Source organism: Chiroxiphia lanceolata, chromosome 13 (assembly GCF_009829145.1).
Source record: "Chiroxiphia lanceolata isolate bChiLan1 chromosome 13, bChiLan1.pri, whole genome shotgun sequence".
Classification (NCBI taxonomy): Eukaryota; Metazoa; Chordata; class Aves; order Passeriformes; family Pipridae; genus Chiroxiphia; species Chiroxiphia lanceolata.
The window spans coordinates 9,226,625-9,370,803 of record NC_045649.1 but is presented as its reverse complement, the minus strand read 5'-3'; the positions used below and the strand labels follow the sequence as shown (position 1 = coordinate 9,370,803).

General features: G+C 49.8%; 1 protein-coding gene and 1 long non-coding RNA gene across 2 annotated transcripts; one reads left to right on the top strand and one right to left on the bottom strand.

Annotated features, from left to right (window-relative positions):
• The first annotated feature begins 15,954 nt into the window (after nucleotides 1–15,954).
• LOC116793392 lies at nucleotides 15,955–16,907 on the top strand. The gene is made up of 2 exons (XR_004359469.1): nucleotides 15,955–16,344; nucleotides 16,677–16,907. It is a non-coding gene; the product is annotated as an uncharacterized LOC116793392 (long non-coding RNA).
• Nucleotides 16,908–28,687: 11,780 nt separating this feature from the next.
• On the bottom strand, nucleotides 28,688–139,552 carry ZFHX3 (zinc finger homeobox 3). Its single transcript, XM_032701105.1, is given in 15 exon segments — nucleotides 28,688–33,864; nucleotides 36,548–41,995; nucleotides 42,475–42,577; nucleotides 49,865–50,065; nucleotides 50,257–50,390; nucleotides 59,229–59,336; nucleotides 87,354–87,585; nucleotides 111,088–111,204; nucleotides 111,206–111,226; nucleotides 111,228–111,326; nucleotides 111,328–111,492; nucleotides 111,494–111,588; nucleotides 116,080–116,361; nucleotides 138,668–138,673; nucleotides 139,542–139,552. Coding segments are annotated over 12 exon segments (8,262 nt in total). The 5' UTR covers nucleotides 111,566–111,588; nucleotides 116,080–116,361; nucleotides 138,668–138,673; nucleotides 139,542–139,552; the 3' UTR covers nucleotides 28,688–32,302.
• Nucleotides 139,553–144,179: the final 4,627 nt, after the last annotated feature.

Below are 144,179 nucleotides of genomic sequence, written 5' to 3'. Positions count from 1 at the left end.
GTTGTTTTGGCAGCTAACAGAATGATTTATCTGCGAAGAGAATTCTCCTGTTCAATGGGACATAGAGAGGTTCTACTGCAAATTTTTTTAGAGGAATTGCAGGATAAGCAATGGAGATCAGCATCTGACCCAAGATTTCAGCACCGTGGTGGTTAAAACAGTGAGAGAAAAACAATGTTGTTTGGCACTTAGAAACCTGTTTCTAATCAGCTGAGCTACTCCTATGGGGTCAAATAAAAATGATTAGCTTATTAAAAGCATAGCTTTGCTATTTAATAAGCAAAAATGATTGAAAATTCTGTTCCAGATCCTGATAATTTTAGTGTTTCTAGTTAAGCCTACAAAATTGCATTCATTATTAGTGTCTAGATTCATTAACAATTCAATTTATAGATATTAATGCTTATAATGCATGCTTCACTTGCCAAAACTTGAAGAGAAATTGTTTCAATTAGCTTTCATGGATCATGGATCCTACCGGCTGGGTATTTTTAGACAAAAGATACAAACACATCCCCAAGCAATGCTAATGCACAGCTGGAATCCGTATGGAAGGTCAGCTAACGGTTTAAAAGGAAAACCAGTAAATGAATTTTACACAGAACAGTGAGACAGGAACAGAACCAATCAAAGATTTGCAGGTCACACCTCTCCCCTCAAAAACGCCCCAATTCTCTGGGCTTTGTGCAGGATTTTTAAAAGTAAGTGAGCCCATGAAGATATAAGCTGGTGACCGGATTAAGGGATGCTTGCCAGGCTGTGACGACGATGCCAGGTATGCACGGGCCCAAGGCAAACTGCTCCCTTCTCATTCAAACTACATTAAGTCAGCAATGAAGCATCGATGTAGCCAAGGACGGAACTGTGATCAACATTTTATCTTTTTCCTTTAGGTCTGTTAGACTCAGGGAGAACAACCCAAAATCTACACAAACAAATCTTTGCTACACCTGCAAACTACAACCCCACAAGAGGACAGAACAGAACACCCCGCTGAGCTGGCCAGGTGCAGGTTCAGGGGCGAGGTGCCCAGGGCTGTCCCTGTGAGAACAGGAGGCCTGGGGCTAGCAAAGCTGTCCCCAGTGTCACACGGACACTGCAGCAGGAGGAGCTGAGCCCTGCTAGGCTCTGAGCCATGCATGACCCAGGGGAAGTACACAGCCTTGGGACCAGCGAGTTCAGCTGAGCACTGAGAGGACACATAGGATCGCTTGGGTCCACAGCCTGGACTCCATTAATATAAAAAAGTTACTAGAAGAAGTTGGCCTTTGATGTTGCCAGTAATCCATTCCCTTCCTTCTCCTCTGCTGAACATTCAAAACACCAGTTGGACAGTGGTGGGATTTTAATGCAGCTACTACATGGGCAGTATCCTGAGGTACATCAGGTGTCTCTAAAGGCACTGCAAGTCCCACAGACCAAGAGCTGACTGGCTGTTCCTGCTTCCTGAGCACAGGGTTACCTGGCACATCAGTGTCAGCCCAGCCGAAGCCCTCAGTCCATACCTGCTCACAGCACCACGGCTTCTCTCCCATCTGCACATCTCCCTCTGAGATTCAAAGAAAATCGGTGTTTCTGCAAATGAATAACTTCAGTTTGTGGCTCTCCTTGCTCAGAACAAGGTAAACTAAATTCCAGGAATATCAAAGATACTCAGTATTTATCCAAACAGCCTAACCAACCATTCCTTCATAAAGCTTGTCTTTGTTTCAGAAGTGTCTAGACTACAGAGATCAATTAAGTTATTTCTTTTGAGCTGGCTTCTTTTAGGAGAGCACTCTGAAGAGTGCTGACCACAGAGGTGTCTCACAGGCATCTCGCTGCTGGGCTTGAGCACATCTCTCTCATGTTTATTTGTAGGGCAGAAGTCAGGCCCACACTAAATTCTTTGCCAGTGACGTGAGAGCATGTGCTCAGCTGGAATTTCTCTGCAGAGAAAAGCAATTAAGAAAAAGATTTAGAGAAGTACCATCAGCCCTGAAGTTGGCTGGAGCCTGCTCTGCAGAGCAGCAGTGTTAGCACAGACCCACCGCTGATCGAGGCGGCTTCGTGGCCAGTGAGCTCAGAGGTACATCTTGCTAAATAAACATTTCTGTGGAGTTAGGACTTAAGCTGGGATAACCTTGTTATAACTCAGTGAGGGCAAACCCAAATGATCCATCTTCCCGTTTGACTTTACCCTAAATTTGGTACCAGAGAACAGATTGGTGCTCCATTCAGGCTTATACTTTGGCAAAGCAGACAGGATGAAGAAGCCCCATGGCCACTTGTACTTACACCCAGGCTATTGCAGGCCTCAGAATTAAAATAGAAAAGTCATCTAAACAACTATTTTTAATGATGTGATGTGTCTCCACCTGCATGAAGCAATAAAGAACATAAACTCTGTCCTGTTCCTACTCCTAAGGACACCCACATCTGAACTCCAACAATGAGCAGATAAAGACTGAAATGTGGCATGTTAGGACTAGCTCCCATATTTAGGGCACAAGACTGAGCCCACCTGGAAACTGAGTAAATGCATAAATAGGCTCAGAAAGGAAAAGAACTCTCTACTTCTAGGTTCTGTTTAGGTTCAGCATTTTAACAGTTTTATCGGTTTTTCATCCATAGGGTGCTGATTTGTGTTCTTCAGTCCTGCACTTGGAAATCAGTCTGGAATCTGTGCAAGCTTCAGGTCCCCTTAACATCAGGATGCAAGTTTCTCCTTGGGGTGTCTGCAGATTTATTTGTATTTATCATCTCCAAAGAGATAGCAGTGACAGACAACCTTGGGACACTTGTATCTGTACCCATCTCCGACACAAGACAGGTAAATGGTTAAAAATATAATAGATTTAAACAGTCAGAAAGGTCAGATTTCCAATTACAGAGGTAGAAACAAGATTAAAAATAATTAAAAATTGCATATATTATGTTTAAAAAAAATTATTTTCTCTTCAGTGTATCTTAGAGAATGCCTCTGTGTTTTACAGGCTACAGGAGTTGCAGACTGAGCCCAGATTAACCCCCATTTTCCATGTGGCCATTTCAGACCCTAAGTGTTTTAGCACTATCTGGGAGGAGGGACGTGAATTTCTCTCGGTTCTTATTTTTCTGACTATTTTTTTTCCTCCAAACACTTGAATGATTCATTAAAGTGAAGTTATTTTTGGCAAAGAGCACTTTTCACCAAGAATTGTTTAAACGTTTTTTCTTGAACAGTTTCCTTTTGTCCTTTTTTAATTCAGTGATTGGTTTTACAACCATAAAACTTCTGCAGGTCTAAATCTAGGGTGACGTATTCCTCCCTCCTTTAACAAATTCCATCCATTTAACAATAACTAAGCTAATTTTTGCATTTTATATTTTGCAGGAAGAAACAGGGCAGTGGTTAGAGGCAGGAGGTTGACATGGTGAGAGAATGATGGAAAAGGAACAGCAGAGATGGATTAGGCACAGAGGGAACACAGGCGGGACACAGGTGAGACCAACAGAAGGAAATGTTAATGGACACAGGCAAACATAAACACCCCCTTTAATTTTTTCTACCACCAAACAAGTTTGCTCATTTCTTCCTGAAAGCTTTCAGCTTTCCATTGTGCTGCCCATTGTGCCAACGTTTCCTCAAACTGATCTTTGGGTCATTGTCCATTCTCAGGGGTCTGCAGCATTCATGGCTCCCGTAACAGTGACAGGGGTCAGCCAAAGGAGGAATCGCAGCTGGGTGTGTTGGCACCACGTGACAGCAGCAGTGCACACATGAGTTGCAAATATGTTGACTTGAGATGTTGGGTATTTGGCAAAACACTCAGAAACTGCTCCCAGCAGCTGTGAGAGCTCTCTCTGCAGAAAGCAAGTCCATCTCTCCTTGGACTGACGGACAATGAGGCTCCAGAACATGAGACAAAATAGGTGATGAAAATGAATGGGAAAAGGAGGAGATGGTTCTGGAAAAGGTCCCAAGAGTGTCAGATAAGCTGTTATGAGACAGGAGAGTTATTGTGGTTGGGAGTTACTCATAACTTCATATCTAAGCCTCAGGTTCTTCTGTCCCTTAAGAGAATTCCTGTGGTGAGCTTGGCAGGTCCCATACCCATATTTTGTGCATTTTGGAAAACAGAGTGGGATACTCCAAATACCCTCAGGGGAAAAAACCAGAGTGGGGTGCTCCAAATATCACCACAGGAAAGATTGATTTCAGTTTAAAAAAAAAAAAATTGGTTTGCAAGATTTCCATCTTAGCAAAGCTTTGATTCTGACACAATCAGAAATCCCAAGTTTTACCTTGTCGAAAAGACTGGAAATTTACAGCTTGCAGGGAACAAAAAAAAAAAAAAAAAAAAAAAAAAGACAGCTATTTGTGGCAGGAATGCCTGCCTGGTTTAACCCCCCTCTGCCCTCCTCTCACCCGCCCAGCCCCGCACTTGGGGCAGACTCCATGCTGGTATTTGAACTCAGCCAAAGGAAGCCACTTCCTCATTAAGACATACCCAAGTATGGCAATAACGTGGAGAGCCAAAAGTAGTAACAGATTTATTATTACCACTGTGTGGAAATAAAATGGGTTTTTTTCCCTGTTACTCAATCCAGTTAATTATCCATGCAAAGCAAAGTTATTCCTGGCAGCCACAGAGGCAGAGCTGACTTGGTAATGCTGGGGGTGGAATGGTTGTTATGCAGGAGGAGAAACTAAATAGTTCAGTAAATTAGCCCAAATAGATCCACACTGGTATTGGCCTCTAGAGATTCAAAATACCAAATTCAATGCTTTTAGGCTTATCAGACTTTTTATTTAATAGAAAAATGTCTGATCTGGGACTGCATCATATCCCAAAGACTCTACAAAAAGGTAATTTTTCAGTGTGCCCTGAGGGTAACAGGAAGAATTACAGAAAGCTTCAAACCATCCAGCTCCCACAAGCATCCTGCATCCTGGACTTTCACTAGACCAACAAAGCACAGCCAGCAAGGAATGTTGGTCGTTCCTGAATCCTTGGATGGGTGTTACAAAGCACAGCACTAAGTGCTTCAAGGGCCCAAATTCTCCTGGAAAAGCACACTCTGATTTCACTGTGGGGAGCCCCAGGCTGAGACTGCAGCACCGTATTTGTGTCACCGGCCCCAGCACAGCTCAGCCTGAAGCACCCTGTACCCTGGCTCCTGGAGCATTCTGGAGGCACTCTGCTTGCTCTTGAAACTTATTTGCCCTAAGTGTCCCCACAGTCAGGTTTTTCCTTGTGAGAAAAAACAAACAGCAAAAAACCAAACACCAAACACACAATGCCACATTCCCTTTGACAGTTGGAGGGAAGCCATCGAAATGAAGCCATAGAGTGGAAAAAACCCCAGACCTCCAGAAAGCAAGAGCTGAAAGTGAAGAAAACCACAGAATTTATTCAAAGTATTTATTTGAACTGTCCACAGGCACAGTGATTGTACAAACATGGAACAACGGGAACACAAATGAACACTATGGGAAAAGAAACCCCTGACATTTTTACTGCAGTAAGGACAGACCACCAAGAACAGCCTGACTCAAACACAAAGCATCAGTTCCCACACCAGAGCTGTTTGTGTTGGCTCCAGCAGCCAGGTCCAACCAGAACAGTAAGAACATGCATTCTGCTGATGTTTGAATAACCCCTGCCAACAAATTGATCCCTCAGCAGCCAGGCAGTAGGATATGGGTTCAAATAAATAAATAAGTGTGAGAGAGCAAGAAAGTAGTGGGAAAAGATGCCCAGTGCTCCTTTTCTAGCATCAGTGTTCAGTAGGAGCTGAATAACTAGAGTTCAGTAGAATGAATAAAACCATGGTAAATTTGTAATTGTTTATAATTGCTTTAAACTGCCATGCCCCAATTTAGCCTATTTCCTGAAGAGATTTCATCCTTTCACTCTTTTCAGCCCTTTACAGACTCTTAATACTAAATGGGACTCTGTACCTTTAATTGTCATTTTCCATCTTGCACAAGAAACCTTTTCCACAGCACAGTCTATTTTTAAGTTATAAAACACCCAACTATTTTCTTTTTCCCACAGACGAGAACATTAAAACATTGACATTTTAATCTGTTCTATACAAGAGTGAGTTGTGTCAGCACAGTGCTTCCAGCTACAACAACAGAAAACCCAAGTTTAATTAAAGACAGAGTGGAGAAGCTGCTTGGTGGTGTCTGAACCAGGGATGCAAGGCAGACTCTCACTTGCTCACCGTTTTGGGCTCAGGTTCCTCTTTGGGCAACTACTGAGCAGGTAAAAGATGATAGAAAAGGAAGGGGAGGGAGGAGAAGAAACAAATCTATTTTCTCAGTTCGGAGATGTGAAAGGCAAGACCACATACCTGAGAATTACATACATTACAAATTTTACCCAGAAAACAGTAACAGCATGGCACAAACAGTCCTAACACAAATGTGCAGCAGAGGCCACTCACAGCCACACGGGCTGGGACTGAAAAACATGCACCTGTAAGACTCACACCCATGCGTGCTTAGCCTACACCTGCTAATAAACGGTTCCCAAATAAACTGTTATGGCAGCAGTCCTTGCACACTTCTGTTGCCCAGTCAGGAACCTAACTTTTCTGTTTCAGTCTTAGAAGTGGTATAAAAATGACTGCAGACTTGTTATGCACCTGGCACCTTCCAGGAGCCCTCAGCTGGGTGAGAATTCTCCTTCCAAACTGCAAACGTGGTGACCCCGCAGCTTTTCTTCTCACTAGTAAAGTCCCAGACCCTGAGCCAGCCCCTAGGGTTTCGTTACACCATCCAAACAGAGGGGCTGTGTCATATTATTTGTTTAATAATGAACATGTCAAACCCACTACAAACAGGAAGATCAAGAGAGTAAGAAAAAGCATTTTCTGCAGTAGAAGTGAGACATATTTCTAATGAGTTCACTTTATTAGCATTTCACGTCCAAAGTTTCTCTCCAAGTACCTAGAAGTCTTAGTAATGTGCCTGTTGATTTTCTTTAAATATGTCAGTCCATAACCTTATCACTCACTGGCTGGAGAGGAATATTGCTGTGTTTGATCCTGCTCTCTCACAGCTTCAGTTCCACTGTAAAAGGCTAGTTCAGGCTAGCTGATATCCCTAAGGCAGGGGACAAGGCAAAGGGAATAAAGAGTGTTGTATAAATAAGAATGAAATGGAAACTGGAGATGGAAAAAAGAGAGTAAAAAATAGAAAAACACAGTAACACAGTTACCAATTGCAGATCCCAAGCTTTGGAAGATGCAGCTGCGAGTGCTGCATTCCCATCAGACAGCACCACCTCTCCTGTTCATGTAAGTACCAACCACCAGCACAGGCACCTGTAGTACCTGATGAACAGGAAGCATTAAATACCTGTTCATGGGGGACCTTTGTTGACAGTCCGGAGGTGATTGATACTCCTGCCTTTCTCAGTGGGTGGGCATGTGCCACTGTTTCCATTTCCGGGCATGCCTGTATATGTGTCAGCTTCACAGTTTTTCCTGTGCCATATTCTAAACTCAACACTTGTGAGTGTGAATTATGAAGAAGTTTCCAAGAGTGCTTTCTCCATCCGCTGCCAAAAGAGAAAAAAAAAAAAAAAATAAAGTCTGCAAATCCAAGCAGAGCCTTTGGGAGCCCTTTCAGTGGATCAGAAGCAGGATTTCACCAGGCAGCTGTAGCTCATTAGATCTGCCACAGAGCGTGAAAGCCACTTGCCAATAGTGTCGGAGACTATTCCTCATGTCAGTCTCCAAGAGGACAGCCCTGACAGAGCCCGAGGGAAGCACACTGGGCTGGGCTCCGAGGGAACAGCCGGGCACACAGCTGGGCGCTCCGCACGGAAGATGAGGCTGAGCTGCGGGGGCAGAGCGATGGCCCAGCTTTCACCCCTGGGCATCGGGGCTTCCTCTGCACCACAGATGGAGAAGCTGTCGTGGAAATAAAACCAAGCTGGCCGTGGGCTTGATAACCATGCACCTGGCACATAGCAAGTTTGTGCACCCCCTTTGAGGTGGTTAATCTGCTGTTAACAGCAAAATAAAATAATTCTGGGACCAGTCAAATCAAAAGGATCTCTCACAATCCAGCATTCAGGTTAATTAGGACTACTAAGGTGCTGCTCCAAAATAAATACAAGATTAAAGCAAACAAAGAGGGAGTCTGGAAAATACCATTTTTTGTTCCTGTCATTGAATGTCTGCATAAATAGTAACAAAAATAAGCGGTTTTAACCACAGTACATAACTGGATGGGATTAGCCCCTCTGAACACTGGGCTGGTAGATGTTGCAGCTCTGGGCACAGCATCAGGGTTCAAACACAACACTGTCCCCTTTAGCTGGTTGCAATAATCTAACGCACTCTAATAACTGTTCTCTTCTGCCTTCACCTCCCTCTTCCCTTTTGATGCCTGTAGAAGCAGTGTGGACAGTTTAGCACCAGCCCCAGTCCCAGGCAGGCTGGTCACACAACATGGCACAGCAGCATCGCTCACAGAACACAAATGTGCCGAGGCCTTCACCACCGCATACCACAACTTCTAAATATCCAGTTCCACCTCAAGTACCCCAGCTCTGACATCCTGTCTGCAACAGTGGCTGGGAAGAGTTGTCAGAAATCCAGGAGATGAAGAGCAATGATTTATCTATTAGTGTCTGTTATTTAAACAAACATCACCCCACCCAAGCCTCCTGACATTGGTGCAGACTCTGAAGCAATGAAGGGACTTCACAGAAAGCATTCTCTCCACATCCTCGAGAATCAATAATCCACTTGTGCAGTTCACTTGGATTCTATTTTTAAAACCGTTTTTACAGATTACCAGACACAACAATTTTCCTTCCTAACATACACCTTACTTAGAGAAGTGCTTGCAGAAAGTTGGAAAAAAGCATTATGAATATACAGCAAATAGCACCAACTAATCTAATTATATACTTAATAACTCCTTAGCATTCCAGAGAAGCAGTGGATTATATTTGACAGAGGAGATGTACTGCAAGAAGAGCAATCTTGTGCTCAGAGCAGAGCTGGCCTTTCTGCAGTGCATTGCTGTCACTGGGATATGCTCTATGCCAATGGCAGCACAGCCACAGATCTGGTTGTCACAGCTGAGAAGCATTAGTGTCCTCCTGACACAGGAAAGTATTTTAGGAAAACCTTCAAGAGTCTGATGTCATGTAAGGTACCCTAAATGACCCTACAGACACTTCATTAAAAAGCCAAACTCTACAGCACAGAAACAAGTAGGATTGATGCTCTTGTACTACTGCATATCAAAGAGAATCCTCTCCAAGCAGGTACCAGAAAAAAGACATTCAATAGCAAATTTTATGAGAGAAGGATAAAAACCAGGTAGTTCAACAGTTCCTGAAATCCCAGTGGTGGTCAATAAATCGACTTGTGCTTCACATTATATGAAGAGGCTGTACTTAGCAAATCACTGTGTAAGCTGCCTCAATAACAGCACTCCTGCTATCAAGTTTACTTGCAATGAGTCCAACAAAGAAATTAATTTCTTAGATGACAAGAAAAGGTTATCTAGAACTGGGAAAACACAGGAGACAAAGATTTCCACTAATAAAACAAATATCAGACTCTGAGCTGAATTTGAAGCTATCTTTTTTTCCTCTGAAAGATTTTAAATCCCTGTAGCCCAAACACTAGAGCTACAAAGAAAACATCCTACAACCTGCCCTGCTAAAAACACAAGAAGAGCAGAATGAGCCAGAGCTCTTTTCAGCACGTGAGTTACTCCCTCAGCCACATGCACGCTGCTCCTCAGGCAAGGCCCAGAATGAGGAAATGTACTGCAACCCAAATTCCAGACTTAAAAGCAAACCACACTTTGAGCTACTAGTTGATTTACTGTCCAAAAACTTCAGTACAATATAATTTCAGAATTCAGGACATGCCCTTTTCACAAGTACAAAGGTGTTTCTCATGACTCCAAAAAGTAACAAAACACACACCTTCCTAGTCTGATCTTACTGATTTTATTGATCTGTTTATTCCCAAGAGATAGTCCCATCTTATTTTCCAATTATCAATTTTTTCATAAATATTTCCACAAACAGGCACCACTTTCCTCTATGCCCCCCTTTTTTCCTCTCACTATAATACACAGCCTTCAGTTATTGCTCTCATTTCATTCTTTTCACACTTTTCTATGCACATCAAGTGAGCAAACTGACCTGGTTTATCCACATGCCCACAGGAAGCCAGCCACAAACATGAGACACAGAGGTTTGATTTCGAAAAAGTCATTATAAAAAAAAGAGCAGATTCCCTGTTTCTGCTGCCCAAAGATATGCTCCCACCAGTTCTTATAGCAATTCAATCCATCTGACATCCAAGAACTCTATCATCACATCACACAACTGGCCTCTATGCTGAATGGCTTGGTGGCAATACTGCACCAACAGGACCAATTTCTATAGATTTGGGGTTAGTTGTAAAAGTTTGTTGAATTTCCCTATTTCATGGCTGCAAAGATTAACATCAAATTTTAATCAATTATAAGCCAAAGCCATGTAGTTCACCTGAAATAATAACCCAAAGAGATTTAGACCCTCAGCTTCTGTCCTACCTTGATCTAATCCTGGTTGCCCAAACCAGTGACAAAGGCCTTCGAGGTCACAATCACCCATTTAGTGCCATTGCTAGCAGTTGAGCAGGGGACCTCCAGGAACCACCATCCTGAGAAAGGATTCCTGCAAGCTGAAGTCCCACAGGAAATCATGACTCTGCTAGGACATTTATAACTTGAGTGAGTGGCTTGAACTAGGTCAGATGGGAAAGGGTTAAGATCTAGGTTTCGATTTCCATGGTGATTAGAAGAAAGAGCTTGTCTGAGGAGCTGTTTGGACCATTAATGCTCCTTTTTAGTATCCTTTGGAAAACACAGGCTATTTGAGAGGGCAGAGGGAAACAATAAGAGGCTGTGTTTTTTTTAAATCTGGTGACTTGAGTAGCTATAATCTTGTCTGTGTAACACTGATCTCAAAGCAATAGAATAGCCAATACAAGACCCTGGCTAGAACAAAATGAAGAGGATAATATAACATTAATGACATAAGTTTACAGAAAATATATTCTTGCACTAGCATGATTTTTAATTAAAAGTTTATTGCTAATTAATAGCACAGATATAGCAGGTTTTTGTAAGGCAGTTGACTTGATGCAAAATGACATTTGATTAAGAAACTCAAAATCAACATGACACATCAAGTGGGCTAGAGACTGATAGGCCCCAGAATGTAATTGCAGATGAGGCCAAACACTAAATAAATGTTTCCAGCTTATATCAATTAAATATCAACACAAAAGAAAACGGTTTCTTTTATCCCACCCTCAAGAGATGACCTTATGTTATGCAGCAGTTTTTTCTGTACTCTGGAAAAAAGCACAAGATGATTACTGAACAAATTTACAGATTAGAGTCATGAAAACAAGGTTCAGTGGTAGAAAACTGTTTAGTTTGCCAGGTAAAGAAGAGTGGAGAAAAGATCACTGTTTTTAATATAGCTAAATGTAAGAAAACATGCCTAAGCCCCACTTCCAGGCTGGCAGCCTCTCTTGAAAGCAGGTAATCTGAAAGGTCACTGCAGAAAAACATTTGTAGGGAGCTTCAGGGAGATACTGTGGGTAAATAGGACCATGGAGATAATTTTGCTTTCAAATTTCCTCCAAAGCTAAAACTACACAAGTGAGGCTTTGGAAAACAGTCGACAGCAGCTGGTGACAGAAACTCACACATTAGAAGAGCAAAACCAACACCTCCCCTCGGAAGCTGCCAAAAGTTTGATTGAAACAGAGGTAAGGAAGCATTTGGGCATCTCATGCGTTCCTTGAAGGTCAAATTGGACAAAACTCAGGTATATGAGAGACAATTAGGAAGGAAATATGATGGATGGCAAGTCTACTGACAGGTCTCGGAGGAACATCCTCATGTGCCAATAACAAACATTCGAGCTCTCCTGCTTCTTCCTTTCATACCTTGTCTTTGCAGATCATGCAGAGCATTAATATTTCCTTTTCCTGAAGGAACTCTCATATCTTGAAAAGCTAAACTTGAAGGGAGCTACTCACACCTGGTGCAACTAAACATTTTGCTTTCTTCAGCAATGAAATCCCACTACATATCACAGCTTTTTTCTGAGGTGTAGAAATGCCAGGTAATGCTGTGATCTCACTCACCTGTTACAAAACCTCTTAGCAAGCGCTCTGAGATCCCCCCAGCCACTGAGAGTCCCACAACAGGACTTGACACATACCAAATGCACCCAGAACATCTGCTGCTTTGTTCTGGCCATAAATATATAGAAAGGAGAGGAAGAAAAAGCCTGCAGAACAATTTATTCTGGATCTCTTTACATCAAAACTCATACATCACACTCCTTCAGGTAATCCCTCTCCCTTTATATCAAGTTGTATTTAGATCATCACATGCAGCTGAACGACTCAAAGCCTGAAACACGAAAGCTCAAGGAACATAAGAAGTGCACGAGGACACGTAAGGAGCACGACAGAGCTGAGGAATTACAGCCCTACCTCCCAATTCCCAGCCAGGGGTTCTTGGGTTCCCACCTGTCAGCCACAGCCGTGTGGAACAGCCCAGCTGTGATTCTGGCCTCGACCAAGCCAGGTACAACACCTCTTCAGCAGCTGTGATTGATCAAGGGCTCTAACACAAGCTCTTTTAACCACACTAAGGGGAGATTTCTGCCACAAGAAGTATTACACTACAGAACCAGCTTAGACAGCTCCAAGCCAAGTTTCTCCCAGCAGAGCCCACCTGTCCACAAGCCAGGACCCAGCTGCAGTGGAGACATTTGTGGTTTCCCTACCTGCCACCTACCTGCCTCCACCATCAATGTGCAGCTTCAAAGGGACACTCAAAAGAAAGCTGGAGGGACAGAGAGGAATCAATGGCAAAACAAAACTAAAAAGCTTTCAAGTGTTTTGGGACTCTAGAAATGAGGGGGTTGTATTTTTAGCCTGCATACAGGCAGCTCAAGGTGCTTTTCTTTGTCCCCATGACAGTAGGTAAGTGAATACACCTGCCTTGCCTCACTCCCTGCTGATGGTAAACACGAGGTCTTGCATTCAGGTTACAACATGGAGTTACTTCAGAGCAGTCCTGTGCCAAAATAGCACATTTCTGAGGGATGCAAAGGTATTCAATAAAAAGCTTTTAAAGGCATATTTTTAAACTTGCAGCAGGAAAGCTTTTCTGTGTCAAGACAGTAATTCTTTTAGCAGCATTGATCAAAATGTCATTCTTTTATGAGTGTACAATACCTTTTAATGGCATACAACAAGCCATTAGGGTTCTACACCTCCGTGCAGCACACAGCTTACTGGAAAATCAGGAACACTGGCCAAGAGACAGCCACTGGGTTTTGTGCCTGTATAAAGGCAGAGTTTCTTCCATTCTCCCCAGCTCTGCTACACCCAAATACATACAAGTGAAGTGACCCAAAAATTAAGCCAAACTTCTCATCAATTCTACAAGAGCTATTTTCCCACACATTTCCCCCAAGAAATACCTCTCATAAACACAGCAAATATTCTGGCTTTCCAAAGTGGGATTCTATCACTAGGATCTGATCTGGCTCTTTGTTTTCCACACCAATGATCACACTTACCCCAAATCAGCACTGACTGAGGAATGAGAGGGGGATGAATTGCACAAAATGGGTTTGATTTTCAGAAATGGGAAGAAGTGCCACCTGCCCTTTGCTAACACTGAGGCCTGGCCAGAATCCATCTACAAATCATCCAGTTCTTTTCAAGTGCTCCAACCCTTCAAAGGGTGACAGCGCTGGTGATTGCATTTGCTCTGCTTGAATGGAAGACTAGCATGGGCTTTCTGGATGCATTCAGCACTTTACAGCCTGATTTTAGTTACAAATATCAACAGGAAAGGGAATGCTTTCTGTCAACCTACCTTCAAGGCTTTTCCCATCAAGGATAAGAGAATATTTATGGGATTTAATCATTACTGTTAACTGAGCAGTGGCAGCAGCAAAAGAGCTTTATTTCACTGTCTGAAATTCTAAGGAATAATAGCAAGGTCTTCTCAGCTACTTCTGAAAGTATAAACAGATAAAACGACAATTCCAATAAAACATAAGGTAAAATTGTAAATCAAAGACAGGAAAACTGACTAGAAAGAGGAGACAGAAAAAAACTGAGGTTCTAAAATCAAAAGCTGGAGTGAAATTAATTACAGTTAAGAAAAGTTTAAGGGGCTGCTTGTCTCTTACCTGTTCAGAAGCAGCCTTGTCCTTCTGACTTCCAGTTATGAGATACTGCAGAGTCTCCTCAGTCATATCTAGAATTTCAAATCAAAGAGAATTTTTTTATTTTACATAATTTTTATAAGCATACATAAATTCAACTCAAACAATACAATTTATGCTCCAGAAGATGCCATTGTCTCAGTCAGAACATCAAAAAGTCAAAAAGTCAACAGTGCTCACATCTCCCCTGCATTCATTATTAAACATACAGTCAGACACAGAGAGGTCACGCCCCAAGACCAGAGCTGTGGCACATGGTCCAACTGATAACCCAGACCAAAACTGGTCAGAATCAGAATTTCATAGTTATCAGGGAATGATTTCTCACTATCACCTACCAGAGAGTTCAGAGTTGCTTCTTCGTTGTTGCAGTCAAAAGAGTAAGTACACATTCAAGCACATGTTTGGGGATTTTTAAACAAACAGATGATTTCTAGGTTACCTGAAGTATGACAGCTAAGAAAACCTGGATTTTGTGGTAGCAACTAATTTCTTGTTGACCTACGCTAAATTCTGTGCAATAAATGCTGTGGCACCATAGGAGAGCTGTTCCTGTCTTTTTTCCCCTAGAGCTTGATTCAGTAAAAGCAACTCCCTATTTCTCTCTCTCATCAGTGATGTAGAAATAAACTCAGGTTTTGAATTAAGGAGGTCAAACAGGACCAACATAAACAGGAACTCGACACATTGAGCACTTCAGCTTCTATCAGCTCGATGTTTCACTTTAAATCTCCATCCCTGAAGGCTTTTAATAACAGGTTTGGAATAGTTTGTCAGAAAATATATAGATGCATTTCATCCCCCTTTTCAGGAAGGAATCAGACCGGATGATGTATCCCAAAGTTTTTGCAGAATAACCTGCCTAGAGAAAGTTTTGCATCCACGTGTTAAACCCAGCGACCACTGTGACGATCCCCACAGTGGCTTGCTGAGCTTTGCCTCTCAGCCCACCACTCTTCCCTACAAAGAGTTCAGGGAACTGCTTGGACATATGGGATCCTCCCGAGCACTAACCTGGTCCGCAGTTTGGCAGGTGCCCGTTTTTTTCAGGACCCTGCAACGCGGAGCCTGTCCCATCACTTCTCCCGGAACGGCAACGGAGGAGCCGGCGGAAGCGCGGCCTGTCCTGAACTGGGAGAGGGCGGCACGGGAGAGGAGCTCTGCCTCCCGCCGCCCTCCCGGGACAGGAGGGATGCCGGGGGCAGCGGGAGGCAGAGTGGAAGCCTGGGCTGCACGAGGGGCACAGTGCACCTTCCGCCAGCGCGGGGGGTTCTCCCGAGCCTCGCGGTGCCCGGAGCCGGACCCCGCAGAAGTGGCGGTGACCGGAGAACGCAAGCCCCGAACCCCGAGCCCCTCCCGCCGTTCAAACGCACCCGCCAGCCCGTCCTCCCGCCCCGCCCCGTATTGACCGTGCCCTCGCCCAATCCTGAGGCGGGAGAGACAAAGCCCCGCCCCCAAAAGGACCAATCAACACTCGGCAAGGGCGGGGGCGGGGCCGCCCGTGCACGCGGAAGGCCTCACGAGCCCCTCGGTCTCTGAAGACGTTGATGGACGTAAGAATGACCCAATAGAAGCTCAGCCTCCCGCCCGTGCGTGGCGCCAATTGGCCATCCCGCCCAGAGCGAGGAGGCGCGTTGCCATGGCGACGAGGGAGCACCGCGGGACGGGACAGGGAACCCCCCGGGCCCCGCGCCAGACCCGGCTGGGCCCGGCCCGCTGTGCGTTCGGCATCTCCGGACCCCAGCAGCGGTGCTGCTCCCAGCCAACCCCGCAGAGAGCGAGACTCCTGTCCTCTGTCACGCAGAGAAGCCACTCAGTGATTACACAATGGTTTGGGGGGCTCGGGTCGAATATCACTACCTGCGCTGTCCCTCAGCGCAGCCCCAGGCCCTGCTTCCATCGACTCGCCAGCGTTCCAGTCACAGCTGTAACCCCGCCAAAGCCATCGAAGCTAGACCTTATGTGTGTTACAAGCCGCTGAAGGAGTTGCTGCTGCCTCTGAGGCACACACAGACCTGACTTGACACAGAGGAAGCCTCCAAACCCAGGAGATGCTGGAGATGGCTTTCTCTCCTTTGTAAGGGAAGCAGCCAGTTTGAGAAATAGAAAGGTTGTTGAAAGAGGTGTCATTAGCACAGGGAAAGCATAAGCCAAGCTTTGGAGTTGGGAAACCTGCATGACTCGTACATCTGTTCATGAGACAATTTAGAAACCAAATTGCTGTAGGCAAAAAATAAGAAAAAAATTACAAATGCACAGACAAATGGTAAATCGTGGTAGCAAGGAACTGCCTGGCTGCCCTGACACTCGATGGAGAAGCAGGGAGAGAACTGAGCTCACTGAAACCCTAAAGGTGTAAATAATGACAGGGAGCTGCTGTTTCTCACAGCCCTCACTCCTTGTTGGCAGGATGGAGTTCAGCTTGTCCAGGCCCTGCTCACAGTGACAGATCTGGGAAACAGTGCAAGGCAAAGCTCCAGGCTGTGATCTCCAGGAGGAAAACAGCACTGGAAATTCACTTCTCCCTTCTTGAAACTGGATTGTGACCGCAGAGCAAGAGAATGCTTGGAACTTAGTCTGCTGTTTGAAGAGGATTGAAGTAAAACAAATATTTTTGTAATAAAAATTTAATATCCTTTTTTTGGGCTTTGTAATCAAAGCAGCTTTCTAAGCTATGCGCGCATGGACAGTAATCCTCCCCTAATCTTGCTCGCCTCAGGCATAGGAGATGCTTAGGAAATAACAAAGCACTGCCTACTACAGGAGAAACTTCTAATTTGTTTTTTTCTAGCTCAGCATAAGGCCAAGCCTCAGGTGCAATGGACCATCACATGAAAAATGTAACAGAGCTCAAACATAAAATACTCTCGCAGATCAAATACCAGATGGCATGAATGGGGTAACTGTGAGATGGTGTTGGGGATGGAAGTCCAGTTCCAGATTCTTTTACCAGAACAAGGTGTCATTTAAATGTGTGAAATCCAGGGAGACAGCAAGAGAACCAGGGTTTTGTGGGGGCCAGAGCCCAGTTATGGTCACTGCTGGGCACATTACAACCATATTTCCTCAGAATTTCCACTACAACTCTTTCCCCATCTCTCATAACTTTGTAACAATTTTCTAATCAGAAACTTTTCTGTCTTGAAAATATATTTAGACCTTTTTTCTTTTAGTATTCCTTCAGCTGAAATCTGCACGGGTAAAAAATTTGAAATTAGGAGCAGCAGTGATCCACACCAACACGTGCCTTTATGTAATTTGGCTTTGATTCACCACTCATAGATGTATGAAATTAGGACTGTGTTTACTGAGCTTACCCTTGAGGACATCTGCTGCTGGTTGATGTAGCTGATGCCTTCATTGGGGAAGATCCCTTTTTTCCCCTTTCACGGACACATGAATTCCTCCAGTCTGCAGGAATGCACGCCAGGTGTGCCGTCCTCCACTCTGCTGGTGTCAAAGCCCTGGTGTCTGAGCAGGGGTGTGAGGGACCCCGCAGAGGCCAACTCTGAGTTTATTTTATTATGGCTAATAGACTAAGACCCATCCTAGTTTGGAATCGAGCCAAGGCCTGAAACTGAAATTGCTTCCTTGTAAGCTGATTTGCTCCAGTCAGTGAATTGAGGGAAGAGTTCCCTTCCCATCCTGTTAGACCTGCTGTCTTGGCAATGTTAATAAAATAGACCCCAACTAAGGACAGGTGGCAGGATGCCAGGACAATGCATCAAAACTATCTTTCCTGGAGAGAATCATCCAGCAGGTTGTCAGCAGGAGCTGTGCCTCTACCAGCCTGCCAGGGACTCATCTGGAAGAGCCCTGCAGAACCACAGTGAGCTGCCAGATAGACGTGTGAGCCAGAAGCACAAACCCAGGTGCCCGCAGCCATCAGCGACACACAGTGCTGGCTCTGTGCCATGAGGTGCATCACTCACTGTTACAGTGTCCCCTCACCAGGCACAACGATCCTGCAGGTGTGGAGACCAAGCAGGGCAGAGGTGGTGCCGACAGGCCATGAGGGGCACTCCAAGCCCTGACTGTCACTACTCGGTCAGCCAAGGTGGGAGGCAGAACCTCTTTGTACAGCCCCAGGGCTGTATCCAAGGCATGTGCTGGGAACCCTTGTTAAACCTGAGTCCTCCAAGAGCGGCTCCAGTAGCAAAGCTCCTCCTGCTCTGGAGCCAGTGGAGCCTCTCCCACTGTGGCATGGCTGAGCCCAGAGGCCAGGCTGAGTAGCCACAGTGGCACCTGTGGCCAGGAGAGCAGGGAGGGAGGACGCAGAACTCCCAAGAGTGCTGGAGGAGTTGGAGAGAAAACTCTGGAGCTGGCTGCTCCCTTGTGCACACTCCATGGGCCTTCACTCCCCATTAAAGAGTGCTGGGTACACAAACTCACTGGTGGTGTTAATCCTGCTGTGGAAAGTACCACTATCATGTTCACCACTAAACCAAGTCCCCAAATGCCACATCCACATGTTTTTTGAACACTTCCATGGATGGTGATTCCACAGCTTCTCTGGGCAGACTGTACCGGGGCTTTACAAGCCTTTCTGTGAAAAAAAAATCCCTAATATCCAACTGAACCTCCCCTGGCTCAACTTAAGGCCATTTCCTCTTGTCCTGTCACTTGTTAGCTGGGAGAAGAGACCAATCCCCACCTGTCTCCAACCTCCTGTCAGGTAGTTGTAGAGAGCAAGAAGGTGCCCACTCCAGTGCTCTTGCATTTGGGATGAGATTAAAATTGTAATGTCAACTATTAAAATATTAAAATGATATTTTCATTTTCCTTCTGCTTCCTGGGGAGCAATGGCACATTGGAAGAAAGTTTGCTGTGATTCCTCTGAGGTGTGAGACAGTAACTAATTACTGGAGAAGATAAGATACAGTCCTGTGATTCCCTGGAATATCTGCTAAGCCTCGGGACAGTTTGTATATATTGGAACCCCTCCTCTACAAAGAAAAGATAAACAGACAGCACTGGAGCAAGCAGCAGCTCTGGATAGTCACTGGTCTCAGAGTTAATCCAGAACCTGGTAAATAAAGCTGCAGACAGTTAATTAATTAGAGGAATAAAGCCCAGAAATAATATTTTGCAGTAGGATTAGTTCATCTAGAGGGTACCTGGTGAACTCATAGGAAGTGTGGGGAGAGAGGTAAAGAAGACACTAAATTGCTTTCAGCTCTTTAAATCATTTCTGCAGATCCTATTACAGAAGAGAAAGGGAAATGGCTGCAGAACAAATCATGGGAGTTCCTGTTTCCAGTGGTCTGACAGCCCCTCTAAAAGAGAGAGAGAAAACGCCTGTGTGCACTGGAAGCAATAAAAGACACATTTGTCCCCCATTCATCACCGCGTCATCCTCGGGCGCGCACAGACACTGCCGAGCCCGTTGGGGCGGGGGATTAGGACAGCCCCTGGCTCCGGAGCGTCTGCTCCGTTGAGCCCTGCGGCTGTTTTTGGGGTCAGCCCTGCCTCTGCCCCAGCCTGGTGGGATGGACAGGACGGTGCCTGGTAGGCTCAGAGCAGGGGAGCAGGCACGGACCATGGCGTGGTCTGCCAGGGCATCTCTGATTCTAAACCCAGGCACCACAACTACACCCCTTGGGCGCAAAAAAAGGGAAGTCCCAAGGTACAGCATGCCCTCATCATCTCTCTGAAGGAGCAGTTGTGGCAGCTCAGGTGAGTGAGTGCACTCAGCCACCAGAGCTGCTGTGTGTGACCTGACACAGTAATGAAGAGAAGGAATAAGAGAGTCATAGAATCACAGAATATGCTGAGTTAAACGGACCCATCAGGATCCCTGAGCCCAACTCCTGGCCCTGTGCAAGACACCTCCAGAATCACATCATGTGCCTGAGAGTGTTGTCCAAATACCTATTGAGCTCAGTTAGCCTTGATGCTGTGACCACTTCCCTGAGGAGCCTGTTCCAGTGCCCAACCACCTTCTGAATGAAGAACCTTTTTCTAATATTCAGCCTAAACCTCCCCTGCCACAGCTCCAGCTGTTCCCTTGGGTCCTGTCATTGGTCACAGAGAGCGAGATCAGTGCCTGCTCCTCCTCAAGGTCAACTGGGAGTTGACCATTCTCACAGTCATAGTCCTCCAGTTCAGGGCACTGAGACCCCCTTGATCCATCATCTGTGTTGAAGACAGAGGCAAAGAAAGCATTAAACACCTCTGTCTTGTCTCTGTCCCTGTTTATGAGATGACCAGCCTCATCCTGTTATTTCTACTGATGTTATTACTGCTGATGTTATTTCTACACTGCCTATTGCCACTGATATATTTGAAAAAAAATCTTTTTATTCTCCCCCACATTTCTGGCAGCTTTGGCCACACAAATTTTCTCCCTACAGTGGTGAGCAGCATCTCGGTATTCTTCTCATGCCATTTGACCTTGCTTTCACTGGGCATACACCTTCCTTTTCCACCTTATTTCCCAGAGAAGATCCCTGCTCAGCCAAGTCAACCTTTGCCTTACCTGCTTGACTTCTGACGTTTAGTAATTGCTGCTCCGGTGCCCTTAGGAGATGATGTTTAAAAAGTAGGAGGAGGAAGCAAAGGTTTCACACAAGCTCCTCAGAAGTGATTGCTTCAGCAATGGAGGCAAGTTTGGAGACCGTCTCCTGCTTCTCCAACATTTTGCCTGGCAGGGCTGAGCCCCATGCTGCACCCAGGCCACGGTGGCACGGCTGGTGCTGCCCCCATGGTGTGTTATTTGGGGCTGAGGGTGGTGGAAACCTGCACATCATTTCAGGGGTCAGTAGCTGTTACCTGAGAACAGGGACGAGCAGAGCCTCCCTGGTTCCACTGCTCTGAGTGCTGAGGCCAGCCTGTAACTACAGCCAGTGATTACCCCCGAGGGGCCAGGTGACAGTGCCCATACCAGAGCTGTTGGCTTACACTGCTGCTCTGACACAGGAGCATGCAATTACTGCATTTGAATTTTGAAATGTCACATGCACAGCCTCAGCTGCTGTGGATTCAAAGCTGCCTGCGTCAGCCATGGTCCCTCTGCCCACCTGCAGGACACGGTGGTCTGGTGGGAAGCCATGTCCATGGGCTTCAAGGCTGTTGCCTTAAGTTCCATAGTGTATAGAAAAAGGATCAGCTCTGTGACCCCATTTCTTCAAGTCCCCACATTGCCAGCCACAATCGTTGAGTATTTCCAGGTGCTGCCAGGGCCTTCCCATAAATTGGTTTATGGGTTTAATTTACAGCACCTGGGAATTTTGTTATTTCTTAATGTCATGTCCTGCTTCACGGGACACTGATGCTCCTGCCTCATTCCTGCTGTGATCTCTTCGGTCCTCAGCAGTTGAACTGTATGTCCAGTGCAATACACAGAGTGATCCACCTTCACCTGCAGTGCTCACACACACTCACACCATCGCCTTTGGAAAATAATTACAGCACGGAGGCCGATCCTGTTAGATTAAGACAAATTAAGAATCTAATATATAGGTTTGCTGTCAGGCTCCCAGGGTCAGGGGTCGATACAGTATATTGCAGGGAGGCTATAGGTTACCCCTGCCCCAATATTTTATCATAATAAACCAAATGGGGATGAAACACCCAAGCAGCAGCCCATAAATCTATTAGCAGTGAACTGTCAATGTCCCACATACCCGGGTAATTTGTTAATTCAGAGCTGGGGCTCTTTTTTCACTAGACCTTGTAAACTCCTTTCTGAAACATCAATAAACCATCTGCTTTGACTTGTTAATCAAACGACTTTATTCAGTCCAAAGCAATTTTTTCCTAATAAAAACAGAGTATTTATCTCCATGGCTATAAAAGAGGATTGTTTTCAACTGTTCACTTATAGTTAAGAAGCACATTTAGTTTGGATTGATTTCCAATGCTTCGGTCATATCTTGTCACTTCCCATTTCTTACACACAGCATCTCAGTTTAGCTCCTTAGCAGGGAAAACACAACCTGCCCCAGTCAGTGCTGGGAGTGGCACCAGGGGAGCAGCAGCCAGCAGTAAAAAGGTCATGGAAATCAAACTTTAAAGAGCTGAACACATCCCTGCCAGCTCTCAGGCTGCTCCCAGTTTTTTCACAGCCTCCCCCACAACTGCACCTCCTCCCAAGCCAGCACAGGATTCCACCTGGGACATCTTCCTGAGGTGCCCTGTTCCCTTACTGTGTGTCTTGCCAAGGCTCTCCCAGCAAAACCTTGGCACAGTCCTCTCCAGCCACTTAGTCGGTAGCAGGTAGTGGTGAGCGGTGCTGTGGATGGTGGGATTTGGGGCTGTGGTGGGCTCTCGGGGCTGTGGTGGGTTGAAATGGGGCTGTGGGCTCTCAGTGCCTCCTGCCCCCCAGAACACTGGCTGCCTGGCACGGCCATCACCACTGGCAAGGTGGCACGTGCCACATTCCTTCCCGCTCTACAGCTTACAGGGAGGGGATTGGGAAGATCCTTTAGGACACTATTCCTGAAGGATGCAATTCACGGTGCAGCACAGAGGGGGAGATGCCGGGCAGAGGACCTCAGGGATGCATTAGGGAATGAAAGCGTGTGTTCAGTCTGGCTGGTTGTTTTTCTCCAGCGATTCGTCACATTTTCAGCAGAAGGGGATGAGCTGGAGCAGCCCCCGGCCCCCCCCCCAGCATGGCCAGGGCAGCTCACACAGCTGGATGAGGGCCAGCACCAGCCAAGCCCTGAGCCTGTCCCCTTCAGCTGGGCAGTGTCATTCCCAAGTCCTCAGGGACACCAGCATGACATAGGCCAGGCTCTGGTGTGCCCACAGGACTTGGGGAGCCATTTGCTGTATCCTCTCGTGTCTGCCTTGGCTTGAGTGGGTGTTCCACAGTCGGTGTCCGTGATGCACAGGCTGGGGCTGGGATCCTTCCAGGGCACCGTGGGATGATGCTGAAGTGGGACAGGCGTGAGAGGCAGCCACGTGCCCACTGTGCACAGGCATTGCAACTATGGACAGCTGGGGGCTGTGCCAGGACACAGGGACATCTTGGCAATACCCATCACTCAGGCGCATTGTGGAGGGTTGCCTCCGCACCACCAAAGAGTGTCAGCGCACACCTGGTGCAGAAACACTGTCCCATGAAGCATGGCCCAGCACTCTGCTGCAGCAGCTTCAAGAAGCCAGTGGGAAACCCACTGCCGACCTGGTCTGATCCTAACCAGATCCCACCCTTGTCAAGCACCTTCCGTTGCAGACTGAGGAATCACAGATCTTCTGCCCGAAGCCTCCCTGACAAACACCTTTCCCTGAACACAGCTGGCAGGTCCTGCGAGCGGGGAGCAGAGCTGCAGGTCCCCATGGGTGCAGACCCCCCGCTGCTAGTGCCCAGCACCCCTGGCTTGGTGGGCTGTGGGCCCTGCTTCCCACAGCGAGGATGTCAGTGGGACCATCGGGGCAGTCCGGGCTGGCCTTTCCCAGGTGTCCTCGCATGGTGCTGCTGCTGCCCCAACTCCTGAGTGTTACTTGGCACACAGCCTAGCTGCAAAGGGTCCTGTTGAAGGATGTGTCACCAGATTCCCGAGGGGCATTCCCTTTGCGCGAGGGCCACCTTGGTCTGATGGCAGCTCCTCCAAACCGACCAGTGGCAAGGAGGCAGGGGTCAGGCTGTACCCCAGCCCCGGCGATGCCGGCTCACCTGCATCCTACCAGGGGCAGGAGCCGGGGGTCAGGCTGGCCCCGGCCTCGGCGGGGCCGCCGCGTGTGCTGGGCGCGCTGGGCTCCCGCAGCCGCCCTGTGCCTCAATGAAGGCTCCGCGTCCACCGCCTGCTCTCCCCGGGATGTGGAATCAGCAGCCCCCAGCCCCGTCCGAGCCCCCGTGGGGAGGAAGGGGCAGAGAAACAAAGTCATTTATATAATGTGTCTCCCCGCTGAGCCCCTAATGGCTGGCGCTTTTGTTCTGCAGTGGCTGCCTGGCTGTGATGGGCAGGAAGCCGCAGTCTCCCTTTGTTCCACGGCCTTATTCAGCAATTTAGATCCATCATAAAAATCAAATATGCATGTTGCAATCGCCTTGCGTACAACAGCTTCAATTTTCGCCTTTCTTTAATTGAACTCCATGGGAGAAAGAGGCAGGGCCGGGGAGCAAGGGGCAGCGGGAGAAGCGCTTTGTGTTTTTGTTCAGCGGGCTGTGAAAATGGGGAGTAATGAAAATACAGAATTTTTATCTTTGCCTCATTATTAAAAAAAAAAAAACCAACACAAACCAGACAGAAATCCTCGATAAAGCCTCTCTGGTAGAGGACAGCCTGTGGGGGAGCAGCCTTCTTTTCCCCGCATTGTGGGGATGACAGGCTTAGCAGGGCTGGGGGACGAGGGGTGGCCCCGCGGGCTGCGGCGCCGTGGCAGGAGCTGGTGACAGAGCTGGCAGCTCCCCGCTGCCACGACACGCGCGGCTGAGCGGACACACCGTGGCTCTGCTCCTTTTATCCTTCCGGAACGCCAAGGTGCTTTTCTGTTGCTGAGAGCAAACACGTATCCTTAAAAATTTTGCCATCACGTTTCTGCACTGCTCCCCTGGGGGCTGCTTGAGCGCAGGTCCTGGCGCCGGGGTGTGCTGAGCCCATCCCGGAGGTGCCGAGGCATCGCCGCAGAGATGAACCGGAGTCGCTTTGCCGCCGCTCACCCCGCGCCCTCCCCACAGCCCCACAGGGTGAGGGGGCCACTGTCAGGGACAGAGCCTGATCCTGCGCTTTGGAGCGGGCCGGTGGCAGCGTGTGGACATGTGTTTCCACCTTGACTCCACCTCTCTGTGAGAAGGGGACACGCCTCCCTGGGAGCAGAGCCCCGAGGTCTGCTTTGCCTTGCGCAGTCTGGGCAGGAAGGCCATAAGGCAATCGGGGCAACCCCACTGGGTGTGTGCCAGGGACCTTTCCGTACCACAGCAAACCTGCCCTGGAATGGAGGACCTTTGCAGGTGTCCTTCCACAAATTGCCTGCCTGCCGAGAGCTAAGTCCCAGCCCCACAAAGCCCAGCAAGGATGGGGCAAGGCAATTCATGGTCTTGCTCCTGTGTCTGTCCCCTTGGCCTTTCCTGGCCACAGGCACACAGCTGCCACTCACTGGTGCATGGCAGGGCCAAAGCACACGTGGCAAGGCTGGTCATGACCGTGTCCCTCTGTCCTGCTGCTGTGAGCGCTGATCATGGGTGCTGCTGGAGCAGGAGGGACATGGCATGACTCAACAGACACTGAATTCCTGCTTAAAAAAGAACAGGTGCTGCTCTGCCAAAACACTCAGTATTCCACACCATATCAACATGATTATGGGGGGAAGAGGAGTTTTGCCTTCCCTCTGCCCTAATGATAATTTTCTGCCAATTCTGATTTGGCATTGGCCTCCCTTGACCTCCCTGGTGTGCCCAGCTCTGTGCCTTGGCTGCAGCAGGGGCCAACCCCACTGACCCACCACCGCAGCCACAAGCCATGCTGGGGTGGCACTGGTGGCTCAGAGAGGGTGGAAGTGCTGGGGCAGGAGGGTGTGGGCACCGTGCGTGTCCACATGTGTATGTATGCAGCACGTGTGCACATGTGTGTGTGTACACGTGTATATGTGTGCACGTGTGTGCTCATCCTGGCCAGCAGCGATTTGGCACAGAGCCCCCCTCCCCCATGCTGAGAAAAGACCCTTTTTTGCTGTGACAATTCAATATAATTGAAAGTTTGCTTAGGAAAGAGAGTCTTTTTAACTGAACATGCTCACAGCCGAATCGATATGAATTATACGGCACAGAAGATGCCTAGGGTATTAAAACATTAATTAAGTAACATCATGCTCCCATCTAACCAACAGCACAATACCATTTATAGGTACCGCTGTCTGTTCTCTGGGGCCCAGCGTGAAGTCTCTCCTCCATCACCGCAGAGGCCGTGGAAGACCCGGAGCTCTGTTGGCTCAGGCTCCTTCATGGCTCGGGCGGCGCCATCCCTTGGGGTAGGACACTGGGCAGAGACGGGTGCCCTCAGCCCCGTGGTCCTGTGTGGAAGGGCCCCTGTGGCCGCAGGGCTATGTCTGTCATTTCTGTGGTACTGCCAACCTGTTGCCACCTGTGCCCTGCTGGTGGTTTGGGGACAACCAGCCGGGTCCTGCTGGGGATGAGGCACTGGAGCCACCCCCACACGGCCCTCTGAGGGCCATGAATGGTGCCAGCACTTGACACTGAGCCTGCCCCGCAGAGCTGAGTGGTGGCTGTGCCCACACAGTGGCGGCTGGATTAGCTCACATCAGCCCGGGGACTAACGCACCGATTCTGCAATACACCAAAATAGAAAGTCATTGGAGTGAAATCAGTGTCTTCACCACATCCCCTCTGGCAGAGCGTTAATTAAAATGACTCTCTAGTGCTTTAGATCATCAGGTGTACCTTGTTAACGAGCTTGGAGGAGAGAACTGGCTCCACATTGGTGTTTAAGTGCTGATGGAGTTAACCCTTTGCCACTGCTGGCAGAGCCCGGGCCTGGTGGCAGTTTCCCATCGTATCTGTCTGCGTTAGCTCTCAGCAGCCTCCCAGTACCGTTTAGTCAAGGCATGAGTGTGGGACCCTGCCTGGCTCAGCCGGGACCCAGCTGCAGGAGCAACATTGCTGCAGCCTCCGTGCTGTGCCAGGGCCGAGCTCCCCGGGACCTTCCGGGCAGAAATGCTGCTCCAAATCCATTGGCAAGGCAGGTCCTGCTCTGGTTGTATAAATATGCATTTTTTTGGTCTGTAAGAGTACACTAGTGAGAGCTGAATCTCTTTGAGGTGATGGCAATGAAAGGTCATTAAAAATGACTCCCAGCCTCCTCTTACCAGAATCACAGCATGGAAAAACCTTTTTATTCCTGTCAGAGGTTTGCACAATTCCCATGGATGGGCTGCTCTGAGCAGAGGCTCACGCAGAGGTTTTTAGTTTGCAGATTGTGCAGCTACTCGAGGCCATTTACACCTTCCTGAACATTAACGAGGCACTTCCTCAAGCGTGGCTGTTTTACACTGGAATTCAACCCAGAAATAAATAGCAACATTATATAATAAACTTACAAAACGGCTGGTCTAGGAACAGCAGTGACGTTAACGCAGTGCAGTGCAAAACACTGGTGGTGGGAGGGTCACGCTGGTGACCCCGTTACCACTGCAGTCCTGTCCACCTGTGGAAAAGGCAGGATGGAGTTTTCCCATTAAAATAAACCCAACCAGCTGAGAGACAATCCAGATCTCAGTCTGTTTAGGCTCATGCCAGAAGAACAGTGCCCAAGCCAGGGACTGGACTGGGCAGCCTGGCCAGAAGTGAGTTTTGGAGTCCTTGAGCCACAGCATGCCCAGGTATACTTGCCCCTGCCACCCTGGTCACCCGCAGGACAGGGTCTCCCTTTCTGAGGCTGCTCCTGGGCAGGGGCTGGGTTGGATATGCCCAGAGCATCTGGAGTCACGGGGGGCTTGGCGATTTTGACCCACTTGACTTTGTAATTCATGGCTTGTGAGGGTTGAGTCAGAACAAGTGTTAACCAAAGAACACTCTGCACCCTGGGGAGCTGCCAGATTTCCTCCCCATGCCCTCTGCTCTGCTGGACACTGTGGAGCTCAGTCCCTACTCCCGTGGTGGGGGAGGAAGCACCTTGCTGTCCTGGTGGCAGCACTGAGGACACCCACACTGGGCAGCCACTTGCCTCACCTGCCATGGTGGATGTAAATTATTTACTGCTGCAGTTATAAATTAGAGATGAGCGGTGGCCCCTGCGACTCCTTTTGGATGGATGTGGTCCCTATTAATGAATTTCAAGCATTTTCTGCTGCAAGGGGCAATTTTTGGCAAGAGAACTGTGTACTGAACACTCAGCAGTTCCTGTGGGTTCCCTCCCAGCTGTAGAGGGAGCGCAAGGAGTCACCATTTGCCTACTTACCTCCATCTCCTTTCGGTTTATCAGCAGAAGGGAACAGATGTAATTTTAGTTTACAGGTTTCAGGATGACCATGAAGGCATTGCACTTTCCCTTGAACCATTCATTACAGCACCGTGCCCAGAATCCTTTTGCAATCATTTCATAAACTTAACTGCACTTGTAACGTCCTTTACACACGCAGAGCATCCCAAAGCCACAGTATGGATGGCGCCGCTTGGCTCATTGCTTCCACTGGAACGGGGATGTGCAGCATCAGCCCAGACGCTGTCACCCTGATGGGCACCTGGACACCCACGTGGGGAGGGACACGGACACACGTGTGCTGGTGTGTGCACACCAGCGGTGCACGAGGACGCGTGTGCAGACACACAGCTCTGTGGCGGTGCCCACCTGCGTGGGGCAGTGCGTGTGCCCCGCTGAGCCGAGCCATGCCATGTCACACCGTGCCACGTGGCACACACCCACCCGACACGGACCCTGCACCGCACACGCGGGACATCGAGACGAGAGCTTTTGCTCATTTTTTTTTAATGTATCACAATGAGCAGGAAACATACGTGATGAAATAGTTCCAAAGGAGTATATTCAATTACCATCTACAGTCAACTCAACTATGACAACAAAGTCTTTTGTGACAGTTTTTTAAAGTTTTGAAAGTTCCATGTGGTTTGTTTCTGTCAGTCTCATGTATTTTGGTACAGTTCGAGATCAGCATTGTTACAGTAACAAAAAAGCTAACAAGACTACAGTATAGAAAAACACCAAGAACATCATTTTTGGTTTCACTTGCTCTAGTTTTTGTACATTGCAAAGGCTGTTCATAACCCTCTTCACCTCATTTATGCTTTCTGTTCTACCCAAACTTGCCCCCCCAAATAAAAACGAAAAAATAGTCAAAGCTTTGTTTCACAGTGGGCAGTATCAGTGCCGACCAACTGACCGACCAACCAACCAACCAACCGACCAACCAACCAACCAACCAACCAACCCCAATTTCTGCTTCCATTTAAAAGTTTAATTTTTTCTTAAAGCAAAATATATTTCAGCGAGCGTGCCGGCTGTGTCCGCCCCCCTTGTCCCCTGCCAGCCCCGGGCGGCCCCACACACCCCTGACGCCTCTCTTTATTCTCAATTGTATGAAACTTTGGCCATCTTCACCACTTAAAAAAGCTTTTTATTAAAAATAAAAAAGAAACCCGCTCAATGCTAAGTTTGAAGTGTTTTCCTCATGCCCAGCCCGGCCCCTCTCTGTTGCTCGCTGGGAAGGCCACGCGTGGGCTGGGGGTCACGCAGGGGTTCCCGCGTGCTGACGTCGCTCCCGCAGCTCCCCGGGGCGGGTGTTGGGGCTCTGCGAGCACGAGGCCGGCGCTGGCAGGGCTGGGGATCCCAGCGGGGCCACGGGGTCCCCTCATTGGCCCCAGGCAAGGGGAGGAGGCAACCTCGCACTGAAAAGTCTCTAGAAACATTTAGAAAAAATACAAGAAAATGAATTTATAAAACTTTTTAGTGGGTGGGAAGGAGGAGAGAGAAATTGCACTATGACCAAGCAATATAATTAAAAAACCGAAACAAGACAAAACAAAAGGATTTCCAAAAGAGACCTTGCGGAATTGGACAGATAAAGCTCGTGTTAAACTGGGAACTGGCATCACAGAGAGAATCCAAAACAAAACAAACAAAAAAATTTCTATATGATACAGACAGAGTAACATACAACAGTTAAATGGCAAAAAATATATATATATATATTTCATAGAATTACAAACAAGATAAAATAATGGAAAACAAAAAACTGTACAACTTTAGAATTTAAAAAATGTTCATCTCAAACACGGGGAGAAATACAAGAACTTCTGTTAAAGAAAACAGTTTGTTAAAACAGCAAATGCTCCGTGGGTACGTGGTTCCGGTTTTGACACCTTGTGCTACAGCTGGGTCCTGGGAGGAACATCCGGTGGTTCGCGCTTTAGTATCGACTACTTAAAAAACAATTAAAAAAGGAATATGTGCATTACCCTAGAAATATGTACAACTGTTCAGGATCTAGTCTTTCATCGAACTAAAACCAAAATTCCATAAAAATATGTGTCCCGCTAGAAACCCGCGCTCGTCTCTCGGATGCTCCAATCTCTGGTGGAGGCAGAGAGTGGCTTCGGCCCGGGGAGGAGCGGCTGGAGGCGGTGGGAGGAACCTGCATTCACAGTCTTCCAAGTTCCCTTTTGAAGCAGGAGGAGGATGACGATGGTGGGAGAAGGCTTTCGCGCTTTTGAGGGCAGAGGAAACGGGGGGAGAAGGAGGTTTTTTCTGTTGGCATTTGGTTACGGAAGGGAACAGCAAAGCATCTACATCTCCAAAATCTACATTTTAGCAGCACAAAGTTTTCCTTTCAAAGTCTGGGCCGAGGTGTGCCCGGGTGCCCGGAGGAGGCCGGGGGGCTCTGGGCATCCCTGAGCCCGGCACCCGCTGCTGCCATGGAGAGAACTTGGAAAGAGAAACCTGCCAGGGGTGCGCTGGGTGCTCACTAAGAGTTGTCTCTCTGCTTGCAGAAGAAGCACAGATAACAACCTGGGTACTTTTTTTATTCTTTATTTAAACTTAGACTTGTTTGTTTAAATCAGAAACAAATTCTCAAGTAAAAAGAATCCTTTTTGCTCATTCTGCACCAGTGGTGAAGGGTATGTCTTTGGATTTTTATTTAAAGCATGAATTTTCTTTAGAGAAAAAAAATGTAACAAAACCTTTTTTTTTTTTTCAAAAGAAGGAACAGAGTGCAGCCTAATTACACAAACAGAACCGATGCTCAGAGGTCAGGAACAGAGTCTTTGAAGCATTTACAAAATGAGGAAAGGAAGAGGGGAAGAGAAAAAAAAAAAGAGAAATGGAAAATAAGAACAAAATAAGTGCACAAGGGTAACAGACATAGGTAAATCGTATGTATACGCCTTAAAAAGTTTCAAACCCCCAACAAAAAATATTCTGCAAGGGATCCTACTGACCCCCAAAACCCTTTGAACTTCTTTCTTTAGTTTTTATAAAATAATTATGCAACCACCCTCTAAGAAATGAAGGTAGCGACCATAAGTGGAAGATTACAGGATGGGGATGGGGATAAAGGTACAAAGGGGAGAAAAGCTCAGGCGAGTCGATGGATCGCAATCTATCTGGCTAGGAATGAACAAGACAACATCAAATGAGAAGCCGTCAGCTGGACCATACAAAAGCTAAATGTACACAAAAGGGTTTTTTCTTTTAAATCTACCATACTGCTTCAGTTCATTTCCAATGCAACAATCTACTCAACACCAAAAATGGTCATATCTATCATAAATACAGAAAGTCAGTTGTTTTAAAACTTTTTTTTTTTAAGCTCCGAGTCCTCAACACTCTCTGTGTGGGTTTTTTTTTTTCTGAAAAGTGGGAGTGCTTAACTTTTCCCCTTGGAATTGGCTTCAGCAGAAAAGCTACCCTTAAAATCCCCGAAAAGCTAAAGCAGTTCACATTGTTTTTCTCTTGAATACTTTCTGCCCATTTTAAATTAACAAAAAAAAAAAAAAAGAAAAAAAAATCCTTTTCTGGAACAAAAACAAAACAAAACAAAAACCCCAAAACAAATGAAAGAAATTTTATATATATATATATATATATATAAAACAATGATTCTGAAAACAGAACAAAGTGTGAGCGATTGACCTGAGAATAAAAAGACATTACATTTCTTTTTTCTTTTAGCAAGCCATTGGTATCTGAATGCTAAGATAGCAAGAAATTTAAAACTGTCTCCAGGTGGGCTGCTTTCCCATACAGCGCTGCCGGGCTCTGCTGTGCTATTGACGGGGGATCGGACAGGGGCAATGTACAGGGGCGCGAGCTCCGCAGGCGCGAGGAGGCAGCACGGGCCTTCGTCTCCCAGACCAACAGTACCTTCGAGAGGACAAATGTAACAGATTTTTTTTTTTTCTTTTTCAAAGTTTTATTTTATTAAAAGGAAAGGAAAAAAGAAATGTAAAACCCACCGGCATCGTTATATGGGAAAACAACCCACGTTTTTTCTTTTTTTCTTTTTTCTTTTTTTTTTTTGGTTAGAAGCTTTGGAATTGCAGTTAGTCTATTTTTGAAATTGGTTTGTTATTAACTTTTTTATTTAAATTCATTTTCATTGTTCATCTTCAAAGCTTACAATCTGAAGGTGTCCATTCCTACGCTAGCTAGACCACTGTCCTTAGGGCAGCCGGGGTCCCGGGGCCCCTCCGCCGGGCTCGCCGGTCCATCTGACTTTTGGCTAAGATCCGTGTCAGACTCCTCCGAATAGTCGTCTGTTGGCATCGAGGGCTGAACCCCTGAGGTGCTGCATGAACTTGAGGTAACCGTTGAAGATGAGGAGAGAGGAGGGAAAGGCGGTGGTGGCGGCTTCCCCGGCGGGGCGCGGGAGGCTGCCGGGGGCCAGGGCTTTCTGGAGGCGTGGGGGGAAGCCGGGGGGGGCCGGGGGGGCGGGGGGCTGTCGTTTGAGTGAGCGGCCGACTGCGAGGTAGATGCGGTGCTGGGGTCGGGGGGGCAGGCAGAGTGAGGTAATAGACTGGGGTGCTCTTTGGCGTTTCTTGCTGCTCTTGTGATTGTTCGGTGTTTGTGCGGGGCTGACTCGAGATGCTGACTGAGGGCTTCGTCCCCACACACCGTGCTCTCGCACGCCACGCACTGGTACGAGCCGCTGCCCTGGCCGCTGCCGGTGGGCACGTGAAGCACCATCTCATGCAGGTTCGCCACGGACTGGCCGAAGAAGCAGAGGGACTTCAGGTGGTCGCTGGCCGCCTCCTGGTCGCCAAAGCACGCCTGGCACTTGCGGCAGACCAGCTTGTACTGCACCTTCGGGACGATGAAAGGGTCGCAGAGGGAGTCCGCGCCCTTGCCTTCTGCTTCGGGCTCTTCTTGGGGTTTGGGCAGGAGGGGGGACACCTCGCGGGGTGCATTCTTCTGCTCCTCTTGCTTGGGGGGTTCTTTGGCAGGGTCTTTGTCCGGGGTGGCAGCCCCCGTGGGGACGGGGGTTTGGCTTCCTTTGGGCTGCTGCGCTTTCTGCTGTTGCTGCTGCTGCTGCTGCCGCTGCTGCTGCTGCAATGCCTCCTGCAGACTCTGCTGGTATTGCTGGTACTGCTGCAGCAGCGAGCCGGGCGACAGCCCCAGCAGCGCCTGCGACAGCGCGGGGCTGTAGGGGAACAGCCCCTCCATCCCGTACATGGGCTGCAGGTACCCGCTCTGCAGGGCGCCAGGGATCTGCGGGGCGTAGTAGGGGGAAAAGCCGGGGACGAAGTAGGGAAGGAACTGGCTCGTCAGCAAGGTGGTGGGGTCTGAATTCAGGGCGGCCTGCAGCGCCTGGAGCTGGGTGGGTTCCACCGCGTACTCCATGGCAGGCAGTGGGGCCGCGAGGGCGCCCGCCGGCGCCTCCCCCTTCTCCTTCTTGGGCCCTGGCAGGGGGTCCCCCTTCCCCTTGGGTGCCTTCTCCTTCTCTTTTGCCTTCTCGCTCTCCTTCTCCTTGCGCTGCGGTGGGGGCGGCTGCTGCGGCTGTGGCTGTGGGGTCGTCGCCGGAGGTTGCTGTGGGGCCACGGCTGCTGTGGCTTGTGCCGGGGTGGGCGAGCTCAGCGCAGCCGGGGGCTGCTTATTTGGTAATCCAGAGGTGGGGAGGCCAGGTGAAGGGACGCTTGTGCTGGGCAGGCCCATCAGGTTGGGTTTGGGAGAAGTTAAAGCTGCAAGAGGGAGAAAGAAAGGTGAGAAGTCACTGAATTCTGGGCAGGCAGAAACCATGAGGGTGACCCCAGGCCACCCCACAACCACTCCAGAGCATCCATCTCCACTGCGTGAGGGCACCAACCAGCCCGAGCTGCTTCGTTGCCACAGTGCAGGTTGGAGAGCTCATCCCTGCTCCCGCCCGCCCTGGAGAATGGTTCCTGTCCCACTCCACAGGCTCTGTGCCATGGGGATGTGCTCCCTCGGCCCCCACAGCCTGTGGCTGCCTTGGCTGCGCTGCCCAGTGGCGCTGACCGCAGTGTCTCTGATGGGGACACCCACCAGCGCCTGGGATGCCCAGCACAGCTGATGTTCTACTGACTCCTCTGAAATTCCCAAATGATTAACACTGATGTCAGGATCTGCTCTAATGGTTCTACATCAAAGGGTGGGAATGCTCAGTATTGCCACACCCCCACAGACTGGGAAGTCCTGGTCATGGCAACTGGGGACTGAACAGGCTAGACCAGAGTTATTTTGTCCTTATTAGACTGGTGTTCATGAATCCATAAACCTCTGATGCAACCTCTCCCAATGTCAGACTCTCTGGGCACTCAGCTTCTGAGCAATTCCAGAGTTTATGTGGTGTTCAGACGTTCCCCCTGGGCACGAGCATTGTGTTTTGGGTGGAATTAAAAGCACTGTGATGCTTCCTCATTAAGGAGATGGATTAATGGTGGAATGAGAAGCCTGTCCCTCTTCCCAACAGCAAGAATAGCCAGTAACAACACTGTCCCTGGTGCCTATTTCTGCTCTCACAGCTGACGGTGGTTAGGGGCAAGACGTGTGCAGCTCCCAGAGTCACCTCCATTAGTCACAGCTGCTGCAGCTGCCAAACATGCTCCTAAAGAGGAACGTTTTGCTTGGAAAGTCCCTCAATGCCATTTGGGGAAAAAAAGCAACCCCAGAAACAAAGCTCCAAAGTCCTGCTGGCACAGCCTTGTTTGCTCCCAGCTCTGGAGCAGGAATCTGCTCCAGGATCCACATGCTGCAAAACCCATGAGTAAAAGCCAACCTTTCCCTGACAAACCTGAGTCTCACCGCTGTGGTGGGGGCTGCTCAGGGAACAGCCTGATCAGGACCAGTGGCAGAGCCTGGAACCAGCCGTGGAGGCATGGCGACTTTTATTTTAGGCTGTACCTCCAAGGAGCCACAGGAGGTTTGGGAGAAGGGCAGCCAGAGCTGGGAGAGTTCAGTCATGTCTGATCCAAGCCCTTCTGAAACCTGTGTCTGCTCCTGACATGGTGCTGAGACTACAGTGATCTGTGACGGCAGGACAGGTACAGAGTGAGGCTCCACACAGTGGCCCCGGAAATCTCGGATAAGGGCACATTATGGATGGACACCATTGAAATGGATGTTCCCCAGCCGAACGTTCCTCAGAGGTTCAAGTGCAGGAGCAGCAGGTAATTCATAGTGTTCTTGGATGCATGGCCTTATCTGCTCTGACAGGCCCGGAGCTGCCATGGCCTGACCTTTGGAGCTTTATCTAAAGGACACAAATAGTCTGTTTGACTTTCTAAACAGCTCAGTCCTGTCTAGGCAGTCACTGACAGCGTTTAAGATTCATCAGATGCAGTCCCATCTCCTAAGGACACATCCTGTGCTTCAGAGAAAAACAAAAGCAACAATACAGACCTAAGTGCAAAAAAGTAATTTTAGTTGTTGTTATAAATTTAGGGCATTAAGAAAACAGTACAGAGCGACCTGCAATTGGGTGACAATATGATTCGCTGAAGAGATGCTCCTGTCCGAGTGCTCTGAAATAAGATCTGTGGTGAGAACAGATGGGTGGCGTGACAATCCTTGCCATGCGCAGGGGCCCTTCAGACACGCAGTGAAACAAGGCCTTTGGATCACATTTTCTAGGTCACTGCTGGTGACTGACCTGCACCTTCCACTGCCAGTGTTTGCTACATGGCTTAGACTTTCCACCTATCCACCAGGAACAAGGGAAAGGAGCATCCTCAAAAGATAAAGTCCAGTATTTGAGATTAGGCCACCCAAAGGACTATGCCAAATTTCATTTTTAGGTAGCATTGTTACAAAAAATCTTATTGAAATACAAACTAGATTTGACCCTCAACTACACTGTTGTTTGTTGAGAAGGTACTTTCAGGTCATGGCCACCCATCACTCAAAACCCATCCTCAGTTGCACTGGGATTTGTCCTGGAGGTCACCACAGGGACACATAAAAATGCTCCGCAGGTCTGTCACCAATGCTACCAGGCACACCATAGCTTTCCCGAGAAAGAGTTTGGACTTTCGAATACCTGGGATGGGACCACATAAACCTAATTTAATATTAAAAGGAAACGAATAATGAACAATGTGTTCAGCACATTAGTCCTTCTGTTCCATTGGATAAATCCTCTGTTCTCCACTTCCTTGGAGGTGTTTCAGGATTTCTAGTCTGTGGTAACACATAGAGTCATGCAGCATGTCTAGACATTGCTCTAGTTCAGACTTTTGCTAGAAAACCTGAGTTGAGGAATTAAAGATAAAATACCTGCTGCTTATTCATGAAGTTAACATCCTGGACTAATGGGTTGGGAATCTTGTTATCAGTCATTCCGAAGGAACGACTGCTTGTGCTAGACATGTGCCAAGTGTGCCTGAGCAGGATAACACTTGTACCCACCTGTGTTGGATGGAGTGAAGCTGGGTAAGGATGGGCTGTTGAGGCCTGGGAGTAAGACTGGAGGGATGCCCTGGAGCGCTGGGTACGCAGCAGGAAGGTTCAGAGCTTGCAGGGGGGTGTTGTCAAACATGCCCTGCTGTTGAGCTGCCAGACCAAGAACCTCATTGGCTTTTTTGATCCGGTCCAGCTCCTGCTGAGCCATCAACTGACGTACAGTAGCTGGGTCGAAATACTCCTTTTCCTTATCCAACTGGCTTCCAATGGTTTCTTTAACTTTGGAGATATGCTGTTGAGAGAAGATATGGTCACGTACAGACAGCCGAGCGCTGTACTTGATGCCACACAAAGTGCACTCTGTTTTGGGTCCCTCGTAACTTGTTTGGTTTATACCAAAATGCTTGGCCATGCTGAGTTTTGACTTCTTCTCCTTTGCCCTTGCATTCTGGAACCAGACCTGAACAACTCTCTTTGGCAGTCCAATGTCATTGCCCAGGACCTCACACTCCAGCATGGTTGGTGTCCTGTAGTCATTAAAGCATGACTTAAGAACCTTGAGCTGGAGATTAGTCATCTGAGTGCGAAAGCGTTTTTGTCCGGGCCGGTCCCCGCTCTCGCCAGACTTGCTGGCTGAACCACTTGCGCCAGGGCTGGGTGAGCAGGGGTCTGCAAGGCTGGAGGTTTCACTGTAGTCCACGGTACCTTCATTGTCGTACTCTTTGCTGTAAAAGCTGGGAGCTGGGCTGACCAGGCCAGAAGACAGACGATCTTCGTATTCAGACATTGCTATCATGGCAGCTTTTGTCAGACCTTCACTGGGTCCCGATGTGGATTTGGTTTCTGTTGCAATCCCTGTTGCGCTATCGTTGTCTGCGTTGCCTTCGTCTCCTGTGGTGGTGTCCGTGATCGCGGTGTTGACAGAAGAGCAGTCATCATTGTCCAGCTTTGTCTGGTCAAAGCTCAGATTGACTGAGGACATGGATGGACTCTCGAAGTCTTCAATCCCTTCCACCTTAATGGAGGATGGACTCAGCAGAGTTCGAGGCGACAGTTCCATGCTCTTGTTCACCGGGGAGAGGGGAACACTCTGTCCGTCACTGCTAGTTGGTGGCATGTGGGAAAAGCTGGCTCCATCAAAGATGTCTCCCTTCATCTGAAGTCCCCCATCGCAGTCCAGAAGCATAGCAGACAGTGTCAGGTTGTACCCAGCTCGCTTGGCTTCATGCCAGTGCCGGGATCGGATATGAGCTTCCAGAGCTGTCTTTGCTTTAAAGAGAGCTCGGCAGAAGGGACACCTTCTGTGGGCTTGGGCCGGCCCCACAGCTCTGAACTGCCCTTTCCTCTCCCGTGCACGGGTGTTCTGGAACCAAACCTGCACCACCCGCTTCTTCAAGCCCACTTCATGTGCAATGTGATCCAGCATCTTCCGTGTGGGGTTGGAGTCGAGCAAATATTTCTGGTACAGAATTTCTAGCTGCTCGGGGGTAATGGTTGTCCTTAGACGTTTATCCCTTTGGGGTTCTTCTCCCCCAGTCCCACTGTCATTCTCTCCAGGGCTTGCGCTGGCCTTTTCCTCCAGCTTTCTCTTCAGCGTGTTCATGGTGGATGTTGGAGTTGACGGTGAGGTGGCCGAGCTTGCTGGAATCTGTGGTAACGTTCCAGACAGCAGCTGGCTCGCCAGTAGTGGATTACTGGGATCAAAAAGCATGAACGGCATATCCAGCGTTCTGTCCAGGAATGGGGGGTGGATAAACTGGTTCTGTGCACTCAGGAAATGGAGCTGCTGATGCTCCTGCCAATGCTCGAAGGAAGGAAATGCCAGCTTACACTGGTCACACTGGTACGGGATTAGTTGAGGAGGTAGGTTTGCCAGCTGCTGAGGGGTGGAGGTGTGAATGGGTTTGAGGGAGAGGTGTGAGAGCTGAGATGGACTGGGGCTTGACTGTGACAAGGAGCATTGAGGGGGCTGAGGGGGAGGAGGTGGCTGCTGCAGTGAGGAGGGGGAGGATAACTGTGAAATCTTTTGGTGTGCTGAACTTGTCTTTTGTTCTCCTTGGTCCTGTTGCTGCTGAGACTCTTGCTTTGGTTGCACTTGCTTCTCTTGGGTTTGGTTTTGCTGTGTACTTGGAGGTTCAGACTGCTTTGGTTTCTCATCTGTAGGTTCTACTTTAGAACTAAAGGTGGAGGAATCGTCTGCCTCTGCTGTGAGCTGCAGAAAAGCTGAGGAGGTTGTGTTGGCTGAAGATGTAGGTGTGCTGTAAGCTTGTGAGGGCATTGGTGTGCTGCAGGAGGAACTGGTTGGAGTCAAGAGCTCCATTGCATCCATAGAGTCTTCGTTCTGGCTATCATCCTGTCCATCCTCATCCTCATCTTTGTAACAAAGCTTTTTCTGGTGTTTAATGAGATCAAAAATGCGCTGAAAGACCAGACTGCATTTTTTGCACTGGTAGTTCAAGTTGCTTGTTCTAATGTACCTGTCGTTTGTGAGCTCGCGTCGCTCCCCATCTTTGCCTTCTCCCTGATTTTCATAGTTTTTCCTAGCTTTCTGACGGGCATTCTGGAACCACACCACTATAACACGCGTTGGGAGGTTCAGCAAGTTAGAAAGCTGCTCAAATTCATCGTCCTTTGGGTAAGCATTGGCATCAAAGAAGTCCTGCAGGACTCTGAGCTGGTAGTCAGTAAAGCGTGTCCGAGAGGACCGCTTGCTTCCCCAGTACTCCTGCTTTTGAGGCTCTGGAGAAGGAGGCCGTGAGTCTATCTTTAGCTCTTCCAGGCTAGTAATGGGAGGGTTGCTGAAGTTGTATGGGGAGTCCTTGTTACGCTGGCGCTCCTTGAACAGGGTGTTTCTGAACCAGTGCTTGATCACTTTCTGGGGCAATCCGGATTTGTCTGCCATCTCTTTGATCTGTTCCTCACTTGGGGAATTGTTAATGTCAAAATACTGCCGAAGGACTCTGAGCTGGTCATCAGTGATCCGTGTCCGTGGCCTCTTGTTCTGCTGCTGCTGGAGAAGGCTGGGGTTCAGCTGATGCTGGTACAACTGGGCCAAGTCGGCGGGCAGGGGATCTACAGGGCCCAGCTGGGGTGGCAGCTGCGCGGGTAACGTCTGCAGGGGCATGGTTTGCATCATGAGTGGTGAGAAGATGGGGAGCTCCATGGGCATGGAGAGCTGGGTGAGTGGCACAGATGGCTGGGCTGGTGCAATCGTGGGAGAAGTAATTGGTGGGGCAGAAGTAGGGATGGCAGGAGCAGCAGCTGGCTGAGGAGGAGCTGGAGGGAGCGGAGGGGGTGGTGGTGGAGGCGGGGGTGGTGGCTCGGGGGTCTGAGGCCGCAGTGGGTACAGTTTGTCGTAGTGTTCTCTGTACTGTTTGGCAAATTTCTCCAACTGCTTAAAGGGAAAGTAATGTTGGTGAACGTGCTCTTGGTGGCTCTTCAGGATGAGGATGTTTGAGAACAACTTGCCACACGTATCGCACTCCAGCTTTTCCAAGTTCTCACCTTGGTCTGTTTTCCCGTTTTTCTTCTGCACTTTCTGCTTGTTCTCGTTGTACTGAATGACAAGCTCAAAGCCAAAGTTTTCCAGCAAGGCTTTGGTGGCGTTGCCCCTTGCATCAGAGGCGATCCGTGGGGGCAGGATGGAGGGCTCTGAACTGCTGCCTGGCACAAAGTCCTTCTTCTCTTTGAGCTTTAAGTTATCAGGCAGAGACTCCTTCAATGTTACATTATTGTCTCCCCTCTCTGTGCTTTCCCTTTCCCGTGGGGTTTCTTTATCTTTCTCCTTCACTATGGATTTATTCTTCTTCTCTGGGTGCTGGCTCTGCTGTAACAGGACGGAGTGGGGTTGTGATAATGACAGCTGACCTTGCTGCTGCTGCAGGAGCTGTGGATGGCTCTGCTGAGGGAGCTGAACTTGTGCCTTCAGGTCCTCCAGCAAAGTTGGACCCGTCCCAGTCAATGTCAGTGCACCGCTGGTGACAGGCAAGCTAACTTCTGGATTGAGCTGGAACTCGGCACTGGGGATGTAGAATGGGAACAGAAGATGCTGCTGCTGCTGCAGCTGCAGAAGGGTCTCGGTGGTCATCGGAAAGTGCGGTAAAAGTGCTGGGTTGAAGAGCTGGGACTGCAGGAGAGCAGCTTGTTGCTGCAGCTCCTGCTGCAGGTGGGCCTGGACCTGTGCCTGTGCCTGTGCCAAGGTTTGGGCTTGTTGCTGCTGTTGCTGCTGCTGCTGCTGCTGCTGTTGCTGCCTGGATGCAATCATGTCTGCCAGTTTTTTGCGGTTCACCTCTTTGGGTTCCGAAGGGGAGGAGATGTTAGTGCTTACAGGGTTACCCAACGGAGGAATTCCCACGCTGTCGCTGGACACCTGGTTGAGCAGGCTGGGAATGGGAGTGGTGCCTGAAGTGTTCGTGCTGGTGGTTGCAAAAGCATTGCTGTTGCTGGCACTCACGGGGCTCGGTGTGGACGAACCCAAGGAGAGGCCGCTGCTGCTGCCGTTGCCAGCCCCATTGCTGCTGCTGCCTGCTGCCTCCAGCTTGGCCGCACGAGCCTTGGTCTGGTGCAGGACAGATCTCATGTGGATCTCCAGGGTTGAGCTCTGGCTGTAGGCCACATTGCAGGTGTTACACTTGAAAGGTTTGTTGTCTGGGCTGCTGGTTGGCTCAGGTTGCCCAGTAGCAGACTCTTGGAGGGCTCGTTTCAGTTTATGCAGATGAGAAACGGAATTGTAATGGACCAGGAGAATGTTCTTCTGTGTGAAGGATTCCTTGCAGACTGTGCACTTGTATGGGCGAGACGGATCTAGGAATTTCTCCATAGTGAAGTTAGGGCCCTTCCTGAAGGGTAAGGCCCTTTTTGGTTCTGAGCCAGAGTCCTCCTGCACGGAACCAGAATCGCTACCTGTTGGGCTCTGCTTATCTTCCAGGTCGCTCTCCTCCTCCTTATCTTCCTCAACTATTATTGTGTGGTCCTCTGCAAGTGAAGGGTCACCCATAGCAAGGAGGTCTCCGTTGACCAAGAGACCACCATACAGCTGCTGAATGTCGGCCTCGCTCAGCTCTAGGTGGCTGGTTTCCAGGTGCTTCTTCAGGGCCTGGAAGGTTCGGAAGCTGCGCTGACAGAGACAGCACATGGTGGCTGCCCGGATGACGTGGTACTGGGAGTGGAGCTGCAGCTTCTCAATGGTTTTGAAGGCCAGGCTGCACTGGTTGCAGCGGTACTTGTAGACGTGGCGGTCAGAGACCGGCAGCTGAGGCCGCTTGGCGTGGACGTCGTTGAAGTGTGTCTGGAGGGCTGCTGAGCTCTTGAACACCTGGCTGCAGCCCTTCTTCCAGCACAGGAAGCCAGAGTCCTCCCGGGCAGCGCTCGGATCAGCTGGAGCAGGCTTGGGGTCCCCGCTGTGCTCTGCACTGTCTGATGGCAAAAGGTTCTTCCCTGTGTCCTCAGAGATCTCTGTGAAAACAGAATTAGAGCAAACCCAAAAATTACACCAGCACACCAGGGTGGATGAACACTCCCTTTTAGTCCTGAATACATCTTTTTTTCTCTCCAAGACAATGAGTATTTCTAACATTTCTCCTCTATCTTCATTCATTTATTTCAATACCAGCCCATTACCCTCATCATGGCCCATTGCATAAACCTACAAAATTTACTTCCTTGCACACTTTGAATATCTGGAAATGATTCACACACACGCATCCCTTAGTGCATTTATCACCTTCAATTCTCCCTTTCAAGTGAAGGCCACTCTGCCATCTCTGTCTTTACTGTTCCTGCCTATTTTCAAAAAAGAAGGTTCATCAAACTGAACACAGTATTCGAGTCTTGGTCCTACCAAAGCTAGGATCAACAGGAATGAAACTGGTCCCTAACCAGGTGATATAACTGGGGGAGTGGTGGGACCATGGACCTCACTGATCTGCACTCACCAGGCTGCTTCCCCAGCTCCTCAGTGCCTGAGTTACCATCCTTCTCTGGAGCAGCTGCTGGGAGGAACATGCTGCTGGGCATCATCACCTCAGGGGTTGTCACCTGGAGACAGGGGGAAAGGGCATGGGGAGAAGAAAAACACAGAAAAATATTTTAAACATCTTCAGTGGCAAAACTAGACATTGGTATTATGAAGTCAGAGGTGTCACTTTTCACAGCTCACTGAAGATTCGTATTTATTAGACAAAGCTCACATCAGTCAAAAGTGTTTCTACAGTTACATTTTGGACATAATTAGCAGTGCACACTTGAAGAATAATCTTATTATTAATATTTTTCCTTTATGTAGAATTCAGACTTTGATCACTGACAATGTTTTGTCATGGGCTGTGAAACTTCTTGTGCAACCAATTAGGTAGATAAGTTGAAAGGCCCACCTTAAGCTGCTGAAAACATAATAAGGCCCCTAATTAAATCATACCTCGTAAAGTACGCTGTAATCTTGAACCAGGGAGCATTGCAGCACTGTTTTCAAAGTGTATCGATGCAGGGAAAGGAGGCGCATGAGAAAGAAAAGTACAAATACAGAGAGAGGTGACAAAGGAAAGGATGAATAAGGAAGGACTAAAAAGAAAGCAAATTTTGAAATGAAAAGCTTTTGGTAACCCTTTCCTTGCTCTGAATTATGCGTTCCCTTTGCCCCTCTTCAAGTCTTTGCCTAGATCTTGCACCAGTAAAACCAGTACAGTGCTGGTTTTGGTGTGGGAACACCCACACTTCTAAAGAGCTGGAGAGTCTGCATGGCTCATCTGGAGAGGCCCTCTGGAAGAGCCAAGTGCACACACTCATCCTGTTCTGGAAAACTGTTTCGTTGGATGCACCTGGTCACACACAGACCCACAAACCACCTTGCTAGCAGCCTGCACATGGCTGGCATCAGACACAGGACAAAAAATGTCCTTCTGAATGTCCAGAGCCAGTGACTTACACTGCTGAAACACTAGTGGCCTTACAGCACCTGGACAGACAGACCTGTGCACCCATCACCATCCATTTATGTTCCAGCACATGGCTGCCAGTACTGGTCAATGCCTGTGGCAAGTGAAGACACCTCTACAACCTCAAGCAGCTGCCCATGCCACCCCACTGACACCCAGGGAGTGCTCCCCTACCTGCTCCCCAGGTACTCCTGGTGATGCCTGTGGTGCTTCTGCTCCAAGCCTCCTGCTGCTATGAAGGTGAGGCACAACTAAACACTCCCGATCAACTGTGTTTCCTGGAAAAACAAGCCTATCTATCCTTCTGCTAGACACAGAGAGGGCATCTGAGCCCTGGATTTCAGGAGAGAAAGAGTGCATGCAGTGGCTTTCTGCACAGCCAAGGCCCACGGGGCTCTGGTTGAACTGCAGGAGATGGGAGCACGCCTGTGGTGAAGCTGAAGCTGGAAAATCTCAGGATGAAATGATGGCACAGGAATGGCTGCAGAACCTTGACCTGAGACATGAGGGGTGTGGAGCTCCCTCCCATTCCTAGGACAGCTGGTACATGGAGGTGAGTGCTGGGTCCCATGGATGCCAGCAAGGAAGGCAGCTGACACATCCCAGGAGGGAAGCTGAGCACACCGAACTCATTCCACCTTTTACTCTAAGCAGGAGTGTCTGATGGCTGCGGGTGGTGGGTTGGGAGACGTGAAAGGTCACTGGTTAATTCCCAGTAGCTGGGCTCGGAGGAGGGGGACAAGCAGGGAGGCCAAGGAGGGAAGGCAAGAAGAAACCATTCCTCTCAGCTTTAGCAGCAGGGAGAGTGCTTTCCTAGGATCTTTAGGAATTATGAAAAATAAATCATGAGAAATTAAAAAAAACCCCAACAGAGTAGAAAAAGAATAAAATTATCTAACACCTCAGCTGCACATCATTATAGAGCTGTGGCTTTTCATAGGCGTTACAGTACGGCAGCCGTCCCCACCACCATGCTCAGTACGACGGATCAGTAATTGTTTTCATACACTTTAATTAGAAAAACTCAGATGGCTATGAATAATAATGGAAAAGAGAGACTTTTGCACTTGAAAGGTTGAAGTCAATCAAGTGTGAATGACGGCAAAAAAGAAAAAAAAAAGACACCAATTCATCAGGCCTCTGTTGTCTCGCCGCGTCTTTAATCATAATTCCTGATTGGGATTCAAGAAGGCAGTAAGCAGCGGTTCTTTGTCTGCCTTCACCTTCCGTCAATTAACTCTCCCCGAAATATAATCATCAACCTCACATGCTCCTCTGCATCTTAATCTGGGGCTCCAAACCACTAAGTCCTGCCCTATATGTGTTTAAGTAATTACCTTTATCTACCTGCATCTCCACAGCTACCATTCCTTCCCTTCCTTCCACCCTCCCTCCACCATAGGAAAAAAAAGAAAAAAAAACAGGAAAAAAAAAAGAGGTGGGAAGAAAAAAAAAAAAAGGCTGTGGTACATTAAATTGCTACAGGCACAAAATCCCCAAAGGCAAACAGAAAAAAGCTTGGGAAAAAGTGCATGGCAACTAGAAATTCTGGATATGGATGTGGGGAACTGCGGCGGTGCAGCCACAGGGACTGGCCCTGGGGAGCAAACCCCTGGAAACAAGGCACTGGCCAGCAACTGGACTCCGTCAGGTCCTCTGCATCCATCCAGGCTGCTCCTGCCCCTTTCCTACACCCTTATCCAGGGCAGGACCCTCTGCCCCTTCATCCCCACAGACCAACCCCGAGCAAGTGGCAAAGATAAAAGGAGTGCAAATGGGCTGCATGTCTCAAATTACTTTGCACTGACATGGAATTCCAGACTGCCCTTTTTGTAGGGTTCATCCTTTTACACTGCAAACCTATCTGAGGACACCCCGTATCCTTGGACCTGCAGCCTGGCACGCTGTGACTGCTTTTCATATAACCCAAGAGCGGGGGCACAACGGGGCAGGAAGGTGCAGTGCCCCCAGCAGGTGAGGCAGGAGCAGTGCTCTGTGACACGGCATTTTGTACTGCAGATGTATTTCATGGCATTAACTGTTCCAGTGATCAAGAGGACCGTGTTTATCTGGAGCACAGCCCGTGTTAGCACGTGTGGCTGTCAAATGCTCTCCACCTTCCACTCACCTGCACAGGCGATACCTGGCGTATCATCTTGGCATCCCTCCTCAGCTCAGCATCCCCCCCCCTTTGATTCCTGTCTCCCTGTTTAAATGTCTCCTCAACACTGTTTCACGACAGCAACACGTCAGTCTGTGTGAGCCATTACTAAAACACAACCCTACAGCTGTGAGTTCAATAAATGTGGTTTGTCTCTTCCCTTCCCTTCTCCTGCACACAGCTGTTCTTCTCTGTCTAACACCAAACCATATGCACTGCACGGCTGTAGCCACCATCTCCTGGCCCACAAGCCACCAGCAAAGCCTCTTCCAGCATGGCACCTGTCTCAGTCACCCCAGATCCACCTCTGTGCACAGCCTGAGCTCACCATTGCCAGTGGTTCTGACAGCTGAGGTCCCTCTTGGTTTTCCCACTGTTACCACACAGAAGGTCCTTAGAGGATGAGAAGTTGTTGGACAAGCCTCTCTGCTTCCAAGGACCCTTCCTTTTGGGTGAAATTCAGACCCCTTCAGCAGATAAAATTTCTTTATGAAGATGAGATCCATGGAGAGGCATGGGGACTCCACTTCAGTGGATGAGGTGGCCCAGGGAGGACTGTTACAGAGCACCCAAGGGCTGATGGGCCACATGTCCTGCCTCCCTCTCACTCCAGTGTCCTCAGCAGATGACACGCCCTGACACCTACAGACCTGTCATCATGCTAGAGAATGACCAGTGGGCCCACTCCTACAGGAGACAATCTCCAGCAGTGACAAGCACAGCTCCTGCCACCACCGGCTCTACTGGATTTTTAACGACTGACTGTAGAACCGCTCGTTGGCAGGGCTGGAGGCTTGGAGCCCAAGACCCACCAATATGACACCCAAATTTGCGTCCAAAAAATTACTCTTGGCCAGCAAGAGCAGCCAGCTTCCCTCACACTACACCTGCCTGTGCTGTCTGCAGATCGAGGCACCAAATGCAGGGACAGTTCCTCCAAAAATGCCCCAAAATGCTGGAATCATGTGGCTCTGAAAAGAAAACCTCTAGAAGGAGTCTGAGGAGATACATCCCCATGTCCATGCAACCAGGGGAAATACAGACAGGAGGCAAGGTTCCCCACCAGACAAAGGAGGTAATTTCCATTACAAAGAGAGAGAGAGGGTGCTGGAGTGAAAAGCTTCATTAGACTCCGAGAGGCAAAGCGATGGCAGTATACCAAGGTCACTTCTAATTTAGACCATCTAATTGGCAAACATGGCTCCAAATGGCTATCATCTCACAGGGCTCAGAATTAATGAAGCCCGATTATTTTCATTACCTTCATCCGAGATGGAGAATGAGACAGAGAGTGAGAGGGAAAGGGGGGAGAGGGAGGGGGCGAGAAGGAGGGAGAGAGAAAAATTGAATGACAGCAGAAGGGAGAGAGCAATAAGAAAAGACAATGGGAAAGAGGGGAAAAAATGTAAAGATAGCAAGAGAGGGAAGTGAGATGGCAGGGATGGGCAGGAATGACTCCTGAAGCAAGGGAGAAAAGAAAAAGATGGAAAGAGGGCTGGAACACTGGGAAGACGCCCTAAACTGAGGAAGAGAAAGCTGACAGTAAAGATGATGGGACAGGAATGTGCAGAAGGATAAAGCAGACTGTGGGAGGAGGGAGAGCTCCTGCTCCCAGAGGCTCTCGGGAAGCCGTCCTCTCTCCCAGCTCCAGCCCATCAGTCTTGTCAATCGCCTGCGCGGGCGAACTGCACTTCACCCTCATTACGGGGCCCCGTGGAGCCGAGCGGGCCCAAGCAGAGGCTGTAATGGGAAAGATGGAGCCTGGCCCTGCTCAGAGCAACTGAGATGCCATGGAGAGCAAACTTGGCCACATTCGTCCACCAGCTCTGTGGAAGGGAAGCTGCAGGAGGTGGGTGGATAGTGTGAGCCCCAGCCTCTGTCCCTGTGTGGCACTGGGGCACGGTGTGCTCTCCATTTCCCTCAGCTAGCCTTGCCAGCCCCCATCCCTGCACCAGGGCTGGCGGGAGGATGCAGGGGTCCTGTGGGACAGCCAGCCCGGCTGCTCGCTGATATGAAAAGGAGGGAGCACGACCAGGCAGCTCTGAGATGCCGAGTGCAAGCAGGAGCCGTTACCATGGCAACAGACATATTAGACACTGCAGGTTCCTGAACGGCGTCTGATAAGGTGTTATTAACAGGAGCCTCCTCCAACGCTGAGCACAGTGACACTGTGTCGAGAGGGACCCAGCTCCCAGTTACAGGGATGCAATTCCCTTGCAGTGACACCAAGACCTGACTCACGTGTCAAACCGAGATGGGATCTTCATGAGAAATAGCAAAATTAGGACCCTCTGATGGTGCCACATTCTGCATAAACTGTACTGATTGCTCAAAATATTTGTCATTGAATACAGAAAGATGCACCTTCTTGACTCTGTGGTGTTAGACCCAGAGCAGGAGAGGCAATCCTCCTCCCCAGATGCGTCTCTGGGTGCCAAAGGAAAGAGCCAGTGGCAATGGAAGGTGGGGAAACCAGAAACAAGCATGAGGATGAGCATCACGGCTGGGCTAGTCTCCGCTGATCCCAGCAGTCCCCCAGCCCTGCTCCAGCACGGTAGCTGTTCTCACCTAAGGGACTGTCCCTGACCTCCTCTGCAGGGTGTCCTGAGCTCCTAAATGAGGGGCTCCTGCCAGTCTCCCATATCCTGGAGGACAGAGATCTGCCTGAGGATGGACCAGCCCAATGCTTCTGCTCCAGACTGCACATCCTGCCCACAGCCTAGCTCAAACCACACCACTCCACACCAGCAAAACAGCTACCCTGAGCAAACTGGTTACACTCACTGGCCTAAGGAAGGTGCTCAGCTTTTGCTCGCTGCTCTTAGAAGGTCAAAACATCTGCCATCAATGTAGTTAGAGGCGAGCAAGAGTCGTTCAAGCCCAGAAAAGGTATTTACAGACTTGACCAGCACCAGTGAAACAGACACAGGCCACAGAGGCCGCGATCTCTGTGATGGGACAGCTCTGTAACTCAGGCACACAGGTGGCCTGCAGATCAAAGCCACATCCTGCTGAGCCCTGAGGGGACAGGCAGTTGGTAAAGGAAAGCGGGAAGATAAGGAGCATAAAGGTATTGATGGAGCAGGAACTGGAACAGGCTACCCAGAGAGCCTGTGGTATCTCCTTCCCTGGAGATACTCAGATGCTGTCTGGACACAATTCTGAGCAATGTGCTCAGGGGACCTTGTCTGAGCTGGGAGGCTGGGCTGGAAGAGCTCTGGTGGTCCCTCCCAACATTACCCATCCTGTGATTCCATGACCCTGTCTTTGAGGAGTCACAAGAGGAATCATAGAATTGTTAAAGTTGGAAAAGACCTTTAGGATCATCAAGTCCAACCATCAACCCAGCATCACTACCAGGTTAAACCATGTTCTCAAGTGCCACATCCATATGTTTTTTTGAACACCTCCAGGGATGGTGACCCCACAGCTTCCCTGGGCAGCTTGTGCCAGAGCTTTGCAAACCTGTCTGTGAAGAAATTTTACCTAATATCCAATCTAAACCTTCCCTGCTGCAGCTTGAGGCCATTTCCTCTCACCACTTGTTACCTGAGTGAAGAGGCTGACCCACCTGGCTCCAACCTCCTTTCAGGGAGTTGTAGAGAGGAAGAGTGACAGAAAGAGAAGACCAGAGAACTGTAAGAGAACAGCTGGGCCATGTTGTGTGTGCTTGCTCAGGAGATGTCACAGGAGGGAGCTGATACAGAACATGAGTATTACAACAAGCACAGTGTTGTTCACCTCCACTGCCAGGAATCAGCAAAGAAGGGAGAAAACAAGCAGAAACAGAGTGCAAGAAAAAATCACAAAGAAAAAGAATTGGTAAAATAAGAACTTATTCTGTATACTTGGTGACAACTTCTTAAATGCAGACACGATCTTCCCTCAGAGATTATACCAAAGAAAAAAGAGTGTATAATGTGACAAAACATCCCATCAGCTGCTGCATCTTCCAGAAGCTTCGGCGCAAGCTGCCATCCCATGCAGTGACCTGCAGTGATCAGGTCAAGGAAATTGTATTTATCCTGACCTCTTCACAGGGAAATCACTCAACACTTCCACAGGCCTCAAACTCATACACAACCTATCGGGATGGGATGAACGTCAATGGCAGAGCCCTGATAGGTGAAGTAGTTGCCCACTGCAGCAACCTCTGCTCCTCACCTTTGCGGGGATGGTAGCGGACACGCTGGGATGGCAGTGGACACACTTGCCTACGCAGCCACTTACCGTCATGATGAGTTTCTCGACACAGTCAGGTGACACGCTGTGCAGGTGGGTGAGGTGCAGCTGGAGGTGGATCTTGTTATTCAGCATGTCCTGGCAGAGTGGGCAGCGGAGCATGGGCTGCACAGAGTGCTGGGTCATGGCATGCACCCGCAGCCGGTTCACGTCTGTGTTGCTATACTTGCAATACGGACACTGGTACATCTGCAGAGAAGACAAATGAATCACACAGCTGTTCCAGCTGCTGCTTTCCTCTTACTGCCAGGCTTTAATAATTTGATGCCTTATCCGATCACCAGTTATCGCCTTTCATCCTCCTTCTCCCATTTTATTCTTTGTTTTTGGCACATTGGAAACAAATTACCTGCACAGAAAGGTGGGTTCTTCCGCCTTACCTGCTCTGATTTGGTCTCCTCTGAAGTTTTCGACCATTTAAAGGAGAGAGGTGACTCAGAGCTGCTGGGAAACGATATCCGCTTAGAGGACGCTGGAGGCTCCGTCAGCTCCTTCTCTGCCTGGCTGGCTGGTGCTGCAACAAAAAGTGATTTACATCAGGAAATCTCCAAAGAGGTCTAGGTTGGACAGTGCTTCCATTTACTGCTTGACACACCCCCCAAGGATTTGAATGAGGATGAGTACTGACTAAGTCCTACAACGCACACTTGGCCAAAACCAGTTCATTCTTGATGATGATCTCTCACAGCACAGGAACTGTGTGACTGGTGACCAGAAGCAGAGAGATCTCAGCTGTTTCTGAGGGCTGCTTACAACCTGCGGGTGCAGGAGGGTCTGGGCCTGTGGCTATGTCCAACACACAAATTCTTGGCCAGATGTGAAGGCCCAGTGTCACCTTCAGGGGCAGCTGGACTGACTCAGTGAGGTAGAACTCATACCCTTTGCTCACCCAGGACATTTTACGCATGGACACTCTGGAATACGTTTGCCCTGTAGAGGGCCGGTGGTTGTGGCCATCAACCCAACCAACAGCACCCATGCTGGCACTGCTGGGATGGCTCCGGCCGGTTCAGCCCATGCAGCTTCCAGAGGAGTGTGCATCTCTGGTGCATCCTAGCATGTAGGCCTGCCAAAATCCTGATTTTGGTGGGACCTGGCCTATGGGACCTAGACACTCCCACCTTGACAAGCTGAGGAAAGGCCATTTTATTACAGCCAAACAGAGAAAGGCAAATGAGTCCTGAAGTCAACAGCAAAACATTCTGTGAGTTGTGGCACTGGGAGAAGCACATCTCTGACCTTTCCCCTCCCCCGAACCCTGGCCGCCTGCAGTACATAAATTTGTGGGACATCTATTATTTAAAAACTGTAAGGACAAGTATATTATACACAGCCCCCGTCTCCTCCTCCCCGAACACACATTCATAACAGTACTTTAATCTGTCTCGAATCGACTTCAAACCCATTTCGCCCTTAATGGGAGTTATTCATTTTCACTTGAAAGGTAATATCTGACAGCTGGATATTTAATATGATGGATCGGCTGCCGATTAACAAGGCACTGTAGCATTCTCAGGCCGGTCCCCCACACTTTCCCCCCTGTCTCCTACTCTCCTTGTGAACCCGCTGGTATCTGCTCCTTGTTTCAGAAGATGCTGTTAGAGTCAGATCCAGGCAAACTGCTTCCTTCCCAAAGACCCTTCAGTGCACTGGCATGAGCTATATTTCCAAAGGTACCAAATCACAGTGGGTAATACAATCCCCATTTCTAACTGCCTTCCCTGACAGTCCCCACCTCTGCGCCTTCAGTTAGACAGAGGCAAAGTAAGTTCCAGGAGAAGGAAAACAAGTATTGCAAATAGGTAACGGTAGTGTCAGAGGGAGGCAGGGATTGGAGGAGCTCTGGGATCACCGAGTTCCTCCTGGTAGGCTTGGAGGTGATCTCATTCCCTGCGGTGCTGCCAGCTGCACACCTGGTGCTTCAGTCCTGGCTGGGCACCAACCTCCATGCACGGATGCACAGTCCTGGCTGTATCTGAAAGCCAAACCACAGGACTCCGCTGTGCTGCCAACTCCATGACAATGTCCAAACCAGGCATTTCCTTGTGTAAAACAAGTCTACAGTGTCAGTGCCGACTGACAGACACTAACACAGATCCTTCTGCCCCTGTGGAATGACATGCTGCTCTGCTCAGCCCACTGCTTGAATCAAGATCCTCCCTGGGCTTCAGAAGTGGAAAGGGGTTAAAGGTGTCTGCAAAGCCAGAGTTGGCCTTCGTTGCTTCCTATAATAAACATGCTTGGAGCATTAGGCACATGGCACCACCTTGTTGCTCCTCTGCTGGGGAAGGCAGTCCCTCCTAGAGGGTTTGGGGAGGCAGAGATCACCACCGATAGCCAGCACTGTGGTGGGTGAAGGACCACCCTGCCTTAGAACACCCTACCTGAGTCCTGTGGGATGTGAGCGGCCCTGGTCGGGAGCCTGATCACGGCTGACACGGTCTACTCCTCAGTGTGACCTCAGACACTGAAGCACCAGCCCTGATCAGGCAGTTGGACACTGAGACTGGCAGCTGGAGACCCCAGGTCTGTCAGGGCAGTCAGGCAGCCATGTGAGCCCTGCTCCAGCCCTGCACCAGGCTGGGACAGTGACAGTCATGGCTATGGGTCCCCTTGGACCTCTCTGGGCTGGGTGGTGACTGGGGCTCCCTGTGTTTCTGCATCAGCCGCTCAGCAGTAGGATGTTTTTGGATGCAGTGACCAAATTCAGTTCAAGCATCAGCTACCCACAGGCTGCTGAACACCAGCTGCAACCTTGGGAGTCATGACAGGGTATTTTCTCATCTCCTTTCTACTGGGAAGCAGCCTGCTTAGAATTAGTAACAGGTAATTAAAATGTACTTTTCCTCACCATCTCCAAAATACCCAATTTTACTAAATGCACTTGATCCAACCCATAACTTTAATCCTTCAAAACCAGAGTTACTGATGATTGTCCAGACCCCAGAATAATTAATTTGGTGCAGGGTTCTAAAAAATGCACATGGAATATTTGTTCTAAGTATTTTGAGTTGACAGCTCAAGTGGGAATTTTAACACTGAGACCAAAGTTTATTGTTGATAAACAGGCAAATACATGAAGTGACACATTCAGTCCACATCACAGATCAGAGGAATAAAGAACTCTCTGCTGCCTGGAGAAACAAGGACGCAGCTCGACACCTGCCTGCAAGGCTCCCAGCATGGCGTGGGACCTTCTGTCTGTGCAGAGAGGACAGGACAGAACATCTTGGTCTCAAAATGTACAAAGAGCCATGACCTCGAAGGGCCGTGAGGCACCAGAGCCAATGGAGACACCACTTGTACCGTGACCACAGGCCAGCATCTTGCTTCCAGGTCAAGGCCTTGCAGGGCAGAAAAAGGAATTTGGTTTAAAGTATGACATATGCCTACATATTGGATAGTACTGTTACATACTTTGATTCTTTAAATGGATTTAGTTCAGATTTGACGATTTAGAGGAACATCTAAATCTAAAATTTAAATAAAATTTCTAAACTAATGTCCCCTAAAGCCAAGTGTGAATAGACAGTGCTGCCATAGCACTTCTGGAGACCTACTGATCTTCTCACTCTTCTCAGCAGCTTCTGCTTTTCAGAGGAGGAGGAGAGATTCTCCCCAACATTATTCCAGAGGTGAGATGGGCACTTCCTTCGAAGTGGGGACCTTTCCCTTGCTGGTTCCAGAGGGAAAGTCAGCATGGGTCCCCCAAGCTCCTGTTCTCCATCCTGGTGGGAAGGGAGTTGCCACCCACCTCTCAGCCATCAGAATCTTTTAGCTAAAGTACCACTGACAGCCCCTTCATCTAAACTTCCATCTCCCAACCCAGCAACATAATGGAAAAGCCAATTAAATGATTATTAATTCATGCTGCTTTCCGTAAGCTAGAGGTTCTCATCTCCCTGCATTCCGTAAACCAGCTTGCCACTTGCCCTAGAAATTTACAGTGGGGTTTCTGCTATTGCCATTGATTTAAACACCACCCTCCCCCCCAGCCTCTGAAAAATTCCCTGTCGTGAAGTCCAGCCGTTGGCCTGGGAAACTTCTCAGCGGGACCAGGGAACTGTGCTTTCACTGCTCGATGGAAAATAACATTCTGTATTTGGTGGTGCTGCCTGCCCCAAACTGCCTTGATGTGTTCTCAGAGCCATCGTTCAGCATCACGAGCCCTCGGATCAGCTGGAGCCGCTGTCCTGCTGCCCAGCCTTCCGCCAGCAATGCCCAGGGCCACTGTCCTTTGCCCTTACAGCACCTGTGGCTGTCCCGAAACCCAGGGTTCGTTTATCTGTTTCATCCATTCTCCAGGAACTTCCATGACCCAGGAGCACCCGGAGCTCCCTGGGACCCTCAGGGAAGGGTACGGGGCACCCAGCAGTGCCACAGCGCTGCCCCCTCCTCAGTAACACATGGACCAACGTTTCCTCCTCAAATACCATCTGTTTAATTCCTCGTTCCCTGAACATACCTTCCGTTCTATCAGCTGCTGTAGCCACACTATCAGGCCTGTGCACTGCCTGTTGCTCTACAGCATTTCTCAGTTCTGTATTTGACAATAACATGATCGACAGGTAAACACCCCCTGCACTCTGCACGGGCACTCTGCACCCGCCCTCGCTGCTGCCTCGCATGGCTCCGGCCCTGAAAATGGCCGAATAATTTGTTTTTCTAATGCTGTGTCATACCTTCCTGCCTGCAGCGAGTACCCACAGCTGAATTACTATTAAATATTCATATCACAGTACCCAGAAGCCCCGGCCGCCACCAGACTTCCCTGCCTCGCTCCGTATGAACACAGAGCACCCAGCAGATGCTGTGGTGAGACGCCAGGCAGCACCAGGGGCACGTGGAGGCAGTGCTTTGCTTGGCACTACGGACACCACAGACCTTCCCCATGGCCCCATAGCCCAGTTCAGCTCCCCTGGCACCCACGGATGCTGTCAGAGCCCAGTGTGCCCTGAGCCCAGCTGGCTACTGCACAGAACCACCTGGAGCTGCCTCCCAGGAGCCTTTTGTATATCCTTGGAAAAACACAGTTAGAGGCAGCTTCCCATCCCCTCTCCCAGGTTTCCCTGGCGCAGGCGCCAGTGCTGAGAGTGGCTCCATCATGCCCCTCGTCCCCTTCCTCCCAGCCTCTCAGGCCCCCAGAACATCCCGGCCATTAAGTGCTCCACAAATGCCAGATATTAAAAAAGCAGCAAAAAGCAGCCGGGGGGAGGGGCAGGAATAGATTTCCGTCAGGATGTGCCTGACCTGTTTTTTTCAATTTCAGTAATTAGAAAGGCAGTCGGCCTGTAGGAATTATTCATAAACTGCAGGAGCTGTGCAGTATACATTTATGTTAAACATGTCAAAGCCGATTGAAATCATGCCTGCCAGCACCATAGTCCATAAACACACTTTTCTGCAACAATTTCCCAGCTCTCGGCAGCCCATTAATACCTCCTTTAATAGCAATCTACCACGGATTTGAATCAGGGACGCTCCATTGCACTAATTGCTCTGTTAGGTGAGCATCATGGATTAAAAAAAAAAAAAAATCATTAACAAAAATAAAAGCCCTTCAGGTCAGTCCTCCAGAAAGATTTTATTTCAATCTATATTTTAAGTAGACTTTGTTTCTTGTTTTTGTGGAAAAAACCCTGATATACTCTGAGTACCCAACAGACTGCATTAAGGAAGTCTCTGGTAGCCAGGTCACTGCTGGTGATGGGCTTCTCGGTCAGAGACACAGACCAGCACCACCTGGAACCTCAGAGGCCTCGTACTGGTCTGTCCTGGCCTGATCCCGGTTCAGCTCAGTATCCATCATCTACATCCTGCCTTAAAAATGGAGTCAAGATCAGCCACAATACCTTTTCCCCTCGCTGGTTTGCTTGTGGTAAATCTTACATTAGTCATGACAAGATAATGTCTAATGCTGAGCCATCAGGCACAGAGCATCTCCCTACTCCAGTACAGAGGTGGGCACAGAACATCTCTCTGTTCCAGCGTGGAGGCACTGCCATCTTCCAGAACCTTCTAGGAGCTACAGAGAAGCCTGTGAAAATCAAGATCCAGCGAGTCCTTATTTGGGATGGAGTTTTCCACGTGTATACTCAACTGGAAAATATCACCTTAAGAAATGTTTCTGCTTCACATTATTCCATTTTAAAATAAACACCAAGAACGAATCGATATATTTATTTTGCAGCTGAGACATTTTGACAAATTCGCAATGAAAACAGAATTTTTCCCCTTGGTGCTGAGACTGACCCTACACAGGCTGCACCTGGGCTGTACTCACCGCAGCACAGCCCTTCACCTCTGCATCAGGGCAGGGAGTTGGGCAGGGGAACTTGGCATTTCCTTACAAATCTCACAAACCTTTAAGAAAGTGGGAGAAATAAACCCCCTGTGCACAGTGAGGAAACCGAGGCACAAAGGGGAGCAAATTGCTGAGGAACATAATGATCAAATTGAAGGTGATGAGCAGAAAACGGGTCTGTTCCCCTCCCCTTCCACACGCCAGTCACTGGCTTTGAGCCTGCACCTCTCCCGCCTCCATCTCCACCTTCACAGAGTCGCCTGGCTCAGAGGCTCCTCCGAAGGTCAGCCAGTCCATCCAAAGCAGGATAGACTGTGCCTGCCTCATTCCCGACAGCAGCTCCTCTAATCTTCTTGAAAGACCTCTGAGGAACCTTCCCAGAAAACCCACTCCAGCGCTTCACAGGCTGTACAGGATTTTTTTTTTTTTATTTATTATCTAACCTCAATCTTTCTCCCTTCAATTTAAGCCCATTGTGTCTTGTTGTCTGTATCCTCAACATGAAGAACAAATTATTTCCTCCCTTTCAGAAGCGTTTCATGCACAAGAAGACTTATCGTGTCCTCCTGTTCAGTCTTTTTTTGGGTCAAATAAGCCTGTTCATTACATTTTCTCCCAGCTGATGTTGCTCTGTTCTGGGTCATTCCTGCTGTTTGGGCTTTCTGAAATTGCTCCTCACATTTCCCAACGCCCCAGCTCAGGAAAGGAGAGCTTTCCAGTGCTGACGAAACCCACCCATGGCACAACATTGTCACCCACACCACAGTGTCTGGGTTTCATTTCAGCCTGTCCTGAAAAGCAGCATCGAAAGCCTTCCCAAGGAGACACTGACTGCAAACAGGACCTTCTTCACACAGAGGGAAATTGGGTCGTGTTGACATGATTTGTTCTTGACAAATCCGTGTCGACTGTTCCTCATCTCATTATCTTCCCATCAGCACTTACAAACAGTTGTTTGGTCAATTCCCAGGAAAATCTGGGGCAAATGGAGCTGGCAGGTGTGCGGTTCCCCAGCCACTCCTTCAGCCAGGGACAAGCCCCATGTCTGTCCCTCGCTGCACCTCCCCTCTCTTTTGCTCAGCACAAGACAGAGCAGCTGGCAGGTCTGAGATGCTCCAGGCACTTTCTCCCAACACCCAGGTATGATGCAGAAGGTCAGGGACAATGTTCAGTGTCACCAAGTGCTCTGCAGCCTGTTCCCTGGCAGATGGGGGACAGGCTCTCCCCGCCATGCCACTGACATGGGCTGTGCTGCTCTGCTTAGTGAAAGTGAATGCAAAGAAGGCTTCGTGCTCTTCAGCCTTATGACACCATGGTCACAGCCTTACCCTGCTGCTGAGAGCACACTGGCTCAGTGCCAGCAGCCTCCTCCTCCTTGAGAGCTTCCTGGTACTGCCTGCTCCCCTCTCTGCTTACAGCCCCACTGGTACTGGGGTGTTTTCATGTCCCTGTACTTGGCTCCTTAGTGGTTGTCAGGAATAATCTGACTCAGTTTTTATTACTTCCCATGTCTGAGGTCCAGAAGGACCCGGCAACACAGCCACATTCCTCGAAGGAGCCTCAAGATCAGAAAAGTGAATGAGGTGTGGTGCCTCCTTTGCACACCTGCCAGACAGCAATACTGGGTAGCATCATAATGCTTTAAAGTTCAGGGTGGTGGTGTTATGTGTTTGCAAGCAGGACCCGAGTTCAGCATCAGCACATCACACACCATGCTGAGGCTGTGCTCCAGACAAGGCTGGTCCCATGCTCTGTGGACTCACACGTCCATTCTGCATACTCTCCACACACAGTTCCCTTTGCAGACCCTATGGAGCCGTCCCATTTCTGATTTGCTCCTTGGCTGACAAACGCTGGGTTAGAAATTTCACTAGCATGATGAAGAAATAAACCCATCCAAATCCAGAGTTTTGGGACAGTAAAGGGTTTAAAAAGAAGGCTCCTCTTTTTTCCTTACGTATTTTTAGATATAAAAAAAATATTTTCAAAATGATCAGCCTTTTTAAGCGCTTCAGGTTTGGGCAAATGGCCCTACTTACCCCTGAAGAGATGTAATCAATAAATAATACTTACCTCTTTCTGTGATACTTCACAAAGTGCTTATGCTCAGGATCATAAAATCCCACATGAGACTAAAAACCACCTAGAGCCAAGCAAAATCCGCATTTCTGGGTTAAGAACGGGTCTGTGATAGGGAGGAACACACAGAGCAACCTTGAGTGGAGCCCATACCGAGAGCACAATCTTCAATAAGCAGTTAGGCCCAGCTTGCCCTCTCTGCCCATTAGGACACATCTTCCATTGACTGAGATTGAGACAGGTTGAGATTAGAACTGTAGACACGAAACACCACATTCCATCCTTGTGAAGACTATATAAAACAAAATATCTTTGTCTGGGGCTCACCAAGAGGTAAACACGAAAGCAGAAGGAGAAGGCTGCCTGGAAGAAGGGTCTCTGTGCAGGCTGAGGCATCACACTGACCAACCCCAAGCCTGCCAACCGAGCAGGCCAGCATGGAGAAATGGGACCCAGGAGTCAGAACTGCTCCGTCCTGGTCCAAGGAAAATGGGTGCCGCCCTCCAGCGCCTCAGGTTCTGTACCCACACTGAAGTGGTTACCAAGGGCCAGCTGAGGGGAGAGATGTCTCTCTCCATAGGGAGACAGTCATGGAGTCACCAAATGATACGCTTAATCCTACTTTGTGCTGGTTGCTGCCACAAGGGCCACGAGGGGCTGTCCCCTTCTCCCTCCTCCTCTCCTAGCTGCCGATCCCCTTGCCCAGGTCCAGTTCTGGAGCACACAATGCCCAGCACCAGCCTGGGGCTGGGAGTGGGGATGCATGACCCACCACGACTCAAACTATTGGGTATGTCATGAAGCTACACCCAAAGCCTTCACAGAGGATGACACATCACACAGACACTGACAATGCCATGTTGGTCTGTTAAGGAAGGGTTTTGTGGACACTGCTCTTCCCACCCCCCTTTCCTGGATTTAAAAAAAAGAGGGACCAAACGCCACCTCTACTATATCACAGAATCATACCTGTCCATTTACTCTGGTCCTTGTCCCCTCCACTCTCTTGCTCCTTGGCAGGCTCCTCAGCATCACCGGTTGTTTCATTGGGTCCTTCCACATCTTCACTGGGTTCTTCTGAAACAAGAGAAGCAGAAAGTGTAACACAGACATTGAAGGTAGAACAGAAGAGTAAGAAGTTGCCATTGAGTAAGAGCAACAGTCAAGGCTGTGCACAAGTGTTGTGTGGCAGGTATCAACATCACTCAGTGTTCTCCCAACACACCTGCTTGCTGGTCAAGGCATAAATTACAGAGGAAAGAAGCAAGAGATAAAGACAAAATGAAGAATCTTGCTCACTTCTACCACCTGGAGCTACAAAGGTCCCCTGAGGTGTCGTGTACAGTGACACAGTCCTCTCTACAAGAAGGGTCTACCCAGCCACACCATGGATTAGAGATGCATGAGGGACTGGTTGGAGCCTCCAGCACATTCAGCCTCATCCTTCCTCCTCATCCTCATTGCAAGCTCTTCGGCCCCAGAACAGCACTGACCCTGATCACCGAGATGCCTGAGTTCACTGCAGACACATCACATCCGTCCTGCTCAGACTAAGCTTGGAGCAACTCGGTCTGCTGCAGCCATGGCCTGGACATGAGGCATGGGACGAACCTGCTCAGGGTTCTGCCTTCACCCCAGTCAGGGGAAGAGTTTGCCAACCCAGGCAGCACCATGCAGGTGCCAAAGCATGGAGGAGAGACAACACTCAGTGAACTGCAGAAAGCTCAGAACAAAATGCAGAGCACCTTGGCCCTGCCTGTAATAACAGCACCAATGTGCCAAGGCCAGGTATGGAGCGTGTCGACCCAGCACGGTCCAGCTCCAAGCCAATCCTGTCAGGTGGGACACTGGGAGCGAGAGCATTGTGGTTGTTATACCAGGGTGTAACAGATACATTATCATCTACTATTTTGGGTATTTATGTACAGTCCCTATAACTGACAGGGGTTACCCCACCACTGGGCTAAACGACACTTCTAGGCTATTATATAAATTTTTAGGCAGCATAGTTTATAATTTTAACTTGCATTATCTGGTCATGGTAAATCCAAGGCTATCCTGGGGTTTACCTGAACCACCTAACCAGTTCAAGCACCACCCCTCACCTTCCCCCTAACAAAGACAGGGCTAGAAATTTGGGCTAAAAATATGTATTAGGAGCTTGCAGATACTCAGCAGTGCCCTTTGAGGATGTGTCAGCCTAAATTGGGGAGGAACTTGTAAAAGCATCCAGAGATCAGCTGATATTAGGTGATTTATGCTCTACTCCTTTTACTCTTTTAAAAGCTGGGAACTCTTGAGAGCTGTAGGGATCCCATGGGCTTTCCCTGGGAAAATAGGACTCCAGAGTGAGAGGGGTAGCAGTGCTGACAAAGGCACCCAACATGTAGAAAGACACTAATCACTGATGGAGGGGTGAGACGGGCAGTTTGCCACATGAGCCGAGTGCTCAAGTTTGCTGGGAGAAGGGCTGTGAAACAGCAGCTGGGTTCACGTTTCAGAAATTAAAATTTCAATCTTTTTTCCACTCTAGGGAAAAAAACACAACAAACCACCCTGGTGGTGCACACAACTCCACCACCCTGGTGCCTTCAAACCACTTCAAGTAGGGCAAGAGCGTCCCATCAGCTGGGGGAGCTACTGCAGAAGCAGATTTATCTGGTTTTATTAAAAACCTTCTTTAACGGGTTTCTACATTTTATTTAAATCATAATTTTAACCTGTCTCTAGACACAGTGTTGTCTCTTGTCTCAGATGCTCCCTGACCCCCCTGGACAAGGTGAGGAGATGGCTCCCACCTCCCATCGTCCCATGGCCCACGGCCTGCACCCCACTGCACATCACTCATCACCCATGGCCATCATACACTGCCCTGGCCCCGGCCCCACCACTGCTCAGCCCTGGCCCCCAGCCCAGAGACCCCCAGCCCAGAGCTCCCGGCCCGGCTGAACAACAAAGGGCACCCGGTGCGGCGGCACTGCCGGCTGCGACCCGGAGGTGTCAGCATCGGCATGGGAGGAAGAGGAAGGGCAAGCCAGGCTCAGCCGCTGTCTGGGCTCTAACCTGAGCATGTGGAAATAATACACGTCTTCCAGTGTGCTGTCTGGTTCGAGGGGAATAAAATAGGACATTCATAAGCAGTTACACCATCTGTCTTTATACCATCATCATCATCAACAGGGGAAAAAATAGCTCTTTAAAATGGATGAAAGCCCAGGCTGACAGTAACCGGAAAAATGTGAGCTATGAATACCAATAACGGGAGAAAATTATTAAAAAACAAGGCTACGAATGCAAGTCTCCAGCGCGGCTGGGGCGGCAGTCCTTTGTGTCCACCCCCCAAGCAGCCCAAGCCGAGCCCCCACATCCCTGGCACTGAGCACTCCCTAGCCCCAATCCCAGCAACGCTCCTCTCTGAGGACGTGACCTGCCCTCAGCTCAACACCCTGTGCTGGGCAGGGGGGGCAGGGAGCAGATCCAGATCTGAACCTTTCTCTTGCTCCACCCCGAGCTATTTTTTTTCTGAAGAATAATTTTTTTAAAGCAGGATGGGAGGGAGCAGAGTCCAACACATCTGCCCAGGGAGGCTCTGAACCAGATGGGGAAGGTCCTAGTACCATCCCTGCCCAGCTCCTTGCTCCCAGGGCCTCTGGCATGGAGCCCCAGAGAATGGGAAGCGTTAACTGCAGCTGCCTCGTGATCCCATTCCAGCAGACTTCTCTGGAAGGCAGAGGCAGCTCTGCTCACCATGCTCAGCCTGGTCTATGCCGCAGCCGCCGGTGTTCCTGCTGAGCCCAGGGATGGTGGGTAGAGCAGCCCTTCACCTGGCTCCAATTCACCGAGAACTCGCCTTCAGCACACGTGGGGCTCACACCTGTGTCTGACCCAGCTTCTGGCAAGGAGACCTCAACACTGATGGTAAAAGCAGCAAAGCTCCTGCTCCTGAAAGGCCTGTGCCCACGCTCTCTGGTGACAGCTCCGTGGTTGCTGAGCCGCAGCAGCAGCTCTGTGGCACAGTACAGGTCTGAGTAGCAAACACCTGCATGAAGGCAGCCAACCATCCATTCCCTGTGCCCCTTTGGGGCATCCCTCTGCGAGGACAAGGCCAGCAGCACATCTGGTAGGGAAAGGTCTGCTCCTCCCTCAATCCACAAGGAGTTTCCATTGTCATTGTCTGCAAAGCCCGGTGTCACGCTGTCCCCACACTGTGCACGAGCAGAGCCCACCACCGTCCTCACGTAACGGCCCACGGGACCCACCTGCAGCTGAGTGTGCAGGCCATGCCAAGGTCAGCTCCCGAGGCTGAATGAGCCATGGTCAGTGAGACATAGGGAATTTACTTCCAAATCACCATGACCCTTTTGTTACCACCTGACACCCCAGCCCTCCAAAGCTGCACATGCTGTTCGGACTTCAGAGGTACAAGAGCTGTTGTTGTGAGATTTGTATGGGAGAATCATGTCCCCCTGAAATACAAACAACACACGCTGTGCACGTGTCTCCACGCCAGAGCTCCATCTCCAAGTCCATGATGCTTTATTAATAACTTTTAAAAGGAATTTTCCAACTGCCAGGGCCCAGGTCAATACCGAGAGTGAGCAATTGCAGCCCCTGGAGCCCAAGAAGCTGCTTTTCCATCACATCCCACCTGCCCCATGCAAAATCCTAGGAAGAGTCTTTGCTTCCTTCATGAATAAATCATTTTAGAAAGCGGTATTTCCTTTTAATTTAAAATTAAACCGTTCACTGCAGAGGAGTGGGGGAAGAGCAGGAGCAGAGTCTGGAAAATCACGAGTATCTGACTTCTGCAGAGGTCAGGGAACCTCTGACTCAGTTACACACTGAAATGTGCCTGAATAACTGTGCTCTGTCGCACAGGACCACGCTCCTGCCGTCTGCTCCTGCCCAAACGCAGCAAGTTTGAGGGCTGGAGAAGTCGGCAAATGCTGATGGGATCCAGACTAGCTTGAACAGCCCAAGACCTCTCACCTCTCATTCTCTCAGTCAGGTTTTCCTTAACAAACCCAGATCTCTTATCTGAAGGGATAAGGGGCATTTCAGGGGTGGTGGAAATGTAGGGATGGGAGAGAAAGAGCGTGCACTGCTTCTCCACCCTCCGGCAGGCTCGAGAGCTGAGAAACATTAGCTGTCATGAACCACAATCAAATCAGGTTTGAAATATTTAGCAGTGGCTTGGAAAATGCGGCGGTGCAGCTCTGACAGGCGAGATGTGCAGACACCCATTTTCCATTATAATGGAAATATCAAGCCTGTTCTGAATATGTATAACCTAGAAAAATGTATTGATTTTTCATTTGGCATTAAAAAAATGAAATACCCTGCAGCTGTCAAAAGCCTTTTGTTAAAAGCTCATCTTTCCTGGAATGAGGTTTACCAGAAACAAGTTTTAATTGTACACAGGGTCTCTCCTTTGTAACAAAAAGAATCCCTGACGCTCCCGTTTTCAGGATAAGTAGCTGAAAAAGCCCGCAGAGAGACTGGACTGAGACCTGGCTGACTGCTGCACGCTGTGGCTGTCGGGGAGGTGACGGCGATGGCTGTGTGGCACAGATGCTGTGCTGGCACCGCCATGTGCTGCCAGCTGGCGAGGGGCAGCCCCCGCTGCAGGGTTCCCACCACCCAGCCTGTTTCAAAAGTTCAACTGCTTTCAAGTAGTTTAAACGTGAGTTCCCCCGGGCCCTGGGAGGAGAGATGCCGGGGTTTGGGTCCATATGGAGGAGGAGGATGGTCTGCAATGGGTTGAGGAGCCGAGCCCAGGTGGAGCTCAGCTGTCCCCAAGCTGTGCCAGGGCCACCATGCAGGGTCTGGTGCTGCTGACTCAGAAAGGTCACCAAGAGGCATGCAGAGGGTGGTCCCACCTCACACCGTGCCCATGGGACGGCGCACTTGGCTGTGGGAACAGAGCAGAGGCAGAGCCTGGGATGGGAGTCTGACCTGAGCTCCCACTCCAGATGCATCTGCGTGCTCCAATACCGGCCATGCCAGCTCCTAACAGGATTACTCTATATCAACCTGTTTATTCCCACTGTTTTTCCAAAAGGAAAAGCAGGACTCCAAATGGTAAGAAGGCAGCACTAAGCACAGGTTCTGAGAGGAATGCCACGGAACTCCAGCCTGGATGCAAAACTGGTGGGTAAGTCCCACCTGACAAAGGGCTGTAGGAAAACAATATAACCCTACATGTACCTTGGATTAGTGACACTTATTTCCCAGACAGATCCATTCCAGAGCATGGCCGGAGCATCTCTGCTGCTTTCACTGACAAACAGAATCTGCTGGCTATGGCTAGATCAGCTGACAGAGTCATCAGAGTCATGAAATGCTTGGGTCGAGAGGGACCTTAAAGATCATCTTGTTCCAACCCCCTGCCATGGGCAGGGACACCTTCCACTAGACCAGGTTGCTCCAAGCCCCACCCAACCTGGCCTTGGACACTCACTGGAATGGGGCACCCACAACCAAGAACCCCTTCCCTGGGACAGCACTGCCTTCTCCCTGTCCCTGGGAACAAGACTGTCCATCTTTTTTGCAGACTGGGGTACATTTTAAGGCAATGGAATCCAACAGGGACTTGCCCCCTTGAATTTCAGCAGGACTAGAACGGTTGCTGTTATTTTCACACATGAAATATAAAAAAAAGGCAAATTCCTTGAGCATGTTTGTAGTGGAGCGTGATGTGATTGTGTTGTCATTTATGGGAAATAATCGCAAGCCCATCTCTCCCTTTCCCCCCATTTTCCAGTCCAAATAACCATGAAAAATTACACTTCAATGTCAGGAGGACAACAAAGGAGGGGCTTTCTCCTGCGGCTTGACGGCTTTTCTGCCTCCCCTTCCTTGGACAAAAACTACCTTCAATTCTGTTTCATTTTAAACGTGATCTAACAAATGCATCTTGACAAGTTCCTTTCTCTTTTTCTTTTAAACAGTATTTTGCACAGTTTAACCTAGCTCCAAACTGGCATCAGCTGGAAAGGAGGCACATGCGAAAACACAAACACAGATCAAACAGCAAAACAAAAGAGCCCATCTCCAGCTCCAGGTCTGCAGGGAGAGGACAGAGCGGCCTCCACGTGGAGACCCGTGGGACAAGGGTCGAGAGACAAAGGGGACTTGGGGGAGGAAGAGGATGGACGAGTCAGGTCGCAGAGGTTACAAGGTAGGAGCACAGCAAAGGTGACCAGGGGATGAGAAGTGTGGTGCCCAGTCCCAGTTTGTGAGGGAAAGGACCAGTGCCAGCCTTGTCCCTCTGATAAAATACACAGCGGAACTGCTTGAGCAGAGAACCATGGGTTTTACAGAATCGTGGAATTATTTGGGTTGGAAATGCTCTCTCTAAGACCACAACTGTTCTGCCAGCACTGCCAAGGCCACCACTAACTCATGTCCTCAGGTGCCACATCTACAAGGCTCTTAAATTCCACCAGGGATGGGGACTCCACCACTGCCCTGGGCAGCCTGTACCAGGGTTTGACGACCGTTTTCAGGAAGGAATTTTCCCAATATCCAATCTAAACCTCTTCTGGCACAACTTGAGGCCGTTTCTCCTTGTCCTGTCACTTGTTCCTTGGGAGAAGAGCACTGCAGGCCCTCAGTGGGCTGTGCCAGCAGAGCAAGGTGCTCCAGGTAAGAGGTGCTTTGTGCTCACTGGGAATAGGCTCATTCCAGAAAAACTTTGGAGATCCACAAATAAAACCAGTGCCGAGGCTAAGCTGAAGTTAAAAGCCAACTTTAACAACTCTGCAACAAGGTACATCTTGAGAACACTGTAACTATAACAAAAATGAGCCATAATTAATTCATGCTTAGCCTTAAGGGCTGGATATGCACAAGAGAGCTCTGAACAACCTTAACCCACCATCATCACAAACCACACTTAAATCAAGCACTAAAATGTTCTCTTTCTGCTTAGTTTTTTTTTAAATATACAACTCCTATGACTCCTACTCTGTTCTCCCTCTCCATGGTATCGCTCCAAGGAAAAGTTAATTAATGTCTTGCTGACCCTCTTTCTCCCCCTACCCAACCATTTCCCAACCTCAGCATGTTTGGAGTTCTTTTAAGCTCAGCTAAAAACTTGGGAAAGCCATAATTGCAGTGCCCTGGTTTAGGGACAATTAAAATATCCCCACAGCTTGTGGTACCACAAGGTCCTGACACAGACGTGGGGCAGTGGAGGGGAGTGGTGGGGCTGACCTGGGGCTGACCAGTCCACAGCTGGGCACAGGGTCCATGGCAAATAATCTCTTCTTGTCCCCAGTGAGGAAAGTTTTTTGTTACAAAGAACATTGAAAAAAGACCAACAGTTCTAAGCAAATGTCCTTAAAGATGACTTGTACACGGGGTGAGTCCCAGTGGGCCTGATGCATGTGGTCTGGTCTGTTTGTTCTTGACTAGATCCCAGTGCTGTGTCGCCAGGCTCTTCCTGGAGCTTATTTCTAGGAAGTAACAATATCCATGGACATGGGAAATCATAAATAGCCATAAACAATATGTGTAATAAAAAATAAAAGAAGACAATCCTGGGATGTGCTGCTGCCTCAATGCAGAATAGGTTGAGGAAACCACTATATGTGGCATTCAGTGCTCTGGTCTAGTTGACAAGGTGGTGATTGGTCAAAGGTAGGATTCGAGGATCTTAGAGGTCTTTTCCAACAGAAATGATTCTGTGATTCTGTGACTCTGAGGAAGGCGAGAGGGAGCCAGCAGGGATGCTCGGACCACCAGCATCGGGGAACAAGGCGGGGGGTCACTGTGGTGGTAACCACAGTCATGTCTGCAGAGAGGTTTTCAGCTTTTAAGGGGACTTCAGAGTGAGGAGTTGCACGTCCCCAGGAGCCCTGAGAAGGACAGGGCAAATACACCCATCAGTCTGGATAGAGACAAGGCAGACTGCAGTCAGCAGAGGGGTTTGTGACATTTCAGTATCAGAAGGGCGATACCTGCTCAGGTTCACCAGGCAGAAAAACCAGCCTCACAGAACCACAATTAAAAGTTAAAAAAGTTCCCTGTGTGAATGGCCGTGGTGTCACTTTGCTGCTGAAGGACAGAGGCCATGGCAGTGATGTAGTCCCTTGAACATAGAGCCCCACTTCCAACCCTGTCAAGTTGACAGCCCGTGAGCCATGTCCCCATGCCGTCACCCCTCCATTGGCCCCTCTGCCAGCGCCCCCCCGAGCTCTCTGATACCAAAGACCACTTGGGTTGGTGCAGCAGAGGGAGCAGGTAACACAGGTGAGCTCTCACACGCACAGCAAACACCTGCTGAGGAGAACAGGGAGAGGAGACACCCCATGGCTCTGCAGCCCTGGAGCTGTCCTTGAGGACATGATCGAGGGGGCCTCACATCATCCCCCACAGCAGGGATGGCCATGGCCTAGGCTGGGCTGTCCCTCCCCAGGTTTGGGTTAGTGGCACTGGCAGAATGTCAGTAATTGCTTTTCCCCTTGTACTAACGAGCTTTCAGCAGCAGTGACTTCAGCTTCCTGGAGCCAACAGCCCCTTTTTCTCCACCTCTCTTGGCTTTGGGTAATTGAAAGCGACTGCAATCTCAGTGCTGGCTCTCCAGCACTCAGCTGCACCGGGAGGTCAGGGAATGTCAAGTGAAGCTTTTCCACTCACTTCCCCACTGCTGCATGCACTGATGGAGGCAGCTCCTCGGCCCCGAGGAACAGGTGAAATTAGGGGGCAGTGAGCAACAACCCAAGGACAGCCCCACTGCAGTGGGGAAGGGGTTGCCCATCATGGCCCTCTGCCACAAGAAGCTGCATGGCCCTGCTGACCCTGGACTTCCTTTTTTAATTTTTCATTTAAAACAGCAGATAGGTTTCTTTTCAAGGAAACTATACCTTCATCCTTATTTTTTTTGCGGCATCACAAAACCCTTTCCCCTATGATGCCCATGTCCCCTGTCACACATCAGGAAAGGATCTTTCACTTGCCATCAAATCTCAAGTAACAGTGAAGGGAGCTGAATGGCTTCTCCATCTCCCAAATGAAACACAGAGGATCAAGGAAAAGGGAAGAGCACAGAGAAGCTCCCAAGGAGATGCTGAGGGCACTCATGGCTCTCAAGCTGCCAGCCTGTGGCCAAGCCTGGAGGTAGCATCGAGTGGGCCATGCCAATGGACAGGGTAGACAGAGACTTCTGGCCGCTCTGGGATCCTGCTCAGTGTCTGCAGCCCCTGAGCCTGGCTCCTTCTTGCTAACAAGGGCACACTGGGCGCTCCAGGGACTGGATGTGCTCCTGGAACCTGGAGCAAGGCGCATGCACAGGTGGTGGCTCCAGCAGAGGCCTGTGATAAGAATTTATTTCTCTCAATTACGGATGCTTGTCCCCAGCCTCAGTTCATCAGCGCAGCATGGCCAAGTCAATGAAAGCCCTGTAACGCACTAATCAGATGCACAGAGACTTCCCGGAGCTGTTGGCTGCTCCTAAAACAAGCAACAACTCTGGGATGTGGGTTTCCAGCCCTGCCCTCCCTCTGCTCAGAACTGCCCCTGGTCGGTGGCTGGGTCAGAGGCAGATTCTCTGCAGGGTCTGAGGCATCGCCTTACACCACACGCTGCACACGTGTGTGGAGTGGACAGCAACACAGTGCCTGTCCAAAGGCTTTATCTCCCTGCCCGTGGGAGTCCCTACATGCCAGAAGCTTCCAAGGGTGTGTTAGAGATTTTCAGATTAAGTTTCTAGGGTTTTATTGGAGTTTGATCTATTTATTCCCTTCAGCTCAAGACTATTCTGAAATAACTTGTGAATGTCCTGAGCAGACAGAGAAGGATCTAAATACTGCCCTCACAGAGCAAATGTAAGACAAAAATGTCAGGGAAAAATCACTGCTGGGATCCTTTCTGGTGCCCTCAGAAAAACAACACCCCTGCTTTTGGAAACCTCCATTTGAAATGAGCTAATCAGGCTGCACGTGGGAGGAGGGAAGGGAGGGAGAGATGGTGGGATGGGGGGACAGAGGGACAACATCGGGCACTGCCGTGAGGTCCCCTGGCCTGTGTGCTCAGGACATGGTGACATCGCCTACTCCGTGGGTACTTATGGGCTGTGGCTGTTTGGTTTAAAATAAGCAAACAGCCCTTCCCCTTCCTTCCCCTTCCAAAGGGAGCCACAGGAAAAGGCTGTGAACTCCATGTTGCCACTCCGGTCTGGCACAAACCATCTCTGTCCTGACACTGCTGGGGTCCTGCTCCTCCACTGCCAGCACGGGGCCTTCACCGAACTTCCCTGGCACAAACCTCTGGGGCGTGTGGCGCGGGGACGCTCTCCCTGCTTGACAGCACTATTGATCCAACACACACTTGGTGCCTTCAAAGTTGTTTATGATCAATATGCAAATTGCCCATGGTATTGATCTGGTATTAATTTTCAATTAGGGAATCCACAAGGGGTCTCTCAGGGTCAATATCCAAGGTAACTCCACAGTGGAGCCATGGGACTGATGCTGCCCAGGGCCTGGGGCTGCTCCCACACCTCCTGCCTCAATCCCTGTGGACAGTCTGGATGCCACAGTGGTGCTGGCACTTGGGGAAAGCCCCTGGCAAGTGGATTTAGGCAGCAGCCTTCAACCTACACACTGTGTTACCTGTGCTAACACTATTACTGGTACTGACGGTGCTGGAAAGCCCAGTGCAGGGGTGTGCACAGCAGCATCTGTGGCCTGGTGGGGGGTTGGGGTGCAGGGAGCTCAGGGTAGGGGTAGCGCCAGCAGCTTCCCAGTGACAGAGCGGGGACCCAAACGCTGCCTTCCACCATGGAACACAAGCTATGGGAATCTGCGCACCTCAAAAACAGGTCAGAAGCGGGAAAGGTCCTCGTGTGCTACACAAAGATTCCAAAAAGTAAAAGAAATCATTGAAACTGCCTTGAAAATCTAGAGGAAAGTGTCCTTTTCCAGCAACGTGACCCATCCCACCAGCCACCCTCCCAGCTCCCTTGCTTCAAGAGGCCTAGAGAGACATGGTTCTTGCTTCGAGCCCCACGGCTGCACTGGAGAGGTGACATCCCCTCCACACTGGGGAGGTGACATCACCTCTGCACCGCCGCCTGTGCCCACCCACGGCTCCGCCACTCGCTGTGCTAACCAGCACATTAGCTACCCAGGCTAATTGGTTTATGGATAACATTAATTACCATGTTGCTCATTAATGGATGAAATCTTTATTGGTTCCATTGATCAGCGGGACTTGTTAGCCGGCCTCCTAACCAATGGCGGATGTAACAAGCTCTCTTATTGGCATATCAATTAATGCAATCAATTTCTGGCCAGCGGCTGCCATTCGCTTCCCTGCTTGTTAGACTGGGGGAGACAGAGTCATGTCAAGTAAGCATTTATTTAAAGGGTTTCTAATTCTTCTTGAGCTGACTTCCCAGCAGGCTTTCTGCCACACAAGGGTTTTCTGCCTTCAGAGACCTTCCCCTTTCCTCTGCTACAGAATCAGATCTATGATGGTCCCTCCAAACTGAATAATTTCTGTGAAATTATTTATTGAGTCTGGCAAGTAGGATCAGCCACAGTCAGAGGTGTGGGATTGAGAAGTCAGACTGTGTGACTATCTCAATTTAACACACTGGGGAGATGGGCAGGAGCACAAACACACTCCCCAGGAATGGGTAGGGGCTCACAAGCCACGCCACAAAGCCTCTCCACACACAGGTTAATGCTAATTCCAGGGTCAGTTCCCCAAAGTTTTGTCAGGGAATAACAAGCCCTGGATACTTCTGCCCTACCCCACCTTCAAGAGCGAACTCAGATCATGTCACATAGGGCTGCATCCCCATCCCAGGCGGTGCTTGCAGCCATTTCTTCAGCCTCAGCCTGGAAAAGGAGAGCAGGATCACACTGCTCATGGGCAGAATTAGCTGAGAACGGAGAAATGCCATGGGCTTTCATGAGCCCAGTAGGCCTGGCAGACCAGTCCTGCTTTCCTGAGGAGGGTGGCACAGGGGATGACCCAACAAAACAGGTCATGTTATGATGAAGACTGAGAGATTTTCTGAGCCATTTCTCCCGTGAGCAAGAAGAAGGGACTTGCAGATAATTGGACAGGAGGCCAGTGACGTCCACAAGGAGTAAGAGCCTCTATTCTGACTCAGAGACTTTGCTCAGTTTTCTTTTGGTCTGTTGGCCAGAACACGCTCACAAAGAGCTCAAATCCCATTCGACCTGGGCTGAGTTTCCTCTGCCAGGGAGAGGCCCTCTGTGCCTACTGCAATCCTTCCCAGCCTGATCCACGCTCCGGATCTTCACCCAGGTGATTGTGTAGGAAGGATCTTCCCCACCAAACACAATAATAAAACAAACCTTATCAGAGCTGAACTATAAATCTGTGAAGACTACGATAATTTCTAGCCATGGGAATAACACCACAAAAGTACTTCTTAAACTAATTACTCAGATTCTGAAGTGCTGCCCTAATGAGCCTTCCTTCTGCCCAGAACTTGCTAAGAGAAAAAAAATCTACCTTCAGTGCAGTAATTACTGCTTTCCCCTTCAAACTTCTAACTGGAGATCAATGCTGCATTTTAAGACTCATTGATTTACAATTAGCCTGGCTTTCCTGCTAAAGTGTTTTTAAAGCAGAGTTTACTTTTATTTTATTTTGAAATCTCAAAGATCTGGTTCTTGGATTTTACATCCTCATGAGAGGTGTGCTGGGAGCTCACAGGGAGGAGTTGGAATGAGAAAAGAAATGGGGCTTTGTTAGGCTGAGACTAGAAATAAAAGAAACAAAGCTACAGGAAAGGAAGAAAAAGTGGAAAAAAGGAAATGTAAATGCAAAGAGAAATAAAAATGAATTACAGGCTAAGGAAGGAGAGCCACTGCTGGGTGGCTTGGAGATCTCCCTGCTCTGCTGTTCATCATTATCCTTGGGAAAACCCCACAGTGGCTTTGTGCATCTCTGCAAAACAAAGCATTGGTTAAAAATAGTGTGTGCAGCAGGGATGGCCCAGGCAGCCCTGGCCGCTGTGCAACCTGTCCCATGAGGGAGCATGAAGAAGTGAAGCCATTAAGAATTCCATGCTGATCCGCCTGCTCTCTCCTGCCTCCTCCCATCACAACATCGTCTGCTTGGTATCCCCTGCCATGGACTCCTGGCACTGGAGCAGCTAAACACTAGGACCCACAAAGGCTGGGGGTCTCCATCCCTGGAGGTGCTTCAGACCTCAGAAGAGATGGCCCTGTTAGGCCTGACTAAGCAGGACCTGCACTTGGTGGCTTCCAGAGGCCCTGCCAACCTCCGCTGCTCCGGGAGGCTCCGACCATTCCAGAGTGTTGCAGCACTCCTCAGTTCTGACTCATTTTTGTGTCATTTCTGCAGGAAATGAGCTACACTGGACAAGCCACTTCAGTGCTCCTCAACTCTCCTTTGCCTCCTACTTCTTCCATCAAAACCAACATCAGGAAGGTCTTCTAGGATTAGCACGAGCAATGACCTGACTGGAGCCAGCTGGAGGAACTAGGAGGCGAAGGGTTTCCAGTTTTGGGGCCACCATAGTGGTCCTGCCTTGCCCTTCGCTGTCGTAAATTCTGTTCCTTACTACTGTGAGGTCCCAGGAGCCAGTGGCAGATGATGATCCTGGAATGATGAAAGCAAAGCAAGAAAACAGGGAAGCATTGTGCTGCATTTTACAGAAAGCTGCTTAGCCCCATTTCAAAGACTAATATGAAAAAAGTGCAATTAAATCCTCGAAAAACTGACAGATCAGCAAAACAAAACCACCCGGAGGAGAGCACGATTGAGCCTCATTAAGGAAGAGTTCAGTCTGTTTTTAAAACCTTTCTTAACACTTAGCTGGTACTGCTCAGCAGCCGCCGCTCCCAATGCGCCCGGCGCAATTAGTGTCAGAACGGAAAGGAAAAAAATCAGCCTAGGAAACAGGAATTAAACCACCAGATCCAGGCGAAAGAAGAAGATTTGGCTGTAGTGAAACCACCTGAATTTGGACAATAACCCCTCCTCAGGGTCTGCAGTAGCACTCGGCCCTGCTCCCTGCACACACACACACACAACACACACACACGTGCCAGTTACAGAGCACAGCGTTAAGGCAAATCTGGGCTGTACAATTCCTGTCCTCATCCCCTCCCAGTCCCCAAACACTCTGCATGGCAGTCACATCCCTCCTCGAGGGCAGGTTAATGACAGATGGACAGTAAATTACACTGACCTCGACAGCAATTACAGCCATCGCCTTGGACAATAAGGAAATGGAGACACTGGGACAAATCCTGTGTTGTCCTGGAAGGACCCTTGGGCAGGAGGAGTGTGCTGGTGCTGATTGTCCCCACACCAAATCGCCAGCCCCAAACAGGACCCGATACAGCCAAGATCTATTATTTTGCAGTGGGGGTGGGGATGAAACGCATGGGAGATAGAAAAGATGGCAGAGAGATGAAGCCATTTTATTAAATCAGGCAAATTCTAATTTATTCTGGGGAGATGGAGGAGAGAAAATGGATTCACTCTCAGCATGCACACTCCATATCGTCTGATCCAATCCCCACCGCCTTGCCAGAGGGGGAGGGGGCCTTGGCCGGCTGCAATGCTCCCACAATCAGAGAAAAAGATTAAAAAAATAGGATGATTCTTCTTTTGGATTGTGCAGCGGCCATGGGGAAAACGGCTCTTCCTGGGAATGTGAGGTGCCAAGCCCTGCTGTCAGCTGTGCTGGGATTTGGAGGTTTGCCCCTTGGGGATGTGAAACAGGCACCACAAGGTCCAGGGATCACTGCAGCACGTGCACCACACGGGCAAACGTAGGCAGAGACACTCGTGGGAGGAACATCCTGCGGGGGTCCTGCAGGATGCCATTTTTCCTGTTCACCCCGGGACACACTCTCACAGCTGGCAGGGTTATCACCATCATCCTTCTTCACTGGGTAAGTGATACTGGAATAAAAATGTCATGTGGGCAGTTCAAAGGAGGTTGGTGGGACCTCAGGTATGCCCAGGCTCACATGCTAGCGCAGAGTGCCACCTTAACAACCACCATGGAGCACCACTGTAACACCACTGGTACCTGTGAGTATGGGCACTTTTCAGCCAGCACAGCACTTCCACAGCCCCCAGCAGAACCTGGGAGCTGAGCTTCTCCACAGCTCCAGCCAGCACGTTGGGAGCTGAGGAGCCCACCAGGCACAACCAGGCTGGAAGCCACAGGCCAGGGCTTTCAGTGGGACAACTCAGGTTATCTGAAATGATGTGGAGGACCCAGGGGACTGCACAGTTCTGGAACAGGGACCAAATGAAAACACAAAGGTTTGGTTAAACAGTACTGACAAAAAGCAACAGAGCTCCTGCTCCAGGGGACAGCGATCTCTCGGACTCATGGGCCAGCCACCACACAAAAAGAACCCGCAGCCCCATCTCTGCCCACACGGGGGGCTTGGGTGCTTTGGGATGGGCAACACTGGTGCACTTGGAGAGAGGAAAGTGAGATTATGCTGCACAAAACTCCACGGCTACCAGGATATCTACCACTTCAGAATTAACCAGAAGGAAATGAGAACAACATGTAATTAATTACCAGTGGCCAAATAAGTCCAGAAAAGCAAACAAGACCTTGGGTGAACAAGAAGAATGCCAAACCTGGCCAGGGCAGAACGCCTCGGGCCTCATTGTCCTGTGCAGAAATCATTCTAGTTATGCTTGCAATGATTAAATCAACATTTTACACAAGATCCTTCCGAAAACAGCCCCCTGCAGGAACTCCCCTTCTCTGAAACCATCAACACTTGTCCCAGCTCAGACTGGAGCCTTGGGGGAGCAGCTTTGCAGGAGGGAAAAGGCTGAGAGCCCAGGGAGAGGGGCCAAGCTGCAGCACCTGGAGCACAAATTTCTAACAGCAGAAATTCCTGTTTTGCATCCAACTCCAGCGTGGGCAGTGAAGCTGATTTTATGACTTATTTATTTATTTCGTCTTTGATGAACAGAAGGTTAATATAAGAACAACTCCTTGGCAAACCTTTAAGGGTAATTCAAGCGACACTGATGTGAATCAATGTTCCCTTTGTGAACGCATTACTTGGCAGAAACTGGCTTTTTGTAACCCCCTTAAACCTAGCTGGCAAAACAAAAAGAGAAAAAAAAAACGTCCTTCAAACAAAAGGATGAGGTGAAAATAAAGAGAGAGTCGACTGCACTTTATTCTCTTTCATAGAAGCAAATGGATTTGGTGCTTTTTATACATTAATCAATCAATATCACTGACTGTACATCAGCGGCGCAGCCAAGTTATGAATGACCTTTCTGGCAAAGAGGACACTTTTAATGCTCATAAGACTGCTTATAGCTTAGCAACTTTCCGAATTTATGCCTGCATGATTACCCCTCGGAGGCAGGCGCCCGTGAGCACTGCGCTAGATATGACAAGGTTAGTCCTTGCCAATTTGTGCAGAAGGAAGGGGCTCTGCCCGCACTGCGTGGCTCTGGCTGGCGGGGGACAGACTCACCCAGCAATGGGCGGTCACCTCGCCTGACATGGTGCTTCAGAGTGGGAGGAGACCAGTGGGGCCATGGGCCAGCAGGCAAAAGCCATCCTGTGCAAAGCTCTCAGCCAAAAGCAGTAGAAACAGCTCTCCTGAGGGCCGAAAGCCCAGAGGGAGTGACAAGCACACGTCGCGTGCCGGGGCTGGAGGCCAGGCTGTGAAGAATATCCCCCATTCATTGTGTCACTGGCCATAGTGAGCTGGAATTGCTGCTCAGGGCAGAGCCAGGGCAGGCACTGCCTCACACCACAACAGGCTGGGAAACTGCTTCCAGCTCCTCTGCTCCTTTTTACATTGTTCAAAAGAAAACAAAAGAGATCCAGTGCTCAGACCACAGCAGGGTCACTGCTCCCCTGCAAGCTGTGCCTCAGCTCTAGCAGGAGCACGGTGGCTGCTGGGGCACTGCCACACACAAGGCTTCATATTACAGCTCTGACCTTTCCCAATGCACATCCCCAGTCAGCTCTGTAAGAACTCTGCTGAGATGCAAGTTTGGCCCCACTGGCCCCAGTACCACACTCTTCCTCCCCACTACAGCTCCTGAGCACGCAGTGTTGTCATCCCAGCCATGGTAAGGAACAGCACAAACAATCCCCCTGCTTGTTTCAGACCATCCTTCCTTTCTGAAAAGCTCTTCCGCTTGATTTTAATCTTCCCATACGTTTCATGAGTCCTCACCTCCAAAACTTGCGCCATTTGGAGCAGGACGCAATCCGATGGGAGCTCAACGTGCCCTTTATTTTGCATTAATTACCTTCTGGGCTAGAATCAGGTCTTCCCTGCTCCAGTTCTCGATCCTTCCCCTCTAGTGGTACCCAGTTTTGGAGGGCTTGCTGCCTTTCCAGCATTTTCCCACTTCGGCCATTTTAGGATAATCTTGGTCATTGTGAAGAAACCTCTTTTCGTTCCTTCCCTCTCACCAGTGCTGCTCCCCCACGTGAGATGGTCCCAATCCAGCATCGTTCCTGGCCCTGCAGCCGTGTGGCTGGTGCTGCCACCCAGAGCTCTGAGCTGGCTGATTGGGATCACTTCCACCAGGGCACCCCCCTTCAAGGGGGAAAGCAAGGGGTCCCTCCTGCTCCCCAGGCACATGGCTGGAGGGAGAGAATGGCATGGTGGGGAGTAAAGGCTCAGTGGCCCTGGGGATTCTCCCCATGTCACTGCCTTCTCTGGACAACACCCAAGGGCCTGGAACAGGGACTGACTGGTGAAGAGGTAAGAGAGGGTCACGACCTATCTCTCACCCCCCCAAATCTCATCAGAGCCCCAGCGGACAGCAAGATGTGGGCTCAGGGAATGTGGCTCAGCCGGGAAGGTCTGTGCTGCACACTGTCCACATGCCTGCGCTCTGCATCCGGGCTGCGGCCTCTGACCCTGCCAGACCAACACAAAACAAACCCCTAGAGACCCTCCACGCCACACACACACAGAAGGAGAACAGGAAGAGCCAAGTGAGTAGGTGACATGGAAAGGAGAGGTGGCTGCACAAGTGAAGTGGAACGGCCGAGCAGTGAGCGTGTCCAGCCCGCGGCCAGCAAAGGCCAAATTAATGCCATTGTTTGGCCACAAAGGAGGCAGCAAAGTAGCAGTGGAGGCTGGGGAACAATCCCAAACACCCAGCCCTAATTCACCCTTCATCACCATGAAAGGGGAATGGAAAAGGCCAGAAAGCTTCAGCTTAATTGGTAACCAAATGTGAGAGCCGTTCCCAGAGAAGGGGCAGCAGTGTCTGCCCTGTGAACACAAAGATCAGAGAGGAACGAGAGGCAGCTGCACATCGTGCTCTGGCTGTGGCCCTCCGTCCCTGCGAGTCTGGGGAGCGATGGCAGGGGCCATGCAGAGCCCCAGACACACCATTCCAGAGAAATGTTGAGATTTAAGGGCTTGGGACCCCAGGCAGGAGCAGGGAGGGCACTAAGCAGGGATGCCTGGGGTGTTGCTTCCAAGAGGCCAGAACATCCCTGCAGACCAATGGAAACCTACACGTGACATGCTGATAGGGGAGAAACCACATGTCGGGATGTGGGGAACAGAACAAAAAAAACCAAGCCACTGCTATTTATTTGAGTGGCCGCAGGTGAATAAAAAGGCCGAAAAGGGGTAGGAGGAGGTGCCCACACACAGGAGAGGGCTCAGGTTCCTTGGGCTGAAGGTGGCCTTGGCAGGAGCCTCCAAGTGAAGGTTGGTTCAGTGGAGCTGGACTAACACTGCTCCTCTCACCCACCACTCTGGGGAGCACTGACAAGGAACACAGAAAAAACCACAAACTGGAAGCAAATACAGATAATAATTTCTCATACAGCTCCCAATTAACCTTTGGAACTTGTGGCCTCAATAAATCATTGAGGTCAAAACAAAATATATGGTGAGGGCGATGCGCAACTTAGAGAAGCAAACTGAGTATTTGGAAGAAATAGAAACCCTCTTGCTTAAGGGCATGAACTGAATTTTAGCAGGAATAAGGATGCGACCTTGATTTGAGGTAGGTTATTATTTGTTTATGGGTCCCCAGATTTCACTCTGAAGCAGCCAGAGCAGGACACTGGTGCTGGCAGACACATTATTAGCCAATCTCAGGGTTTTAGTGGAAAAATAAATGCATGTGGTAGCTCCTTCCCAGGCAGTTCTGAGGACGTTCAGGTCATCACCAGAAGATCAATAGGCCTCACAGAAGGGAAAGGAAGTAAGTGCATTTCAGAAGTACAGGCAAGCAGAGGACCAGGGGCAGGGACAGAGCAGAGTGCTCTGACGTGCATGCCACAGGTGGGAATGCTGGAGAGGTTCAGGCCAGGTGTCAGTGCCGGCCTATGCCAGCAGCTGTAAAGTTTTGTTTCACAAATCATACCCTTGATAATGTATGGAAGCTCATTTTGCCTATGGCTCTTACAGAAAAACAGAATCCATTTAAGAACCCAAGCTCTGTATCTCTCATCATTAAGTCCATAATCCTACAGATGAGCGGAGGAGGAGAGCACTTCCCATTCCCATAATGTCTCCTCCGAAGAAACACCTCAAAGCACTTTTTAATTTCGAGCAGTGCATTGGGTTTGCATGGCAAGGTTTGGGTAGCAGGAGGGCTCTTCTTCCAGTCCTGCCAGTTAAGGACCATCAGACATGTCCTCCTCCAGCAGAATGAACTACGACAGAACCACAGCAGGGAAAAGGCAGGAACAACCAGGAAAGGAGCTGGTGCTCTGCAGGGATATTCCCTGAAGGGGGGAAAGTGCAGGACAATTCTCTTCCAGTGCTGAGCGTGACCCTGTGGACAGATCTTTTGCACAGGGCAACAAAGCCTGTAACCCAAAATGGGCATGTTCAGTGGCAGCAGCCTTCAAATTCACCTTCCAAACAGGATGGTACGTCAGCATGTCACTACAGGTCTCACCCTACCCGATTGTTTACTTACAAACCAGTCCAACATCCTCACTGCCTCTGAACACAAAGCCTGTGTCCAGCTGAATATAACTGACCTTTCCTTTCTGCACTGTGCCCACTCAGGGTGTTACTGGACATGTCAGCAGGGAAGAAGGTACTGAGGTACCATCAATTCTCTGTGCTGGAGCTCCAGCCCCTCTCAGCTCTGGTCAAGAGCAGAACAGAAGAGACTCAGCTAACACACCAACAGCACGGCAGCAAGGCAACTCTCTAAACTCATTAACCTGGGAACACAGGAGGTATGTTCATTCCAGAGATATTTAATTTGAAGCCCAGTAGCACAGGAAGGGAGAAAACAGCAGCGCAGCAATGGCTACAAGAGTCAGAGCTTTGGAAAGGTGCTGGAGATGAGCAGCTGCCACACCGACTAGAGGAATGTCACAAATCAGGGCTGGCATGTGCGTCTAAGGTTTTGGAGGTTTCCTTTTTCTCCTTGCCATCGAAACATCAGGGCAGGGGGTTGGGCTGGACACAGCACCTGAGCAGAGACAAGGCTGGGACAGAAGCAGCACAGCTACGCTGACGGGACCTTCATCACGAGCTGAGTTTGCTGCTGCCAGAGTGAATCCGGTGTCACTCACGTGGACATCTAACCCTCTCCAGCACACTGTGAGACCAAGCTGCAGTACCTGCAATGTCTTCAAGGCTCTACTGATTCACCTCACACAGGAGAGCCTTTCAGTCTTGAATTTAATCTGCACCACTGCAACAACCACCTCCAAGTCCCTCAGGAGATGAGATCTCTAATCTAAACCTGGATGAGAAAGAGGGGAAAAGAAAAACAGGGAAGAGAAGCAGAAGGTGCAGCGGGCACTGTGCACTGGCAGCAGAGCTTCAGGGATGCAGTACTAAGGGATAGGAATGCCACTCTTCGGTCCCAAAGGAAACGGAGCCCAGGGAGATGCTGTGCTCTGACAGCTGGGTTTCAGCCTGGCTCTGGACTTTGTTTGGATGCAGAATAAAAAGCAGAGCAGAAGAGGGACTGGGAGCCTCGCAGTGTTGTACTGTAGCATCTGGTGATGTTTCCCCCCTTACTCCTCCTAAGTGGAAAGGGCTTTAAGACGCAGCCAAACAAGAAAAACATTCTGGAACAAGTCAGCCGTCAGAGCTTCCTCTCTTTCTGCTTAATGAAAGCCATGAGCTCCGTGGGACGAGTTGCGGCTGGAGCGGGATGGAGTTTATGAGATTCCTGCCACGTCGGGGTGACGCTGCCGCGTGCTGTTGGCCTGCCCTCCCCAGCCCGGCCGTCTGACCGCTTCCTTCCGCAGGCGCCTCCCGGTGCAGTTTCATTAAGCGGATGCTTGAGGGTTTGGGTAGGTTTCTGCTACCCCCCTTTCATAAGGGGCACAGGAAAAAAGTTGCAATAAACTTTAATAAAAACAAAATTAAAACGATTAAACCTTTCATATCCTTTCAAGATTATCTCTTTGCTGCTGGTTGGTCAAAGCAGAGCTAAGGCACGACTGCTCTTGACTTTAAACTCAAAACCAACCCCAAAAAATAAGTAACAAAGGAAATCTGCCTCTGCCAGATATTCAAGGGAACCAATTTTATCCCTGCTTTCTACAGAGCCAAACCTCAACAGCCCCATGGTGTCCCAAATGCACAAGGACAGAGAAATGCTGCTGGGAAGGGAATAGAGTTTTCCAAAATTTGGTAGGGGGAAAGGATGCAAACAGGGAACAGATAGAAATTATGTTACAGGGTAATACCAGGAAAGAGAAGTTCCCTAAAGATTTCTCAAAGCATCTGGCTCTCCTCACATCCTCAGGCCCTCTGAAGGAGTCAACTGCGTGGAGTCACCCTGACCCACAGCTGCCAGAAGCCCCTTTGCTGGATCTCAATGACCATTAAAGCAGTGTGAAACTAAAGCAGAACCAAAAGCTTCCCCACACCTAAACTGCCCAGCCTCGGGATGGCCTCCAGTGGAGAGATCCTGCCAGAAGTATCACAGAATATGTCGAGCTGGAATGGACCCAAAAGGATCATCAAGTCCAACTCCTGGCCCTGCACAGGACCATCCCCAAGAATCACACCACATGCCTGAGAGTATCATCCAAATGCTTCTTGAACTCTGTCAGGCTTGGTGCTGTGACCAATTCTCTGGGAGGCCTGTTTACCGCAGCTCCGTCAGGAACTTGCTGGAAAGGTAAAAGGTCCTGAAGCCATTCTATCCACAAAAAAATGAAAAAATTCCAAGGTTCAGCCAACAAAGGGGAAGGCAACAAGCTGTCCTTTAAATGAACACACACGACATAAGATCTTGGAAAACAAAGAGATAATTCTGCATGTGGGGTTACTTGGTGGAGTTGGCAGGGAGATCAGAACTGCTGTGAGTTCCATCAGCCCAACACACACACATCGCCCAGGGCTATTTGCCTCTGCTGCTATTCCACGTATGTTATTGCACCATGGGTGAATGTTTTCTCTAAACAGGACAATCCCTCATCTCACTCCCTGTGTCTGAGGAGATGACAGAGAGGGATTTCCTTCTCAGACAACTGAGCTGCTGCACACCCCCAGCTGCAGGACATGGCTCCCAGCAGAAGCGACAGGGCCCCAACACCTCCCGCGTACCTGTGGCGTGCCCAGCACTGCTCTGACCATGCACGTACTGGTGGTTTGGTTGGATTTACAAGCAGCACTTTGGAAACAAAGCCTGAGCAGGTTCCTGCCCTTGGGGGTTACAGATCATATATAGGGAAAAGGCAGTACTGGGTTTTGGAGAGGGAGAGGTAAAAAGCCCAAGAGATGCAGATGAAGCACTTGGTGTTTGCACACAGGAGCTCAGGCTGTCACCTGGTTTGGCAGATTATTTGGCAACGGCCACAAATTCCAGCCAGGTAACTGGGGCTTGGTCAGCAGAGACGGAGCTGCAGCACGGTTTTGGCTGACAGATGCTGTAGCGTGGACTCTGTGTGCTCTTCTCCTGCATGTACCATACAGGTGATCTGCTTTGGGAAGTTTTTAATTGCTGTGCAATTAAGTCCCATGGAAAAGTGGAGAGAGGCTACAAAAGCAAACTAATGATTCCTTTCTGAAACCCTCCATTACCTCCAGCAGATGTTGGAGAGCAAGAGGCGTCATTAGCAATGACCACACTGCCTTTAATGGAGACCAAGTGGAATATATCAGATCCCACTAAATTTGAGTTATTTCAAGCAAGGAGAAATATCATTTGGCACTACCAACCTTCATTTCAAAAGTCTTAAAGTTCTACTGGAAGTAGAGAGTCTGCTATCATGAAAAATCCACCCCAAAGTCACATCCCACATCCCTGTTGTAACAACTCCATGAATTACTCCAAGAAGAATTACTCCATGCTCGATGATCATGCAGGAAAAATGCCTCACATGGTTGCTCACTCTTTAAGATGGGAAAATAACAGGATGATTCCTTCATGGAAGGTTTTTGTGGAACATCCCCTTTCCCCTTCTCCACAGTCTGCTTCACTTTACAGATAGGCTGTTCACAATTCCCAATCCAGTGCATGGCCACTAAGGGAAGGGAGGAACTCGAGAGCCTGGACAGGAGAGTGGGGAACCACAGAGCACCGCACTGGTCTCAAGGAAGCAGGTGAGGGAGGCATTAGGGCACACTGAGGGACTGAGAGGTCACAAATGGAATGGACAGCCGTGGTTAGTATTGAGCCTCCCTTCTGCTAGAGAGAAACTTCGTGTCTGAGAGAAACCTCACACTGCAAACCACATCCTAGGTGCTCTCTGACCAAACCTGCTCCCCAGCACACGGGACCTGCTCCTGTTACCCTGGGGCAGCCACAAAACTGCTTGTGAGGGAGAGGAAGGTGAGAGAAATGTTTCACGTGACTCAGTGCACAGAGGTACCAGCACCAAACGAGCACCCTGCTGTCTGCAGGCACCACAGGCAGGGCCAGGCTGAGGTGTGATTCAGTCATTCTGAGGTGGGAACTACTATTTTTAAACCATGTGGGGTTTTCTCATCTGAACACTGCTCCAGCTATACCCTGGGTCTGTTTACATACTTGGTTTCATTAAAGATTCACATCCTGATTTTCAGTCTGCAGCTTGCAGCCCTTCAGAAGGTCAAACACTGAAACAGAAGGGAGATGTGGACAGACAGTGCACCTCTGCCTGGGGGACACATGGAGAGGGAAAGTGGTGGCCCTGGGGTATCCCCCCCCTCATCCCTGGGAACCAGCAGCTTTCCAGGGGCTCCCAGGGCAGAGCTTTGCAGAAAGGGTATTCCTCAAAATAACTGTAATCCACATGTTTGGAGCAGGGAGAGTGGCTGGTCCCTTGCTGTGGGCTGGCAGAGGGAGGGAGCAACATGGGTGCTCCAGCAAGGTCAGACAGGGGGGCAGAGGTGACCCTCCCAGCCCCCCTTCCTGCCTGGACAAAGGGGCTGTTCATGGTGTTCAGTGTCCAGCAAGGGCTGCCAGAGTGCCGGCCCCGCTCCTCACGCGAGGGCCCCAACAAGGACCCTGTGTTGGAAGGGGATGGCTGCCAAGGATTTGGCAGCGATGAGCAGGACTGCTGTGACCATGTGGCCACCACAGGAACTGTCCTCTGCAGTGAAACGGGCAGAGGGCAGCTCAGGCGAGGAGTGTGGACACCTGATAGACACCCATGGATATCTGTCCTACACAGAGGGAAGAGTGGGCAAAGCCTCTCTGCTCCTCCCACAGGAGGACACTGTGGAAAAGGAGAGTCAGAGATGGAAAACAGGAGGAGTCAGGAGAAACAGGTAAAGGAGGAAACCTATTGCGCAGAGGGACACAGGTTAAACAGTGGGGCTGTATCAGGAAAACAAGAGTGTGGGTGGCACATGGAGAATGATACGATGGGATGAGCAGGGGCACCACGTTCTAAACATGAAGCAGCTGTCCTGCTCCAACTGGCAACCCCCTGGCAGCTGCTGGAGCTATGGAGTGGGCTGAGGTGCTTGATGCCTTCTGGAAGGAAAGAAACACTTCCAAAGTCAGAATGAAAATTCGGTGCAGGTTGTTTCACTCTTGTTTCTGTCATTATCTAATGAGCTGTAAGTGCATCCATCCAACATCTCGAGAACATTTTGGTTTTTATTATGTGTTTGGGCTTTTTTCTTCTCTAAACCCCCATCATTAAAAATCAATTAGCTTATGGGTAATGTTACACAGATGTTGCTGCAGAAAGGGGCTGACATCTGCAATGGCAGCAGCCCAGATACCACAGCAATAGATGTCCAAAAATACCCAGAGAGGACAACACCCCCTCCCTGAAGCTGTGTGCTCCCTGATCAACAAACCAGCTGAACGTCCATCCACTTCCCCATCTCCTGCATAATGAGCACACTTCTCAGAGCAAGTAGAAAAGTTTAATTGTCTTTAATTATCCAGTTCAAGGAGGATTGGGTTTCCTGCCTGATGTCCATATAATTTCCCTGCCAACGACTTCATCATCCTTTTACTGGAAGTGGAGGTCAGCTCCTAAAGCTCTTCCCTAAAAGACACCCAAGTTTTGGGGAGGGCTGAGATGCTGGCAAAGACAGGGACAAAGGTTCCCGTGTCCCTAGAGTGGCTGCTCAGGCTGACTGTGCTTCTGCGGGGTGGGAGGGAGTGAGTTGCAACTAACGTGCAATCAAGAACCATCACAATTACAAATGTAAATGAACAGGCAATTGGCACTGACCTTTGCAGATTGTTAGAGGACTAATTAAGGTGTGATCAGAGCTCTCTTCCAACAGATTGAGATGCATCTACACAAGCAAATATCTATGCACCACCCCCAGACAGCAGTGCTTTCTCCTACATGCTTGCACACACCAGTGAGTAGGTACACACAGAGCAGATACACAGACAGAGCCAGCGTTCAACCTCGGCACCTGTGGGAGGGGAACAGGGCGACTCTACTGTCACACGAGGCCACAAAAAAGGACCAAAAAAGTCACTGTCCCTTTGGGCACTGGTAGAGATGTGTCACAGACCAGGGAAGTGTCACAGACCAGTGTCTGCTCAATGTGTCTGAGCCTGTTATCTGACACAACCAGAGACCCCTCATCAAAAGGCAGTGAGAAAAGTCCACCCAGCCCTTGGCAAACAACAATAAAAACCATGATGGGGACACAAGAGAGAGACCCCACTGCATTACAGAAGAAGAGGAGACACAGAATGCAGACTCACACCATCCCTATGCGTGGCCCTGCCACACAGCTGAGCGTCCCCACACTCGAGTTGATGCTCTGATACCGTAATGGGATCAGAATGAGGCGGAGATGGAAGCACCTGTTCTCCCACTTGGGGGTATGGCAGCTTCTCACACAAACCTGGCCCCCATCCCCACAGGGATGCCCGGCCCAGCACATCAGCGAGGTGCACCCACTCTGTCCGACTCAACAATGGGCTCAAAGAGTGCTTGAAATTAAATATCTCAGGACAAAGCAACCTGCAAAACCAACCCGAGGTTCCTCTGCTTTGCTTTCTGCAGCCTTATTCTTGCTTGTATTCTTAACCTTTGAAATAAAATATGATCAAGAAATTGTTCACTGTCAATTTTGTTGAAGAACCAGCAAGATTAAAGAAAATTAAAGTAAAATATTTATAAACCAAAATTTCCTTTCAGTGACTTGTCAAGACTTTTACTTTAAAAATATTACATTTTTTTAAATGGTCACCCAACCGTTTTCCCTCCCAGCCTGTCAGCTTCTGCCCTTCCAGTACCTGCCATGTCCTAATCCAGGCGGCCAGACAGGAAAGATAAGGTTTATGCAGTAAAAGACAAGGTAAACAGAAATTTCTAAAGTAAACAAGATTTTCAAGGTTGTTCTGTCTATCACAAAAGGGCACGGATGGTTTCCCCTCTCTGCTCATTTTGCATTTAAGCAGCTCACAACCCACAGCCCTGCCCAAGGTACCCTTTCGAAATCGGAATGTTTTCCTACAGCGGAGCATCGCAGCGCAGCGGAACGGCTGCCAGAGCTGCTGTTCCCCCCAGGGTGGTGTGGCAGTCACCGCGCGCTCTCGCTGTCACCGTGACCTTTGGGGAAGCATGTTCCATGCCCTCGACTCCACTGGGCCACCGAGGTCATGGATCGGGCACTTTTTTCCGTAAGATTCAATTTAACTCTTAATGAAACGTCTCCTGTTTCACTTTTGGGGTGTTTTGGGTGTATTTCAGAACCCCATTACTCACAGGCGTAGCAGCAATGTGACCCAGTTACAAATTCAAGGGACCCCCACATGTTTTCCCTCAGTTCCTGCTGCTGTCCCTTCTCAACTCTTTAAGCCAAGACCACCTCCCTCGTCTCCATGAGTGTTTACTGCACAATGCCAGTTCCTCAAAGTGCTTTTCTGTAGGATTTACCCATTTTCACAGCAGTCATGGAGCAAAGTCCTGCCTGAAGCCAAGAGGAGGGTTGTGAAGGCTTTTGCTGACACCCCTCAACTCCAGCACCTTCACAGCACACGAACCAGCTGACCCAGGCCATCTCTCCTCCTCCTCCTCCCTCCAAAGAGGGCTTCAGGAGACCTCGATTTTTCAGAACATTAAGAACTTCTTAGCCCTTTACATGACTAAACAAAGTACCATCCCTGTTCCATCCAGCCTAACCGCTCCCTTTAGGCACATCTGCTCTTGCTGCAATCGCTTTCCTATGATTTGTGTGAGCAAATGCTTCATCTAAGCCCTTCACTCTATCTACCTTGTCAAGAGGAGACATGGAAAACAGACATGGAACACTCACCCCTTCTGCCCACTCCTTCTAGCCAGCTCCTTCCTCCTCTCGATTCAGTGTGGCTTAAGTACCAGCAATCAGTGCCAAGTTGCTACAGCTAGTGCTGGCATGCAGGGCATCACTTGAGCCACTGCAAAACATCTACTACTGCACTGGTTTGTCAAGTTGTCCAGATGTGATGGTATCTTTAAATGCTCATACAAGATTCCAGTGTTTAAGACAGCAACCTGAACCAACACACACGCTTCTACGTCCCAAACTTCTACATCCCAAATCCCACCTCAGGCAGGAGGGATTCCCATAATGTGTTTTTGATAAACCATAAGTGTCATCCCACAGCAGGGAAGAGAAACAGGAATGTCAACGAGCTTGTCACTGAACAGCACAGCAGGTCCGATGCCACTCACCCACCCCTGCGCCCCGCTCATGCCAGGGTGGCAGCACTCACCGGCCTCGGCAGCTGGACACTTCCGGATGGTGAAGATCTGCCCCAGATCCTCCTCTTCTTCAGGAAGACCTTTCTGTAGGCGCTGCAGCTTCCGGAGGCTTTCGCTCCGCTGGTGTTTCATGGAGCGCACGTGCTGGATGAGGTTCAGTTTGGCCTTGGTGGAGTAATTACAGAGGACACAGTGGTAGTAGCAGCTTTCACCTTCGACCCCGCTCTCGTGGTGCTGCAGGTGCTGTGGAGAACAAAGCAGAGAGATGTGAATGTCCTTTATTAGCCCCCATCCCCGAGTTAGTCCACTGTAAATTGCTAAAAGCCACCTAGGAATTAGTTAAGAAACCACGTTTTGACACAGACCCAGTGAGACCAAGCCTGCTTGTTCCCAAGGTACCATGTGCTCTCCTGCTGAGGAGCAAGAAAACCAAAACATGCTGAAATGGGCACAAAGCACAGATAGAGAAAGGCAAGATTATCTCCTTCAATGAGAGAAAGCACCAGACCCAGCACTAACACCTGCTTGTGACCCACATAGGGCTCATTCCTTCACACTCTTAGTTTGTCCTGGGAAGGGATCCAACTGCATGTCATACATAAAATTAAATTTGATAAATTCTAATGGAAAACTACAAAGAATAAAACCAAAGCAATACTAGAACACAACAAACCCATTAGATAGAGAGGTCCTGGAAGCAGTGTATTGAAGCAGAGTGCAGAGCCATCCTGTCCATCACCCAGCACTCCACTCCCTTGGACTGGGAAGGAAGCAGCAGCCTGGCTGGAAGATGTTTGTGACAGCAACCCAGGCTGAAGAGCCAACAGCGGGAATGCAGCCGGGCACCACTGTGAGGGCTCAGCACTTGGAAAAACCCTGGTCCCTCTCTGGAGCTGTGCTGTTGCAGCCAATACAGCTAATTCCAGAGTATTACACAGTGATTATTTGACAAAACCTACCAATCCTCTGGCACAGAGCTCTGTGCCACCAGGGAAACCAAGCATCATTTCATGGTCATGGACCCTGTGGATGTGGCAATTATTTCCTGGAACCAGAGGGCCATGCTGGCTGCCACAGCATGGCCGCTCTCCCTTTGGGCTGAAAGCAGGAGGTCACAGGAACTTTCCCAATTCCCACAGTAAGGACTTATCGCAAGCTGAGGAAAAAATGGATACCAAGGTGAAACAACATGAGAGACCCCTCAGCGAAAGCCAGTGGTGTTTCCATCCCACGCCTACACTTCAGCTGGGCAATAATACCTGCCAGCTCCAACCCCGAGACCTCTCTCTGTCTTTGTGTCATCTCATGGAACTCTTTCCTCACCACACACTTGGCCCAAGGCATGAGTACAGTGATTTGGGCATGATCTTGAGGTTTGTCAATCAAAATATTGCCTACGTGCAGCCAGGACCTTCTGGTAAAAATTCCGAGGCGTATTATCTCAGTTACAGCTGAGATAAGATTAAAGACACATATTACCCAGTGCTGTGTGCCTCGCTCACACGGAGGAAGGAGAGCCCTCTGAGTCTAGGAATGATTAAAAATAGGATATGAGCTGATGCTGAGGCTTCTGATTGGAAGGGTGAGGAAAGAGAATAAATGTATTCTAGATCTGGCTAATTAGACTAGCCTCTTTTGGGATCACGATGTATTTAATTAAATTCACTGTAATATTTGAAGAATCCACGAGGGCACTAATCCCACTGGTGCCCTCAAAAGATTTTTTGCTGTTTTCCCTCATAAGAACTTCTTCCTCCTCTCATTTCTATTGTTTGCATGTGTTACCCTCTTCCTGAGCCAGAGAAAGAGGAATGGCTTAAGGCATAAAAGGTCAGTGGGGCCATCGCGAGAGTCACATGCCCGGCTCACATGGCTCAGCCTTGCCAGCCCGGCTCCGTTGGGACCCCTGCCACAGTCCTCCCAGCCCCAACTTGCTGCAGGCCAGGCTCTGTCTCCAGGAGCCACACCAGACACATCCTCACCCTCACCAGCCACGAGGCACATTGGGGAAGCCCTGTCCTACAAACCCTGCGCTGGAGCTCGGGAAGTGCCCACGGGCTCAGCGGCAGCTTCTGCACGGAGGCAGAGAAAACCCCCAGTGAGCAATTAAGAGAAAAATCCGGTCACAGGTTCAAGGAAATATTAAGGACATGGTCTCTGTGGAACCAGAGGCACGCTCTGCAATGCCCTCATTTAAAAGGGGATTTTAGGAAAACATTTGTTTTAAACAGTTTAATAAACGTGTCTTATTTTCTGCTCTTCTTCTGCTTCCTCTCAAACCTTGTGCTGGGGTGATCTTCACCTGCCTGAAGTCCTGGAGGAATCACTGGCTGAGGGTACCACCACCACCAAGCCCAGGCTGGGCACAGCACCACATGCACCGGATCCACCTCATCCTCCAGCGGAGGAAGGGAGTAGCTCAGAGAAAGACAATGTGAGGGCCGAGCCAGTCTGAGCTGTGAGCTGCTGGAGGCAATAAAACGCTGGCCGAATACGTGTAGTTATTGCCCATCACACTGTTAAACTTCCCCCTTGTGAGAATTATCCATATCACAGGAAACAAATTCAAATATTAAACCAGAACCTTGTTAGAAGACAAATCAACTTGAAAATCAAAGACTATATTGTTCCAAGGAAACCCAACCAACTTCTGTCAGAGAACATTGATTTCTGCGAGTCCGGGGGGGTGTTTGCCCCTCCCTCTCCACGATAGGAAACTTCCAACATCTGGTTCTTCACGCATGGCATGCGAAATATTGATCAGGTTGAGTCAAAGCTCCACTTTAAATCAGAAACAGAGAAAGGAACGCTCTGATGGAAACCATACGGCTCACGAGTGCGGCTTCCCAGGGGACGCGGCTGTTCCTGTACGTACACCGGCCACGGCGCAACACTGCGCTGCTCCCAGCACCTATTCCCACACACACCACGCCAAATCCAGCCTGCCTGCCATGCAGGGACTGTGTGGGTGCCTGGGCAAGGCTGTGCTGTCACAGCAATCAGTGCAGGAGGGTCCCGCTCAGAGGTCTTGTCTCCTCTGTTTGCCCCCAGACCTGCCTGGGGACAGCGGGTGCGGCGCGGCCAGGGTGGCACAGAGACCAGTGCCAGCCGCGTGGCTGGGCTGACCCTGCCACGCCAATGGACTGACTGCCCAGCCCTCGCTCTTCAACATCTGGCTCAGAATTGTTTTCTTGTAATAAATAATAAATGCTCGCAGGGTATGACTACAGAAATCTAATTTTTAAACAAAGTAAGGAATGATGCTACAGTCAGTTCTTGTTTCTCTCCATCCTTCACATACTCCAAACTCTGTTTATTTTACCATCTCTCCTTTCCTGATCTCACACTGCTTCACCCACAGTACTTTACAATAATCATGGAATTTAACGTGACACTGTATCCCCCTGCCTGACTGCAGGCAGCCCCCTTCACCCCATGCCACAGACCTCATGATGTTTCTTGGAGTTCAGACTGTAGCACCCAGGACTGAGGCCCTGTGCTGCTGCTGTTACACACGTTAACAAACTCTCCTGAACACTTCTGTAGCTCTTTCTGCCATTCATGTTCACCCTTAATCTGATTTCTAAGAACTTTTCCACACCTTTTAAATTTTAAAAGATGTTAAATCTGTATCTGCTCAAAAACCTCTTCTGTGCAAAGTTTATTCAGCCATGGTGTAACGAGCTGAATTCTGATGGTGACAGGACAGAATGCCCCCAAAGCACTGCCAGGGGCATGGGGATTCTCCAATCCCTCTTTGCCATGTTTAGTGGCTCAGCTGCCATTCTGGGGGACATCTGACCTGTAACCCCAGCTCACCAGGGAGATGCAAAACCACTTTGAACTACCTCATGCTTTTGATGTTTATTATTCATTAGAAAAAGGCCCAATTTCTATGCAGTCTTAACCTCATCTTGCACAAAGCTTTCCCTTCAGAGGGCCATGAACATTGCTCAGGACAAGCACATGCTGACAGCACTGGGAATCTCTCAAGTCCCTGCACTGTGCTTGCAAGGGGAAACACCCCATCACAACCCTCAGGAGGTCTCGACGATACAAAAGCAGTAGAACATGTGAGAAAACTCTCTCCAGGCTTAAGGACAGCTCCTTCTTCTTCAGACCTCAACGGAACAACCAGTAGCAGAAATTCTGTCACTGCCCCAAGGACAGGCAGACAGTGCTCCCCGGCTTGAATCCCCCACACATGTCCAGGTTTCAGTGGGCAGGAAAAGCAGCTGAGGTAACAGGTCTAGGGGCCAGAACCAAAGTGGGAAAATAACCTCATGAACGTTATGCAGCAGAGAACCAGCACAAACAAAAGGAACAACTTTCCTCACCTCCAGCTGTGACAGGACCCTCAGTCACAGCCCCCTGGATCCTCAGTTGAGAGCACCCCAGGGCTGCACAAAGCCTGTTGGGGATGCCCCAGCCAGTCTTCCATCCTCCTGTTTGCACAAACATCCTCTTCCTCATCGCTCTGACCGCTCCATATGGCCAGGTGGTGTGTGGGTCATTGATAAACAGTCTGGAGAAACCTCCTCTACATCACTTCCGAGCACTCTCACATCACAGGACACCCTGCCATGAAACCAGAGGCCACTCCACTACTCAGAGCTTCTTTAAAAAACAGTTGTCAGATTTCAGCTTTTTTTGGAGGAGGTTTTCTCCACATGTAACACTCTTCCTACCTCTGAGCTCCGTCAGGATGGGTAAAGTTAGTGATTTCAAACAATTGACATATGCAGTTGAGGACGAAGGAGCCAAAAATCTGCTGGAGGGTCACAAAAGCCACAGAAAGGAGCAGCACTGCAGACATGCACCAGGCTTCCTCCTGCAAGAACTGATGTCTGTGCAGCACCAGTGACCAGAACCAGCACCACAGAATCAGGGAGCACCTCAGCAGTTACTCAGAGAGGTGACCCAAGCCTGGGAGGTGCTGGAGTCACTTCAACCCCACCAGCACATCTGCAGGGCAGGAGGACGCCCATAGACTGACACTTCCTTGGGGTGAAGTCAGACAGGGGTAATTAGTCACAGGCTTGTAGGAAACGTTTCAGGTGCCAGTAAGGACCATGCCTTGTGACAACCACACCCCCGGGGAGAGGGACAGGACATGACCCTTACAGACAGAGCTGGAGAGGGGCTATGGGTCACCATGGAAAGGGACCCGACCCCGCCGCAGAACCTCAGAGGCCTCCCACCGAGCATCTCTTGGCCCCCGTGTGCCTCTGATCTGCTGCACAAGATAAATCACACAGCTCTGCAAGAGAAGAATCTGAATTTTTAATGAAAGTCATGTGGAGTGCAGCTGCCTGATCCTGCTCTGTTCCAAGTACTTCATAAAAGTCAGGGCTAGCTATCCGTCTTGCTCTCCTTTCACACCTGCAGCCCTGGCTGGAATTTCCTGGAGCCGAGGAGCCGCAGGCGGCCACGGTACACAGCGGGACACCCGCTGCCTGTGCACAGGGAGGGCTGGAGAGCCTGCAGTCACCCCCGCCCCCTGAAAGGGGGGGAAAATTGATTCTGCATCCAGCAGGTTCAAAAGCTGAACTTCTGCTCTTTTGTATCCACTGACATCCTGAATTGTTCACTGCTTCCAAAGGAGCAGTGTTACAAACCATTCCCTCCCCAGTCTCCCAGCTCTGTGCATCACAGCTCTGCAGCGCAGTGCCAGCGGTGGATTCGGGCTTATGTGCCCCCAAGTTTCTGCAGCTCAGCTTGTGGTGAATGGTCTCTGACCCTCATTTTAATCTCCAAGAGGCCAAAAATGTAGCACTCCCCTCCTGCCACAGAGGCTGAGGTACTGATCCAAGTCCCCAGGTCACACAGAAAGGCCTTGAAGAACAGTCCCAAATGCCCCCCCTCACCCCTACACCTCCCTGGATCTGTATTTTCCAAGCCCTCCAGCCCTGCCTGGTATTAAATGAATGCCACAGATGCTCTCCTTGCCAGCCATGAGCCTGGTGCTCACTGTGCTGTGAGGCTTTTGGGTTCCCCCATACACGACCCCAAAAGCCACCCAGCAAACTGGGTTTGCTCCACCAGCCCTTGAAGTCTCATTAAAAGCCAAATATTGCTCAGCCTAAGGATGGAGAGCTCAGCATGGATTTTACTGAACGTTAATCAACCAGCAAGCGTAGCCAGCAAACTCTGTGGCACTTTAACTTTAAATAATGCAATAATTATTGAATTTCCTTTTTATAACCGAAGTGCTGGAATGTAAACAATGGGCTGTAATTGCAGGAAGGAGGGATCAATAGAGGCAATCGTTTTCAGCCATGTTAATTGTAAATACAATTGCTCCAAGATGTCAGCCTCGTTCTTCTCGCTCCCAGAATCATCCTAACGGATGACAGAGTCCACTTTCCCTTACAGCTGTTCGCTCCTTTAAGAGGTTCTCAATCAGGTCTGATCAATCTGTCAAGATAATGCATGGAGTAAGTAAGACTCTTCCAACACAAGCTCCAATCAATAGCCTGGACCTGCTTAATGAGGAGGGGCTAAAGCCCAGGGGGAGGCACAGTCCCCAGCTCCTGTTTGGCTCCAGCAGCCAACTTCTTCACGGGTCTTGGAGCAGCTCCTAACGAGGACATTGTTTATTGCTGCCCGTGATGAGCAGCATCCCCACACACCCACAGTTCCCAGGGTCCGCGGGCAGAGAACGACAGAGGTTAACAGAAAGCATAAGCCAAGAAAGCTTGAACTTCTATTCACATCCCCACCTTTTTAACTGTGCAACAGACCTGAAGACACTAACTAATTATTCCTTAGAAGAGATCCCCAAAGATGTAAAATCTGTGTGGGACCACTGAAAGCCAAGAGGATCGCTAAGACTCCTTCCGTGGACTCCAGGAAGGACAAAGTCCATGGTGGAGCCAGCGCTGGCCCAGCTGTGCCTTCCAGCCCTGGGGAAGGAACAGTGGGATGCCAGCTGGAAACCTCTTGAGGGAGGGAAGAGATGCCAAGAGAGGTGAGGGAGTGGCCAGATGCCGTTCTTCAGCTGTAGTACCTAACTCTGGTAGCACGGGTATCCCTTGCACACCTGGACACTATGCCGTGTGCTCGCTGAGCAGCTCAGAGAGGGGGAAAAGGGATAGGTCTGACTGCACCTGGGCTCCTCCTACAGCATCAAACTTTCTCTTCTTCCATGGACTGTGCTACCAGAGCTGCTGGCAGAACAGATCCACTGTTAGGCAACTTCAACTTCAGAGAATTTTTCCAGATCCCCGAAACTCCCCCCGCCTGGGAGACCTGGCGCAAGTGCTGCTGTACGTGGAGATGCACACAGGAGTGTGAGTATCGATCCTGCTAATTATAGTGCTAAAATCAAAGCACAACGAGAGTACATTTCCTATCAGCTGGCCTGGTAAGTGCTTGCCCTCAACCCTGCATGCTCCCACCCAGCTGTGGCTCTGCCATGGGACCCACAACAGCCCTGCAAGGCATGTCTGCTGCTCACCTGGGCACCTCTGACCAACAGGAACAAACAAACAAACTTCACACAAAGTGACCTCTCCCACTGCCAGGGAGGTTGTGAGGGATGTCACCCAGAGTCAGCCTCACCCAGCAGCTCCTGCAGAGCAGCACAGAATTGTGAAGGGTGGAGCTCCTCTTGCAACTTAACCAAAACCTGAACTGGGGACATTCTGCTCCTCAGAAAGTGTACAGTTTCATCACTTTATATTTCCATGGATGTTGTCATCCCTGAAGAAATCTGTCAGAAAAAGCTGTACTTCTGTCTGCAGGCACTGTTCGGACAAGTAACAGCATGGAGTGAAAAAACAGCAAGGTAAATTTGTGCCATAATGCAGCAACGTCACCAAGGAAGAGGCTCAGGGCTTCCAGCCCACTCCTTTCTCAGTTCTGGGCCAGCAAGGAGCTGAGGAATTCAAGGAGCATCATCTTTCCAGGGTTAGGAAAGAAAGAGGGTAAGACCAGCTGAAGGTGAAGACAAGACAGTAACCACAAGCAGAACCCATGATGTCACTGCCCAGACCTTTTTAACAATTTTGTACATCTACTTGAAAATAATCAGTTCAGTGTGAGTTTTTAAGCTGGTGAACACTCAGGTGAACTAGAGGAGCCTGGGAATATGGAAAAGCACCGGATAAAAGGCAAATTATGTATAAAAAGGGCTGGAGGAACCTGGAAAGACAGCGGGATCAAAATCTGTTGCCCATATTGTAATTATATAGCTGCTGAGTGATTGAAAAAGGCTTTCCATAACACAGATCCAGGCTAAGACTCTCCATAGCAGTGATGTTTTATTTCTCCAGCAGCGATGGGAACGATCCCTACGTTACGTGTGAGGGCTCTCCAAGGAGGCCTCCGACTCAACACACATCTGGTCTTATGTTGGTAAGCAGCTCAGACTAACCACCCAACACTCTCTCTATGTGTGGAGCCAGCTGTAAGAATTCAATTGAAATGTACTTTTTCCCATATTAAGTCTTTTGGAAAAGAACCACCGGTCTCTAAAGGAAAAGCCTGAGGACTGTCTGACACCACTGTGCTCCTCCCCATGCCCTGAAGCGAGGTGTACCAGCCAAGTGCACCCAGGTATGCCAGTCCCCCTTCCATCCTGCCTGGCTCCAGGTGCCCCATCAACTGCAGGTAGAACCCCAGCAGTGAGTCAGAGAAGCGCTGTGGAAGTGAGGTCCTTCTGGAGGCATTGAAGGACTGGAGGGACAGAGGGGATCCCCCATGTACAGTGAGGGACTGTTGTAATAATTGCGCCATGAAACCATGTGGAAACTCACCTGAGCTCACATTATTTAATAAAACACTACAGAACACAGATAACTCCCTTCACCCAGGATTTATGTTTCATCCATCTCTGGAGAAGTTGTGATGAACTGAAGCTTTCCTTGTTTCCTATCACTTCTTTATACTTCCTACAGCGCTGCACCACCCTGACCTCCCAGCTGATAACCAACAATAACAACAACAATACACAAGACAATTTTAAATCCTCTCCATAAATCAAAGAATATCAATATGGAAGAGATGGAGGACACAGCCTCCTGGCACAGAAGCCAACAGGGATGCCAACAGAAGAACAAGAGACCCAGCTCATCCTTTGCCCACAGTCCACAGTAAGGATTTTCAAGAGCAGGGATATGGGAGAAGGGAGAAGCAAAGGAAGGGGCAATAGACTAGTATGACAGAATGGAAGCAGGAAAGAGGAAATACATATATATATATATAAAAAAAAATATTGCTTGAGTCTTGAAGGTGAGATTAAAAACCGATACAGCCAGGGAATGCACCCTCAGAGGAAACAGCCCTTCTCCAGAGGGCACCAAGCTGGGCAGCCAGAGCACAACTTTTGAGGCAGATGTTGTGCATCAGCCTACCCTGAACACAGGGACAGGAGCACCAGCTGATTTCAGACGACGCTATGAAGGTGAGTTCATTAAGTGTCTGTGAAACACAAACAGAACACAGAGCACCATGGAAATGCCCATGAGAAAATAAATAATTCTTCATTCAGTGAAAGCTTTGGATTGTATTAGACAAAGCCTGGGGCATGTAATGAAAGAGGAAGATAAAAAAGAAATGGAATAATTACTCACAGAATGAGGCAAGAATCCTGCTGCAAAAATATGTATGGGACTACTTATAATTAAGAACTAAAATAATATCTGCACACAAAGGGCTGAATTAAGGCAACCTGCTACTTCCTATGTTCTACATGGCTGTGAGGGCTTCATGAACCCACCGGACACTAATGTGTCCTAAAAACTGTGTACAGAAATTCAGGCCATTCTCCCTTGCCCTACGCTCCTGAGCACTACTCTGTAAAGAAACCTACTAAGTTCTTGGGCACGAAAGGCCTTCAGAACACAGCCGCCTCAAAATTTAACCAGGAGACCTCTCCAGTCCTTGGGCATGCAATGTTTCCCAGCACACCTGGTTTCCACGAGGAAGGACATGTCAACGGCCCACAGCAATCCACAGCAGCAGAACTGTCTGCCCTCACGGATTCCCTACGCGGCCTCCAGCAGTTTGCAGCCTATGAACAGTTGGGTTTGCTGCTCTAAATTTTCTGTGTGTACCTAAAACCTAATTCACTGTAGTATAATTCTGCAGAGGGATCTAAAAGAGACCAGAATGGCTCTGAGCATTGGCTGTAGCTGTTCCCTCCAAGACAGACAACAACAATGGAAACATAAAGTGTGTGGAATGGGAGGCAAACCGAGCAAACCTAAGATGATAATGTCCTCTGTGCTTTGGTGCTTCCTTGGTTCACATGTATCTGCATCCACCTGCATTGCCTACACGGGTACAGAAACTCCTGGGAAAAGCCAGGCACGTATTTATGGTTTTAGCAATTCTGGATCTGCAATCCCAGTGGGACAGTCTGCAGAGACACACAAAGGGTAAACGATAAATACCACAGAGGTAGCTCTGATCAGCATTAGGAGCATGTACCAACCACTCCCAATTTAGAAATAAAAGGGAAGCAGCAAAACCATTTTTGGGAGGAGCATCCACTCACATTAGAGAAGTGTAAGGAGATGACAGATTTCTAAACCCTGTTTATGAAATTGCATGTGTAACTCTGGTTACTCCAGCAGCCCACAGATTCTCATTTCTGGCTAATCCCCCTGCCCAGCCCGGAGGTCAGACACTTTGACAGGCTATCTGGGCACTGCAGTGCATGCACCAGAAAATCCAGGTCAGAGCCAAGGAGGTAAGAAAAACATAACAGCAAGGTTCCTGCTTTGTGGGACCATAAGAAACACACAGAGGCAGCCAGACCTGTCCATGACAGAGCCCCCATGACATGAAAATACCATCTACAGGACTCCAAAGCCTTTAAATCTCTCCCACCTAGGGTCACAACGTGCCCAATAAGCTGCTCTGGGACAGTCAGTCCCTTCTCCAGAAGGGGAGAAAGGACTTCCAGCATCTGCTCCATTTCTGGCAATGATGCCGGTGATCAAAAGCCAAGCTAGGTACTGTCCTTCATCCACGGTTGGGTCCTGGACTCAGCAGCAGGTACCACAGCACCTGCACCTGCAGCCATCCCCAAAGTACAACCACAGCCCTAATACAACACACCTGTAGGTACACCCCAGAGCTATGGAACAGTCCCATGAATGCTGTGGGCACCGTGATGGAAATCAGATTTCTCAACTGGGACACCTTCTTTCTGGCTCTGTGCTGGAGAGGAGGTGAGTCTCACCTGAAGGCATGAAGGCATCTCCCCAGGAGAGCACCCGCCCTCTGCTGACCCTGCCTCGGGACACGCTTTCCACTGGCACACATAAGAAGACAACAACAATATCTGGACCAGTTTTCAAAAAAACTGGAATGGAAGGCTGATCCAAACTGTCAGGACCTGCTGAATCAGGAGTTTCTCTGCAGCACAGGCTGGGGGGCGGGAGGACAGCTAGATGGGGATAGGGCTGTGAGGAGACCCAGCAGGAACCAGACAAGGTGACAGACACAGCTCCTGCAGCTGGCCTGGAGACACCAGTAATGGGGAGCAGAGAAGTCTCTCGCAGACGTGGCCAGCTCTCGCCCCACGGAGGGGCAGGGAAGCAGTCGCACGCAGAGGGACCCAGGGGACACAGCAGGACTCTGCGGGGTCTCTGGGCTGTCCGAGCCCGCAGCCGTGGGGTGCTCTGAGGCAGCCGTGGCTGTGCACGCCTTGAGCCTGGTGCCGGAGCTGCAGACCTGTGCCAGGCACGCTTGCTGCTGCCGGGAGACAAGCACTGTGCTCCTTCCCCACCAAAACCCCCGAGGCCTCCCGCGTGTGCGCTAACCACAGCCCTTTGAGAGGCTCGTGTATTTACAAACTGAGGCATGTTGAAATCAAAGGGGATACCATATGACATAATTCACATTAAAATGTCAACAGGCTGACAATTTATAGAGTCAATCCACTGGAGGTGGGGAGAACTAAGACGCGGTAATTGTTTAATTCCCGCTTAAACCAACAGCAGCTTCACCTCAAAGCGGGGCTGTGTGCAGGGCCTCTGGCTGCTGTCAGCCCCGGTGCCAGCCTGGCCCTCGGCCAGCATGGAGGCAGCGGCCTCAACCATTCATCCGCACTGGGCACGGGATGTGGGATGCTGCTCCAACAAGTGCAGCTCCAGCCCACCCCATAGCAATATTCACCATCAGCACAAGGACAACCGGTTTTTCAGGAAGTCAGAGTCCCTGTGGTCAGGGACGACACCAGGGCACGGCACACCTCCTCCTGAGGGACACACTGGGTGAGCCCTCCAAGGGCACCAGTGAAAGAACGAACTCACCCAGTGCTTGGCACCACACGGCCCTGACCCTGCTGGGACCTGCCAGCACTGCATCAGGGGAACAAGGGAGGTATGGAGTGTCCCAGCCACAAACCCCCTCCAGGGCACATGTGAGCTTTTTACCCCAGGTAGATGGTAGCAGCTTTGCCCATGTCAAAATCAAATTTTGTGAGACACAGCACTGGCCCCCTCAGCATGCTGACATCCCCTGCCCACAGACAGGTTGCTAGCAACGTCTTGTAGCCTGCAATAAAGTATAAGGAAGGCGGGAGAGGGAAATGTGCACCACTGGGAGAAATGTTACCTGGATAAACCACAGCCAATAAATTTTCTATAAATGCCAGCTAATGCTGTCCCTTGGAGAGTGCTGGGCAGGGACCGCTGGGCTCCAGAGCCCTCGGCACAGCCTGGCTGTCTGTACATAACAGTAACACCTCATTCTCTCTTCTACCTCATTAACTGAAACGCATTAAAACAAGTGTGCACTGGGAGCAGCAAATGAGACTGTTAAACCAAGCTGATATAATCCTCATCAGCTGTGGGAAATGAGCACACATCCATTACGCTGACTCAAACCGCCAAACTGCGATTCACTGAGGATGTTGAGACCCCAAGAAGACACTCTCCCCCCCCACCCAGCTGTACCTCTCCCAAAACCAGGTAGCTCAACCACTGCCTCTAGCACTGTCTCACGGGGTACGTTCAGAGCGCTGCGGTCGCATTCCTGTTCCAGCAGCTCCCCCCAAGTACAGAGCTGGGGGCCCTGGTCCGCACTGCAGCCAGTGCTGTACGAGTCCACTGTGCCCAGAAGGAATCTGCTCAGTGAGAAGACTCTGACTCTGTTAGTATCAGAGTGGAATAAAAGGCCAAGGCAGCAGAGCAAACACAGAACATGAGACGTTTCCCAATCCCAATCTCAAATGGGGACATTGCCATGCAGGTGACAGCATGTGACAACTGCAGGGTTGGCCTCAGGTGACTGACACATGTTCGCACCCTGCCTGAATGGTACCAGCCTGAAGAACAGCACAATGAGGGGGAATATACCACAGCATCTACGTATAAAACTCCCAGTGCTGACACCAGTGTGGTGTCCATGGGTGTTCCCACCCCCCCAGGCTGGTGGCCAGATGTACATGGATTTTGAATTGGGGGCGTCTCAGCAGAGGCGACAAGAGCTGTCACACAGTGACCACTGACTTTCCAGCATGCAGGACCAGCTCCACAAGAGGATATGGAACTGCTCCCTTCTCCTGGGTGTCCACCAGGAATGACCCTGCCCTAATGAGTGAAGACTCACTCAAAATATTGGAGAAACGTTCATTTTGCCTCTCTCAAGAAGGCAGAGCAGGGAGCAGAGTCTTCCTGACGCTGCAGGAACCGGACAGACCACATTCACCTCAGACAGACAGCAGCTTCATGCTCTCCACAGCCTTGGGTTTGAACTATTGACCTCACTGGAGCAGCTCAGGTTTCCAAACTCTCTTTTCCTCACACCAAGCACTGATGAGGCAGGGACAGGGTCCCTCTGCCTCGCCCCTGGCCCTGTGGTGGGACAGGGTCCCCTCTGCCTCGCCCTCATACTCACAGCAAGAATGTAAACAACCCCTTTAACCTCATAGCTGCTATTCCGAGTTTTTAACCCAACACAGAGATACTACATGGTGTTTCCCTCCAAGTGAAGCGGGTGCACAGCACAGCCCAGACTGGGCTCCCTGGGACTTACTCCTCCCTATGGAACAGGACACCCTGGGGTCTCCCCGGCAGCTCCCAGCAGCCTGCTCAGGCATTTTGAACGGGGGTCCATGAAGTCTGTTTAACCAGCATGATGTGTGCAACAGAATCACAAAGAACAGGCATTTAAAGTGACATCTGTTGGATTAATTAGCTGTGTAATTAGCCTCCCCTCTGTGGAGACAGCTTTGTTACTGCTGCCTGAAACTTCCCCAGGTGATTCTCTCTGTATCCATCCTCCAAGCATGGGGAGGAGCGATGTGGGTGGAATGGGGCTGTACTGCTTTCCCCAGAAAGAGGGGCAGGAGGCAGCCCAGGGGCCCAAGGCAGCTGAGGGGCAGTAACTGGCCGTGGGTCAGAGAACCCCAACCGCCACATCAATGTGATGGAACCCAAACAGGCACGTGCATCAGCCCAACACATTCTGCATGTCTGCCCAGAGGTGAAAGGGATGCAAGTCAGGTGTTTACATCCTGCCCAATTAGATCAGAGCATCTCTGCCTCCTGCACCAGCTCCTCATCTCCCCAGCCTGTGAGCCACTGGAGCCACAACAGACTCTGTGGGGCAGAAAATCCCCAAGGCAGAAAAATCCTGAGGCACGTCTAGGACACAGAGGAAACCAGGACTCCGGGAACAGCCGCACTGCACTGCACTGCTAGTTCCACATCGAGATGCAGGTACCTCCTCAGGAACCCACCTCCCTGCTTTAAAGCAGAGTGAGAGGGTTTGGTGCCAGGAGGGGACAGAGCATTGGGCTCTGCCCTGCAGCCCTGCACTGTGGGCACTCCATCTTTGCCTCTCTGCCAAGTCACCCAGAGTCAAGGATCTCCCAACAGCTGCAGCCAGGCTTACCAACCGTACCCGAAGGCACAACTTCCAGAGAACCTGTTGCACAAGTGTAAGTTATTGCCTAATTTGACTTGCAGAACTTGGCTGCGCGTGTTGCAGCGCAGGGGCGGGATTTTTAGGACTGGCAAGAAGGACCAAAAACACATTACGGTATTAAGTTATGTATCACGCCATACATTATTTATTGTAATTTAATGAATTCCCTATGAGACAGCAAACACAGAACCTCCCATACTGCTTCCATAGCAATTTCTGGGGACTTTGTTACAACAGTTTCTTGAGGAACAAGTCAGTTATCTCCGGAGAAGGACGACACAGTGCACCTGCAGCCCAGTGCACTTGCACAGCCCAGAAGAAACCTGCAGTCCGTGCCATGTCACATGGAACAGGTTGGGGAAAGCACCTTGTGGGTTCCTTCAGAGCTGCAACACCCCCTTTTCCCCTCCTTTGCCCCGCCAGAGATGGATGCTAATGAGTGCCCATCCATTATTTAATGAGCTTGTCGCCATCAAGCCTGAAGCTGGAGGGCTGGTGCCTGGCCAGAGCTGGTACCTGACCCCGCCCAATCAGGAAAGGAACTAAGAGCATTTTCGAGGTCTTCGAGGCATATCAGCTGTGTTGAGCCAATACACCTGGTCCAGGTATTATCAAGAGGCCGTGAACTGCCACCTTTTGGCATAACAAAGGGCACAGAGATGGGTGAGCCAGCCAGGTGAATGGACACAAAGACACAGCCAGGAACTGCCAACCTTTTTGAGAACAAAGGAGATGAAGACTGGTGATGCCAGTGAAGTGGATGGACAGAGAGAGGGGGGCAGGAACTGAAGACTCAGGAGGAAGAGTGAGACTAGATACATAGAATATGAGGGGATAAAAGCCCAGGGGTCCCTTTGTTGGGGTCACCAGCTCGAGCTGTTTCTGTGTTACTGCACTGGGAATAAATGGCTTTATGGAATGAGACATCTGAGACTCTGCTATGGGAAATCTGGGGTGGAACTGGTGAGGAAAGCTGGTCTGACTGTGTGAGTGGGGTGTGTGGGGAGTCAGGCGGGGCCGTTGGGTCACTGGAACCGCTGCTGTGCAAGGGCTTCAGTCCCAGCAGTGAAAGTCCCTGGCTTTGGGAGTGTGGCTGCCAGGGAGTCTCGGGAATGCGCAGACTGGGAGCTTCCTCACAACCTCCCAAAGAGAAACATGACCACCCAGATGGGAGTGGAGGAACTACTCGAGCACAGCTCTTCAGCAAACAGTGGGGGCTTTAAGTTCTGCACTGTAAGGTCACTCACTTGCTTCAGTCTCGCACAGAACCTGTCTTCCAGCTCCTGTACCTCCTTGCTCCAGCACTCCTACATCCTGGCTTGTTCCAGTCCTACCTGCTCATCTTCAACTGCACACATTAGGTGTCTGCAGGAACGGCAATAAGACCCCAACAAACGTGCTGTGATAAGATCCTGACAAACATATCAGTATAAGAACCCAAAAATCACTTGGATAAGACTGCAACAAACAGGCCTATTACTCTGGACAAACCCTCTCAGCTCTCTTGCCTGAGTTCCTCGTGCCAGAGCTGAATCTGCAGGCAGGAGAATAAGTGGATGCCCATGCCCTCTGCTCACAGTGGCTGATCACCCAGAAAAAATGCCAATCTTCAGATCCAGACCAGCATCTGACACATTCACCCTCCAATGCTCTCCCTCTGTGCAGCAGTGACCTCCCACATCGGCACAGGAGGGACAGCATGTCCCCGACAGCTTACGCCACCATGGCAAGGTCTGCCAGGGCTTCCATCAGCGCCCTGCATCAGAGCCACGGCCAGAACCACCTTGTCTTCACCCTGAAAGTCTCAAGAACAACCATCACCTGACATGGGAAAAATTCCTGCTTGGAAACTTAAATATTCATCCATGTGTCCAAAATTACCAGGATAAAAGAATGAACCACAAACAGACAGAACCAGCACCAACGTGGGGAAGGGTCAGATGCACACTGATACTTCATCGACATGATGACACCTTGTTGTGAGAGGCCACCTGAGGTTCAGGACAGCTTTGCAAGACCCTTCTTATCCCCCTGTGCTGAGCCTCTCCCTGCTGACCCACAATTCTGGGTGAATGGGGAGAGCCAAGACCCCCCCTATCACTGCAGCTCTGCCCAAGGGCTGCTACAGAAGCTGAGGAAAACCCAATTTATATGGATTAGATAAAGCTTGTCAAGGTGTTTTTCTCGTTTGTTTTTCTGTTCTTGTGTTTGGTTGGTTTGGTTGAGTTTTTAGCTCATTCTCACAAATATTTTGAATTCTAAACCCTGTTTGACAGAGGGCTTTTAGCTCCCTGTTTTGGGGAGCCCCTGGCTCCTGCTGTGTGATCAGGGCTCCTGCTCCAGCTGCGCTCTCCCTCCTTTGTTATTCACGCTGCTTTTACAGGGCGGTTTCTTTACTAAGCCGCTGGTTGCACATGGCTCAGCACTTACTGGAAAACTGTTGAAAGAAAAATCTAAGTGACTGAGGCCCATAAATAAAACATAGAGCAAGCACTGCTTGCTCTCAGCAGTTCTGATTTCAGCCCTTTCAAAAAGGAGCACAGAGAAAGAGTAAGTTCTGTGATCCTGTACTAACGCGCTTTGTTATTAAATACCTAAAGGAAGGTAAGAATCTGCTTTAATACCAGGGTGACAGGAAGGAGCAATCCAGCACTCAGAGCTGTGTGCAGCCCCAAGAGGGAGGTCTGAAAGGGTTAAATTTATAGGGAGAGCTTTTATATTAAAATACTCATCAATCCCAACAGGAACGAGAGTACTGGACTGTAGGGGTCCATCCTCCTCACGCTGGCAGTTCATAAGCTCATCTTTCATTACAAGTTTATCTGAGACTAAGGATGCAGATTTGAACTAAAGGTTTTGGAGACCAGCTTTAAAAACAACTTTGTGGGGAAACTTAAATGGGTGTTTCTCTTGTGAAGTTGCCATTGGAATGTGGCTTAAAACCTTGTAGGAATCAGCTCAAAGACCCTCATACACTGTAATTTAAATGGGCTTCAGGCACAATTTGTGTTGCTCAAGAGTGTAATTCGGAACTCTGATGCTGCATCTGTATTTCAAAAGACAACTTGCAAAAATAAACCCAAAACACAGTGAAAGCAGGCAGCGAGTAAATCAAGGTTAACAGAGCTCTAAATCTCCAAAGGAGCAAGACAGACTTGCTGTGGGCAACTTGACCCCAAGACCTAAAAAGGCAGAGCTGGAAGGAAGTTTGTGATAAAAATCAAAACCCAAACGTGTTTTCTTTTGCCCACGACATCATTGGGTATTCAGAGCTGAATCAGCCCAGCTCTTGGCAGCTCTGAGTGCAGCTCTCCAGCAGGTCTGGGGCCAGAGTTTCCTACACCGCAGTCCTAGAGGAAACATCTCCTGTCAGCCAAGTGGTGGGATGAGAGGACTCACAGCTTGACCCTACTGCAGAATTATGGCAAGACTAACTCACATCAATCCAAAAGGAACAGTATTTTAATGAACCAGCCATTTTCATGAGCACTGAAATTTATGAAATTCCAAGTTCTCCACCCTAGATTCCTGTGTCAAGCCAACTCCAAAAGTCAATGGTTTTTGCCCAAGTCGTTCTAGCCAGCTGCCACCCCTGCTACTTTCTCTGGGCATCTACTGGTTTGTCTTTTTAAGTCTTCCTAAAATGAGCTAAACTGAGCACAGTATTCACCGATCAGACAAATGGAGGATTTACACAGTTCCATGTTGTTGACTTGCCCTTCTGCTTCCCACCGATCACTGAGGCAATGTCGTTAAAGAGACTGGCAATGATTCCATATCTTGCTCACAGGAAGAGTAATTTTAAACCCCTTTTTCATTTTCTTCCTTTTTTTTTTTTTTTTTTTTTTTGCATGGGGGAAAACAGGAGGAGAAGTCCAGACTATCCCACAAGGCTGTCTGCCCTCCATCCCTCTAATGCTGTGACACCAAATTTAATCAACCAGTTCCTGTGAAAGCACAAGATGTTGTGAAGTTCTCTTCAAATGTCATAGCTTTACCTCTAAGTGGTCCATATACATATAAGGTATGCTATATATATAATATATAAAAACCTGTCAACATATAAGGTAATATATATAATATATATTATATTATAGATATTACCTTATATGATTTATATGATTTCTAAGCTTGCTTTTCACACCATTTTTGGACCATTTATGAACACAGAACCCCCCCTGCATCTTTTCAATCTTTTTCTTCATTGTGGAAAGTTAGTTTTTATTTCACCTTCTGTTTCTCATCCTTCATCTCACTACCCATGCCCAACCTCTTCCCCAGTGACAATAACCATGTATTTGCTAAAGATCTCTTCATGAAGAATCTTGGCAAAGGCCCTGGGAACCCTCCGCCTGTGTGGACCAGCCCAGCCCTGCCTGTAGCCCTGGCTGACTCCTTCGAATAACTGGCTGTGCTGCAAGTACCTTCTCTTCCAAAAGTCTGCCTTTCCCCTTCCTAATCCATATGCCTACTAAGAACTCTTCTAGTACAGTTTCTATCCATTTGCTGACTTAATGCTTTGCAGTTTCTGGCCCACACTATTGCCAGGAGCCTCTGCCCCTTCCTGTGGGTTTCTTCAGAACTCTGCAGTGCAGAGCCTTGCTAACCCCAGTGACTTCTTCCTTCGTGGTACCTCCACGTGAGACCACCCTCTGGGATTTATCCTACATACAGAGGCATCTACAGTTCTGCTCTGAAACACACGCAAGAAGGATTCTCTCCTCCTTCCCCTCCCATACCGTGAGGCCTCTTCCCTTTTCCTTTCCCTACTCCCCATGACATACTTTCCTATTTGATCACCTTGGACTTTCTGTGGACTTTGGCCGGGTTCTCCCCAGCTCCGTTTTCTCAGGGGTAGTTACATTTAACACCTAAGGTGGTTTTCAGGAATTGCTCTGTGACCTACACACATCACACCCTTTACTGTCTCCAACAGCAGCTCACCCATTTCATATAGTTTTAACTTCCAAGTTAGTTACCATTACATTAAACGCTCTTTTTGTCTGTTTCTATTATGGAAGGACATTGAATTTGAATGCGTTATCATCATCATTCCTAACTACATCTCCTACAATATTCCATGCATCCTCTGGGATTAAAACTTTTTGGGGATTTTCCAACAAGTTTCTTTGAGTTGATGCTTTGAGCATTCTGAGGCCAGGAAAGGAGACACGTGCTCCTGCAGGAGAGGCAGGATGGGACACGCTGCTCCACGGTGAAACTGGGGACCCACCACCTTCTGCTGGGTGTGCAGCTGCACCTCCTCTTTCCCTTTCTACAGATCAGCTTTGTTTCTGCCTGAGTCAGCAGAGATCCAGAATTCTGTCACCGCTAGCACCACAAGCACTGATAATAAGGAGTCATCTTCCTGCACACTCTGCATCTCTAGCTTACAAAGAGCCCCTATGCAGGGCACCATGTAACCCAAACTCTCTCCTTCAGACTTCCTATTCCCTAAAAAAGTGAAACTCAGCACTTGGAAAGACTGAAAGGAAGACACTGAATGAACTCCTTGAAGGTGCTTGCTGGCAGTCTGGCCAGCAGCGTGTTTCTTCAGTAGTTCTTTGTTTAAACTTCTTCTGAGCTGCATGTTTTGAACTAGACATTTTCAGGAAGTTGCAGGAAATGTCCAAACTTGGCTCTTGCTCAAAGAGATTAATTCCTTCTGGAAATTCCACCTGTGGAATAGACACTGGGAACTCGTGCCCGACCTCTTCCAGATGTGGGGGGGGGAGTGCTGCTCTGCTCCACGCCTAGTCTCATGCTCTGTGGTCATGACGAGACAAACCTTGGCTGTTGTTCCAGGGAGCTGCACTTGTCTCTGTCTCTGCTCACAGCCACCCCGGTCACCCAGCCCTGGCCGTTCCACGCCCATTGGGCCACCCCAGCTACAGGAGGAAGGGTCTTCAAACCCTTCATCTACCTCAAGCCAGAACACCCACCTCAAAAATGTGATGCCATATATTGACAACAGTGCTCTAGCTTCTTCAGGATATAAAAACCCCCCTGGCTACCTGAGGAGGTCAGCAGTCATGGGAGAGGCATAGGTGCCTCAGCAAGTGCCGGATAAACAACAGGATTTCCAGTTGTAGGACTTAGGGGGACAGCAAGGAATTGGGAGAATACAACAATAAAGGAAGGTTACCAGATCCTTACAGTTTCTTGCCATCCCTGTCCCCTCAGCCTCCACAGGGAAGAGGCCTGATGGAAGCTATTGCAATGTGCAGGACGAAGATGGCAGCAGAAGACCAGACCTTCTCCCCTGGCACTGGGAGTGCTGCAGGAGAAGACTAAAAGCTTCACCCGACTATGGGCTGACAGTGTCTCCAGATCACATTTTTGGCAGCAAGTAACACTGACAGAAGTGGCTCTTGGGCAATGCAAGCAGCCAATAACATGTGATTTAGGAGGAAAATGGCAAAAGCAGCAGAATAAGGAGGATTGTGTGTGATAAGCCCAGTGTGCGCTCTCACCCAGCAGCATCTGGAGAGGATTTTCTCCAGCAGGCAGGGAAGAACTCGATTACATCCAGTTAACTGTGCTCTAAACTGATTATGCATGTGCCAGGCTAATGGATTACATTAGCAAGAGGAAAAATAACATCCAATCAATCTCAATTTACTGCAGACCACACCAAGGCCTGAGAGAAGAGAAACCATTCTGTGAACTCCCCCCACTCCCGCTGCATCTCTTCAGCTATCAGAAGAGACATGGCATTACAGCTGCTCTGAGGACTGGAGAACTGCGCTGGAGCTTGTCTGATCCATGCCTGATCTAGAGAGAAGCTTTTCTATTAAGTAAACCCTGATTCCAGCTATGCTGGAGCAATCCACCCCTCCACTGTCCCCTGATCCAGGCTTTATCCAGCCATACTAGAAGGCCATATACGCAGTATCCAAGGGAATCCATTACTCTGAAACTCAGCTGGTGTTTCACTGCTGTCAAAGGCAGCACAGGGCTGTAGCAGCTCTGGAACTGCCCAGCCCTCTCAGGAACCTGAAAACTGACAATTCCTCTTCACCTGCCCGAGGGAAACATTCCAGGAATCTTTATTACAAGCACCTGCGCCTGTCCCCCAACTTTGGTAGAATTTTTTTTCCCTTACCTCTTTTTTTTCCCCTTTTCCTTCCCCCTCAGAGTGAGAGAATTCTAGTGCCCCAACTGCTTCTTCCCTAGTGGAATCCACTGTAGATTAAGGGTCTGGATATAGAATTTTAAACCTTTGCAATGCATATTTAAAAGAACAATATTATGTATTAAAACGCACAATACAGCTTTCAAACAAATCTCTTGTACCCCAAACTGACCTCCACAGACAGAGGAGATTCGGTTCCTCAGCTGGGTTTTTGAAGACTCACTGGGACTCTCCCACCACTAGTTACCAAGCTATGTAACTCTCTCCTGGCACACTGGAGAGCAGAGGTGTAGGTGCAGACCTGACCATTCCTGGAGCCAGACTCTGCTGGGTGAGGCTTGATCCCAGCTCATGATGGAAACAGTCACGGTCACAGCAATCCTGGTCTGAAGGAGCGAGCTCAGAGAAACATAACCCCTCTCTGAGCAGCTCCCCACCACCTCCCAGAAGGGTCTAACAATCACAGCTCAAGGCAAACCTTCTATGATGCTCCTGGCTGTCTTTTTCCTCTCTAATTTTCTGGAACTGCTCATTACTAGGAAAAAATTCAGGAGTTTTTGAAATCTAATGTGTCTGCACCGTGATGTGGGTGGGCACTGTACAGTCAATGTCAAGGTCTTAAGTTCCCATTACATAAAGAAAATTTTCAAAGAAATAATTAAAAGCACAAGGTACAGTCTGTGTGTATATAAAGGAAACCTCAGCACATCTGGGGGAAAGCAGGAAGAAAGGATGAGGACAGAAAGAATATAAAATACCTGTGAGGAATGAGCAGACAATGAGCGAGAGAGCACGTGTGAACGGAGTGGATGCGGCTGCTGAGATATTTATGGCAATTCGTACCTGATTGTTCATACTAAAAGCCATTATGGGATGATTAGAGAAAAGGTGAAGCTTTAAGTCCAGTGAAAATCAATAGAAACGTCTGGAGCAATTCTGCTGCACGAGTGAAAGGACTATTTACTGTATCCGGAGCTCCTCTGGGTTACAGCCCACAGGGTTCAGGCCAGCAAGGGGAGGGGGTTGGGGACAGGAGGAATGAGACAGGAAAGGAGAAGAACGGTTATAAGACACCATGGAATGAGGGGAGCTGGGAGGAAAAATAAAGACAAGATGGGAGCTACAGCCCAAACGCCAGTGTGGATGAAAACCTGCAACGCCTCAATGTGAACAGCCACGCACGTGCACACAGCTTCTCTTCCAGCCTCCTCCCTTTCCAGCCTCCAGTAATGCTTCGCTTACAGATCCCAGCACTAACGTACACAGAGCATAACAGCACAGCAACAGCAACTCCCTCCATCCCTCCCCTTCCCTACTCCATCCGCCCAGCGCCAGGACCAACACGCTCTGACTGCAGCAAAAAGCCTCTGGTGCCCATGAAGTGACCAACTGTGTATGGGAAAGAGCCAACAAACCACCGGCAAATGCTGCCTTGCACAACATTTTCAAGAGTGACTGTTCAATTTCTGTTCAGAAGTATCACATCTGCAGTGCTGTAAGACACACAAGCTCCCTCTAAATCACTGTGACATGAACACCCACTGACCTAAGGCTTGGACAACCCCAGTTGCTACCAGAACTCAGGCTGAAGAGCTGTGCCATCAGTGAGACTGGGTCCCAGTGGAGAGCTCTGAGCAACTCATCTCCAAAGGATCACAATCCACTCAGGTTCAACATAGATTTTCCATGGAAATGAAGGAAGATGAAGCAAAGCCAACTCTTACCTTATAGAGCTTCAGGCTGGCCTCATGCCTCGAGTTCACGGTGTGAAGACGCAGCTTCTCCAGACTGTTGGTGTAGTAGTCGCACGCGTTGCATTTCAGATGGACCGGGTTCCCAATGGGCCACACACTTGAGCCTCCAACTCGTTGGCTTTGCCCCCCTCCTTGATGTGTGCCACCAGCTGGTATTTCTGCACGTGCTTGTCTGTCTTACAGTGGAGCTGGAAGTTGGCCTTGAGCTGCTGTGTTGTAGCGGCAGAGCTTGCACTGGTACGAGTCCCCCATCACCGCCTTCCATTCGTCCTCGGGGAGGCTTCGCTCCACATTCATGTGGAGGCCCAACATGTCCAAATTATCTGTAGTGAACTTGTTACACACAGCGCACTGGAAGAGCTTCAGAGACGGGTCCGTTCGTTTGCGTGAAACTCTCACCCAAGTTCATGAGCTCCTCAGACACCAGCTGTCCACCACCTAACCGCATGTCCAGCGGGATCTCGCCACCCACTGCACAAAGAAGAAAGGGATAAGAGGTCAGAAAGGCTGAATTCTTGTCAAAAGAGAAACATGGAGCAGACATCAAGCTGCTCCCAGTGCGTGTGTACCCACCAAACACGCAGTGAAACAACATGCAGCTGTCCCTTCGCCCACTCCTCTGCATTGCTGGTCGCCCCAGAGCTGAAGGAAAGTCATTGCAGCCAACGTGGAAGGCTGGAAAAGGACTGCAATGGCCCTTGTTACCCACCTGCTGAAGGATCATCCAGCCCTCTGCCCATCAAAGGTGGCAAAAAAACACCTGTGGACTTTCAGATGAAGAATTCTGTAGCACCACACTGAAAGTCTCCATGGTCACTTCAATAACAGCATTAACATTTTTATTATGCTTTTTCTTGTCTACCTGGAGAAGCAAATCTTACTTCATGCAATACGTGAGCAAGTAAAACAAAGGCCAACAGTCACAAGCCCAGGTGATGGCAGCATCACAGGGAGGTCACCACACTGCCATCACAAGTCAGCAACAGTGCAAAACATGGTGTGTACAAAAACCTCCTGCAAAGTGCCACTCCTGCACTATCAGATTTCATCTCTTGTCTGAGAGTTCAGAATGGTGAAGAATCTTCTAAAACCAGCGTTGACAAGGTAAAGACAACAATAATTAGCTGTGAGCGTGAGATCATGTCAAGGAGAGCCAGCAGGACCCTGTGTTTGTCAGATGGACTCTTCAAACCAAAGCTCAACTCTGCTCACCCAACAGCAACGGAGCACAACAAGCTCTACTCACACCAGAGCCACCTGGAAGATGCAGAGAGAGAAACTTTCTAGTGAGTTTTTATGCTAAAGCACAGAGACCAACCAGGAGCTCTGCTCCACCTTGCTTTCTTTTTCCATTTTTAAGACATTTATCTCCTCCTGCAGATTTTTGGTACTTTACTGATGTCATAGCTCAGCTTAACAATCCTATGAAAGGAACCTTCAGGTAAACAGTCCTCAGTCAACCAAAAGAGATGTTATTTCCTTAACTTTTCATTTCCTATGTTGCAACCTGTTTGCCGAGAAGGAAATGCTCTTTAAATCACTCTCTCCTGAGCTCAACATGCAGGAAAAAACCAAAGCAGACTTCTTAATTATGAATGTTCTGCTCAAATCCAGTTTGGACCAACGTGTAAAAATGGGGAAGTTCTGCTTCACTTCTTGCAAGCTCACAGTGTATGTATCCGAGTCTAAGGGGCCCAGCTGCTTATTGGTAGAGGTAGGGCCTCCCTCCACTACCCTCAGCGTGAGATTTGCAACCACAAGTGCACAGTTCACAAACCACTCTCCAGGCAGGTACTGGACATCCAAGGCCCTGTCATGTACTTTTAGAAGCTTCAGTTAATCACTTCCAACTTCTCTCTCACAACAGTCCTCTGCTTCAATAAGGAGGGGCTCTGAGCTCCAAAAGCCGTGATCCTGTCTCTCATGCTGGCAGCAGAGGAACATCAGTTCTTCAGCAGAGGAACACCACCCCTTCCACTGAACTCATCATCTCTCTCAAACCTGCTTACCTTATCTTCTTAGGGCAACAATGTGGAACAACCAACCCCACACTTCCTTTTGGAATGCCAGCAGCCGACTGGACCCTCTCTCAAAGCCACCCAAGCAAACTACTCACACTCCTCACCAAATCAGGAGAAGTCCTCAGAAATACTGCAGTAAGGATGCTTTCCATGACAAGGAGGGACATTCAACGAATGGTAGCAGTAACCCGTATCTGCCATTGCATTAGCTCCCTACGAAAACTCTTGAAAAAGTACTAGGTAAGCCACATGTTTTCCCTACATGAGAAAAAAAACTGCACTGATGGAATACAGATGAGAGGTCTGGACTGCGCAGCTCCATCCTTGACCACCACACAAAGGCAATTCAGAGGGCCACAGAGCCAGTGAAGGGGTCTGGCACACAGCACCCTGTCTGTGCAGAAGGGGTTTGGAGTAAAGTAAATCACAATCCCTCCCTCACACATGGACATGGTGGAAACCCTTCAGCCTCACCTAGAGATGGAGTCATCGTTGCCATGGGGTTGGTGGGATCGAGCTGGAACCCCCCCATCATGAACTGTGCATCTGAAGAAGTGCTGTCCATCTTCAAGTTGGGAAGGTTCATGTTCTGTGCCAGGTAGTACTGGTAGAGCTCGGCCTCAGCAGGGGACGGCAGGCTGCCGAGGCCCAGGTGCCGGTTGTGTTGGATTTGGGACATATTTTGCTGAAGCAGCATCATATTGTGCATGTGCTTCTCACTGGTCATGTGAATCCGAAGGTTTCTAGCTACGTTGTCTCATAGTCACACCACCTCACACCGCCATGTAGGTTTGGTTTTTGGTTTGGTGGGGGAGGGGGCCCCACAGGTGCTACCAATGTTGGCGGCCGGCGGCTGCCGCAGCTGCCGCAGCTGCCGCTGCCGCCCCGCGGTGTGGCTGAAGACTTGCTCTCCCCCTCCGTTCTGCAGGTTCTGCATGTTGTTGAGATGCTTGTCGGACTGCATCTGAATACTGAGGTTGCCTTTGGTAGTAGTGGAGTAGTTCAGACCTCGCAGCGGAAGGGCTTGTAACCACAGTGTGTAGCTCTCCGCCCCCGCGCCAGCCGCCGGGTGCGGCTGCCCGCTCTTGCAGTAGAGCGCAGGAACCGCCCGGCTCAGGATGTTTCTCCTTCATGTGCGCCTCGAGCGTCTGCTGGTACTTGTAGTGCCAATTGCACTTGGGACACTGAGTGTCTTACAACGAGTTGCGAGAATGCATCATAGTCATGTGGCCACCCAGCGACCGCGAGGAGCCCAGGGACCGTGTCGCACTTTGGGCACTCCACGCCGCTCCCCCGAAGGGCACTCCCCAACCCCAAGTTCACAGAGGGGGCCAGCATGCTGGTGATGGGAGATGTAGCTCCCCGTCACTCCGCCCTCCGCGCTCTCATTTGGTTCTGGTGCTGTGGCATTGTCTTTATTGGCACTTTCATCGATAAAGGCCAGCTCCTGCTGCCCTCGGCCACGCTGGCTCCGCCGCCCTCATTGTTAAAGCTTAAGTGATTCCTCCTGTTTGCACCATCAAAGACAAAGGAAGAAGCAGAATTAGAACTAGTAGAAGCTGTGCCCCGTGACAAGGTCTGGAGCACGTTAGGCATTAAGGGAGAGTTAGAAATGCTTGGTTGAGAGAGCAAGGTCCTTTTTGCTGCTGCCCGCTGCCTGCCACAGCCCCAAGCGTCCTCCTGGGGCCGGTCCTCAGTTCATCCTCCAACTCACTAGGAAACAGTCCTTTGCAACCCTCATCATCCTCATCTTCTTCCTCTTCCTCCTCCTCCTCTTCCTCCTCCTCCTCCTCTACATCCTCTTCTCCTCCTCTTCCACCTCCTCAACCGGCTCTCCTTTTCCGAGAGGCTGTCCTGGTCGCCCTCCCTCCTGCTTCTCCCCCTCTGCCACCCCGGGTCCTTTCCCTCCGAGGATTTGGTGGGACTGGAAGCCAGTGGGCCCAGGGGGACTGAGGTAATGGGAGTCTTCAGAGCTGAGCTGGTCAGCCCACCCAGGTTGAGGAGCGCACTGGGGGCCAGGAACACTCGTTGCCGGCGGCGGCTCTGCTCCGCTGGCTTCCCCAGCCTGGAGGGGCTGCTCGCCTTCCATGCAAATGCCACTGAATTTACCATAAAACTGTGTCCAGGGCCTATGAGGTTAGCTGTGGAAACGAGAGGGTGGCTGAAGGTTTTGTTTTTGGTTCCAGAAAGCTGACAAGGGGTTCCTTGTCTTTACCTATCCCTTGGATGATAGCGGAGATGTTCTTATTGCTAAGAATTTTCCGCTCCTCCTCGCTCAGAGTCATTCGGTGGTCGGCACGGCGTGGGTCACGAACGAGCGGACATACCCAAAGGAGAGCTTGCACCAGAAACACATCAGGATGGGCTTCCTCTTACCATAGAGCACAAGCCATCAAATTTGGACAGGTCCACATTGTTGGGACATCTTTGGATACGCAGGAGCTTTTGGCAGAACCGTCGCTGTTCAGGTAATCCTTGTTGCTTTTGTGTCGCACATCGAAGACGCGGAAGCTGTGCAGGACGGGGCTGATGCCCGCCAGGGCTGAGGTATTCGGGAAGGCCTGGTCTGAGCCCTCAAACCACTTCCCGAAGGATGAGGCTATGTGGAAGGTGTTGATGATCTGTGGGTAGACGGGAGCGGCGGCGGAGGGTTCTCCCTGCTTGGGCAGAGAGTTTGGGAGCAGCGAGGGGAGAGTCCCACTGCCGCCGGTGCCCCCGCTTTGCACCAGCTGGCTGAGGCTCTCCACGATGTAGGCCGAGCCGTCGGGCTGGTAGACGATCTCGCCAGCCAGGTTCTCCACGTCGCTCTCCTCCTCGCCGTCCCTCGCTGCTCTCGCTCCGCTCTCCCCCCTCAGTGGTGGGGGTGGGCGGGTGCCGTGCAGCGGTGCTCCATGTAGCTCTGCAGGCCGGTGAAGGACGCGGCGCACTGCCCGCAGCTCACCTCCTTGCCGGTGGGCTCGGCGCCGGGACCCGCCGCCGTGCTGCTCTCGGGGACGGCGCTCGGGGAAAGGGGACCCTCAGGCTGTCCAGGGGGCCGCGGCTCTCCGCCGCGGGCTGCTCCATGCTGCCGGCCGGGTCGGGGAGGTGGGCGCTGTGAGATCAGTCATTGCTGGTGCTGAGGGATGCTGCACCCATTGTCCTTCCCAGGATGAACAGGTGAGTCACAGGCCTTCCATGGCAGGGGGCCGGCACGGAGCGCTCATTGCCCCGGTACAGCTCGGACCTGAGGGCAGGGAGAGAAGGAGAAGAGGCAGGTGAGTCAGAGAGGAGAGATCGTTTCCCAATCAAGACCCCACCACTACAAGAGCTGCCAACACTGACTCCTCAGGACCAAAGTGGTGTCTGGTTCCCCCCGGACATGGTGCAGGGACAGGCAGGACCGGCCTTGGGAAACACACAGCGGGAATGAGCAATAGAAAACACAATGGCCGCAGGACGAAAATAGGTGAACCGAAGGTGTCTAGAAGGTGGCGGAAAACCTCTCCAGCAGCTTCCCAAAGGCGGGTGGTAGAAGGACTGTAGGACCTGCACTGCCACTCCCAAGGCCATGGATCTTCAGAAAAACAAACAAAATATCACAGAAAAGCTTCTGACAGAAACAAAAAAAAGACATGACAACAAACAGTGCTGGGGTTTTAACTTTGTTAAACTCATACTCTCTGGCTCCTAAGCCAGATGCTAGGTTTTTTGGTGATTCCTTTCTGTTAGTGGCTTGGGAAGCACAGATCCAGCATTACCACACATGCAACCTCTGTGGGAGGACTTCAAGACACAGAGCAACTCACAGTGATTTTAGAGTAACAGCGCTTGGTATGTCACAGGAGATTTAACTGCGCTGCTCTGGACAGAGTTTAAATGGAGAGACGTCAGGAGAGAAACCAAACAGGAAATTCCAGATCTGAACAAGGGTCTGTCTTGTAGATCGGAAAGGGGTCAGCCCACCATGCTCCAGGAAGCTCCCGGAGATCCTGCAAGGGACAGCCTCTGCACATGGATGGCTTCCCCTCACCCCCAGAGGAAAACGGCACGTTGCAGGTCCTGGAGGAGAAAGAGGAGGAGAAGAAGGAGGACACCCTTCCCACTACTTCCATTCTGCCAAATCAACAAGACTGGAGGACTCCTGCTGACTGCAGGGTGGCCAATGAGCCTGGGCTACTGAGTATGGCTGACATCCAGGGTTCCCTGTCACTGCAACCCACTTGCTGTATCTGGCCAACGACTCCAACACTGCAATTCTAATGGAGCCCTGCAATCCTAATGGAGCCCTCTTTGGCTCATACAAAAGTATGAAGAGGACTGGAAACTGCCAGAAAAGACTATGAGCGGTTGCAAAGCAGGTGATGTGCCACAGCAGCATTGAATGAACCACCTGAATTAGTTCAAGCAAAAAAAATGGAGCGACATTCAGTGTTATCCCTTTTTTTTCTGGTTTCACTATCTCCAGTTATTTCCTTTATTACACAAAGCCAGACACACTTCCGCTAATTCCCTCACATGTTTGTACCTTCCCTTTATATTTCACTTCTGATGAAGCTTAAGGAAAAGCATTTACAACTACCCCTGAAGACAAGTAATGCTTCACAGCCACTTGCGAGGATGCCACGGAAGGACACAGAGGCGCAACGAAGCCATCATCCACTGCATTCACACGCGAATGGTACCCTGCCGCACCTCCAGTCCCACCTTCCCTGGATGCCATACACAGCTGCCTCTGCAGTTGCACTGGGAATAAAAAGGGGTTTGATCTGCAATAACAGTAAATGGTTCCACTGAGCAGAATAAGAAGGAAGAGCACAGAATCCTGATGCCAAAAGGCTCTGACTTCTTCATCAGCCAGTTTGTTCCCCTGAACTAAATACACTCCAGCTGTGTGACGGCTCCTACTGCACCGGCTCTCTCCACCGATATTTGGTCCTTAGCTGTGTGTTTTCCTCAAACTCATCCCAGATCCTTCTGCACTGAGGCAGCACATTCACCTTCCCACAACACGGGCTACTCTCTCCATCTAACTACTACTGCTGTACTGGTAACTGCAACCCAAATTAAACCAAAACACATTCATTTGGGGGAAAATGAGAAAAAGAAATTCCGTAAGGCTCATACTTCTGCCAAGTGAAGTTTTGGGAATATCTACCCGAATCCAAAACGTGACACGAGACAACAACCCAGCAACGTCTTTTAGACATTGCCGGAGTGTTGTGCTGGCCTGCATGGCCAGCTCGTGGGACACACAGCTAGGTGAGACACAGCCAGAGTCACAGTGGCTCTGCTGTCAAGAACCCTGATGGCAGGAGATGCCTGACTGACAGCTGGGCCAGAAGGGTTAGCAGGGCTGGAGGGGCGGGAGGGTTAACAGCCTGATTGGAAAATCAAGTAATAAATGCTTGGTAAGTTACAGGAACATGCGGGAAGAGGAGGCCGCGATTGATAAAGGACTGCGGCTTTGATGCTGCACTGGGGACTTGTTTATTGACAGGAAAGCCAATCTCTCTCCCGGCCCGGCCCGGGCAGGCAGACCCGCGCGCTCCAATTAATTGGTTGGCTTTTCTGCCTTGGCTCTCTTTAACAGCTCTCCCCCACTTGCTCCAAGTTAACCAGCTCAGGAGGAGCTGCGCCAAAGGAATCTTCTCTCCCTTTCATCGACTGAAGGAGGAGCCCTTCCAGGGCAGGTGCAAAAGCTCAGAGCCAAAATGGCCAGCCCAAGCCCCGAACACAGGCTGAGCCCCTGCACAAAACCAAGCTCTTCCTGCCTGTTCAGTCACCACCACAGCTGTTCCTGTAGGGAGATGCTGAGGGAGGATGAGGCATGGAAGTATTTGTTTCTATTCACACAGGAGCTGCAGGAATCATCTCTTTAATCTGAAAACAGCAATTCCTTGCTAAAGCAAACCAGGCTCTAAGCAGGAGCACAATGCAGTTATTAGTCTGCTATTGTGGGCCCTGCATCTTCCTCCACCCCAGAGCACCCTAAGAGACCTGCGTGAGACATGGAGAGTCTGGGAGGACAGACGGACTGCAGAGTGCTCACAACCTCCCGTTTGCCCCCCCCCCGCCGCCCTCTCCGCTCTGTTTATCAGCCAGTCAATAAGAAAGGTAGTTCTTACTTAAGGAGGCAGAAGTCAACTCGTCAGGTCGATCAGCACTCTGTCTGTAAACATGGTTTCCCGTAAAATCAATGAACTCCAGTTACAGAGAGAACAGCCTGAGTGCCGGAGACTCCCTGTGCTCCCATCGCCCAGCAGCATGGAAGGGTTCTCCCGTCCCTTCTCCGGTTTTGTGTCCCACCGTTGCTCCCACTGCTGTGGCTACCTTGCCTCTGGCCCACGGCTCACCTGAGCCCCTGCCCCTTCCTTACAACCCCTCAGAGCCAATGTGGGACCGACTGGGGGAGTGCAGGGACCGTGGGGCAGGAGTGCTCCCTCAGGCAGCCATGGTGGCCCAGAGCCCAGCTACACCTGGATGGCAGGTGCAGGTGCCAGCACAGCACTGGTGTGTCCCACACTTCCGCTCCACTAACCAGGGCTGGCGGCTGCACAGCCATGCTGTGCAAAACACGTAGGGAGTCAATCCCCACATTCTCCCATCCCTCCTTCCAGCCCCCTGGCCCCATTCTCGCAGGGACAGATGTGCCACTTTCCAGCAACACTCCCACCAAGGAAGTGGCTGGCACTAAAGCAACACCCTGCACCCTCTGACAAGCTGGGGGCTTGGGCACCCCGGGCCTGCAGCACAGGCTGCTTCCTCCCTGGGGATGCTGGCAGAGGCACAGGCAGCAAGGATGGAGAGGGAGGGAGGAGGGGGCTCCTGCTGTTGCCCAGGCTTCCCGAGAATTAAATATGAACAGCCGTGCTGTGTAATTTTAAATTGTTAATTAGCACAGGGTTAATTAGGCGGCCCTTTCACAAGAGGCTGTTGGCAGTAAACCAAGATGGAAGCAATGAGGAAGGAGGAAAACAAAAGGAGAAAGAGACAGAGAGAAAACTGTTCCCTGGGCTAATGACCCACATGGCACCATGGAAAAAAAGGGCACCAAGGACAGGGAGAAGATACAAGCACATGCATTATACCCATGGCCGCTACCGGTCTGACACCCTCTGAGGCTGCCCTCCCTCCCTCTGCCTAGCCATGGGGAATGCTCCAGCCCTCCAGGGTGCTGGTGGCTCAGGGAAGCTGAAAGGGACAGAGGCAGGAGGACAAGGACAGCACAGGACTAAAGGCGGGCTCAGACACTGTGCACACCCCTCCTTACATGCTCAATCTGGCCTTCAGTAGCATCCTCAGGAGGACAGAGCCTGAAGAGTGCTGGTGTCCAGCTCCAGCCAAGAAGCTTCCTGTCTCAGCAATGGCAGTCGATGACACCTGTTCCAGCCTAAAAACTAGGGAGGACATATCAAAGATAAGTGAGAAGCTAACTCAACTTCATGGTCGTAGAAACACAGAATAGCTTGGGAAGGGACATTGGTGATCCCTGGGACCAGGTATGCTCAAGCTCCCGAGAGCTGGGGTGCACAAGGTAGTCACTGTGTCCCTCTGGAGCAGTGACACAATGAATCAGGAGCATCAAAGCTTTCTGTGTTGCCTCCCCGCACCTGGTGTGCTACACAGCACTCTGGTAACACTTCGGAAATTGCATATGGGAAGACATGATAAAAATAATTGCCTAGGATCAAGAATTCAAAAATTACGAAAGAACAGAATGTATGTTGCCAAAGCAACTTTAATTTTGCTCCTTATGCATATGTATTACGATACTGCCTGCAATTAGGTGAGCACATGCTGCTTCACTTGGCAAGCAGGACAGTCACAGAAGAGGGTAAAACAAGGTGGCAGGAGCATGTTGTCATTTTATGCGATTTCTGCAGCAGCTGCTATCGCACAAATATGTGAAGAGTCACTTCCTAGAATAGAAAGATCTTTTTACATTTCCTCGGCAACATGGGCTGGAGATCAAGCTGGGTGGCAATACTGAGAGTTTCAACTCCCAGTTCTGTAAAAAGCTTCTATCTTGTAAGCTAAACAGAAGACACGGATCCTAACTCTCTCCTATTCATAAGGTGCCAGAAAGCAGAAAGATACTGGCCAGCCTAAGGGAAGCGCTGAGGATTCTGCAACAGGACTTAATTTAGGATAAAACAGTTCTTATAAGCCAAAACCTGAGCGTAACAGGGAATGTGGATGCACAGCGTTAAGAGTAATTTCTAGCTAGGGGGTTCCGTCAACATTTTACATCACCAGTGCCTTGGGAGTCCTCTTATGCAATTCCTAACCAGAAAAAAAATCCCGAAATACTGATATTTATTTGCCAAGTTCAACATTCTAAAGAAGAAATTATAAACTAATTTCCCCCTTTCCCATAGCAAGTCACATCTTGCACCTCTCCAAGCAAGACCAAGCTGTGTTTTGGCACACACCTGAGCACAGTGGAGTTGCCTCACCAGCAAACGTGGTTTGATGAGTACGCACAGCAAGGTATCAGTCTTGCCAAATCCTGAACAAGCTCTACATCTCACCTGCTTCCTCTTCTGCAGTAAGGCTTTACTAACCAAAAGCCCAAGCTCAGCTCTGACTTCTCACAGAGTTCTGCTCAGTGCCAGCCTGTTCCAGCTGGATGCATGGCCATGTTCAACACCTTTGCACAGGGAGCAGAATCAGCAAGCCAGACCTGCCTGCTGGTGGAAGAAGCATCAAACCAATACTGACCCATGGGTTCCAAAGACTCTTGAGGTTGCAAGTCCTCGCAAACAGGTTTGTTATCCTGGCAAAGCCAAGAATTCATAAAGTCACAGAATCATTTGGGTTGGAAAAAAACCCTTAAGATCACTGACTGTTCCTCCAGCACTTCCAAGGCTACCACTAACCCATGTCCCCAAATGCCACATCTACACATCTTTTAAATCCCTCTAGGGGACTCCACCACTGCCCTGGGCAGGCTGTGCCAGTGCCTGATCACCATTTCAATGAAGAAGTTTTACCTCTGTGGAACTCCCTGTGAACGCTGTGAGCTTTCTCGTTCTGAGGGATTCTAGCCCACAGGTCCTGAAGGGCCCCAGAAGAGGATGAGGCAGCACACAATGGTCTACAGAAAGAAAAGATCCATCAGGCACCTCAAAAGGACTGGACAGTCCTTCCCCAGCAGGAAGACAGCCCCGTGGAGGGATGGCCTTCCGCAGTGCTCCAGCCCTGGTGCGCTGAGCGGCGCTGCACTGCGCGCACTCGCTGGAGGGACAGGGACGCAAGGGCTGACACAGGGCTCACATCCATGGGCACAGCCGGTCCCTCAGATCTCCCCGGCATCATTAGCATAAACAGCTTTTCAAGCAGCAGGAAGCAAAGGAAACGCTGAACAAAACAGGGCTGAAAGCTGCAGGGCTCAAGCACTTGGCATGAAACTGAGTGAAAGGGGCTCCTTGAAAAAGTGAACCTTCCACATTATCCACATTTTCCCTCTGTCCTACACACCAGATAAAACTGAGCCAATGGGAGTAACACAAGTCAGGCAAGCTTTTCAGAAAGCATTTTGTTATGAACTATTATTCCGAGTTTGCTGATCCCTTTGAGCCAGCTACTGCTCTACACATGAAAATATTTATCTAATCCTCAGCCCACTGCCATTGAGAGCAGAGTGATCCCAAGGAGGGCCAGAAGGCTTTCCATGAGCAGCTGGGGACAAGAGCGTTTATTCTTCCAGGGAGACTCTTTGCACTGAGAGTATTTTGCAGCAAAGGTAAATGGGCTTCAGCTTCATTTCTCTCTACACAACAAAGAGAAGCACTGCTTAGCTCATACGTGATGTGGCATTTGCACGCTCCCCGGGCATGGAGCTTGTTCTGAGGTCCTGCAGGAACCTCTCCTCTTGTGTAGGACACCACAGAAGTGCCAGGCTTTGTTTCAAAACATCACACATCCACGATTCTGTTGTTGCGCAATTCACCCCTTTGCTCCAAACCCCCAACCGTTCTTGTCAAAGGCTGTTCCCAGCCCATGTTGCTGCACAAATAACTACATTTGCATCTGGTTTGCATTTTTGGTGCACTCTTGTTGACCCAACTCCAAAACTAACCAAAGAGCTGCTGAGGACAAACTGCCTCGCTCCGTCACACAGACCCCACAGTCCCCCGGACCCCCCAAGCCCCAATGCCTTGGAAAGAGGTCCATGCTGTCCTGCCCTTTTGTCACAGGCTGCAGCTTGCCCTGTCCTCTCAGTGGCTCTTACCAGTCCCAGCTACCACAGCTCCATTTGGGGCCCCATGTCCCTCCACAGAGGGCAGGTACATCTGCAAGACCTTGAGTAAGCCCTACCCCGACCAAACACCTGGAGATGCTTGTGAAGGGAGCAGCACTGAATTGCTCAGAGTTTCCAGCCTTGCCACACGGCTTCTGGAGCAGACACAACCAACCCTCGGCATCCCAGCCGGAAAAGCCACCGTTCCGCTGCCAGGGTGTGCTCCACAGCGATGCTCCACACACGCAGGCTTGCACGCCTTGGGAAGACATCCTGCCAATGCTCCTTCCTCCTACGGATTTACCCAAACAACATGTGCGCTCCAGACTAGTGTCAAGGGCCAAGCCGAGGGTAAGAGTTAGAACTCATAAGTCATGCAGATCTCTTCTGCCAGGGCTCAGATCCAGTCCTTGTTAGGAAGCAGAGTCGCTGCTGCATTCTGGGCTCAGTTGCTCCTTCCCACCCTTCGGGAAAACCGATGCTTTGGATCGGGACAGCGGGCTCAGAGGCATTAGGTCATTCCGTAACCATTCCACTGGCTGCTCAGACAAACACCGCAGCTGATACATCAGCTCTGCACTACACACTGGGTTTGCACAGTCCCATTGCAAAGGTCACCGGGACGTCGGTTCACACAGGCCATTCATGTTTCAGTACGGAGTAAACACTGGTTACAGTCGTGTCACTAGAAGATAACCTAAAGAACCCTAAAACAGGTAAAGAAACCTGCTGGTACAGCTGGGAAACTGCCCCATTTAGCACCTTTTAGGCCAACTTTTTGCAGACCCAAGGGTTCCTGTGCTCCTGTAAACAGCATCCGCACACTCATCTGCTCCCAAAACAACACGCTGCTCCAGACTTCACATATAGCCTGAGCATTTCATCTGGCCAAAATAAACCCCCCTGATTGCAGCAACCATCAGGAGTCAACACCTATGCACCGCCTGATGGCTCAAAGTCTCAAGTTCGTGCTCTCCACGTGCACAGCACGTAGCCACTCCATCAGCTGCTACATCCCCGGTGCACCTCAGAACAAACACCTGTGAACCAGTTAACCACGTCACAGGGAAGAGTTGACACGGATCCAGGTAAATGGGGGTTCCAAAGGAAGTGTCCGGTGGATGCACAGGGATTCAGGGCCCAGTGAGGACCGCGGCACAGCGCGCTGTGAGGGATGTAGACACCTCTGGAGACAAGGAAGGAAGTTGCTACGCACACGTCTCCAGACCTCCAGGACTGAAAGCGTTACTTGGCTGCTTGGCCTCTTGCTAATTGTGGGTTTTATTTTTATTTCCTATTACCCTCTTGCACGCCTGATGAGATTATCTTACCGGAACTGACACAGCTGGAGGCTGCAGCCATACATGGAGCCTCTCAGGAGGCAATGCAATTTTATTTTCATTGATCAGAAATCAGCAGGGCAGTAAATGATGGGAAATTCCATTAGGAGAAATACTGGGCCATGAGACCCAACTAGCTAGGTATACCCAAATCCCAGAAAGTCCCATCCTTCCTCAAAGCCCCATCTGGATGCTGACAGCAAGTCATCTTTCTTCCTCCCAAAATGGAGTCAGCTACTAACCTGATAATCCTAATCGCCGCCTGTGCTGCCAGAAGCAGAGGTGATGTTCTCAGAGCACCCCCATGGGCTCACTTAGCCCAGACAGTGTCTTCGGTAGACACAGCAGCACCTGACTGCCCCAGCTCAGCCCAGAAGCTGCTGTGGGGCCGGGGCTGTTTCCCAGCATGTGCCCATTCCACAGCGTTTGTTCTCACAAGTTGGGCAGGTGTGTGGTGCTGGCATGCCAGTGCCTTGGCCAGTTCTCAGGCAGTTCCAGCAGAGCCAGGAGAAGCCAAAGGGATGTCATGTCCACTGCATGCTCCCATCCCAGTCCCATAAAATTGTTGGAGAGAGCAGCCCTCCTTCTTCAAGGGCCATGATCTGGGGGACATGCAGGGCTCTCAGGGCATGTAGGGGTCTGGGGACACGCAGGGATCTCAGGGAACCCCCTTCTGACAAAGCACCACACACCACATAACACTATTACAAGTGAAAACTCCTCTGAGCGCAAACTGAGCACCACATGGCAATCCTTCTATTTTAAGCCACCCCATACACAGGATATGCACTCAATTCCTCACTCCTTGATAAAAATCCCTCCATCAGGCCTCTGACTTAAAGCTGGGTTTGCCCCACCCTGCTGTCTCCTGCTGCACACACGTGGGTGACAGGTGAGCCCTGAGTCCGTCAGGACGGCCGGGCCTGCTGGCAGCACAGGGGTTAACGGGAGCCGACCGCAGCACAGTTGTTAAGGTGATCAATACTAGTGAGATACTAAAGCAGCATAAGCCGCATTATTGATTGCCAAGCAGATGATAAAACTGTTTATTATGATAATTGCAGGGTGCCTGCAAGATGCTCCTAGTGCTGTCTTGAGCTTTTTACCAAAATAAGAATTGCCAGAGCATCACCTTTTGTCTGCAGCTGCCCTGACTCCAGTGACACCCTCAACACGCCGCTGTGCCCACGCACTGAGTCCGAGCCACCTCCACAGTCCAGCTACCATTGGCATGGAGAGGGTCACACTACCAGAGACAGCCCATGAACTGTTTATCACACACCCCCCGATATTGGGGCTCACTCCTACACCCTCCGTTCGCCTTCCACTGGAGCGCTCATTCCAGGGAAAACAGAGCTCAAACACCAAACCCTGTAACTTCAGTTCTGAATCCTCCTCCTGATCAGCTAAAAATTAAACTCAACTTCCCACTCCAAAACATTTCCTTCAGTATTTTAATTACTTTTACCTCTACTCTGGACTTTGCACAGTTTCCTACATCCTTTTAACAAGATTTAACAGAATTTATGCCTTCAGGACCTAAATTCTTGTGCAATGCATGAAGAATTCTTTTTGAGAAGACTGAACTCCAGATACACTCAGTGTGGGAAATCCATCAGGTGTATGTGCACACAGGCCATACCTCAGAACAGGTGACACACTGCAGCTCGTCCCCTGCCACCGTGTGTCTGCAGGACGAGCAGCTGATCTGCCAGAACACAGCAAGGCAACACTTTGTTTCTGAAGTTGCTTCATACACCAAAAAGCTTCTCTTGGATTAAACTCAGTAACGTGTATCCCCTGGCCTCTAGAAGAGAAGCCAAACAAACTGTCCGATGAGATCTGCTCTGGCAGAAGCATCTATTGCTCCTCCATCAGCAGGAGGAGGAAGAGAAGCTTTAACATACCCAGGCTCCATTGCCACCATGGCCAAGTGACAGCTGAAAATGAGTTTAACAAGGGCTGAAGCTCCAGGGTTCTGTCAGCAGCTCCACGGGCAGTAATTACGGAGTATGGGTCCCATTATCTCCCAGTACAGACAAGGCTCTGACAGCTCCATCTCAGTGTTAACCCCAAGGACCGTACACTAGAGGCTGCAGGCAGCACTCGGTGCCACCTCCACTGCTTTGGCTGGCTGCTCCTGTGCAACTGAGTCACTTTCTCTAAATAATCATAGGTGACATTTGCAAAACAAACTTTACACCAGTCTGAGTAGCCTTACTGTAGGCTGGCCTCGAACCTGGACTAGACCACAGGAGCTGCTTCTGGTTAATGTTCTGGTCCCTTCCTCCTCTTAATGCCTTCCCTCATCAGGATCAGAACAACCTCTCTACTCCTTCTAGTCTCCCCTTCATCCCCTATTCCTCGGTGCCTCCCAACCCTCTAAAAGGTGCCACTTCTTCCACAAGCATCAGCCAAGGATTCTCAGCCCAAGTTTTTCAGGGTGAAAGACAAAACCTTACACCTCCTCACAACTCCTTCATCCTTCCGTCCTGAACCAAGTCCTCCTTTCTTAGCTGCTCTTCCCCATGCATACCTGCATCACAGGAGATGATGAGGATGGCTCTCCAGCTCACTCACAGAGCAGTGAAAAGGTTAATGATGGAATGGACAACATGATCAAATCCAGTACTCTGGTGAGTGAACATGTGATGTCACACAGCTGCTGCCTTACAGGCTGGAGATCCAGACACAAGCTTCTAAAACTCGTCCCCTCTCAGCCCAAACACTGGTGATGGGTTGCAGAGCCCCAGAGAATTCATCCCAGAGGTCTCGGGAGTTGGGGCTGTTCTGTCAAACTCTCAGTAAATCTGATTATAAACAAGATTAAATCAATCCTTTCTTATTAAAATGTGGACAAGGGAGAAGACCTCCTTCCCTGTCACCCTTTGAAAGAGCCAATTTCCATCAGAATTGATTTTTTTTCCTGTCCTGTTCTAGAACAATATTCTAGTAGAACTTTGTTCTACTCCTCCATACAATGGGAGAAAATAAAGAACACTGCAACAAGGGACAGAGCACCTCAAAAGCTCAAGCCAAGGAGGGACAAATAACTAGCTTGAAGATGTAAATCCTCCAGTCCCCTAGGGGAAACTCTGTAGAATCCTAGAATGGTTCAGGTTGGAAAGGACCTTAGAGCTCATGTCATTCCACCCCTCTGCAACGGGCAGCAACACCTTCCATTAGAACAGGTTGCTCCAAGCCCCATCCAAACCGGCCTTGAACACTTCCAGGGATGGGGCAGCCAAAGCTTCTCTGTGGACCTGTACTACTGCTACGTCTTTCAGACATCCACACATCCCCACCAAGCCCTGGAAAGGACACTCTATACAGTCAGCAACTCCAGGTAATAGGAGAGAGAGATCAATCTTTGAAACAAACCAAAACCACCAACACAGCAGCCAAAGGGGGTTGATGAAGTTTCAGGTGATCAGCAGCAGCCTCACCCAGGATTATGGTGGTCCCAGCCTCAGCTCCCCCCTCCCACACTCAGCCCTCCACCTCTGCACAGAGAGGCAGCGGGTGCTCCGAGGCGGTGTCGGGTGCAGGGCTGCGCTGCATGTCTGTGCTTTATCCAGACCATATCCAGTTGTTAATGCAGCAGGAGCAGCCTGCAATCCAGTCCCCTTCCCCAGCTCCCCTGGACCTGCAGCTCTGAGGACACAGCTCACTCTCCTCCCGCAGAGACGCCAGGGACAGCAGATTGGGGCCCCAGTACCACTTACTTTCCTTGAAAACATCTGTTTTCATTATCACTATTACTTTTAATTAGCACTTTACAGCAGCCCTGAGCCCTCCCAGCTGGAGGAGAGCTCTGCTCCTAAATGAACAATTAAAAGGTGCACTAAGGGAATTTTTTTCTCATCTTCAGAACCCAATTTTTCAGCAGAGCTCAAAGACAAACCACATGGTTAAAGGAGCTCCCTTGAAGAGGTCTCTTCAGCACGACTCAAAGCCCGCGGGTCACCCGGGGATCCCCACAGCGTGAGCAGCCACTGAACTCGGGAACCTGGAACACTGAACTAATTACTAATGACAAGGTCTTAATGCCTCTGCCCTCATCACCCACTGAACGGTCTCCTCTTCCTCACCCGGCCACAGTAATTGCCCTGAGGAAAATCAAAGACTTTAATGCCCATCTCACTCATGGAAGGCCCCTGCTCAAGAGTTCAGGCCAAGCACAAGCTGAAAGACGGAACCCTATTAAACACATAAGAAAATAGATCCCTATGAAGCGTAATTACTAGAAACATGGACTCCTGATCAAGCACTTCTCTGAAACCCAGCAATGAGAAACATCCACAAAAAAGCCCCCAGAGGCAGCCTTGGCCATTCCGAAGAAAGCAGAAGGACAGCGAGGTGAAGTGTCAGGACGAAAGGGCTGTCCCAGGGCCACTGACACTGGCCCAGCAGCCCTGCAAGTACAGCACCCACAGACTCCAGCCTTTAATTAGGAATGAGCCATGAAGCTCCAAAACACTTCAGTCGATACTAATCAAAACCTCATCTCTCGTAACCCTTGCTATTCCCTCAGCACTGACAAGCTGCCACCACACTACTCCCAAAGCCCCCAGACTCTGCAGTCCCTGGGGAGCCCTCACCCTCAGCACCCCACTCTGCCCCAGGAGGGCAGAACACACATGAAATGGTGACCAAGATTCTTCTCTCTCAGTTTCCCCAAATCCTTGAGTCCCACACAGTCCCACTGCAGCTGCCCAGCAGCGCTGCCTTTATCACCCCTTGAGTCTGGACTTGGAACACAAGTGTCGTGTCAGAAACAGCATTCCAGAACTATTCTGGAAATCCTAAAGTCAGCTGAATGACAAGGTTTAAATAACACTAATATCATAATTTCCACTAAAATCTGGAATCCTTTAAGTCACTTGGGTTCCCCTGCGCCCCTTCACATTTTCCTTCCTCCTTGCCCTTTACAGTCACTTTTCTCTTCCTCTCTCACAGCTCCTTTCCGAACATCGAGTTAAATTCCATGGCAATGAATTTCACATAAATGTGAAATTAACTTTATTTAATTATTTAATCTTTGTTTACACTTCCTGCCTTGGAAAGTTTACTTAAGCTACCCAGACGGGATACGGTCTGCAGTGTGCCACCTGTGGTAATGGACGGGAACACGAGCACCAGAGGATCCCTTGGCTTGTTCTGGAGCCAGGGGAGTGCAGGAGCCCACACAGCCAGGTTGAGAGCCCACGGAGCCCAGCCAGAGCAGCTGGGAGCCCATGGAGCCAGGCCAGAGCAGAAGAACCCCTGTCCACCAGTGCCGCGCCAGGTCCTGCACGCATACCTCGAGCACTCCAAGTGCCAGCTCCCAGCCCATGCCCTCCCATCCATGCTCTGGGCACCTAGATTTGGGAACAGCATTTTTCTGTCCAGCACTTGGAACTCAGTAAGGACCATGAGCCTCTGCTGAGCATTCTGCAAGCTGTCTCTGGAGAAGGGGAAGTGAATGCCTCCAGTGCCCAATGAGCCCAGATACTGATCAGACCACAATGCAACACAGGGGAAAAGGACACAAAACAATTAATTCTTGGCTCCTTGGTTTAGCTCTGGGCAAGGGAAGGTGCATGGCAGAGTGAGAGGAGACTGGAACAGACGGAGTCTGGGATGTGCTCCAAGAGCCCCAGGGGCAACAGCGCTGGCTCCCAACCCCACAAACACGGGGCTGCTCTCCAACAGGTGAGGGCTCCAGCAGCCTCCCAGGCAGAGGGAACGGGGAAAGCCTCTTCAGTAAGATTTATTCTGACTTTCCCATTCCCAGGCCAAACGATGAGAAACTCCTCAGAGAGAGAGCAGGTCTGAGCTATCTGATAAATCCATCTCCTGCAACTAGGTCTGAATGTATGTAGAAAAGGAAGAAACTGATTCAATGACTGAACTGATGTGCATGCTGGAGTCGGCAACAGAAGGAGTGGGAAGAGAATGAAAAGAGAAATCCTCCACTTCTACACCATAACCCATCTGAACAGGAGGCTTGAAAGCCAGTCTCCATTTCCAAAGGCAGCTTCTTTCTTTTTCTTCATCCAAGTTCCAAATAGCAAAGACGTGTGAAACTCTTGCCTAAATCACACTCAACTGCTGGTCATGCCTGCATGCTCCAGGGACAACACAAGGTGACTATTACATACAGTAACCACGGCCAACACTCCTGAAGGTGGCAGAAGTCAGACAGGTCACCTTTACTAATGGGAAAAAATACAAATCTCTCAGTCATAAAATAGGCTGGAAAAATGTGCAGCTTTTCCAAGACTTGCAACTTCATTATCACACATCAATGAAGATCCATTTACTCTCCAACAGTTTCCTCAGGAAAACCAAGGATTCACTGGCCCAATTTAGCCACGTCCTGCCCACGGTGAGAGCAGAATTAGTACTTTACCAGAATACGTACATTTGATTTTATTTAAAAAAATTAAAAAAGGGGCAATATACAGGACAACACAAGCAGAGGTTTAAGAGAAAATTCAATATGGTAAATACCAAGTGACTTGAAAAGAGCCTGAACAGATGCTAAATGGCAAAGCTGTTCCTTATTTTTCTTTCAAATTCAAACCCCCAAATGAAAAGTGATTTTTCTTTTAAAAGCAAAACCCCAACTGAGAAAAGCTCAAGGCCTTTGAAGGTTTGTAGCAGAGGCACCATGAACAAGAGTTTGAGCTGCAGGAAGGTATCACTCTGCATTGCAATACCCCATTCGCAGCCAGTGCCCACCCAGGGCTGGAGGGGGCAGTATTTCACCCCGTCACCCAGGCTGGCCCCTCAGAACAATGTCAGTCTGCGGCTCCTTCCTTCCCACTGCTCCCCTCTGCCCAGCCACGAAGAATGAACCCATTTACACAACAAGTCTCTAACAGACAAACTCCTTCCTTCTCCCACATCCCTTCCCCATGTGTGGGAGCAGGCACCCTGCTACTGGCTCGCAGGCAAAGTTTTAATTACCTGGGTGAACAAGGATAAGGAGATGACTCCAGGAAGCCAGGCCTAAAGGAATCATTACTTATCCAGTCCAGCCTCCTAAGCATCAAAGGCTGAGTGACTATCGCTCTCTGTCAGCTGATCCAAGGGAATCAGGCCAGAAGAGAGGCTGAGAAGTAATTTGCACACTTTTTCACAGCCCCATACACTCTGTTTACCAATAAAATTAGGAAATACATTATTTTCAAGCCATAGGTTATTAGAGGTATGTCCCTGAGCTTTCTGAGCATCAGGCTCCTCCTCAACGTCCTTCCCCTCATCCTCAACTGAATTCAGGTCCTTTCTTCTCAGTGATACCGTGAGCCAAACTGTATCAGGAGGAGCTGGAGCCCAGTCAGCTGCAGTTGAGCTCCCAGCTCCACAGGGACATAAACCCAGCCATTGGACCTTTGAAGCCTTCCCAGTCCATGACAGAAGCATTTGGTGGGCTACACAGACCTGCTCTTGCCACAGATAACACCAGAGCCTTTCCCAGGCTCCCTAAAATCTGCCCCTCCATATGCATACACACACCATCTCCTTGGAGCTCAGCCCCATCTGCTCCTTGACCCCATCTCTTAAAAGGATGTGATAAGCTGAAGACATTTTACAAATAACATTTCCTTAACTCTGCTCACTAAATCATTTCCTGATGTGAACCACTCATTGCTGTAGATGATCCTATGGATGACCCTCCATCCTATTTAAAACATCTCTGGAAGTCACGGCAAATGCCAGCATTAAAGATACAGCTGGGAACAAGGTGCTCAATTAAAATCCAATTTTAACATACCACAGAAAGTGGGAATGAGAAGGAAGGTGAAAATTAACCCTGCATGACTACATTTTTTCCAAGGGCTACAGCTCTGGAAAACACAGCTTGTATTCTGCGTGGAGATGTACATTCTCCGGAAGATATGTGGACACCTGGGACCTCTGGGAATCTCTGAGCAGCCAGGTATGGTAGTGAAGCAGCCCCCACTCACCCCACGCAGGGTCACCTGCCCTTGGAGATGCCAGGGCTGCAGGAAGGTCCATGGGTTTGCAGAGTGAGAAGGGGCATCACTGGCAGAGCGCTGGCAACCAGAGAACGGCCACTCTTGGCAGTGGTCATGTGAGATGGAAGTTCAGTGCTCCCAAAGCAGAGCTGGAAACTAGTTCCTTTTTCTAAAGGGGGGAGATGACCTCAGCTGCAGCCTCTGTCCGGTGTGAGAACTGTGAGGCTGAAGGCCAGGGCCAGCAGTCCTACCCTGCCTGAAAACTCAGGTGACAGCTTCGACCTCATTGAGGACATAAGGGAATTTCCAGGGTGTGGCCACACAGCAGCAGTTGCAGTCCCAACCCTCTGCTTTTCTAGAGCCACACACGGAGGCCCTGAAGATCCAAACAAAAACTGCTGGGTCTCCCAGCAGCCTCTTCAGGCAGAGAAATGGTGTGGCTGCCTGTGCTAGTCATGAAATGAGATGAGCTTTCTGGTAGCTGCCTGAGTCAGAGGACAACCCTTGGGGCAGTCCTGAATCTAAGATCCTCTGATCAGGAAGAAGCTGGTGCCTCATGGACTGTCAGATCACTGGTGCAGGGGTCCAAGATGACAGTGACTGATTTTCTTTTTAATCACAAGCTGCAGTTGCCAGAATGACCCGTCACAGCCACGGCTCAGACAGCGAATCAAGCACTTGCTGGCGCTGGGAGCTCCTTGTAGAAATGAGACCTGGTGCATGTCAGATGCTGGCACGCGGGCGCTGTGAGGGACACAGGGAATAGCAGCCAGCTTTCACAGATCACAGCAGGCCAGGCACAAGGAAGCTGCTCAATAACCACCTCAGAACGATGCACAGCACAAGGCATCAGAACACATTGTGGGACAACCACCCCTGACCCTGCACATCACAACTGCAGACTGTAAATGCAACAGAATTCTAGTCAAGTAGTAACAGAAAATGAAAACAAAGGTAAAAGGAAGATCAGGACAAACTGTCAGTGCAGACCCAGCACTGCTGGCCATGCTGAGGAGCTCCCACCACCCATCTTTCATTTGCATTCATCATTCAGCCAGTGCTGAACGTGCTGAAAGAAACCTGAGGCATAACGTGGGATCCGCTCAGTCCAGACCTCCTGCTGCCTCCCAGCCACCTCCAGCAGCAGGGCTGGGACAGCCCCACAGAGGAACATCTGCTTTGGGACAATCTGCATTCTTTCAAAGGCTTCAGTAATAATCACCTATTTCATTTAAGTTTCTATTATTCACTGAACGAATTTACTTCTTGTTTAAAGTCTCAGATTCAAGTATGGAGAAAACACAAATCACTACTTTCACTCTTAACCCCAGGGTGCAGCAGCACAGCACTGTCCTCTTCCCACTTCACAACCCAGCTCTCATTCCACTGGCACCCAGGAGCAGTGTGAACTAGCCCCCAACGACTTCAGGTTCAACTGCTTTCCCAGCTCTGTCAGTGAAGAATGAGCCTTTCCAAACTAGAACCACCCATGACCAGGATGCCCCCCCACCTTTCTTGAGGGAGATGGAATGAAAACCGTGAGTGCAGCAGCACTCTAAAGCAGAGAAGCATGAAGGAGCCACTCCAAAAGCCACAGCACCCAGAGCCAGGGAGATATAGCTCAGACAACTGCAACCCACCAGCACACACAGAACTGCTCCACCCCCACATGACCATTCACCTCAACTTTCAAGATACCTTCTCCCTCTTTGCATTTTCTCTTAAAGTTTCACTATTTGAGCTAACAATAACAGCTGTCCCATAATCACACACCGAGTTGGGTGGGAAGGGACCTTAAAGCCCATTTCATTCCACCCCCTGCCATGGGCAGGAACACCTTCCACTAGACCAGGTTGCTCCAACCCTCCTCCGACCTGGCCTTGAACACTTCCAGGGATGGGGCAGCCACAGTTTCTCTGGGCAACTCGTGCCAGTGCCTCATATCTAATCTAAATCTATACAGTCCAAAACAATTAAGAATAGCCAAGTACATCTTAGACAGGTTTAACATCAATATTCGTAACAATCCATCAGCTCAGGAACTGCGTTGGGTACAGACAACAAACACCCATGCTCAAACAGGACTGGGGAGACACTGCTGTGGCATTTATTGGCTTTTTCTCCTAACAGACAGAACTGGAAGTACTGTGAAGGGAAGAATAATAAAAGACACAGCAATAAATGGAAACTTGGATCAAATATAAGGCAAGTTTATCAAAGACACACTGTAAAAACTAACCCAGTGTCTTCCTTTACTGAAAGAACTGTCCCTTCTTCCACACCACACCAGGGTTATGCTAGAGAAGATACGCACTAGCTACGACTAAAAAAGGCAGAAAACTAGGCCAGGAGCAGCTGACACCAAGATGATGTAAAGAGAATACTGTCCTGCATAGAGGTAATTTGGAAAGGCCTCGGGAGCTATCGTGCCAACATCGCTGCTGGCCTTGCTGCCGATCAGCAAAGAACACCAATCCTTGATGAAATTGAGGAGCACATCCAACACAGTGGAAGACCAGAATATTACACAGGAGAAAGTTAGGATTTGAGGTCTAGAATAATAAGAAAGGAACTAAATCCAAGGGTACGACAGGAAAACTCTGAGTTTCTGCAGTAAATTCAGGGTTTACCAATTGGGAATTACATAGGAGGAGACAGACTGATGTGCTGGTCAGGATGAACCAAAGGATGCAGCTGGGCAAGTGGCAAAGATGATCTCCAGATGTTGTTCAGAGTGTTTGTGGAAACAAGGAAGCAATAAAGGGGATGTTAATAGCACTGCGAGGCCTCAGCTGGAACCACATGTAGGACTGTGACCACGTTACAGAGAACACCTGAGCTGGGAGTGGAGGCAGGTAGAGCAAGTGCTGGGGCAGGGGCTCTCCAGCACAAATCAAAGGGCTTCAAGGACCCAGCCCCACTGTGTTGGGCAGCTGGCACTTGCTACACCACAGCACCTACATACTCAGCCAACCTGCACGGGAGCATTTCTCTATTTCCTCCAAGATGAGCTTCTGGGAGGCAAGCCCAGCAGCCCTCATGCAAGCCTCGGGCCTCACTAACACCAGCACAGTAGAGGTTCGTTAGCTTATAAGTTAACTTTCCTACTTTTCCCGTTTATTTCTTTCACTGGAGGATAAGCCAACAGGCTGTTTCTTATGCAACTGTTTGTCAGTTAATATTTGTGTTCCAGCAAGGCAAGGACCAGATAAGTGATGCCTCGGACCTGCATTCCCTGCTGAAAATGTGCCGAGGGGCTGCCACGGCATCATGCCCAGCAGGTCACAATGTGGCTGTGATGCCTGTGAAACTCTGCTGGGCTGCCCCAGCCTCACCTGCTGCACATACACTCACTGCTGGTACCTGCCACCATACGCTCCTCTACAGCTACAGAGCAGCACATGTGAGTGCAGGCTTTCTAAATTTAGCCCTGCTTCTCCCTGCTCCAACTTCTCCTTTCGCAGCACAGGAATAATGGTGGCAATCTCTTCTGGTAGCGAGCAGAACTGAAAGGATTAATCTGCTACATCTCTGTAAAGGTGCTCCAATAATTAAGAGGAGCAACTGCTGAACAAGATTAGTAATAGACTATAACAAACTAGAATAAGCAATAGGGACCTCTACAAAAGCACGCATTAAGGTGTCACACCTGCCACCCCAGCCATCCGGCATCCCAAGGTGTCCCACCCAGCATCCTGGCTATCCGGCATCCCAATGGATGCGCCTGCTGCTTCACCCTCTGCTGCGCTTCAGCAGGTATTGGAAGTGGACATGTCCTCTTCCTTTTGTTCCCCTCCATCAAATCTACTTTTGTATTGATTTTTGCCACAGTTTTTGAAGTGTCTGAAGGAAGCCAGTATTGCTGAAATGCGGAGTGATTGGGTCCTCGGAGGTCTCCACATGGGCTCCCACACCAGGTCCCAGCTCTGGTTACAGCCACCACACACAGCAGTGAGTTCCAGAAAACACACCTGCTGCTAGTTCTGGCTCTGGACTGCAAACAGGAACACCTGCCTTGGGACAAGAGCAGGGCAGGGAGACAGGCACACTGTGTCCAGAGCTTTGTGGCAGGGAAAGCCCATTCACAACCACAGCAGGCTGATATCTGATCAGCCTCCAGCAAAGCCATGTGATCCACCCTGCACCGGGCTACAGGCCACTGGTGCAGCAAGGACCCCTGGGGAGACATGGGGCACTCACAGCCCTCACCTACCCTGCTCTAGCAGGGGTCTGGAGACACTGCAACGTGTCCCCATCGTGTGTCCCTGCTCTCCTCAGTGACCTGCAGGAGAGTGCAAAACTGACTGCTTTGGGCTTGCTCCCTCCTCTCCACACACCCTGCACAGCCACGACACTGCACACTGGCTACGCAACCTGTCAGCGTGAAGCAACACAGATATTTAAAACACGACCTGCAAGATGACCTAAATTCCACTTCGGCAAAATGAAGAGTAGCTCCAAGCACCTCCCTTTGCACATCATGCTCGCTTTGTTTCCTTTTTGATTTAGGACGCAGGTTTTCTACTCCTCCCAGAAGGCTGGGACATATGAGGGAACCGCAAAGGGAACAGTGACCAAAAAGCAATGCCACAGCTAACAGAGAACATGTAAAATTGTTTGCCAGGCAACACAGTGAAACAGCAAGAGCTGCACTTAAAAACCTATGGGAGTTTCACTGCCCCAGCACACTGGGGCTGAGAAGACCATTGACTTTGTGTCTTTTATCTCCTCAGGGCTCCTGCAGAACTGTAGCAACAGCACCTGACAGCAAGCACATCACCAGGACGCAGGTTCCCCACGTTCTGCTTCCCACCTCGTTCCAGTACTCCAGTTCTGCTGTCATCCCATCCTCACTCCTTTATGGCCTAGTTCCTGTTTTAGTGAGTTCAGGTTCAAAGAAATATCCCGGATGTTATTCCTCTCAAAAGTATTTGGCATCAGATGATCTTAAATTTTTCTTAAAAGGTAGATGTGGAAGCCAGAAGGGCCCTTGGGCTCAGCTGTGCTTGTCCCAGGAAAACAGAAAAGCAGGACAGAAGGAATCCAGCTGCTTCGGATGAGAGGCCCCAGGTGCTTTGGGCTGTCAGGATGTGGGACTGAAGGACCAAAGCACCCACATTCCCTCTTTTTCACTGAATAAACACATAAAGCTAACCCCATGTGAGACCAGATCCTCGGAGCGCAGGTTTCCCACTGCTTCTCGGAGTTGGTCCCCACCTGCCTGTCCCAGAAGAGCTCCAGGGGCAGGCACTGGTCCCTCCAGCGGGCGGGTGCGTTTGGAGGCATCTCAGCATCATCACACCTACAGCTCTGAGGCCAAGGGAAGGCGCAGGTGTGAGGGCGAGCCCAGCAGTGGCTTAGCAGGAGCTGTACCTCTGGGAATGGATTCGATGTCAAGTGTCAGCACGTAAATTGCTATTGGCTTCTCAATAAGCAGCAGCAGTGAGCTAAGTGTTTCCCTGTGTCGTGCAGGCTCTCTCCGACTCAATACAGCAGTATTGACAGCACAATCACGGGGTAATCCAGGCTCCACTAATATCTCAGCACTTCCTCATTGAAAATACACTTTCCACTTGGACACCAGCCCATTAGCCCAGGCTCCATCACCACTGTCCCCCTGACCCACCAGGACACACAGTGGTAAGGCCCTCCACCGCTCCCCGGGGGCACAGCCCAGGGCACCACAGAAAAGGACTCTTTGCCATGAGAAATCACCAATGGAGAAAGGATGAAAGCTAATCAGAAAGTCTTTATGGTTCAAGTCTCTGTAGGTTCTGAAAAAAATTGGTATTTCCTTGCTAGACAAGAGAAGTTCATTCAGGGAATTACCTCTGTTCTTGCCCCTGACCCTGTGCCCGTCATCCCTCCTATCTTATCTCTAAACCTCCACTGCGGTTCCTCCAGGCAGCACCTTTTTCTTTCATTCATAGAAAGCAAGAGTCCTACACACAGCAGAAACACCTACACCCTACTCCCTACTGCAGGGCGTGGATGTTCCACGGGATCCTTAACACTCCAAGAGGGAAGTTTGCTCATTTTCAGGTACCTCATGTTACCAATCACTTGAAAACAAGATCAGAAAGTGAAAAGTGATGAAAAAGCTGGGGGACAGTTGGGGACTGGTGGGTCCCCTCGGGCTGGACCCAGCACCTGGTATGCTCCCAGGGCCAGTCCCTGCAGAGCCCACCAGAGCCACTCACGCCAGCAGCGCCGGGGTCACCCACAACTCCCAGCTCTGCGTTTATCCAACCGAGGCACGCGGCTCCACACTCCCCACATTCAGAAGTTGCATTCATGTGGAAAGCTGGTGCCTCACCACACACAGCAGAGAAATAGGACTGCAGAACAGGCTGATCCATGCAGTTTAGCTTTAATCTATTTTGGTAACAACAGCAAACACAGGAGGGTAGACCCATGGAGGAGTGCAGCACATACCACATGCCCAAGGCCGCCTGCTGCCCCACACAACTCTTCCTAAAGACCATCCACACTGATTTCACTGCCTCTGCTGCCGTAGAGAACTGATTAGTCTAAGGATGCCTTTTACAATCACATTCCGAGGCTCCTGGCACAGTGCCAGACCGTTAACCAAGGTGACTAACTCCTGTCACGTCCTACCACTGACAAGTAGCATCTTCCACCTCACTGAGGACGTAACAGCAACAAGTAAGCACCAGTGCATCCCACGAGCCCGTTCCCAGCCAGCCCAGCGCCGTGCTCTCCCCACCGGACATGGCACACTGCAGAGAGCTGAGCACAATGCACCACTGCCAGGATTGCACAGGCAGGGTCAGGAGCCTTCTGTGGCAGATGTGGAAGGTGATTTGGTCTGAAGGCAGATGAGGAGCAGACTCCTGGTTAGGAAGAGGTTAACGCTGCTCCAGCCTGCAATCTGATAAATGGTCTGTAGAAAGCAGGTTCTCTCACTTTGAGATATGATGTCACTAACCTTTATTGATCCACAATCAGAGAACTTTGCTTATCTCTCTCCTGTGATATGCTGCCCTCCTGTACTCAACTAGTGTTTAATACACTGCTGGGCATCTGGCACTCTCTACAGTTCCCACCACACCTCTGCTTGCCCACCAGAGACAATGTCTTACAGGCTGTGCCTCTAAGTTACAGCCCGGCTAACTCAAGGGATAAGACCCAGGCAGGTACCCCCTCCCATCCCACTGCCTCCACCAGGAACCTGTGTTTCAGAGAGTATTATACACCTATACTGGAATATCTAACTGAGAAGAGGGGGCCAACAGCAGAGATGTGGCCCAACATGGTCTTACAGCCTGGTGTACAGTCACCACTCCAAAACTAAGGTAAGAACACGCCCTCTGAAGTTACTATCCCTGTGGGAGTGTTCATCTTTACACAACTTTTACTATTTTACAAAAGCAATGCTTTACTTTTAGCCTCAACTTCCTTTTTAATATTTGAGGTGAAACATGAAGTTAGGTGACTAAAACAGGAACTGTCAATGAGCCACTTGCTCTGACGTGGCAGCAAAGTATTTGCCGCAGACTGTACACCCCAAATCCAGTGAGGTTTGTCTCCAGTATACTAGTGATGCCAGAAAACAGCTGAACAGCCAGGCAGCAAAATCCATACCTTAAACAATTAGATCAGCCCTGCATAGAGATGAGCGGAGAGGAGCTTCACAGAATCTCAGTGCTGGCAGATAACCCCACACGCTGTTTTTCTGCTAGATAACACACAAGGGAGTTGCCTATAAACTTGCTTTACACCACCAAAACCACAGCAACACTCACTCACACAGAAAGGCAGCTCTCATCCCTGAAACCAAGAGCTCACAGGCTCAAAAGCAAACTGGAGGTACTGGAGAGCTGGAGTGAAACACCTCAACCTTTGCTTTGAAGGTTACATGAACCTTTCTGTTTCAATGGGGAATTGGTCTTGTAAAGCTGTGGAAAAGAGAGAATGGTTAAGTTTTCCAACACATAGATAATAATAGCTGTGACCTATTTTACTCACTATCCACCAAAAACCCCACATTCTTGTATCACTGCAGGCCAAGTTTTAAGGTAGGAGTTATGTTTTTCCCTCTGTTACCTACAGAGGATGAAGCACAAGCACAGGGTCCCTAGAGCAAGATCCTAGGAGAGCCATCATGGTCTCAGCAACATCCCTCTTGGTACAGAGTGAGTCCCCTTCCAGTCTGTGCTCGCATGACTCCATAAATACACTGCTCTGCAGATAGGTCAGAAGAGAAAATTGAGAAGAATTTGTCCACTTTGCACAGGTCAAATTACTACACGTTACTGTTCTGATCCAGTCTAGTGATTCTTATAGTTTCAGACATGCACTGAACTTTCTTTTTTTTAATTAAAGGTCTTTTGAACCACGTGATTCCTAAAATAGTAAATTACAGCCTTCTCCAATTTGTGGAAATAAATTAGGAACACTGTCCAAATTACCAACCTTGGCAGAGAGCACAAAAATCCCAAAGTTAGATTTCCTGCAAGTCAAGGGACATTTGAATTAGAGGTTTTGGACTGTAACCCGTTAATATTCCTGCTCAGTCATTAAGTTCACGTACAGAGCACTAAATATTTCAGGATGCAAAGAAGGAGAAACGCGAGGGCCAGTAGCCGAGTCGCCTGTGTCTCTGACAGCTGGAGAGAAATCGTCACGAACCCACCAAAAATAGCTTCAGCTGATCCCAATCCTAAAAGCAAACCTGGGCAGACATGGAGATGCTGCTAATGAATGGGTTTCACCCCAGTGATGTTGTTCCCTGTCGAGTGCTGTGCAATATTTATGATGGAAGTCACCTCGGGTGACTCCCTGCTCCACGGAGAGCTGTGGGCAGCAGCTCCAGCCCTGGCCAACAGAAATGGGTGGAAAAACAAGCTGAATCCCTGATCCATTACCTATACCAGCTAAAAGGAGCAAGGAATTATCTGCCATCCACAAAGTTTCACAAACTCTTTATCCAGCTCTGGACTGTGGGACTCTGAGCGGTGTCCAGGAGGGAGCAAAAAGCCCCAAGGAAACCCTGAAAACTTATTTAGATACAGTAGAGAAGCCTTGTTCCAACCTGCCCTCGCCTCGGGCATTAGCATCACCAGGTGTGAACAGGATTCAAGTATCTCAATACAGCAAGGACTGAGTCACCCTTTTCAACACCACCTTTACTGAGCATCTGGTCCACACAGGATTTCCCACTGCCCCCTCATCTCTTCTAACCAAGGGAGGCAACTGGTATCTGTGCAGCTCCCCTCCGCCTGCCCAGCGCTGCCAGCACTGTACCAGGAGCTACCAGAAACTTAAAGACATCATTGACCTGTTTAGCTGCTTGGATGTTTCCTCCACAAAAAAGCTTTTGGTGTAAATATATCCTGCTGCAGCTCAGCATCTCCACTCCATTACAGACAGATCATGAGACTCAGCAATTCCCTGCCAAAACAGCAGACTTGGAATAGTTACAACTTTTAATGTACATCCTATACGATAACTTCACAACATCAGGGAAAATGCAGCTCAATGCAGCCAGCAGGGAAGTGGCCAGATAAAGAACTTCATTGCTGGAGGATGCAACTCTTAGACATAAGCATGTTCCAGGGCAGTCTGGAGGAGCTGTCTTGGACCAGTCTCAGCTACTAATTCTTATCAAGGTATTTCTGGAAACTGGATCTGCCTCATATAGCAGGCACTGCCGGGTGCCTGGTAGAAGAGATGTCACTGCCCAGAGTGCTCTGCACAAGCTTCAGATAAAAAAATGGTAATACTATGGGCCCATCTTCCATCTGGCAGCAGTTTTACAAGGCAACGACCTTCACTGCATTTAATGTAAGGAAAATTTTGTTTTAAATCCCCTCACCATGGCATTGCTCTGCTCCAGCTACAGACCACTCTGGACGTGAATTCCCAGAAACATTCCTACTCCCAGCCCTGCAAATCCAGCAACGTGGGCAGTTTTATCCCAGTCAAAGCCTGAACTGGACCAAAGGTGCCAACAGAAATCCCCAGTTGAGCACCCCGCTCTGCTCAGGGCGACTCGGTGGTGCTGAGGCAGCAAGAAGGGAAGGACGGAAGGACGGCTGCTGCTTCTCTTTATTTAAAAGGTGCTGTTGGAGGTAGAAACACATGAAAGTCCATGTAGGACAAGGGAAGGAATTATCCCTCCCATTGATTTTCGCTCTGGGGTATTAGAAAGAACACAGCGTTTATCTGGAGATTTCTTCCCAAAGCTAACTATGGACTTTCAAACGTAAATGAGACTTGAAAGGGGCTTATCGGGCGAGAATCCAGTGAAACCTCACCAGGACGTGGGAGCCCCGCAGGACCTCTCTGATCCAGGGCCCCTTGGACAGCTGAAAGCCCCTCTCTGTGTCCTGGCAGCGGAGGGGCAGTGCCCAGGGCAGGCAGCAGAGAAGGAGCTGCAGGGCAGTGGGGTTCCTTGCATCCCCCTCTTCCAGTAAGCATCCCTTCTTGGGAGTCCCTTCTGCAGGGCCACGACCCTGACAGCATCGGGATGTGACACTGGCCACTCCATGCCAGGGAAGGCAGAGGGCTGGGGGCAGAGTGTCCCAGCTCTAGCTGGACACAGCCCAGGGACACTGGCTTGCTGCCCCTCTGAACTGTCTCCAGCCCAAGCAGCCAGGTCTTTGCCTGGGAGCTGCAGCAGGACGAACCCTAACCTGGCGAACCCCTTCTGCAGCATTCCCAACAAATACCCACCTTAGTGCCACCCCAAGGGTCATTTCTGAATCCCCCAGCCCCACGCAGGCACTGGCTGCCATGGCCCAGCTCGCTGGGAAAAACCTCAGCAGCCTCGTCTCTCGTCGCTGTCTTTCCCAGGTAGCTGGGAGGGTGTAATTGGTGAGGCAGGAGATTAGAAATATCGGCAGCCTCTAAGTAAGACTTTAATTTACTGGCAGATCAATAGCGCTGGGGTTATATTGGCAAAGTGTCTACAACTCTATTGACTCACGCAATTCCTCTTATCAATTTATCAGAAATCTGGAAGCCAGAAGATATTGTTTGAAGAAAAAAGGCAGCAGGAGTTTGAACACTTAGCATGGGCTGCCCAATCAGGTGCTCAGCACTAAGCATTTTACAGCAGATGTATCTGCCGCAAAGGAGGCCAATATGATATGATTAAGAGCTAACTTGCTTCCTCACATGCCACACAGCCTTTTCAAGCTGCTTCTCACCTCAGACCTTCGCGCTGAGACAGCCACTAGGACAGACAAGGTCCCACCAGCCCAAATGGAACAAGAAAAATCCGTGTATCACATTGCAAGATCCTAAATTCAACCCCTCCTACCTTACCCAGGCTGACCTGGGTTTCCTAGAAAATCTCAGCTTTATGGAGTTAAAAGCTCACTGCAGCACTGGGAACCTGCTCACACGGATTGCCGAAGAATCCCCATTTCTGCACTTCCTCAGAAAAATTTGGTGCAGCAGCAGGATGGGTGTGCAGTGCCACATCTCTTTGCCTTGCAGAGTGTGAAATGAAAGAGTAAAAGTAAGAGCATGCAAAAAATACACC